The following is a 144,179-nucleotide window of genomic DNA, read 5'->3' as shown; positions in this document are numbered from 1 at the left end:
TCTACTTTGTCACTGTGTATACTAGCAGTGCATCACTTAAGTAGGAGAGAATTGTTGCTCAGTGCCAAACTGCCAACTCTAATTGATCAGGTTCCAATAACACAGCCTTAATTCTTTCCTTGAAATACCACTCATGGAATGACATTGGGGGTACAAACATTGAGGATGGAGAGAAAGAGTTAAGAAGCAGGGTCTGCTTTCTCTTGGTCCAGATACACAGGTAGAGAGGGCGTAGTTTAGAGATTAAGGGCGATGGCTCTGTACTCAGGCTACTGAATTTTTCTGTGTCTCAGTTTCCATAAATGAAACATTAGGATAATAACAGTATCTACCTTATAGCATTGTTGGAAAGGTGAAGTGAGATTTTCACTGCACATCACTTAGCCTGGTTTCTGTATTACAGTAGTTGCACTGCAACCACATAACTAGCTTTATTACAGTTGTTTCCATTGGCCTTTTACCTGGACAGTTGTTTCCAAATTAAGTACAAAACAGATATCTGAACACTTACTTATACAAATAATATTATCATGTTTCATTTAGTACTGAGAGTGAAGGGTCCCCATAAACTAAATTATCAGACGCATACTTGCCATGTAAATTATATTGACACTTTTTAGGAAATTTTAAAGCAACCCCCTCCCCCGACCCCAATTGTTAATATGATTTCTTTGTGGTCGGAAACTATAGGCAGCTTGTGCTGCATGTCATGACTGATCAGTAGTTCAAATAAATAACAGTCAGTGAGCCTCCAAGGAAAAGGAAATTGACTTAAAAAATACAATATCTAGTTCTGTTAATGTAGCATTTTGTTTCTGCAGAAGACTCTTCTGTTCTTGTCTTCTTCTGATCCTTGTGCTGACACAGCAGTGTAACAGGTTGGAAATCTGTGAACTAACCATAAACTGTATATTGTTTAACTTCCTTTGCGAAGTATTTGCATAATGCTGACAGTTTTACAGTCCTATTAAGTTAGTGACTTGAGCCACCTGGCTGTAAATTCTTAGGAAAACCACTGTAAGCTTTTTGCTTGGTGATCTGACTGGGCATATAACGTTTCAAAAAGTTTTGTTTTCTTTTCTTTTTGTAAGAGCGTTCACAGAGAAATAGTATAACCTTTCCAAGGTCAAGGTTACTTATGAGCTGACGAAAAACCAATGCTGGCTGTGCCAAGATGTCACATTAACAGAAATTCTTAAAATTAGGGGAGATGGAAGAGGCTGTGTTTGTTGGAAAAGCTGGTTGTACGCACATGTAATTGGAGTGTATTTTAAGTAATGACTCACGGGTTGACTGTCAGCTTCTCCAAATACCGAGAGACTCTTCATCCTTGATTCATCTTGACTTTCAGGCTTACTTGGAACTGCTAAGAAATGAGCAAAATTAATACTTTTTCTGGTTTCCTGAAAGCAACTCAAATGTGATACAAGAATCAGTACCACCTGGTAAGGCAGGACCAAAATTTTAAATGTTCCTCACTGATATTAATCATTTATCATTTCTATGTTAATCCAAAGAATCTAATGGAAACTAAACACTAAAAAAAAAAAAAAAGAAAATTCCCTCAGATATGGGGATGTTTCCAAATCGTTAACTGTTTACATTTATGTAGACAAAACATCTGGATATCTGACTTAAAAAGCTTTTCAACTCTATATTTGTATTAGGCGAACAGTATTTTTTTAAGTCCCAGGACTGAAAATGGCTTATCCTTTAGAACTTGTTGAAAGAGTTGTTGCACTCAAGAATGCCCCAGGAACAAACAGGAAATTCAGTAGATTCTAGCATTTTGGCAAATTCCATTTTTATTTAAAAAACACATTTGTAATATAGTTTGAATGAAATAAGCAGACCTTACTAAAGGTAAGACCTTACTAAAGGTGAGACCATTTAGTGATTTAACCCTCCTCCCCTGCTTATTAGCCTTTATGGGTCAGGTTTAACATAACCCTGATTCCCCTGAGTGAAAGATTATATATTATTTGATATAAATTACTTTGATTTGGGCCAATAATATTCAAGAACTATTTTTTTCTCTTAATCATCATATTTTCATCCTCAGAAACTTGGAAGACAAAGAAGAGACACTTATAAGATAAATTTTATGTAACATACAGAATAAAAAAATGTTAAAATGTGTAAACATCAATGGTAATTAGTATACCATTTACTGAGCACTCACTACGTGCCAGCTGGTTTACATACTTTATCTCATTCAGTCCTCCAACTATAATTTATTTGGTGTTGTATTTGTTGATTTGCAGGTAAGGAAACAAATTCAGAGTGTCACTTGCCAAGGTCACTTAGCTCTAAGTGGCAGAGCGGGGCTTCAAGCCCAAGTCTCCCTGATGGCAGGGCCAGCACCCTTTCATTGTGACACCATTTGCTCTAGGATCTTGGTAGAATATGCAAAATACATTAAAATTTGGGGGAAGTTATTTTTTCTAACTCAAACCCATTACTGAGTATTATATTCAAAGGGAATATGTTACTTTTAAAAAAGCCCTTGGTTACTCCTTTCCTTCACTGCAGAGACCAGACAGCGGCGTCAGAGGTTTACGGAGCCCTGCTGTGTGGACTGAATAAATCTCCGGGCTTTGGAGAGAGCACATGCCCTGGGCCAGCAGCCCACTAGCTCTGAGTTCTCAGCTACCGCAACACTACTTTGTTCACTTTTTCATTTTTGATGTTAAAGCAGCTCATTTTCACCAGGGCATACAGAATTATGGCATAAATCAATTTTCTATTTTTCAGACAGCTTTTAAACTTTAACTTTCTAATATAAAATCAAGAAAACTATAACTCCTAATACTCCAAATGTAATACATTGTGCTGACCAGCAAAACTGTCCTTTCATGATGTCTTCAGGGAAAGGAAGTAGGTTAGAATTAAGACCAGCATAAACTTGAGTTGGATTAGAATTATATTTGTTGAATAAGTGAAATGAAGTATTAAACGTATTCTTTACCATGTATTGAATAGAAAGGTAATAACATTTGGTCAGCAAGATTTTTTCTCCACTTTTGAGATACAAAGAGGATAGCCAAAGATCAGAATTAAGAATGTACCAGAACTTTAGCTGCCCTTTCTTCATGTATGAAGAAAAGGTCATGTTTGATTTTGTATATATGTTCTGTCTCTTGTGGTTAGCACAGTGATGGGCACAGAGGCAGTAAAAACACTCATTATTAATTGGTTTAACAAATACTCTGGTAACTGAACTCCTGACACTGTAGCACAAGGTGAAAGTTGCTTTGCTTTTCCCCGTGCATTGTTGTTGTTGTTTTGCATTTACTCATTTTTTTTCCTTTAAGGTTTTTAAAAAATTTTTTTATTGGGGTATAGTTGATTTACAATGTTGTGTTAGTTTCAGGTGTACAGCAAAGTGAATCAGTTATACATATAGGTATATCCACTCTTTTTTCAGATTCTTTTCCATATAGGCCATTACACATTATTGAGTAGAGTCCCCTGTGCTATACAGTAGGTTCTTATTAGTTATCTATTTTATATATAGTAGTGCCCTACGCATTGTTGATTTATTTTTAGTATGGGACCCCTAGAGATAACAGTGGCATTTTCATGAGATTTTTTTGTAACTAAAATCACACAGTTCATTTTAAATGGTGAACCAGGATCCAAACCAAGTCTGTCAGATTCTGGAGCGCTCATTTCACACTGTTCAGATAAAGAGTCTTTGCTCCTGACAAGGAAGGAGCCAGGTGCTAATGCAGATGCTGACGGTTTCCACCAAATACAAGTCCTCTGTGTCACACGCGCATGTGCGTGTGTAACCCAGAAGTCAAGATGCAGGACTCAGAATGCTTCTTTGATGGGCTTGGGGGCTGCAGAGAGCTGCAGACATTTGCAGACTCTGCCCCTGGGGGTCGGGGGGCGGGCAGGGCGGGTCACACTTCTGCAGCTCCTTCTCCCAGGCAGGGAGACGGTCTCCGTCCTGCAGTCTCAGAGAATGTGGGGCAGAGCTCAACAGTGTAAAAATAATCATGCCAGGTTTCATTTTATACCACGGCACTGAAGTGTTAACTACTCTTTGTCACACTCTGCCAACAACCTGTTAACAGATGTTTCGTTTAATAGACGTCAGTAGACGCCTAACATCCCATGGTTTGAAATGTTGGTTCCCAAACAGCTATGTTTAATTTTGTATTTGCCTGGTCTCTTCTGGTCCCTCTGGCTTGGTATTTACCTTCCACCTGCTGGAATGAGCCTGTTTTCTGGCGTAAGGTTTATGTAACGAGTGAGGGCTACGTTTGCTTAAAAGCTAGAACGACGGCTTAATGAACCTGAAACAGTCCTGATGTTTACGCTCAGGCAAGAAAGAGTTCTCCTCCACCGTCCAGTTCAGAGGGAATATTTACTGATTGCGGATGGAGTCTCCTTCCCTCCCTACGAAAGACGGTGCCAGTGGCTGAATTCCCAGACAAGAATGATTCACGACTAGGACTTACACAGATTTGTTTCCCATTTCTACAGCTTATGGAACAGGAAGAACTCCTGGTCTCCTTCTGGTGTAACTTTTGAAGTGTTTTTGACTTTCTGTCATTGCAAAGGCGTTGGCATATTCATGGGAATGTTGGTGGGATTCACTTTCTGCATTCCTTCATTTTGTGGATGTAAGAAAAATTCTGTCTGCACCCATTAACATTTGCCACCCATTCTTTAGGGCCAGCACTAGAGGGGACACCCTATCTTCTGTGCACCACTTATAGCTTCGTAGTACATACCTGTGGAGACTTATCACATGTAGTTCTCATAAGACTTCCTATTCAGTTATTGTGCACAGATATAGGACTTTATAGAAATATGGAATATGTTTAGTAAAAGACTGAAAATGCCAGTGTTCAAAATAGTAGAAAATTATGGTCTCAAGAATGTAACATATGAAAATGATTTGCAGAGAACTCCCCGTCAGGCAGATGCTCATCTTGTCTGTCTCCTATGCTGTTCCCGGTCCCAGGGCTCACCTGACTGTGCTTGTCCATGAGAGACACACCACGAAGGTCAGTCCTCATGGTTTCGGGGGCTTATGCTCTGCCAAACATAAAGCCAGCACAGCTGTTAGGCAAACTGCTGAATGAGCCACTGGTCTGAAAGTGAAAACCCGCCCCTGCTGATGGTTGACGTACGTTTGGGGACTGTCATGCGATGGGCCACATTTGAAAGAACAGAGGGCTTCTAACGTCGATGGGAACTAAGGTATCACCTGGGAAGTTGCTGGTTTATCAGAGTCATTGCAGTTTCCTACCTAACAGATTTCTGTAACGCATCCTGGAGAACGAGATGAAATAGCTGGAGGGCATGAATTTGAGAACCAAACCGCAAAAAGGGATAATAAAGTTGGAACTGCGGAAACTGAAGCCCCGTTACTTCTGCCCAGGGCCTCCTACTGACAGTTGCAGCAGTGTGCAGCCCTCCCAGGACTAGAAAGTTGGAAACTGAGAGGAGCTACAGATGCCACAGGAAAATGAGGGTGCCCGGTGGAGTTATGTCTAACCTGGCTGTTATCTGCTCTGGTGGTTTATTCATGCCAGCAAACTCATTTGAACAAAAGTGTATACTGGAAATCTTGGACTCTTACCACACTTGTAACAGGGTCAATTAATTCAGGAAATGACATAAAGGAGTGCTGTTTGTCAGAAAAATTTTTTATGAAGAACATCTATTCTAAGGCACGGAAGCCCACTGGGGCCATCATGACTTGGGACTTGGTGGAAATGGACTTTCTAGAAATTCTGCCATCATAAGGTAAAAAAGTGTTCTCAATGGCTAAAACAAACGTTGACATGGTGATCAAGGTCTTACTGAATGATATCATCCCAGTTTTTAATGGATTGTATCATCCTAACCATCTAGAATCCAATAGGGGAAGCCATTTTGTTTCTATGGTAACTTAGGGCTCTCTAAAACCCTATAAATACCTTAACCTACCATACTCCTTATCATCCCCGGACTTCTGGACAGTTGGAATGATTAAACCATATGCTAAAGAATTCTTTGGTTAATTTATATCAAGCCAGTGGCTTATAGTGGCCCAGAACATTGCTATTGGTTCTATTAAAATAAGGTCAACTGCTTCTAGCAAGCATGCTACTTTTCCCTCTGAGTCAATATTCGGAGATCTGTGCATTTATTGAATAGAATTTAAGCCCACTCTTAACCTGAATACACGGTGATCAGAAACCAGTGAGTTAGCTTGTTTCCCTAGCTCATGATGCCATCCTGTGGCTGGACGCTGGAAGGTTAACCGAAGAAGACGGTACGGCATCGACTAGGAGAGCAGGGCTGCCTACGGTTCCAATGACGGTGGCCGTGCTAAGCCAGACCTACCAGGTGGCGCTGACAACTCACAGGGCCATCAGAGTGAAGGTGAGACATGGCTTCACAAGCGAGGTCAGCGCCTGTGACTGTAAATACACTTTTACATAATATTATAACAATACAGAGTGACTATAGCTCCCACTAAGGACCTCAAGGTTAAACTCTCCAGACAGTAACCTCCAAGTCAGGTACTTGTAATTAGGAATAATCTATAAACACTGTAACACTGGGCAGTATAGTTTTTTAGAAATATAGAACCTATATATTTATAAAGAATTAATAAAAATGAGAATAAAATATTTACGAATTCTGAATTTTAAAAAATTAGAAAGCAAGATGGTCAGTGCTTTAGTGATGAGCCCTACATACAGTGGTGCTAACTATATGATGAGAAAGGCAGCGATGTACATTCGAACTATTAAAAAGCTTATATTCTTTGCCTTATTAATTCCACTTCACAATATCTATCCAAATTAAATGATCAAATTTCTTTAAACATATTTGTCTGGAGATATACAAGACAAAAAGAAAGTGAAGAAGAAATAAAGTTATTAAAAGCCTCCCAAATAAGGAACTGGTTTAAATAAATTGTATATTTTGGTTAAATGAGATTTGACTTAGCCAATAAATGTCATTAATACTTTTGATATATGAAAAGTGTATATAGCATAACATTTAAACAACAAAGCAGAAGACAAAATAGACTAAAAAGCTTATCCTAGAAGAAATCCTGCCAAATACTGATAGTAATTACTTTTCAGTGCGGGGCTCTCACACCCCTTGCTGCTGCCCTGGTCAAGGGTGCTGCCGACTCTGCCCTGGGTGTTCTTGTTAAAGAGAGGTCCCTGCCCTGCCAAGTACGGGTGGCCAGGAAGCAAAGGGGTGAGCCCTCCTCCCTCTGCTTTTCCTTCTGAGTGATGGAAACATCATCAACAGACTGGATGATGCCCACTGTGGAGGGAAGGCCATTGCTTGACTGACTCCACCGATTCAAGTGCTAATCTCAGCCAGAAACACCCTCACAGACACACCCAGAAATCACGTTTAATCTGGGCACCTCTTGGTCTCAAGTTGACACATAAAATTAACCATCACAGTGTTATTGACCAGAGAAGCATTATCCAGATATTATATGAAAGCAAATGGGGAAAGCAAAACAATGCAAGTTCAATTCATATCAGGAAAAGTTACAGAAATTAACCTAACACCTGCCAAAATATTCAGTGTTTTATTCTGTGGGCTGGAATTATTTCAGGCGGGTAAACCGAAGGAAAAAAAGTCCATTAGCATGACAATTAAATAATTATAAAAAACACAAACTATCAGAGATAGTGGATATAGAAATGGAAGAACTATTTAGTTAATTTTTCTATTGGCTCTAATACTGGAATGAAGTTTTAATCAGGGACAACATTCAGAATGATACATAGAAGCAAGGCTATCGCTCTAATGGGTCAAGGTCATGCGAAGCCAGAGCAAGGACAAGAGACAGGAAGGCCACCCTGAGACAAAATATAATTCAGAACACGGTTTAAGGAGAAAAGTGCCACCAGCATCGGACCGCTGTGAGGTCCTCTGCGGAACACCCCTCCCAGGAGACCAGGGGCAGCTGCCCCCTCCCCCTCCCCCGTCCTGTCCTGAAGGACCAGCACTTGGCAGTTATAGCGAAAGGAGCGAGACAATAGCCTGGAGGGAGAGCAATAAGGTGCTACTGGGTCTCCTCAGGTTGCCCAAGGGTCCAGGGCTCTGGTGCAGAAGACAAAACTCTGTGAACAGGAGTTTTCCACGTCCTGATATATGGGAGCTTCTGCTAGATCTAATTTGACTTTTAAAAAGGAAGAAATATGATCCTCTTGCATTTAAACATTGTGGAACAGTTAATGATTGTAAACTGGACGTTCTTGATGTTGAGATCCTGTTAACTGAACCTTCACCACTCACAAACTGATACTTTTCCCCAGAGATCAGAGACCTCATTGCAGCAACTGTAAGGTGTGACCTGACTTCAGAAATATTAAAACATGAAAAAGCATGCCAAGAAGTGGAGGAAACACAGTGGTTAAACCGGAATTTAAATATAAAATTTGTAGTCTATGAAGCTCCTTGGAGTTCCCTCAACGCATTTTGAAAGCTACTGGCTCTGATGACTTCAAAGGTATTCAGCCTCTCAGATCTCACTAATTGAATCAGATAATTTGCCTCCATGTGGGATCCCATTTCTCTGGAGGTGGAGGATTCTGATAGAACAGGACAGGACGGGGCCCTGGAATCTTCCCTTTCCCGGGACGGGTTGGCGCTGCAGGGTGGACCTCGGCCACCAGGCGGCGCCACGAGACTGTCGAGGATACAGCCCAGGACGCAGAGGACTGAAGCCGCCGTGCAGACCCACGTGACAAACACCGGGAGGCGGCCGTACAGACTCCTGCCAAGTTTACTTGCACACCGCACACCAACAGAAGGTAAGAGACATAAATGCCTGCTCAGCGTGTGAGGGCTGACGCTCATAGCTAGTCAGCCTTGGCAAAGAAACTCAAAAGGATGGAATACCATGTGGTATAAGAGAACGAACACTCAATTATAAAATATAAAATCAGGTGCTAGTTTCAATTCCACCTGAAAAATTTCTGAGCCTCAGTTTACGCCTCTGTGAAAGGGTAACAGTGATAGTTACCACCATGTCCTTGTTTTCCTCTAAAAATTTCCCATTCCTCCGGCACCCACAGCTAGATGTTCAACAGGAATATGGTATCAGGTCATTTTGTCTTATCCAAAAACTTCAAGAAAACCAATAAAGACATCAGAATTCCCAAATAATATATGTTTTTTTCAAAGTACAATATCTTTATATGGAGAAAAATTTACACAGAGAAAGGAATCAATTTTGTCTCAAATAAAGATTTGGTAACACTGTTAGTATGGCATTAAAGAGTAGTTAAGTAATTTCTTCCAAGAAAATGTTGTATCAAAATTTGATCTGTACTTTCTGAGGGTGAATAATACCACAAAAACCTGGCATAATATATTTAAGACAAAGCAGAAGCTAAGTAATTAACTATTCTCTTATCACCAGTTTCAGGAAACACAATAAGTTGGTGCCTCAAGATGTTCACATTGTCCCCAAAGTTGAGTTACTGCTTATTTTCTCAATCTTTGCTATTAGTTAGAGGAGAAAGCCTTCCAGATCAAAGATGGTGGACCAAGTACTCCCTCATAATAGCCTTTCCTTCCAAGAAAGCGTTGTTATCACAGTGTCTCTATCATAGGGAGTGGAGGAGCGATCGGCAGAAGACGAGAACTGACTTGTAGCTCACACAGGGTGAAGGAAACCACAGTCCACACATGTGGGGAGGAGCTCTGGATGCTGAGATTCAAGGCATCCAGAGCAGAACTGAGACAGCTCTCTGAAAAGAGAGGGATTTATTAAAATCTGTACCTGGAATGGTGGACCCTCAGGACCTCACCCCAACCCTCCCTGCACACCCATTCTCCCTGCCACCAGGGAGAAAAACACCAGCAACCGTGCGCCCTCCTTCCGAGAGGAGAGGAGGGGTTTTCCTCTAGAGAAAGGAAAGAGTCTAGACCAAAGACACCCCTTTCTAATATCTGGGAAATTTCAACATAGTAAGCACTCCCTATCAAATTACCCCAAAGAAAGCCGCTTGCTAATGACAAACCTTACTAATGACAATGTAGATTCCGTTCACCTTTTTGAAGTGACACTGTTAAATGTGAACAGAAAATAAAGCATCACCAGACATTTAAGGGAAACAATCTCCAGGTGAAAAAGAGATGAAAGTCAACGAGCAGATATGCTTATTCTTGAGAAACTAACCCCCTAGCAAAATGAGACACAAACAGCATTTTTATGTTGTCATCTATTGGCCCTGTTTAGGTTTTAGACAATGCAAATGTATCACTTTGCTATATTTTTAATTAGTAGGATAAACCACGTGAAAGTGACATTCTTAGAGGTGAAAATAGTCTAATATCAGCAATTTCACACATAATAACGTTTTAAATAGAAAGGATAGAATTAATTCAATATCCAGGCCAGCAATCAAGGAAGAAGCAAGGAGTGGAGCATTTTATAAGTAAATAATGATAGCAAGATCTGAGCTTAAAGTTTACAAAATGACTGACATATACTGTCTTGTTTGTTCTTTAAACAAACCTGTAATTAAATTAATATACCTAAATATTGTTAACTGTTGAGAAATCCAAGACCAAATAAAATGAAGCCTCCTCTGGAACACAGCTTTAATTGGGCAAGTAAGTGGAGATGGGACCAGAAGTCAGGCGGACTGACTCCGTGGCCTCTGCTTCCATTGCCCAAAAGAAGTCAGGCAAGACGAGACCCTGGGAAGAACATGAGACAGAGGCAGAGGGAAAAGAGCGGAGGAAAGAGTGATATGTAAACAGAGGTAAAAGAAGGAAGCCTTAACCGCAGGAACATATGTCCATGGAGTCACAACTCATGTGAACCCATGTGACCAGAGAGCATCATGTTGGCAGCAGACTCTTGAACTGACCCAAGGGGAGAACATTTATGACACTGATCCCAAGAAGGATAAACTTGACATATTCCAGATGTGAAGCAATTAAACCTTCACTGGGAAGGAATGACCCAGATAACTGCACAAATGTCCATGTTAAGGAATTAAAATGAATTTATACCCACATAAAAATATAGGAAAGATTGACTCTTGTCAGATGTCTGGAGGCTAAATTAGCAAATGTGCCACACACACATGCATGTGCCACACATGCACAAACATATGCACACAAACACATAGAAATATGTACAAACACACACGGGCACACATATACACGTGGGCACATGCACAAGCATGCACATCAAACACAAGGCATGCATGAGCTCACACACATATACATGCATGTGCACATGCATGCACACATATACAGACATGAATGTTATGCATACAGGTGCACTCACACAAGTGCACACATGCATATGAATATACAAGTGTGTGCATGGTCATTTGTACACGATTCACACAGGAGTGCATATCACGTGTTCATGCACACACGTGGTGAGCTGTGCAGGCAAAGGACAGTTACCTGGGCGGCTGGCGCAGGGTGACTGCTGTCTCTACTGACAATCTCATCTTGTCCAGAATTGAGTCCCATTCACACACTAATGGCTGTGTGCTTGCTGAATCCAACTCAGATCCCTTTAGAACCAAAAGACGCCTCTGTGTTTCATCAGAACTGACTTCCTTTTCATTTTCTCACACAGTCTCTAGGAAAAGAGAACAGCTGCGAGAGAGAGAGAGAGAGAGAGGGAATGTACACAGTGTTTGGACGGATACAGTGCCTGGAGAGGAACTTTTAGTACCTCCTAGTCCCAATAAAGTATAAACAGTCAAGGGGTATTAGAAACATCACTGCAAACCAGAAAACACAGCTGAGTCATAGCTTCATGTAGTGAGCATTTTGCTGCAGCCTTAGAGGAGCAGTGAGAGGCTGAGATGTCAGACAAGATCAAAGCCCTGATGTTTCATCAAGACATAAAACATCACCTCCTCTGTCTATGCAGCGCCACTGAAGTTCACAGGAATTCCCCATCCCCTACCCACTTGCAAACCTCTGCTCAAAGGATGGATCCCTCCACAGAGAAAGATCAGTGACTCTTGTGTAGCACCTCGAATAAACACCCACCTTGCTTCATTCCCCACGTCCATGGCTGGGGGCATCCACGCTCTTCACATACACTCCCGAGTGCGACCAAAAATGTCAATACTATGTTGTCCTGGCTAACCTTAGCACCTCCTAGAATAAAGGGGCAAGTCACCGCTAAGAGTCAGCTCTGGCTAGCTCAGATTCTCCGAGGTGAAGTGACACTGCTTGTCTTTTTTTTTTTTTTTTTAACATCTTTATTGGAGTATAATTGCTTTACAATGGTGTGTTATTTTCTGCTTTATAACAAAGTGAATCAGTTATACATATACATATGTTCCCATATCTCTTCCCTCTTGCGTCTCCTCCCACCCTCCCTATCCCACCCCTCTAGGTGGTCATAAAGCATCGAGCTGATCTCCCTGTGCTATTCGGCTGCTTCCCACTAGCTATCTATTTTACGTTTGGTAGTGCATATATGTCCACGCCACTCTTGTCTTTTGTGTGATACAATGAAGCCACATCACACCCTCGGGATGGTAACGAAAGCTGTGCTCTTGCCTACCCTCTTCAGATTTTTCATTCCGCGTGAATACAGACCTCTTTGATCTTTCAAATGATCTGTTTTGGAAATGTGTAAAAATAAAACAAGTTGAAACTGTGTGACTCCCAAGAAAAAAAACATTCAATTTTAGCAAAGAGCCTTTGTAACCTAAGGCGTGTTGGGTTATTAACGAAGGACGGTGACTTCAAATGCACTTGACACTCCCATCTTGAATAATAAAAACAATAGGACAAGCTCTTTGCTATTCCTCTTCTAAACTTTGTGAACATCAGCAAGTCACCTAAATCCTCAGGCTGCCTGTTTCTTCTTTTGGAGAAAAAGAGGTGCCATTGCATAGGGTTCTGGACCCTGGCGGAGTGGATCCAAGCAAAGGGCACAGGGCACACTAACTGAATATGCAGTCCTGGGGATTAGTGTCCATTATTTTCAGATACCGTAACCTTGGCTTTATTGACACCTTATATTAAACAAGTCTCACTTGCCAGATGCCACAGGATGCAGGCCGACAAGTGTGCTTTGAAAATTCCTGTGAGCTAAGACTGTCTTGGACACAAAGTGTTGAGACGGTTAAAGAGAGCACGCATGTCCGCACACAGGGCAGCCTCCCTGGAAGCCTCGGCATGTAAATCTATGTGGCACCATCCCTTCTTTTAGGAATGTGTTTAGATTTTATAGATTTCTGCTAGATTTTGTTATGTAAGCTTTATGTACTGAAAGGTCTTAATTACAGATTTTTAAATGTTGAGAAAAATGTTCACCAGTCTAGTTTGTAATATATATAATAAACCTGTCATATAATTTATTTTCTTTAAAAGCAAGCTTCTTATACAAATTGCCTATGGAACTTTTATTTAGAATTTAAGGTCATTTGGGGGTTAGTGTCATGTAAACAAAATTATCTAAAATGCCATGGTCTGTTTTCGGGGTGTTGCATGCCTGCAAGCCATGATCAAGGCAGGCTTAGTCAGCTCCTGCAAACACAAATCCTTCTGGGTCTGGGAGCTCAAATGCTTGGGCTATGCCAGATGAAGCCTCGATGCTTGTATTACAGAGAAAAGACCACCTTTAGCTTTGGCACTGTGACCTGGCAAAGGCCTCAGATACCTCTACTGCAGTAAAATTTGCAAAAAGCCTATCTTGCTAGAGGGCTCTGATTCAGAGAAGAAAGTTGTGGAGACTCTGGGTTTATTGTTTATTGAGTCTGGCAACAGAGCGTGTCCATCAGGAAGTAACTGGGCTTTGAGAGGAAAGTGGAAAGGCTCTGGGTTTCAGAGCTTGGACATACTTTTTTTTTTTAACATCTTTATTGGAGTATAATTGCTTCACAGTGGTGTGCATTGCAGCTCTATTTACGATAGCCAGGACATGGAAGCAACCTAAGTGTCCATCGACAGATGAATGGGTAAAGAAGATGTGGACATATATTTTTAAACTTCAGTTTTCTTCTAGTTAAAGAAAAATAACAATATCTGTGTCTTAGGGCTGACGTGTGGGTGAAATGTGTGGCCTGGTGAAGTGCCTAGAGCAGAGTTTGAACCCGAAAGGGGAGTCGGTGCGCTGGTCTGTTCGGTGCTGGGTGCTGTATAAGGCAGAGGTAGAAGGTGCGAGAACTTCAGAGAGCAGGGCGTAGTCCCAGACGAGGGGCAGGGCTCACCGGAGCAGGCAGTCACTCCTGACTGACCGCTGAACCTCACGGGTCTTCACTCCTGCGCCTGTCGATGAAAGGGGACCTTCTGTGCACATTTTCAACCCGCAGCGCAGTTATTCGTAAGCATGCCTCGTTTCCCCTGCTGGCCTTAGGAGCAAGTTAAATACAGGGACGGCATCTTATTCCTTTCGCCCACTGGGCCTAGCTCAAGGTTTCCCTACACGCTTTTCGACTAAGAGGAAAAAAAGGGAAGGAATAAGTGGGCACAGCCCCAAACCGAGAGCCATCATCTGTCTCAGGAGCGTGAGTGTGTTTATGGGGGTGAGTCCCGGGCAGGCCCTCGGGGTGCCCGAGTTCAGCGGGAGACACCGCTGCCCAGAGCTCCGTGTCCCAGGCCCACTCTTGTTCCCCACACAGCGACATGCTGCTCTTTCAGCCACGCAGCTGGCGTGTTGATCTAGCTGAAGACGGGGTAGAGAGGCAATCAGGCAGCCTGCGTAGCTGAGTTGTATAAAACTTCCTTTGCGTATTTACAGGAAAACAAACAGAACGATATCTCTTTTAAAGAAAATGTGCAAATTATTTAATTATTTCCAAATATTCACTGCTCTTCACTGGGAAACTGTTAAGAGTACAATTTGTATTCCAGTTCCTCCAGGACCGTGAATGTGAACTATTCTAAGGGAAATTAATACTCCAGTTAAATAATTCATCAATAGAAATGTGTTTCTATTATAAATATGTGAAAGTATTATTAGTTTTTGTTGCTTTTTGTAACATAAAGCACACATAATCAAACTGATTTGGGAAGATGTGTTGTGGCATTCAGCCTCAAAAGAGTTATTCAAATTTTGGAAGCTCTCTAGAGATGGGTGGTCAGAACTGATCAAATCTTTCTTGCGGTAGGCAGCCCTGAGGTGCCCCCGTAATGATCCTGTCTCCTGGTACCCATGCTTTTGTGCAAAGTCCTCCCGTGAGAGTGGGCTGAACTGGTGACCCACTTCTAATAAACAGAATGTGGAGGAAGTGACGGGACATGCTTCCAGCAGAGGCATCTGAAAGACTCTGAGTTCCTCCTTGCTGTTGTTCTCTTGTTCTCGCCTCTGCATGCTCTGATGCAGGCCGGCTGTCACATTTTGTGCTGCCCTGTGCAGAGTCCCACAAGGCGAAGAGCTGAGGGTGGCCTCGGGCAAACAGCCACAAGGAGCTGAGGTCCCCAGTCCAAAAGTCCATGGAATCAAACCCTGACAACAGCCATGGAACAAGTGCGAAAGCCATGCCCGCCTCAGCCAAGCCTCTAAATGAGAGCGCAGCCCCAGCTGATGATGCGAGAGCAGGAGATCCAGCTATGTCACCCTGGATCCCTAAGGCACGGAAGTGTTTGTTGTTTCAGTCGAGTAAGTTTTGGTGTAATTTGCTTTATAGCATTAGATAAATCTATCCCTCCACCATGAATTCTCACTTTTAAGAAATATCCACCTGAGTATCTAAGGATAAAGTGGTCCACTGTCTCTAACTTACTCTCAGATGGTTCAGAAAAAATAATATGCACGTATAAAAACAAATAAAGATCTATAAAATAATAAGCAAATGAAGCAAAATGTAAACAACTGGAGAAAAAGGGTGAAGTTTTTTATAGTATTCTTACAATTATTTCAACTTATATACAAATAAAAAATAACCCCTAAGGCCAATATAAAAGATAACTTTAGGGAGAGAATAGTTAAAACTATAAAAGTGGTGATTAACAAAGTTGTGAGAATAAACAGAAATACACAATTGAAGCCTTCATCACAAGAAAAAAAAAAGAAAAAAAAATTGTGACTATGCAAGGTGACAGATGGTACTCAGACTTATTGTGGTGATCATTTCACAATGTGTACAAATATTTAAGGTACTCAGAATTATTGTGGTGATCGTTTCACAATGTGTACAAATATTCAATCATTACCTTGTACACCTGAAACTAATACAATGTTATATGTCAGTTATATCTCAATAATAAACATTTTTTAAATAAAATAAAAAAGAAATTATGTTTAAAAACAAAAACAAGTGAGCCTATATTTTTGATTAGTTATGAGTGTGTTATCTGCATGTGGAATCCTGTGGTCAACATATCATATCATGTCCAGAGTAACAATAGCTATTAAGAAAGAAACCTGGGGCTTCCCTGGTGGTGCAGTGGTTGAGAATCTGCCTGCCAATGCAGGGGACTCGGGTTCGAGCCCTAGTCTGGGAAGATCCCACATGCCGCGGAGCAACTGGGCCCATGAGCCACAATTACTGAGCCTGCATGTCTGGAGCCTGTGCTCCGCAATAACAGAGGCCGTGATAGTGAGAGGCCCGCGCACTGCGATGAAGAGTGGCCCCCGCTTGCCACAACTAGAGAAAGCCCTCGCACAGAAACGAAGACCCAACACAGCCATAAAAAAAAAAAAAAAAAAAGAAAGAAACCTGACTTGCCTAAATAAAGAAAAATTGTATAAGACAAAAGCATTGGACTGTTTAGTTTTTAAATAGTTATTAGTTTTCATTTGGAAAATCTAAAAAAGCCTTTGGGAAACATGTGGATGTTAGCTATTTCAGCTACTTCTTTGCTTAACATCTCTACTTTTATAAACAAAAATGTATTCATCTTTAAATGCATACCTATATAATTCTATAAGCAGCATGCCTCTGTGATTTTTTGGAAACATGTCATATTGGAAATACTTTTTATATTGATGTTGAACAAATGTGTACAACTTGTTAAAGAAACAGTTGTTAATATATATCAAAAGTGTTGAAATACAGCCTTTGACTTAGTATTTTAGAAATTTCTCTGGGCAAATGAGTGCTACAAGAAAACTTTACATACAAAGATGTATACGACAGTGAAAAGTTGGAAATAATCCATATGTATAACAAGAAATTATTTAGCAAGTGGAGAAAAATGGAATATTATGTAATAATTAAAATTATGTTCAGGGATTTTTTTTTAAAATGGAGAAATGCTAAAATCTAAAAAGCAGTTTATAAAAATAGCAATGCAATAATTTTTTAGTTCATTTCAGACTTGGAAGAAACAATCTTCTTTTCTTAATACTATTATATATTGCCAAATTGATCTGTAAAAGTATTATAGTCATGTGCATATATGCTAAAAATATACAGTAATATGTATATGATACTCCATTACCTTGTAGGAAAGAGATGATGACTTACTTGATATTTTCTTTAATAATTAATGCAGTTAAGAAGACATGTCAGTTGTGTTAAACAATTTTTGGTAAACTATAGACTTAATTTGCTGAAGTGGACACCAGGGAAAAATTTAAAGGAGAGTTTTTGTTGTCATTTTTAAAGAATATGTGCGCATGTCAAAATTGAAGAGCAATTACACAGAGAGTTTATTTTTTTTAGGACTATTTATAAGTGGTCTTGAGAGAGATGTTTTATATTTATATTCTTAGAGTACAGTATACATGTCAAATATAATTGGAATAATACTAACCTAGTTGTTTTCTGAACAAATTGTATCTCCATGTTGGCTTCAAACCATTTGCTGATAAGATTTTTTTAGGTAAAAAGAAAGTATAAATTCCTCTAAAATATCAACATTTTCCCTTAGAGTCATTTGTATCCCAAAAGTTTAACCAATGGAGAACCTTCAAAAGGAGAGTTAGTGGATATCTTTCTTTTGACCCTCTCACACGTGCTTACAAGGCATACAAAATCATCCTCACTCCAGTGTGAAATATTGCTTGGGTGAGAAAGGAAAACCTTGACAAAACAGGTCTTTAGTGTCCTGGGTAACACCCAGAATAAGATTCCAATGAGGCTTCGGTATCCCAATGACTCCTGGATCCTCATACAATTAAGCCAGTGATTCTCAACCAGGGGTGTTCAGGTCCTTACCCCCCCAACATGTGCCAATGTCTGATGACATGTTTGTCACAACTGGGGGGGATCAGGGTGATACTAGACACCTATATGCACAGAACATGCATCACAAAGATTATTCAGTTCAAAATGTCAGTAGTGCTGAGGTGGAGAAACCCTCAACTAAATGAAATCTCAAAGTGATACATTTTTCCTTTTTTTTTAATACTTGTATTAACCCTAATATCAGATGACAGATTCTAGGTGCATGTATCACTTGAGGGAAAAAGTCACCACGTTTCTTTATTAACTGAAGGTAATTGTATGATTTAACAGCATGTACGCTTCAGCAGCAGCAACAGCAACAAAACAAATAATCTTGTTAAAAAATGGGCAAAGGACGTGAACAGACATTTCTCCCAGGAAGATGTACAAATGATCAATAAACACAGGAAAAGATTCTCAGCATCACTAATCATTATAGAAATGCAAATTGAAACCACAGTGAAATACCACCTCATACCCACCAAGGATGGTTACAATCAAAAGAGTGGACAATAGCAAGTGTTGACAAGGATGTGGAGAAACTGGAATTGGTGTCGTCACCATGGAAACAGTATGGCGTTCCCTCAGATGATTAGAAATAGAACGACCTACATATTTTCCAGCAATCCCACTTCTGGGGTTATCCCCGCAAGAATTCGAACAGGATCTCACGCCCATGTCCATTCATTACAGGTTTATCCACAGCAGACAAGAGGTGGAAACAGCGTAAGTTTCCATTGGAAGATGAATGAATAAAGAAAATATGGTATACACACTCGATGGAATATTATTCAACCTTAAAAAAGAAGGAAATTCTGACACATGCTGCAACATGGATGAACTTTGAGGGTCTTTTGTGACTGGCTTATCTCACTCAGCATAAAGGCAAATGCTGTGTGATTCCACTGGTATGAGGAATCTAAAGTAAAAACAAAAGAACAGAAGGAATCAAAAAAACAGAAAGTAGAAAAGTGTTTGCTGAGGGCTGGGGGAGGAGAGTGGGGAGTTAGTGTTTAATGGGCACAGAGTTTCAGTGTTGCAAGATGAAGACGTTCTAGGGATGTGTGGCCCAACAACGTAAATGGTCTTAACACCACTGAACTGGACATTCAGAAATGTTTATGATGCCAAATTTAATGTAATGTGATTGTACCCACAATCAGAAATAAAATCTAAACTTTTTAGAAGGCGTGTGTGCTTACCCAATCATAGGACACAATTACTCAGACTGGTAGAGCTTTGTGACCCTGGGTCCGAGAACTGCCAGCTAAACTGAGGAACCTCTGAGGTCTGTCCCATGACCCACGTCTGTGGATTTTCTGTGTTTCTGTTTTCTGTGTTACCACTTGCACTTTTCTATTTGCACCTACTTCTACCAGCCTCCCTGCAAAACCCCCAGCCACAGCCCGCCAGCTCTTCCTCACCTGCCGTAGCTCGCAGAACCACTGTTGTTCACCTGCTGCAGGGCAGGGGCCCGCTCGGCAAGGTGTTCCCAGCAGCAGGTGGATGGGCTGCAAGTGGCCAGATTTATGATTGGTGAAAATATCGGAGAATTAAGTTGGAGAGAAAGTAAGTGTTGCTATAATTATGATAGAAGAAAAATAAAGGAAATATGGCACTATTTTCTCAGTGAGAGAGCTGAGAGGGAGGGAAGAAACACTTACTGAATGCCTAGGACAGCCCAGGAAGAAACCTGGGGCTCAGAGCAGGTGAGGGACTTGCCTGAGGTCACGTCACTGCTTGTGAGGGTGAGTTCAAGCCTTTCTGAACCCTACACCTGTGCTTTCCCATTTCACCACAGCAAGAGTCTCTGGCTGCTTGAGTACCCTTAGCAATTCCTCCATTGTAACCAAACGGTCGGAAATCCATTCAGACAAGGGAGGGTGCCTTCAAGTGACCATTTCCCCACATTCTGTCGTTATTGATGTCTATTTATTCAAAGGGTCTTGGACTTCCCTCCCTGTGTCTTTTCTTTTTTCTTTGCTACATGAATCAATGCTTCATTGCTTTTTATTGCTAAACAGCATTCCGTTGAGTGTATGTATCACAGCTTGTTCGTCAGTGAGTAACTCTGGGCTGCTTCCAGTTTGGGGCGGTTATAGGTACAGCTGACGTTTGCATTCAGACTCTGTGGGGACCTGAGCTTTCGCCTTTCCTGCGCGGACACGTAGGAGCCGGTCGCCGGGCCGCAGCATCGGTGTGTGTCTGACTTTGTACGCGGCTGCCACACTGTTTACCAAAGTGGCCACACTTGGCTCTCTCACCACCAGGGCCTGAGAGTCCCTTTCACACTGGACAACGTCTAGACTTTTCTAGAACACCCAGTGGTCTTTCTTCGTGGAGAAAGAGCTTCCTCAGTCCCTGGGACCCCCACAGGCCTTCACGCTGCTCTACCAGCCCTCACCTGGCCTCTGCTCCCTGCTCCTTGGTAGAGCTTGGGATTGTCTACTTCACTCCTGGAAAATCAGCTGTAAAACCTTACTTGCTTGACCATATCATAAACCAGGACCCTCTGCCTCTCCCGCCCCGCTTGCGGTCAGCTCCCGCTGTCTGAGAAGCACTGCACCGAAGCCCGCCTTCCGCCTGTGTCTGGACCAGCAGGGCTGCGCACAGAAGTGCGACTCAACCTCCCCAGGCCTGGAGGTCAAGGTCTTGCCAGCTGCCTACGGAAGCTCCTTTCAGGACGTTTCCCTTCACCCAAAGCTCAGAGCCGCTATAAACAGGCCACGCGGCAAAGATCTGCTCCTCGGAGTTGCAAAAAGTCCTCCCTGGGACGTTATTTCCCTTCTGAAAACATCTGACTCCTAAAATGTTCTAGCTTTGGGGGAGGTAAAGAAAGAGAGGGTTACTTCAGAGTTGTTTTAACCTTCCAATTTTACAATGTCTTGGCCCTTCTATGGCCTATATAGACATTTTCCCATAAAATGTATTTTTTATTACTAGCTCACAACCTGTATCTAATAGAGAGCAAACTAAATAGAAGTTAATTCTGAACCGAGACAGGCCCTGGGCACACAGGAGGGGCAGCAGACTCTGTGGGTTCCAGAGACCAGAATCAGGCCAAGCTGGTGTTACCCAGCCGGTGACAGCAGGAGCGCTCCTCCTCAGGGACCAGGACCTGGCACGTCCAGGGTGGTCTCACCAGGACCCGTCTGCAGACATAGATACACGCACGCCTGTGGGACTATCGCCATCGAGCCTCTGTCTTCACGACATGCACCTGTGGTGAACCAGAGCGGGCATGGGTGGAGCTTCAAAGATCATCTCATGCAGAAACAAGACTGTAAAAAATGAACAAACTCAGAATCCTTTTCTTTTTCACTGACATTCTCCCTATCCTAACAAGTCACTTGTTAGCATTTTCCCACACACTTTTCCAGTTCTTGTTCATATGTATAATCATGTTTACCTCACTTTAATCATTGCTTAGAAAAAATATTCTGGTATTTATTTCCCTTCTAGTATATTGTGCGTACTATAATGTGCTGCTCCATATTTAAATTTTATTTGGATGCTGTACGATGCCCTATAGAGTGACTATATGTGATTCTCTTACACTCAGTGCTACTGTTGGACATTTAGATTACGTTATGATTCATAATACAGTGAGTAACTTTAATTATAATTTCATTCTCCCTTTGAATTACTTTATTGAGATACATTTCCATATGTCCATATATTTAAATAAGTAATATTAGAGGTAGTCACAGTGTTTTCTGCTGACCAAAGCATATTTGAAGGACTTGTAATAATATGATCTGAACCAACCACGCACCTGAGTGAGTTTCCCTTTGTCTCTCAGGGTGTCTCCCCTCCGTGCATCCTTCCCTCTTCCCGACTTTCTTGGGGAAAATACACACACAGTTTGTCTTCAGTACCAGAGCGAAGCCTGGCATCTCTCCTCTCAAAGAGTGTCCTCCCACCCCTTTTTTGGTCTTTTCTCACTGTCTGCTCTTAAACTGGCCTCTAAGCCCCTTCTAAGAAGGAGCTGGCCCCTGAAGGGGAATCTTGCAAATAATACATAACCAAAGAATCAGCGCCGAATTGAACCAGTTAGGTGACAACTCTGAAAGTAAACCACACCAGCATCTTGTGTCCGTTGTCTAGGACATCCGGGCAGGTGGGCGTCCTTCCCTGGGGTTGCCCTGCGTGTTTGCCTGACCTGCCCTTTGGCCCGGAGCCGTGGCCGCCACTCTGGGTCTGCCCCACAGAGCCCAGGGTGACCCCAGGCCTGGAGACAGGCCCCTTTAGCCTCAGACCATGCTTCTCAGTCAGCCCTGCGGGCCACCCAGAAATGACGCCGAGTCCCCACGGTGGCCACTTTATGCTTTTTCTTTTCTCCTGAACCTCCCACGTCTCATGTAGAGACTGAGCTACATGAGATCAGAGGTGGGAAAGCCCTGGTCTTCTGAGCCCAAGCCTACCAGCCCAACAATTTCTGAGCACAGGGTGCCTTTCACCCTGAGACAGTAACTGGATGAGTCTGAACACATCAAAGGCCACCTTCTCGAAGCCCCACCCTTCAGGTGTCCCTCCGGGCCCTGCAGGCGCCATTCCTGCCCACATACTCCCACTTCCACGCTTTTCTCCGCCACCTTCACAGCGGACGCTTCACCTGCCTCCCCGCTGGGCCTCCCTCCACGCAGTTCCCCTCACTCTGCCCTCACCCCACTCCAGGGGGCTCTGGCTTGTACCCGCCCCTGGAAGGACTGTGGTCTAGACTATTAACTTCCACACCAAACCCCCCAGGGGCTCTCCTCTGCCTCCACCTCACTTGCCATCCCAGTAGCTCTGGTCCTCTTGACCAGTACCTCTCATTTTAACTATTTTTTTCTCTTGGTTTTTTTTTTTTATTTAGTTATTTACTTATTATTTATTTTTGGCTGCATTGTGCCTTCATTGCTGTGTGCAGGCTTTCTCTAGCTGTGGTGGGCTGCAGCTACTCTTTGTTGCTGTGCGCAGGCTTCTCACTGCGGTGGCTTCTCTTGTTGCAGAGCACGGGCTCTAGGCACACAGGCTTCAGTAGTTGTGGCTCGTGGGCTCTAGAGCGCAGGCTCAGTAGTTGTGGTGCACGGGCTTAGCCTCTCCGTGGCATGTGGGATCTTCCCGGACCAGGGCTCGAACCCGTGTCCCCTGCATTGGCAGGCGGATTCTTAACCACTGCACCACCAGGGAAGCCCTCTCTTGGTTTAAAATCTTCTTGCTTTTCCCAACTTCGCTGGCTACTCATAGCCCCAGTCTTTTGCTCTGCCCCTCACAGAGCTCTCCCAGGACCTGGTCTCCCTCCTCCTCTTCTGTATTCTTCTTTAGGTAAATGCATGTTCCACAGGTAGATGTTAGCCTTCTTTGGGCTTTAGGTCTGCAGACACAGGTCTCACTTGAGAGCACCCCCTTGGATGTCTAAGAGGCACATGAGAATTTACGTAGCCAAAGGAGAGCTGCAAGTCCCCCATCGAGCAAATGGACCCTCTTCTTCCCTTGCTCTCACCTTCAACATCCAAGCCATTTGGAAGTTCCACAGTAATTCCTTTGTGGCCCCTTTTTGGCCACCACTCCCTGACATTAGAGCACATCTGATTGTCACTCTTCTACCAAAATATCTTGTAAAGGCCTGAAATTTTGGATCTTGGCCTATATGGCCCTAAAACCCAGGCCATCCTTAAAGCCCTTTGTCCCAAAGAGGATGTGTATTTGCTCTATCTAGTCCTGGCCTTTACATTTTAGAATTAGGGTTTGGGGGTCACAGAGGCATGTGGACTGAAGCCCCAAACTGATGCGTTGTGCTCAGGAAGACTCTGGAGTGACTTTTTTCTCTTTTATCCTGTTTTCCCTCCACCAGGATTCAAAGAGAGCGAAGTATTTCTCCAAGGCTGATTTGCTTTTCAAGCACTCTAGTTGTCCCCTTTCAGAGGACCTGAATTTACAAAGGCCATTTCCACTTCCTGCCACGTGAGCCCTGTGAAATCCCACACTTCTGGCCACCAAGAATTAGCATTGTGCTGAGCCAACCAAGACTTGCCTGTTCTCGCAGATTACACTCCAAGGCTTGCTTTATTTGTCTATGTCGTCAGCTGTAAGTTTTCAAGCGTCTCGTTTGTTTTTGTTTTTCCTGGCTCCCTGGTCCATAGGTCGCCACATCACAGACAGTGAGCCCTCTTTGCTATTCTTCGTTGTGGTTAGGAACTTAGTGTAATTCTCAACCAGCGCTGTGTCAGATCAAACACCTCGAGGAGGGGACTTTATGACAATGGAGGGGAGGTTCTGACCGTGAGATCTTCAAGCATCTCCAGCCTGGGCAGAAGAGTCTTGGTCTTTCTGGGGAGGAGTCGACAAGGATAAGAAGACGGGTGTGGGCAAGCCTGACGGCAGAAGGTCAGAGGTCAGCTGTTCTGCAGAGATGCAGTGAGAGGGGGCGTTCCTCGTTTTAATGCTCAAGGGAGGGTCCAAGTTCAGGGGCCACGGGGAGGAGCGAATCTTAGCCAAAGTTTGGTTAACAAGCCGACAGGTGTGTTTCCTGCAGCAGTGGCGACAAAGCAGTTCAGCTAACCGTTTATGGGACAAAGAACGGGAACGTGGACAAGTGGCCTTGTCGCTGGTGAACAAGGGGGTCTCATCTCAGGTGTGGGGAAGGTGTTCTTGGCAGTCGGTCCTTTCTCAGAACACAAAGGGGGGATGCCTAACCTTTGCTCTTTGCCAGGAGCCCAGGGCAGCGCAAAGTGCAGCATCGTCAGTAGTTAGAAATAATTTTTGTCCAGGATGGATTTCATTCTGTATCCAGTGTTCAGTTTTGTGTGGAGTTCCCTATGCTACAGTGTTGTTGAATTCTTACCTCAGGTCCCTTATTACCACTCACAGCAGTATTCAGCTCACAATACTGAGAACTTCTTCCTGGGAGAAGAATTAAACTGAAAATAGAACTTCCATTCCATAGAATGTGGGAGCCTTAGTGAAATCATTGTAACTGCCTGGGAAACAGAAACTTAAGGACTTTAATCACCTTGTTTCTAGAATTATGTGGTGTGTGCCTGCATGCATATAGTATGAACTCAATCTTTTTCAACTAAATATTTTATAGCATTTTTAAAGTCCTATATTTAAGAAACCCTTCAAATATTGTTGAGAGTTAAAAACCTGGACCAAGTGGAGCCAACATAACTGCTGCAGCCACCCCAGGGCAGACCTGGGCAGTGGGCGGCAGGGAGGCCCAAGCAAGGGCTACCCCTCCGTTGTCACCCAGGCGGGGAGCAGGGCAACAGCTGCTACGTATTCACCGTTACTCCTATTCAGTAAGAGACAATTTACTTCTAGTGACTTAAACAGGAAACGTACTGATGCGGATGGCTGCCCAGGTAACTTTTAGAACCTAAGTGACACATTAACCCATCCACATTGTAATGCACCGACCTGGCTTCTACGGGGTTGACTGTGTAACCTCATGGGAAGTTCTCTCCTCAGGACTGACCCTGTAATTATAATCTCTGTGGAGGTGCTAAGAGAGAAATTCCAGCTTGTCTGGCAAAGGTACACCAGAACAAAGAAGAGCAAACTAATATCCTGGTTATGTTTATTTTTACCCTTTGGAAAAAAGTTAATTTCTGCTTGAAATCTTTTTTAGCTGTTATTAAGAAAATAAAACATGATATAAAATGTTAGACAAAGAAAAATTTTACTGCACGACCTCAGCACCCTGACACATAGCCTGTGTTCACCTGTATTTTCCCTTCCAAACTCCAAACATGTATACATTTCACTTGGTCATAACGCATGTAAAATTGTGTATCTAATTTTCTCTGAACAATATATTGTAAGCACTTTTCTGAGTTGTTATTTAGTTGTCATAATCATAATTGTAATGGCTGCGTCATATTTCAGAGTTTCTTAACACTAATAAATATAATGTTCATATGGCTGTAAATAAAATAATATTGAACCACGAAGGGCCTTTGAAAGTTAAATGTTATTACGTGTACGGCCAACAATAGCTGGCTTTTCCCTGGGCTTCACGTACTTTGAAACTCATGAAATATTTAAAAATAAAATTAATTTATCTCATTTCTTGCATCCTTGGTTCCAGTCTCCATGGTGTGGGTCATCTTGCTGGGGTGAGTATATTACAGCACAGACATTAAGAAACCCTCCCTGTCATTCTTTTTTCTCCAGCTGTGTTGTCTGCATTCCCACAGTTTAAAGTTTATCTTAAACTTTATCCTTTCCCATGTTCTTTGTTTCTTTTAGATAACGTGCATGTAATTATAAAAATAAATTCAGATCAAGGGTGCCTTTTGGAGAGATGGGTGCATCTCAGAAAAACCAAGGTCTGTAAAAGGAGGTATTCCTCCTCTGTTTTGTGCCTATTGTGTGGGAATAAAGCAATGTGACCATTTTAGAATAATTAGGGGGATAAAAGTCCAAAACACTGACTAAAAGTTAGCCTTGCTAGTCTGTTGATTATTTTTGAGTTCCTCAAACTTACATCCATATGTATTTATGGCTTTTTCTGCCTTAATTTTGTTTTCAACCGCTTTGCAAGAGCGCAAGAATGCAAGCTACAGACTTACTTCAGTTGCGTTGGGGCTTTGCCAACCTGACGTTTGCTCTGTGATAGACCTGAGGAGAGAAGATGAGCGAGACACAGAGTGCGCCTCAGGAGCTCGCAGGCAGGAAAAAGACTGTTACCGGCAGGCTTGGGTTTTGGCTGTGGGAAACACCTGGCTTCAAGGTGTCTGGGGCAGGAAGGAGGTGATCTGAGAAGATTTCATGCAACCTGGATGACTTTCAGTTTTATTTCATAGTATGGCATCAGAAAGAGTTGTTTTACCAAACACTGCTTCTAATGCATCCTTGTGCTATTTTTCTAGACCCTGATGAGTGACAAGAGTGCTAGAACCTCCTATTTTGCACCAATACAGTAATAATTCTCACACCACTACAGAGGCACGGGGATATTTGTCTTTTTTATTCTCTGCCTTGAACGGTGTCTGGCACACAGTATTCAATAAACACATGTTGATTGAATGTATAGATGGTCGAATAGGCATTTAACATAATAGACTAGTATAGATTTCATTAGAAAGTTGTCTTATTATATATGTAGGTACAAAATTTTAACATGGGAATTGCAAGACTTACCCAACTTCCATTTATTAACTGGCAGTTAGTGCAGGTCGGTTAGTAGGCTAAGCTCCGAGGGCGCAACAACAAAGCCCCGTGCTATCAGGGACATAGGGAGATGGAAACAGGCATAGAGAATACAGTGTGCATTAGAGGTAGGTTCAGTCCTCAATAAGCATGCCTCAGAAACTACAGTTAGAACCAGAAGGTACCCACAAAATCCTTGGGTGCAGTGATTCCTGAATTAACAGCCCTGTGTGATGCTCAAGGATCTCCTACTTTCATGTTCCTTGATGATCATGTCTACTGATGATCGTGCCAGAAAGTGGCAAGAGCTAAGTAAAACACGCCGGCTCTACGGGTGACTGACATCCGAGCGCCCAGTTGGGTTTATGCATACTGATCAACAATGATCGCCAGTTCAAGTTGCAAACTTTACGTGACAATAGTAAAAACACTTCAGTAATGCTTATTGAGCATTTCCTAAATGCCCAGCACTCAATGAAATCACTTACATGCATTATCTCATTTCATACCTGTTTTACAGATGGGAAGCCTGAGGTTCAAAGATGGAAAGTCCTTTACATAAATCATAGAGCTTGTAGGCAGTTGAGTCCAGGTCTGGTATTCACCACTGTGCTCAGCAGTCTAATTCTAGCATATCACATTGACTTAAAATTTATGTGACTCTATATACATTACTTCAGACTCAGGACCCAGACAGGATATGGTAGAAAGGCCCCTACCTGTAGATGGTTGAGAGCCATCGGTGAGACAGCTGGTTTCCCCACAGTCTCAGGGCTGACTGGAGCCTCCATGTAAGTTTGGAACCAGCACACCCACCTGTTTTGGAGCTCTGGGTCTGCCACTTACTAGCAGTGTGATGTTGGGCAGGACATCCAGTTTCTTCACCACTAATATTTGTACAATGGTACTATCTTCATTCAGCTGTGAGGATTAAATGAGAGAATGGTTTGGAAAGTACCCAGTAAACCATGAGGACTGAAATACACATGTAATATTTTTATTCAACACGCTAAAGAAAAAAAACATTGCTCACCTTTGTGAATATAAAATAATGACATGAGATTTTAAAATTTTGTTTTATTGTTTTTAACTAAATTCTTTAATCACTCTTTTCTTAGTATGACACAAGTCCTATGGATTTACACTGTAACCAGTAAGGATTTGGGGGTACTTGACGGAGGGATCAGTCTATCAGATACTAAACTGGCCCCACAGAGTTTATCTGAGCGTGAACCTTAACCATACGTGGAAACCAGGTGACGTCTGGAAGCCACCGGCAGAACAAGCTGGTCCAGGCGCGGTGCGCTCACAGCACGGCTCTGTCCAGGCTGAGAAAGGAAAGAGAAATCACTCAGGACCGATTTCTTTTTGTTTCAAACTAATGTCAAAGTCTGGGAAACTTTCCCAGAAATCTCACTTCCTACGTGAGCACAGCAGCCCTAGGACCACCAGGTGACCTGCTAAGCTAAGCGAGAAGGACCCCTTGCTTCAGGCAAAGTCTCCTTCCTTGGTTTCCACTTTCCATCCTTTGCTTATGCAGTCCCACAAGAGCTGTGTCTGAAGACAGACAGCGCTGTTTGCTCTGCTATGATAATAAAAGCACAGTTATGAAATAATGTAAATGTGCATATAAAAACATACAGAAAAGCCAAATACAATAACAACCCAGCCAAGCACAGCAATTTAGCCCTAACCCTTAAGAATGCCAAGTAGAGAGACTCGGGCCTTAAAGGCATACTCAAGCAATGCTTAAAAACGTGCAAAACTTTTAAAAAACTCTTCATGCACAGAAGTCAATTGCAATTGTATATTTTTTATTTTAACATAATTTTAGACTTACAGAAAATTTGCGAAAATACTGCATAGATTTTCCGCATACATTTCACCCATCTCCTTCCAATGTTAATATCTTATCAGTTATCAAAACGATTAACTGCAGACTTTATTTGGATTTCATGTTTTTCCATCGATGCCCTTTGTTGTTCCAGGAATCTGTCTCCTTGCTCTCCTTCAACATCTAACATTTCTCAGTCTCCCCGTCTTTCACACTGAGAAAGTGCTTTTGGAGAGTATGCTCAGATACTTTGCAGACTGCTTCTCAATGTTATTATTGATGGTGTTAGCCCTGGTCACTTGGCTGAAGTACTATCTACTGGGCTTCTCCGTTGTAAGGTTACTGTTTATCCCTTTTAATCAAAGATCTTGGGGAGACACTTTGAAGATATGTATGAATTCCTTGCCCCTAATTTTGCATCCGTGAGTGGATCTGGCCTGCAAGAATGATTACTGTAGTGTTCTAATGGTGATTTTATATTTTCTTGATTCTTTTCACATTATTGATTAGAATCTTCCCTGAGGAAGAGCTGCCCTTCTTCCCCATTTACTTACTTATTCAGTTATTTATATCAGTATCGACTCTGGGTGTTTGTTTACTGGGTTATAATAGAAAGTTTTCATTATTTTTTTGCTCAGATTATTCAAGCTCAGGTCACTGGGAGCTCTCCCCAGTGCATACCTGGCCCTCCCCACATCCGCAGACCCTTTCTGAGCGCTTCCTTACTTTCTGGTCCCGAAGACTTCCCAGGCTCATCTTGTATTTTCCCTGCCCCCAACCCAGGAATCAGCCAATTCTTCTATTGATATTTAGATGGTATTTTAATGGTATTTCAAAGCCAGGATCTGGGTGGGGGGGGGGCTGGATGAGCTCACGACAACCAGGGTGCCATGGCTCCTGGGCTGTCTCAGGGGACAGAGCTGGAAATGCACGGTGTGGACATTCTGTGTCCATTTATCTGTACACATATTAAAAACCATGAGCTCGTGGGGATGCCTCTGATCCTAATCCCAAACCAAGGGCTCATTCTCGCCTTATTCCCTGCTGTACTTGTAACTTTTTTTCCTGAGGGTGAGAAACAGGGCTTTCCTGTGTGTTCAGTCCTAGCGCTCACAGAGCTATGATTGCTACCCCACACCACTGAACACATTTACTAACTACAGTGTAGGACTAGTGCATAATTTTAAGTTTGTTTTTTTCAGTCAAAATCCTGTTAAAGTTAGGTTAGCGCTTTTCCTTCCTTCCCCTTCCAGTGACTCACCTGCAACACAGTTAGTTTCATTCTGTGGTTTTTCCTCTCATTTTATGTCACTTTCATGTTCTTTGATGCAGTTTAAAATGATGCTTTATTTACATGGTGATCTCCAAAGACTGCTGTTAAATTTACTGGAAACTGCTCCCTGGAGGTGAATGCCAACATCATGGGACCTTAGATGTTCATTTGTGTTCTTGTACATAGAGAGGCATTTCCAAAAATACTATAACAGAGATTGGATTCCAGACAAGCACAAAACCTGTCCAACTCCAGACGATTCCAAGTCAAACATGCCCATCTTCTCCTGGGTGCCCCCCAGAAATGCCCGACGCTCCCACATGCTTTTACCTGTGTGGTTTCCTTCGTCAGCATCCATGCTGACGTTAGTCACTTAATCACACTCTCGCATTCCGAAGGACACTGCAGGATCAAACCAGGGAGACAGTGTCAGGCTGGCCCACTTTTCTCAGGTCCCAAGAGGAGAAAACCATATTTTGAGAAGACAGATTTCCTTCCTTTCCTTTGCCTAAGATAGATATTGGGTTGGCCAAAAGGTTCATTTGGGTTTTTCAATAACATTTTGGCCAACCCAATATCTTGCTGAAGATAGACTGTGAATTAAGAGTATGGAAATTCTTGAATTGCCATGTTTGCTTTTTAAAACTATTCCTTTGCCACCTTTGTTTATTCAACCGGGGGAATGGGCTGTGGGGAGGGGAAGAAGATGCTGACTCGTGTTTATTGTAGTTGGATCATATTAGATTTGCCCTTTTACTCTAGTTTGTAAACACATTTATATACTGAACTGTCATTTTACATATTTGTAATCCCTGCCAAATTTGCTTAATCTAAGAATGTGATAACCAAGACCTTTATAGTGAAATCCAACACGCTAATGAAAATTTTGAGTAGAAATAGGGTCAGGAAGGGCAATTATTACTCCAATTTTCCATAACATTAACATTAGTCTGTAGTATTGCATCTGTCAGATTGTGTTTATTTTATGTCCCCCCCTCCCAATTTAACTTAAGTGAAATTAAATCAGTAATGTGTTTCATTGACTGTACATTGCATTGTTTGTTTTGTAGACTGGAGATCAAACATGGAACCTGACTTTCACAGTGATCTATGTCATTCGTTTTCACACGTTCTCTCTAAACAATTCTACTGCAGTAACAGCATCTTTCTCGTGAAATTCTAGGTTTAAGAGGAAGCAGATATTTGCCACATTTCTTAAAAGCGGGTGCCTATATCTCCTAAGGTACTGTTTCTCAAACATCAGTGATTATATATAATTTCACAAGATTTTTTACCACAGCAGAAAACCATCTTCCCTGTTACTTAACACTTTTCAAAAGGAAATCTTGTATTGGCATCTTAAATGGAAAATTGGTATCATTTGACATAAATAAAAACAGGAAATATTTATATGTAAGCCTGAGTTCAAAAAAAAGATCACTTTTTATAAATAAAAATAATTAAACATATCTTAATATAGCTATTTGGTTTTACAAAATGAAAACTTAGATATTTCCCAAGTGAGAAAAAATGGTGATTTATGAAGAGTTAGTAACATATATATTTTGAGTAGATGTCATTTACTCTAAGATAAAGGTTTTTATTTAAGAAAATCAATGTTTTATTTAAGAAAATAAATGTTAAACCATTCTCCAAATACCAACTCATGTGTTTGAAAAAAATCACAATTATTTTACCACTACTTCTCATTAATTTCTCATTAGTTTACAACGAAAATTAAGAAAGTAACTATTTTTAAAAATACTTTTGTTTCCAAAAGACTTCTAGAGCAATGGTTTGTTCTTTTGCTGTGTTAAACTATTTCATAATGTCTTGAAAGAGAGCATAAAAGGTCTATTTTTTCACTTACTACTGCCACCTGGCTTGAGAAAATATCCATGAAGCTCAAATTTGAAATGTTTTATATGACTTTCTTTAAAATTGAGATTGCAGTATCCTGCTCTTAACCGTAACTGACAATTTTTACCGTCATGTTAAATCTTCAGCATAACTCACATTTGACCCGTTAATGAGGGAAGCTCCCAAAGAGCAAAGAAAACCCGCCCACGCTTTTAGCCTTGAGAGTCCTCCCGGCCCTGCAGCTGGAATCAGCCCAAGGGTGGAAAACAGGAGGGGGAGGGGCTCCTTCCAGCAGAGCCAGGTGTGAATCTGTTTGTGCCGAAGCCTCATTCCCCTGGGGGCTCACCCAGCAGGTGGCAGGAGGAACCGACAGGAGTGAGACCCGTGGAGGACCCGGGCTTAGCAGAATTTTGTTTTGAGGAGCTATTGTGAATATCAAACCTGGAGGAAACATCCCCGTCTGCGTCTAAGGAGCTGGCCCCATCACCAGTATACATACGACAACGCATTCCGGAGCAGAAGAGAATTGTTTCTTCCCTTTTTGATATAGCTTATCTAAACTGCCAGTACAAGCAATTGCTTGAAAAAGCTGGTTAAGCCAGTGGGTCAGTTAGACATTCTTCTGGTTGCAAAGAAGTGCTAATATTTATTGAGCTTTTCACGTGTTGGGCACTGTTCTAAGTGCTCCATGTGACCGTCAGTGATAAGGCAACTAAGGCACAGAAGGATTAAATAAGTTGTCTGAGGTCCCAGTCATGGAGGCTGGATCCAGAGCCTGCAGTCTTAACTGCTGGGCTCACTCTCCTGTTACCGAAGAATCTCATCCAGGACAGATTTTTTGCCAGTATCACTAGGGGAACATGGGCTCTGCCCACTAGATGAGCCCCATCTTCACAGGGATGACCGAAACCACCACTGTGTTTGCGGGTGCATTTCTCCCCCACCGCAAAGTAGTCATCAATTAGCTCCTAGATGACTTCAGTGGGAACTTTCAGTTGAACATTCTTCGAATACGTGTGAAATTAAAAAATTCATTCATGACCTTTTGCATCTTCCTCATGCTGTGGGAAATAGCCTTTTAAAGTGTTCCAAACATTTTTCCCTACCTCGGATCTGACTTATATTTGTCGTAGAGCTCAAGAGTGTTGGCCCTCAGGGGTAGTGTGTGTGGAGGAGGGCCCCCCACCCCCCGCCCCGCCCCCCCAGGGAGAAGCCAGTGCTTCCAACCCTGCCCTGCTGCTGCTCTCCTTGGAGGTTTCCAGAGTTTTCACATCCATTAGCTCATTTAATCCTCCCAAAAGCTTGTTACGTGGCTATGATAAAAATTTACCAAGACTCAGAAATTCTATTATTGATCCAATTTCACATGGAATTGAACATTCTTTCAAAATCCATGCTTTTGTTCATGCGGCCTTCAGGAGCTCTTGCCTATGAGAAAGAAAAAAGTGGTATGTCTTCTCCCAGAATATCCTCAGCCTGTAACTTCTAATTTTCTTGAAAGGTTTAAATTACATGCTATAATTATAGTGATGTTTGAATCTTGAAAACAAGGGCTAATACTGTCATATAAAAATAGAAATTATATTTTCCTCAGCTGTTAAAATTTACTTATGAGTGGATTAAGTTATAAGATCAAATGGATTGGTTTCATGTTATTTTTAAATTAAGACTTTACTTTTTGAGCAGGTTTTGGGTTTACAGAAGAAAAGGAGCCCCTAGTATGGAGAATTCCCAAGTCCCCCTCACCTCCACCCCCAGTTTTCCCTGTTTTTAACATCTTGCATTAATGTGGTACATTTGTTACAATTTCATTTTATTTTAATGAATGGGCTGGATTTTCTTTGTAGTTCTGTAAAATTTATTTAATTTTAAAGCCACGAAATAAATTGTTATATCCATAGTAGAAGGCATTGCCCTGTTCATTTTTATCATTACTTTTAGGGCAAATCTGATTGCAGGGGAGGTTCTAGAATGATGAATTACTTTTGTTAAAGAACTACTTTCTGTTGGTAAGTGCAAGGCTTTTTATTATGCAACATAAGGATCACTTACTCAATTTTCAATTTAGCTAAAAAAGAAAAAAATCTGTGCATGACTTTTGCATGGAAAACAGGGTGCACCATAACACAGGTGTTCTGTGAAAACAGCCAGTACTGTCCCGGGAAGGATGAGCTAATACTGAACTCGTATGAGGTGCCAAGCGCTTGGCTCTTTGCTCATGCAGGCCTCCTCGGGGCCCTGCCAAGCCAGTGTCTTCAGGAGTGAATTTCTAAGCTGTTAGAGCAGGTAACTGGCTGAGCACGATGTCTACCCACAAAACCACGCCAAGCACTGAGGGGTCTGATCTTTACACTTCAAGCTTTCGGGAAGAGGGACCATCTCATAAATTCTCTGTGACAGTCAGGTTTAAAATGCGCCCCATTCTGAGGCAGGGAGATGTGCCTTTCGGTGTCCAGCGCTCTGGGCTCAGCCGTCCTAACTGCCCCACAGCGGGCTGTGCTGTCGACGTCTTCCTGCCTGCTGTCTCTCTCTGGTCTGAGTTGGCTACTGTGTCACACGTGTTTTCAGGAAACCCCGTGGCCTCATTTTACCTTTCCTAGAAGCAGTAAGACCACATTGGGACACAACTTCAAAAAGAAGAGGCCTGGTGATGTTGGAAACACTTGGGGGGGTAGTTGTTCAAATTTACTGCTGTCTTTTGTAAATGCAGCCCTGACTGACAGCACACGATGTTGAGTCTCAAATCCCAGGCCACCCAATGTGACCATAAATTAACGAGGTACTTAAATAGGCAGGAAAATGAGAATACTGAAATTGAAGAGAGAGTGTACAGAAAATACTCTAGATGGCAAAAGACAAAACTCAAAAGGTGTTTAGGCCTCTAGCTTTTTTTTTTTTTAAGTATTTTTAATTCTAATTGAACCTCTTGATAAAATTTCCAAATTGTAGATAATATTGAAGAAATGCTGATGAACATCTTGGATGAGAAAAAAAAATTTATCTTTTTTACAAAAGTTGACTACTAGTGAAGTCTTAAGTGTAAAACAAATATGATATATGAATAATGGTTGGAGGATTTTGTTTAATTCCATTAAATATAGACTGTTTCTGTAGACTCAGAAGAGTGTATTTTAAGTTCCAGTTCTTTTTAACAGTCTGTGACCCTTGGCAAACGGTTTAATTTTCTTGAGTCTTCTCTTCTTTTCCTCAATTGAGAAAGGGAAATTCATTCAGTAACAGAGCATTTTGCTGGGCACTAAATACAAAGTTGAATAAGACTTGGTCTTCTCCTCAAGGACCTTTGGTGAAACGGGAGGCATGTAAACTAATGAGATGATGAGATATTTAAAGTAGGTAGATGCGAAACTAAGATATCCACAAAAATGATGAAGTGCCGAGATGTAACCTTAACAGGAAATATGCAAATATCATGTGAGAACTTTAAAACACTTCTAAAAACAACATTAGACTTGGACAAATAGAAAGACATCCATTATCCTTGCTTTGGACAAATGAACATCATAAGGATGACAATTTTCCTTACGTTATATATATATGTATATATATTATTAATATAATTTAACACAATCCCACTAAAAAAATAGTAAGTCTTTTTTCTGGAGATGGTTAAGTTGATTCTTAAGTTCACACATGAAAATAAACAAAAAAAGAACAGCCAGGGAAGCCTGCAAAAAAAAAAAAAAAAAAGTGAGAAGAATTGCTTAACTTGCTACATTTAAAAAATACCATTAAGTCTTGTAATCCAATCAGTGTGGAAAAATGAGCAGACAAGTCTTTCCTGTATTTTCACTTTTTTCAACTCACTATGCTTTAGACCTACCTTCAGTTCAATGATTCTCTTTTTGCCATGTCTAAATTACTGTTAAATCCACTTATTGTGTTCTTGGTTTATTCTATTTTTCAATTCCAATTTTTTTCATTTTTATCCTGTAGTGTCAATTTTCTACTGAAATTCTCCACCCTGTCTTTTAATTCCTTGAATGTATACATCATAATTTATGATAATCCCATTGCAAATGAGTGCATTCACTGTATAATTTTTATAAGTTTAAAAGTTTAAATTTTGTAAGCTTACAAGTATGCAAGACAATACCACATAGCGCTTAGGGACACATACATATGTAATAAAAGTATAAAGAAATATATGGAATTAATAAACAGCTAATTCAGGATGATGATTACCTTTGAGTTAGAAAGGGAGGGAGATTGGGAAGAGTGTTTTATTTCTTGCTGGGTGATGATAATGCGAGTCTTCATTCTTTTTCCATGCCTTAAGAATTATGTTATAAAAAAGTCAACACATGTATGTATAAAATGTAAGTCTATAAGAACACAAAGCAGGATAAAAATCTGGAGCATAAGTATCGTTTGGCTGCAGTGTGGAAGCAAGGAATCAAAACTGGAAGCTGTGACAATAGTCTAGGGCTAGAGTTAAATTCAGAATACTCTACTGTTGTAATCGTGGTGGTTAAATCACTTATAAATCTAGTGTGAAGGTTAAATAACAAAGCATTAAAATAACTATAGTTACAAGAACTTGTTGATGGACACACAGGTAAAAGAGATAAATTGTAACATTAAAAGCATAAAATGGGCAGGGGGGAGAGTAAAAATGCAGAGCTTTAATATGTGTGCTAAGTTGTTATCAACCTAAAACAAACTGTTACAAATATAAGATGTTTTATGTAATCCCTCATGATAACCACAAAGCAAAAATCTACAGTAGATACACAAAAGATGAAGAGAAAGGAATCTAAGCATACCACTACAGAAAAGTATCAAATCACAAAGAATGAGTGCAAGAGGGGAATATAGGAACAAAGGAATCACAAAACAACCAGAAAACAATGAACAAAGTGGCAATAGTAAGTCCGTACCTATCAATTATTACTTTAAGTGTAAATAGACTAAATTCTCTAATCAAAAGACATAGACTGGCTGAATGGATTTAAAAAAAAAAAGACTCAACTATATGCTGCCTACAAGAGACTCACTTCAGCTTTAAGGACACATGCAGACTGAAAGTGAAGGGATGGAAAAAGATATTCCACATAAATGGAAACCAAAAGAAAGCAGAGGTAGCTATACTTATATCAGAAAAAATAGACTTTAAGCCAAATACTGTCATAAGAACAAAGAATGTCATATACTGATAAAGTGGTCAATTCAACAAGAGGCAATGACATTTGTAATTATTTATGTGCCCAACATAGGAGCACCTAAATATATAAAGCAAATATTAATAGACTAAAAGGAGAAATAGACAGCAATACAATAATAGTGGGGTACTTTGATACCCCACTTTTACCAATAGATAGATCATCCAGACAGAAAAATCAATAAAGAAACATTGTCTTTAAATAACATGCTAGACCAATAGCAGCAGAATACACGTTCTTCTCAAGTGCACATGGAACATTCTCCAGGATAGAGCCTATGTTAGGCACAAAACAGGTCTTTATAAATTTAATATTGAAATCACATCAAGCATCTTTTCTGACCACAGTGATATGAAACTAGAAATCTACTATAAGAAGAAAACTGGAAAACTCACAAATATGTGGATATTAAACAACATGCTCATATATGGCCAGCACACAGATAACATCATACTCAACGGTGAAAATGTGAAAACTTTCCCTCCAAGATCAGGATGCCCACTGTCACCACTTCTATTCAGCATAGTACTGGAAGCCTTAGCCAGAGCAATTAGGCAAGAAAAAGAAATGAAAAGCACACAAATTGGAAAGGAAGAAGTAAGGTTATCTCTGTTTGCAGATGGCATGCATACTTATATCAGAAAAAATAGACTTTAAGCCAAATACTGTCATAAGAACAAAGAATGTCATTATATACTGATAAAGTAGAAAACCCTAAGTGTCCATCAACAGATGGACAAAGAAAATGTGGTGTATATAAATAAAAGCAGAAAATCCTGGAATTTGTGACAATATGGATGGAACATGAAAGTATTATGCTAAGTGAAATGAGTCAGTAAGAGAAAGACAAATACTGTATGATCTCATATGGGAATCTAAAAAAGCCAAACTCCTAGAAACAGAGAGTTGATTGGTGGTTACCAGGGGTCAGGAGGTGGGTGAAATTAAGAGATGTTGGTCAAAGAATACAAACTTCCAGTTTCTACGAGGAATATGTTCTGGGGATCTAGAGTACAGCATGGTGACTATGGTTGATGATATTGCATCGTACAATTGAAGTTTGCTAAGAGAGTAGAACTTAAGTGTTCTCACACCCACAAAAAAGTAAATATGTGAGATGATGGATGTGTTAATTAACTAAGTGGGGATCCTTTTGCAATTCATATGTATTTCAAAGCATCATGTTGTACCCTTTAAATATTTTACAACTTTGTCAATTATATATTAATAAAGCTGAAAAAAAGAGGTTAGTAGCATAGTCATGGAGGTGGGTTTTAACATCCAGACCAACCACAGACCTCTGGTTACTTTACAAAAAGAAAATAAGAAAAACAAACTCAAGACATTAACTTAGCATTTTAAAAACATTTATTTAGGGACAATGGAACCATATCAACATACCTTTACTCTACTGCTACCAATGAACAAGCGTAACCTCATAAAGAAGGAAAGTTAACAGATGTCATCTTTTTTTAATGCATAGTGGTTGAATTTCTTTGTCATAGTGTATTTCTTATAGATAATTTTTAAGGATTAATATTCTAGTTAATACCTACAACTCTAAGTATTACTTAATACACTATTTAAGCTGATTTATTCTTTTCTAGTCACTTTGCAAATATATAAATTGGTATTCATGCCCCTATCCTTAACATTCTCCAGATAAAATAAAGTCATCATATACCTAGCCAAATCAAATGTTTAGTGATGTTTGAAAATGAACACAAAAGAAATATGACCATATAAATTGGAGGATATTAAACTATTAAATAGTATCTGTGATAAAAATCAGTGGAAAGTATTTAAAGATATGTAACTCTCTCTCTCTCTCTCTCTCTCTCTATACATATATATATATAAACAAAATCTTTTACATACTGGATAAAAGTTTATGGAATAAACAGAAGTGTTTTTAAACTTATACTAAACATTGTTTAACTGAATAGTAAATCCTGCCAGTATAGTAATAATATTTTTGTAATTCTCAAAGAAGAAAATAATATAGACTTTAATTCATGGTAACATAGTTGGCTGGAAAAATGCCAGTTTGACCTCGAAGGTTTCCTTCCCACCAATCAAAATGTGAATCTGTTTTTGTTATAACTGTGATTCTGTCTCCAGCTTGAAAATTCAAATCTCCTGGCTGTTGTCCTTCAAAAGAATATAGTGCTGTCACTTCTATAGGTTGGTTCAAATTGCCTAAAACAAGAAAAAAGTATTTATTCACATTTTTATGAGAAAAACTGGAAGTATGTGTAGGTAAGATATAAATTAACAACTCAGGGCTTGGTATTCTGATGTCGGAGGCCAGCAGAACTCACAGCACATGGTCTGTGTGATTTTCATCACTTTATTAAACTTACGCTTTTCTTCTTTGTAAAGAGCAAATATTTGGTAATAACATTTCCTAAATCCACACAAGTCAAACTGCATATTGCTATGTACTTAAATAGGTGTTTGGCAAATATTTGTGTTTATAATTGTTTAAATTTTGACTAAACTATAAGATAATATTATTGTTTTTCCAATTTTAATAGAATAGTCATGGTAGCTTCAATGAATTATAGCTATTAGATAAAAGCTGATATTTATGCTCTTGATTGTATCATAAAAGATCCAATTTAAAAACCGTGCTCTGTGGTCATTGATAATGAGGATTCCAGCTCGGATGCATTTGCTGTTTCATCAGTAGACACTTTGTTTCCCCAGCCTTTTACGGCTGTTTTCATTTCTGTACTTGCTTGATCCTTTCTCTCAAAAGAGAGATGAAATTCAAATTAGCACATCAAGAAGCATGTCTACATATATTTAATCAGAACTTCAACCCATATTGGGAAAAAAATACCTTGAGAATTGAGTGGGTAACATGAGTAAAAGACATTAAATATTACAAACTGTATAGCATCATAAGAAATCTAAAGAAACAGATACTTTCTGGGTACTCAGCTACATGGAATTTGGTATTTCCATGTTTCATATAATTTTGTGCAATTAGATGCTTGTTAAATGCATCTCAGTACAGTTGTACTGAAAATATAAATAACCAAATTCTAAATCCAGTTACTTATTTGAGCCTATAATACTATAATAAGAAAAAATAAAGTGACCTTGGCCTATTAGTAAGAAATGAAAATAGTCAACACTCTAGTTAAACTACATTTACTGAAGCACTGAATGTGTATCTCACACAAGATGGTGCTACAGTTCTTTCAATAAAGCATGAGCCATGTAGTTGAGTTCTCCTAAAGAAATAACTTTAATAATAACTAATATAATTAATTATATTAGCGATATTACTGGTACAGTTTTTTCCTATAAAACAGAAAAGTTCTGTATATTTTTATATTTTATACTGTATTTACTTTTAACCTGTTAACTTTAAGAAATGAGATTAAAAGTATGTCATTAAAAGAATAAAATTTTGATATAGTCTGGATAAAATCAAAACCAGCTAAATGACTACTAACACATATGAATGAACAGTCATTACTATGTACTTTGAAAAGTAGCTATAATACTACATTGAGATGGGACGTGCAGAAATGCCATGCCTCTTTGTGATTAGATCAGAAGAATGTAAGTTAATGTTGAAGAAAAAAATCATTCTTAAAACTATTTTCCTATATTAATTAATGAAAACCCTTGAGTAACTCCTCCTCCACCTCTTGTCTCCCAGACATTTCGGATAATAGAAAGAAGCACGTAAAAAAAGAGTGCTTGTGAAGATCAGGGAATGTTCTGGAAGCCACAGCCATCTTAGCTGCCACACATGTACACATCTGTTGCACTAATTACAAAATCAAAGATGCATAGGAATGGGGATCACCAAGATATCAGGTGTCATTCAGTGTGGCTATGATCAGAGCAGCTCCTGTTCCTTGAGCCGGGCACTGTCATGAGCACCCTCGTTGCTCACTCCCTAGGAGGCAGCTCCCGCATCCCCACTTCACAGAATACGAACCTGAGACTTGCAGATGTTAAGTGGTTTGCCCAAGGGGGTGAGATTTGAATCTCGGAAGTCTGTCTTCAGGCAATCTTAATTACTATTGAGATTATACCCCAGGGTCCTCAGCAACCATATGAGTCTTAAATTGCATTCAATAGACTGAACTTAGATTCATCAGTGCATTTTGCTTTTGTTAGGCAGACTTTCAAGGAGAACTATTATATTTGCCTGTATCACTGAGTTATCCAGACTGTACAAATAATAAGAATATCCAATGCTGATGACCCCTGGTAATCACTGATAACTGAATTTGTTTTTAGCAGTTTTAGAAATATATTTTATGATGAATAAATTAGAGGAAGAACGATATTATGACCTAAAGAAAAGACAGAGGGTATCACAGACTTGGTTCAATCCCTGCCCCCTGACCAGGGGTTGCCATTGCCTCTGAATTGCGGTTTCCAAATAAGATAATGGGAAAGATGGGTAGAAGGGCAAAGCAAATGGTTCTGAGTTGCAGCAGAGGACAAGGCAGTGCTGCTGGGTTTGAGGAGGCCAATACTCAGCATTCCTGTTCCTACCCGAGTTTCGAACAGAGGTGAGGCAGAGAGGGAGGTGTCATGGCTGGTAGAGCTAGTGAAGAATATGGCTAAGACAGGCAGACAGAGGTGTGCCAAGTTCCTCACCCAACTCACCAGTCAGGCAAATCCCTCTACCTCCTGGGAGGAGTGTAAGAGAGTCGGGAGTTGAGGGGTTGTTGGGAAAGTTCATTCACATGAAAACAAAGGAGTGAGCCGGGCCCGAGTAAGGGCAGGTGCTCCCAGGAGGGACCTGTTCACAGGCCGCTCAGTGCCATGCCCTGCTGCTAGCTTGTTCTTCAACAAGCTCAAAATGACTTAAAGTTCCTCTTTACTGTAAATATTTGTGATAATTTCCATAAGGAGAAGTTTAATGCCCACAAAAAAATTCATTAGAAAAGGTGAGCCAAGGAGATATGTTCTTCCAGGAAGGGAGACCAACCTGGAAACCATGGACGCAAAGCCCACTGGGTTACTATAGCAGCCAGTGTTCACAGACGCCTTCCTTCTGAGTAATATATGACTTCAAGTTTTATATTCCTGCACTCAAAAAAATCTGGAGGATCTCTGAAGCAATTGACCATTTTCATCAAAATATTCAAGTTTCATTCAAATAGAGGTTATTTTTCTCTCCCAAATCAGGGCTACGCTTAACAGGAAACAGATTACAATCAGCTTTGGTGATTGGCAGCTGCTCTGAGGCTCATAATTAGCAAGTCTGCATCCACGGGATGCTGCTATTTTACTTCTCCGCGGAGCCTGCGTCGTGTAACCCATATGTAGCGACACATCTGGCCCAAGACATGACTCAGAAGACGAATCTCAGCCTTGGGAAGGTCCCCTTCAAGAAGCAACCAGAAATAAGAGAACACAGCTTTGGTTTTGTTTCACATTTACTGCAGTGATGAGCTGGGTGGCTGACTTGATCCTAGCACCCACGACCCTCCAGGCTACGTGTGGCGTCTATAACTTTGGCGACCACGTCCTCTGTAGGAGTGTGAGGGTCAACGGCGAGTGAGCCGGATGAGGCTCCCAGGCAAGGCCACCAGACCAGCGGTTCTCAAAAGGCAAAGTCTGGGGCATTTGTGGTTGTCACACCTGGGGAGGGGGTACTACTGGCATCGAGTGGGCTTAGTCCATGGGGGCTGCTAAAACCCACACAGCACAGGACAGCCCCACAATAGAGAGCTGTCCACTGTGCCCAAAGTGTCACTGACAGTCATAGGGTGGGTGAGAAGCAGATGATGGAGGCTGGCCGAGGAGGTACAGACCTTCAGTTACAAAAAACCCCAGTAAACAGGGCTGTGGACGCTCCAGGCTTGCTTCACCGAGAGGCCAGATGACAAGGTGGTTTGGAGCTTCCAAAGGGTGCAAAGCAAAAGTATGTACAATCTGGAGAATTATCGTTATGCCCGTGCAAAATTGCAGCTCGTCTGTGGGCACGGGACAGGCTGTGGGGAGCCAGATGTCCCGCTCAAATGGGTTTTCAACTTGAGCCTCAGGACTGTGGGTCATGACTTTTCCCTGCAAGGCTGATAGACCAGGTGTAAGGAAGTCCTTGGTAAGAATTTAACTGTTTCACACAGTAATGTAAAGTAAGATTTATTTTTTAAATAGACTTTACATCTTTCCTTACATTTTCTTCTTCAAAATCTCTTATACTTTCAGAAAAAACTAAAATAAATTAATATTTATATTAACTTATTACATGCTGTTTATACCACTTAACTTGTCCTACTCTCAAATATAAAAGCAAAACCCAACCAACCACCCAACCATGGGAAGTAACATTGTGTTTGGATCACACAGCCAGTGAATGAGAGTATTGGCTGTAAGTCAGAGCCTCTGTCTCCAGAGCCCAGTTAGGGTTTTGTTTCTTATTATTAGACATTTTCCCTCATTGCTTTTTAAGAGATATTTCTAATATTTATTAGGCATCTAGACTACAGGTACAGACTTTAGAGAAATCTGAGAAAAGGAACCCTACTTCCCAGAGTCACTTTGCCAAGGCCTTCTTGGGGGGGGGGAATCCACATTGGTGGGGGGGGGACCACAGCCTCTGCTCAATTGTAGCCAATGTCCCTTATCCCTCAGGTCCCGATGGTCCCCCTTCCCCAAGCAAGTCCAGCCTGTCTGTTGACCTTATCAAGTTTAATCATTCTAACCATGCAGAGCGTGTTTTAAATGAAGTGCTTCTCAGGATAACGTGGATACCCCGTAAATCAAAAAAGCGGTGCTGAACAACTTCCCAGGTATTTTCACAACCTGCCAGATTAATTAGGAAGTTTGTGATTATAAGATGGTTATGAATCATTTTTAAAACAGAGATATTTTTACTTACCAACTCTCTCACGGTAGCTGGAAATTTCAGGATAGAGATTATATTCATTTCTGTTACCTGAAAAAAAGTAAATAGATAAATAAAAGAGGGGGAACATTTAGAAAACTTATTAGTATATAGTATATAAAATACCCAAGAATGTCAAAGCTTGTTCCGTTAAGCAAATATTTTAAATCACTCTAACTGATATAAATACCATTATTTTATCATCTTTAAATCAAGAGGAAAACCTGAATATTCCTCAGGTATTCCTATTTTCTACCTGAAAATAGACCAAACGTAAGGCAGATGGTAAATGTCTGATATCCGTATGACCAGACGCACATAAACTACAACCCATGGCCTTGCGATTACACATTCATGAAAAACACAGGCACCTCTTTTTCCAGAAAATACCTGAATAAGAAAATTTGTAATCCCCAAGCCAGTGATTTTCAGACATTCTTGCTTGCTTAACATCTAAAATAATTTTTAAACAGCAAGTAGTCACTTGTATGTTTTTAAATTGATACCTAAAATTGTTAACTGTAAGCTTAAGGGTGTACTTTTTAGCATATTTCAATATCAATTCACATTCATATCACTCCCTTTTTGGATAAAAGGATCTAAATAGGATAGTGATCTGAACCCATCAGCATTCATTAAAGAAAATCAACAAGATGTTTTTAATTTTTAACCTTCAAATCATATTTTCATTTCATTTGTCCCAAAGATTTTTTAGCAATGTATTAATATTGTACTTTATGTAAGTTTCTACAACAAAAATTTGTACATAAATTTACTTTTAAAATTTTATTTTATGTAACATGATCATCTATTAAATAATTTCTTATAGATTGAGTTATCATGATCATTATTAGCACACACTGGTCAAAACTTTAAATATAGTATGAATTTGTTAATTTACTAAACAGGAAAGTAAAACGTTATTTGAAATGAATCTCAATAAATGGACAAGACTTTTAAAAATTAGTTCATATACACAGGATGACTAGTATTTCTGGAATGACACAGTTTCAACATAAAATTGTATTTCAGTGTTCTTTTTTAAAGATATAGGTGTTAAGAAAGCTGGTTGTTATAAAAACTAGAGAGGGAAAGAAAGAGATATTTTATAGGAATGTAACAGAATTTTTTATGTGCCTTCTAAGATAGAGGTAAAAAAAACCAAAAAAATCGCATAGTGATCTATCATCAAAACAATAGCAATAATAAAATATTACTTATGAAATAATAAACTATTACTATTATAATTTTTTATTTTGGTGATAAGTAGCTATGTGATTTAAAAAATAATATATAATGATAATATTAATTACTATTCTTATTATAAATTCAGATAACAGTGCCATTAGGTCTCTCTTCAGCTTTGTTGAAAGCCAAAAAGAAAAAAAAAAAAATGTAAATCACCTAATCTACAATGTATTTACTGCTCATCAGACTTAACTAACTATACCAACATTAACATCCATATTTCAAACTGGATCATTGTTCTTACATTTTGGGGACAATGTACTGTAGTATGATTAAGATGGTTTGGGGTTTGCTTTTCTTATTCAAGTATGAAAACAAACTACTGTGAAAGGATAGAACACAGAGAGGGTAGCCTGCACGTCATGTTCTCACTTGGACTGGCTTTAAGAAAGAACACATGTGGAAACTGGTCATCTGTAAACTGTATCTCTTAAATTACCTATGCCCAGGTGCACTTCCGCAGTCTCTGTGTTCCCCCTAAGGATAGAGGTACACCACTTTGAAGGCCAGTGGCCTCAGAAGTTTATGAACAGAAAAATGTAGAAATAAACATTGGCAAGGTGGGGAAGAGGGTACAAATATCAGAGAATCTATTTTTAACAACTGACTATAAACAAGAGATTTGGGGTTAGTGACCATATATAAGACAAAATATATGCAAATTAAGACTTTCTCAACTATTAAAATAAGCACTCTGAAATATAAATGGGAAAGTACATTCCATTCAACACAGCAAACCAAAATCACAAAGTATTTAGGAATAAATTTAACAAGAAAGGCACAGAGACTATGAAATCTTAGGAAAGACATAAAATAATATCTCAACAAATGGAAAGCATAAAACAGGAAGATTGTCATACAAATGCCAAATTTATTAGCTTATATATGTAATGTTACTGGAATTAATATCAAAAAATCACAGAATTCATGTAAGTACATAATATTACTTCAACTAGAATTGCATATTGGGGGTCGAGGGGAGTATTGGTAAAATGATCTTAAAGTATATGAAGAGTAAGTATCCAGTAATTGCAAGAATAAAACACTGCAAGAAAATTTAGGATACCATGAATGCAATCTTGTATAGGAGGGAAGATCTTAACCATGACTAAAAAATACAAAACCTATGAAAATAGGTGACAGATATATTTTTACATAAAAATTAAAACTTTCATATAGTAAAATACATGAGAAATAAGATCAACAGACAAATGATACATGTAGAAAAAAAAAACTGTCATCCAAATGACAAAGCCCTTAATATACAAAGCACTCCTACAAGTTGAAAATGCAACAAATATTCCAATAACAAAAAATTGACCAATGAAATAAAGAGACCTTTCAGACAAGAGTAAATTCCAAATACCAGCAATAGTATGAAAAAATATTTAAATCACTAATAGGGACAAAAACAATCCAATTAACAAGGAGATATAACCAACTCTCAGACTCGTAAACACTTCAAGACACTCCAACACTAGCAGCGATGAGGAATGAATATGGTGAGGAATGTTACGGTGGGGCGTGTGCATAGTAGGGAGTATAGGTATATAATGGGGGTGCACATGGTGGGGAGTGTATATGGTGGGGAGTGTATATGGTGGGGAGTGTATATGGTGGGAATTGTATATGGTGGGGTGTGTACATAGTAGGGAGTGTAGGTATATGATGGGGGTGCACATGGTGGGGAGTGTATATGGTGGGGAGTGTATATGGTGGGGAGTGTATATGGTGGGGTGTGTACATAGTAGGGAGTGTAGGTATATGATGGGGGTGCACATGGTGGGGAGTGTATATGGTGGGGAGTGTATATGGTGGGGCGTGTATATGGTGGGGAGTGTATATGGTGGGGAGTGTATATGGTGGGGAGTGTATATGGTGGGGTGTGTACATAGTAGGGAGTGTAGGTATATGATGGGAGTGTATATGGTGGGGAGTGTATACGGTGGGGAATGGCTAAGGAGACTCTGCAGTAGTAAAAACTTTTAAAAAGCAAATCTGTTAAAAATTTAAAAATGTATCCTTTGACCTGTCATGTCCTTTCCTGGTAATTATCTTTTAAAAAGTGCCAATGTTGTAGACAACTTAACTTTAAAAGATATTAATTGTGGCATTGCTCGGCATGGGAAAAAAACTGAAAGTGAATATCTATCAGTAGGAGAGTGGCTGAATAAAATATGTACATCTACACGATGGAATATTAAATAGCCTTTAAAAGGAATTAATTAGAGTTGTATCAGTTGATTCAGGGATTTCCATGAGGTGCTGTTGAGCAAAAGGAACAAAGAAAACCCACAAACAAACAAGCTACAGTAAAGCATAAATAATACGACAGCATTTTTGTGAGACAACAGCAAAATATTCTGCCCATGCGTATCTACGTGTTTGCACACGTGCCCACGTGTAGGAGTATAGAAACACGGAGAAAAATATCACTCCTGTTGTTCACATGGGTGTGCTGGGATGAGTATGAAAGAGGGTGCCGTGCAAGTTAAGACAGAGGAGAAATGGGAAAAAGGGAATGACTCCTAAAAGAAAAAGAAAAAAAAATGCTTTCAAAAACCATATTTATGAACCACGTATGTACTTATATAAAATTATATATGTGAGGATATATAAAAAATTAAAAATTAAGATTTTTTTTTTAATAAAGAACTTAGGAATAGGTCAGGTTTAAAATAAAAGGTTGAAAATAGATACCAGTTTATAATTTTCCTTTTACTGAATAAAAAATGGGTGTTCACAACTGGGGATGATCCGCTGCGTGAGAAAAGGTGATGCGCATGTGAACAAAATAGGAATCGAGTAACAAATAATGAAGCTGAAAACGTCAAGGGAGAAGGAGAGTGTTCACAAGGACATATGGTCAATAGAGTTGAATTTGCAGAAACATGCACAGGCAAGAAGGTGGGCTGGCAAGGACACTGCAAAAAGTAGGGAGAGCAGCCCCTGCCGACACAGATGGACAGATCAGAAGACACGAGATCACTGTGGGAAACAGACAAGCCAAGGCTGGCTAGGATAGGGGATCCAGTGACCAAAGATGATGGTGAGATTTTAAAATACATGCTCAGGAAGAATATGCAAGAGAAACAAATCTTCCAAGATTTTTCCATTGTTAGGTGAGAGGAGTTTCTTGAGATAAGGTAAGTAGCTTCTTAATCTACACTGACAAGGAATTGATATTGAGGACTAACAGGATTTTTATGTAAGCATGATACAGATACCTATTCTCTTAGCAAGGAAATTTTAGAAACACTATGTATTTTAAAGTATACACATGGGTCAAATTTTATGTAATCACTCAGCTCTAAAATATCAATAAAAATAGATTCAGTGCTCACATCTTGCTACTGAAAATAAGAGCGTAAACAAATTAATCACCACAACATGAAAGAAAAATAGACTATCCCATTTGGAAGAAGAAAGCAGCATCCCAAGAGAATGGGATACAGAGTAAGTTGTTAGGGCGGGGGGGTGGGTAATAAAGAAGAATAGGTCTAGTTCCTGAGGATCTTCCTGGAAGGGGTGAATTTAAGCTAAAGGCACAGCCAGGAATCAATATAAGGGCCATGAGTCATGTTTCAGGCCCAGTTCTCACCTGGGCATGAAAACTGGGCAAATGGATACAGAACACGGAGGGGGAGGGGCAGAATAGGCTTCGTGCCCTCGGCAGCACTTTGACACTTCCGGTCCTCCTCCCAGAACTTATCATGTACTCTTGACCCTTGAATAACATGCGCTTGGACCGCGTGGGTCCTCTTATGCGTGGGTTTTTTCTGATAAATACACTGGAAAATTTGTCTGAGATTTGCCACAATTTGAAAAAACTCACAGATGAAATGCACAAACCAGAAATATCAAAAGAATTAAGAAAATGTTAGGTGTGTCATGAATGCATGGAATTTATGTAGATACTAGTCTATTTTATCATGTGCTACCATAAAATATACCCAAATCTTTTACTAAAAGTTAAAATTTATCAAAACGTATGCACACACACACTTATAGACCCTACATGGCACTATTTGCAGTGGAGAGACATGTAAACAAATGTAAAGCTGCAGTATTAAATCGTAAGTGCACAAATGTACGTACTGCACTACTGCAATAGTTTTGTAGCCACCTCCTGTTGCTGTAGCGCCAAGGTGAGCCGAGGGTCACACATAATCATCCCCACACGAGGAGCAATCTCTCCAGTAAACTGTGTGTCACTGTAATAGGTCCGCTTTCATGGTTCTGGTGTATTTTTCATTGTATTTAGTATGATACCGTAAACCTTGAATAACACCATGGGACCCATACAAAGTGCCACTAGTGGTCCTGGAAGTGCTTCCAAGAAGCAGAGAAAAGTCATTACAAGCAAAAGCTGAACTGCTTGATGTACACTGTAAATCGAGGTCTGCAGCTGCAGCTCCCCACTATTCCAACATAAATAAATTCAGTGTAAGAACCGTTGTAAAATTTGAAAAGGAGGGACTTCCCTGGCAATCCAGTGGTTAAGACTTCACCTTCCAATGCAGGGGTTGCAGGTTGGATCCCTGGTTGGGGAGTTAAGATCCCACATGCCTCGTGGCCAAAAAACCAAAACCTAAAGCAGAAGCAATATTGTAACAAGTTCAATAAAGACTTTAAAAATGGTCCACATCAAAAAAAAAAATTAGAAAGAAAGAAAAGGAAATTCCTGAAGCTGTTGCTGCAGCTACACGGACAGGCGCATACATCTTGCATCTTTGTGAAATACCTATTTACCTTGTACTAAAAATACAGTTTTTAATGTGGGTGCAGGATTGCTATCGACTCTAATATGATTCGAGAAAAAGCAAAGTCATTATATGACAGCTTAAAGCAAAAAGAAGGTGAAGGATCTAAAGCTGGAGAATTAAATACCAGCAAAGGCTGGCTTGATAATTTTAGTAAATTATCTGCTTAAATACTGTCAAGACAACAGGAGAAGCATCTTCTGCTGACCAAGAGGCAGCAGGCAAGTTCCCAGATGCCATTAAGAAAATCATTGAGGAGATAGGACATCTGCCTGAACAGGTTTTTAATGCAGATGAAACTACCCTATTCTGAGAAAGAAAAATGCAACCAAGGACATTTATTAGTAAGGAAGAGAAGTGAGCATCACGATTTAAGGCAGGAAGGGATACAGCAACTCTGCTCTTTTGTGCAGAGGCAGTGGAGTTTATGATCAGCACTGCCCTCATCTTTAGAACTGCTAAACTCCAAGCCTAGAAGGGAAAAGATAAATGCAAGCTGCCCATCTTTTGGTTGTACAAAAAGAAGGCCTGGATCATGAGAACTCTTTTTCTGGATTGGTCCCTGAAATCAGGAAGTACCTTGCCAGTAAGGGACTGCCTTTTAAAGTTCTTTTGATATTGGACAATGCCCCTGGCCCCCCAGAACCCCGTGAGTTCAACTCCATGAGTAGACCACCAAGTTGTGTACTTGGCCTCAAACACAACGTCTCTATTTCCAGCCTCTAGATCAGGGGATCATCAAGACCTTTCAAGGCTCTCATCACACATGGTACTCTACGGAAAGAACTGTTGATGCTACGGAAGAAAACGCCTATAGAGAGAACATTATGAAAGTCTGGAAGGGTTACGCCACTGAAGATGCTATCTCTTATAGGAAAAGTCATGACAGCCATCAAGCCTGAAACAACAAACTCCTGCTGGAGAAAACTGTTCCAGATGTCGTGCATGACTTCAGAGGATTTACAACAGAGCCAATCGAGGAAATCATGAAATAGACTGTAGATATGGCAAAGTAGATGGGGGCAGGGGGTTGCTGTGAAGGGTTTCAAGATACGGGTCTTGGAGAATTTCAAAAGCTAATAGACACCACACCGGAGGAATTAACAAAAGATACTAGATGGAGATGAGAGCTTCTGAACCAGTGCCAGACGATGGGGAAGAAGACGTAGAAGCAGTGCCACAAACAAACTGACATCAGACAATCCGGAAGAGGGTTCTGATTATTCAAGACTGCTTTTAACTTGTACGATACGGGCACTGAAACTAAAGCAAACAGTGGAAGGAGGACTGGGATCCTATAGACACATTTTTAGAGAAATGAAAAAGCAAAAATGTCAGACAGAAATTACGATGCATTTCCATCGAGTTACACTGAGTGTGCCTGCCTCCCCTGCTTCCCCCTCCCCCGCCCCTCCTCCACCTCTGCCACCCCTGAGGCCAACCTCCTCCTCCTCCTCCTCAGCCTGCTCAACGTGAGGACGAGGAGGATGAAGACCTTTACGATGATCCACCTCCACTTCATGAATAGTAAATAATCATCATGCTGTTCAGTTAATAAACTTTTCTGTGGTGTATGTGTGAATGTCCTCATGTGAAAATCTAATCATTGTATGGGACGTCTTTGTGTTATCACCATCATCGCCTAAGTGTTCATCGTGTGGAACATCATGGGCAAGACTTGTATAGAAGTGGATAGCCTATCCTCACATAGGCATAAGGTGAGTCATATTTAATACAAAATTAATAATGTGTTAGTTTTCTTACTGTTTTATAACTTGGCTTTCAAAGAATTACATTGCTGTACCGTATGCCCCTCTCTCCCTCTCTCATAATTGGAGAAACTATCAGTCTTCATCGCATGTAAGTGGTTTTTAAAACATGTAACAATGTTTCTAATACTGTATTATCACTATGGCTGTAATTCTGTGTGCCATAAAAATTTCATAACTTTTCATTCATTAGTGTATAGGCTAGGCTACCGTGAAGCAGTCATATTGCTGCTTCTTTTTTATCAATGCATGAATTATTATACCTGTAAATACGAATTTCTTTTTCCATTATCTTTTCATTTTTATGTCTAGTGTTAGTAATACATAAAACATTTACAGTTTTTTGTATCATATAAGACAATATTGATGTACGTACTGACAGACAATTCATCTTGGAAACAATGTAAACTTATGGTATAAATAAATACAGTACAGTATGATCAATGTATTTTCTTTTCCTTATGATTTTCTTAATAATATTTTGTCTAGCTTACTTTATATAAGAATATAGTACGTAACACATATAACATACAAAATACGTGTTAATAAACTGTTTATGTTATCAGTAAGGCTTCCAGTCAGCAATGGGCTATTTGGGGGAGTCAAAAGTTATATATGGGGCTTCCCTGGTGGTGCAGTGGTTGAGAATCTGCCTGCTAATGCAGGGGACACGGGTTCGAGCCCTGGTCTGGGAGGATCCCACATGCCGCGGAGCAACTGGGCCCGTGAGCCACAACTACTGAGCCTGCGCATCTGGAGCCTGTGCTCCGCAACAAGAGAGGCCACGACAGTGAGAGGCCCGCGCACTGCGATGACGAGTGGCCCCCACTTGCCGCAACTAGAGAAAGCCCTCGCACAGAAACGAAGACCCAACATAGCAATCAATCAATCAATCAATCAATCAATCTTTAAAAAAAAAAAGTTATATATGGATTTTTGACTGCATGAGGGGTTGGTGTCCCTAACCTCTGCATTATTCAAGGGTCAACTGTACTTCCTTCCAGTAATTGCAGTTACTTTTCCACCTGTAATATCTCTGCTCCTAGAAGGAAAGTTCTTTAAAGGCAGGAGATAAGTTAGATTCATCACTGTGCTCTCAAAAGCCACAGCCCAAAGCCACTTGCAGAACAGTTAATTATTACATGAAACATTGCCTACTTTAATATATTGCTATTTACTGGTAACCTCTATACATGAAAAGCAGAATTCCAAGAGTGACTGTCATAAAAATGAGTGATGGAAAGAGGTGTAAAGGCCAAAAACCTGGTGCTTTACGAATTTATCCTATTTTAAAACCACCTTATGAAACCCTGAGCTCCCAAGAATGTATGGTCAGATTAATATTCAGAAATATAAATCTATGTGTACATGAGAAAAATAGGCTTATTCTGTTTCCATTTCAAATTAGCAGGATAATAGTCTTTGGAAGAAATGACAAAAAAAGAAAAACTTTAAAGATAAATCACTTTGTCAATTGGAAAAAGCATTTTCTGAATGAGAATAGACGTTTTCACAAATTACAGGAATGAGAATTTGCCTTGTATGTTTAGAAGAGGCCGAGCATTTGTTTTTCTCTCTTTAATACTCATTAGTTCTTCTATTTGACGCTAAAGTAATGACTTTAGATCTATCATTAAATGTAGCTTGATTTAATAATATTTCACGATTACTTAATTATAAATATATTTGAATTGCAACACAAATATTTACTTTGAGAGCCAGAATTCAGCTGTACTTGTGCAGATGATTGCTGTGGTCTTGACAATGGTTTTGAAGGCAATTCTTTAGCCTGGGAGGAACAACAACAACAAAAAATGCACGCGATTTTAAAACTCTGTTTTTACTTAGGACCATATAAGGCTTTCCCCCCTTCCCCCCAATGGGTGTACACGCAAACGTTATCCTGTGCACTCGTTAACAGAGCACATGTACTGCTCTGGGCCACATCTGGTTGAACTGGACAACATGCGGGTGACGGCAGGGGGCGCGCTTCTATAACCGGAAGCTTCCCTCATCCCGGCACCTCTGACACCGCGCAGGTGGAGCAAAGCGAGGCGCTGAGCGATGGACCCGGACGGAAAGGGCCACGCGGCTCCGAAAGGTGCGGAACTCGATGAACGAGGCGCACAAAACCCTCTGCACGTCAAGGCCCCGGGCTAGCGGCAGTTATTAGTATTATTAATTAATATTATAAAGTTCTATCCTTGCAGAAATGCAATCATGGAAAACCATGTTTCTTCCTGAAATTTGCATAGATGACTGTCAAGGTTTTATGACATTTTCACAAGAACTTTATGTTAATGAAATGACAAGGGAAGCGTAGTAGGTTATTAGAAACCTGGTATCAAGGATAGAATGTTCTATATAAAGACATTTTCTGTGGCTACTAAGAAAAATATAAAAACCAAGCATTACAGAAATCTTCTTCTGCTCCCGTGCTGCTTTTCTTGCATTGATTCGTTGTCCGTCATTTTCATACTTTTCAGTAAAAGAATCAAGAATTTCATAAAGATCTTCTGCTTCAGCAGGCCGTGGTATATCTCCAAATAAAATGTCATAAGCTCGAATGTCTTGACAATAGAATCTAATAAGAAATATATTAAGAACATTTCTTTTGCAGACAGAGATCTTTTCTAGAGTTAAATGTAGGACACACACCTGTGTGTGTGTGTATGATTTACTCACATATAGCACTTCATATATACTACTTTTCAAACACTAAGTACAAGTCATACCCCATGTTAAAGCCTCTAAATTCACCTCTCCAAGCTCACCTCTAGAGGCAATCACCATAAATGGCCTGATATTCATATCCTTTTCCCAATAATATAAAAGCACATCATATATACATACACTTATACATAAAAACATATATAGAACATTTATATACAAATGCATATAATAAACATATAAATCTTCATATAAGCACTTATACACATATAATTACAATCACATACTTATACATCTTTATAGGTTTTTACTTTTTAAGTTTCTTATAAAAATGGTGCTAACATACAGTTTCCTTAAAATGTTTATTTGTATCAAAATTATGTAAGGATTTGCCTTACATGTTTAGAAGCCCTGCAACTGATTAAGAAGTATACTTGTTTTAGTTTATCCAGGATTTAGGTGAACTTTAGTTGGAAAATCTTCCAAAGGCCTAGAATCACAAATTTCTAAAAGCATTCTTAACTTAAATTTCTCAAATTAATAAAAACAGAAGTAAAAACATTTCTCTTGACTTTACAAGATGGAGAGTTCTGCGAACCTTACTTTCCCCCCATTCCTCCTATCTTCTGGTTGTTGAGGTCTGCACTGAACGTTTCTGCATGTGCTGTGGGATTCTGGATAAACGGGCACCACAGACTTGGTACTCAACTTCTCTCAAGTCTGCTGTAAGCGGCAGACGTGTGTCCACCACCAGCAGGGGCAGCCCTGTCAGGGTCACTATTAGTGGGATTCCTGCCAGGTTCTAGAATTAGTCCTCTCAGTCTTAGCTTTTTATCTTTTTCTGGGCAATTAGACATATTTTCGTGGAAATACAGAAGAGCAGTTTTGGGAAAAATCAGCCAGATGCCAGTTTAAAGTGGAAGCTCCACGTCGCCTGTTAGGGTACTTCCAAATCTTGTATTTTTTAAATCAAAATTGGTCTCTATCTTATGGAAGAAAGACAAAGGCTGAGCCTAACAGTAGGAAACCTCTCATGAGGAACCCTGCACTTCGACGTTATGCAGACGGCTGCTTCCCTTCAGCCTCACGAACCAACCTCGGCTGGCTTCACGCTTTTCTTCTGCAGCTTCCTCAGCTCTCTCAGCCTGAACAGAATTAAAAAGAATTAGGGCCTTGCTCTGGATGAGGCTTTGGCTGAAGGCAATGTTGTGGCTGGTTTGATCTTCAGTCCAAACCACTAAAACGTTCTCCGTATCAGTAGTAAGGCTGTTTCGCCTTCTTATCATTTGTGTGTTCACTGGAGGAGCACTTGTAATGTCCTTCAAGAGCTTTTCCTTTGCAATCACAGCTTGGCTAACTGTTTGGCACAAGAGACCTAGCTTTCGGCCCATCTTGGCTTTGACATGCCTTCCTCACTAAGCTCAGTCATTTCTAGCTCTTGATTTAAAGTAAGAGACGTGCAACTCTTCTTTTCACTTGAACACTTGGAGGTCTTTGTAGGGTTATTAATTTCAATATTGTTGTGTCTAAGGGAATAGGGAGGCCTGAGGAGAGGGACAGAAACTTGGGGGCAGGGGGTGGTGGTGAGTGGAAACAGCCAGTCTGAGGAGCCATCAGAATACACACACAGTTACTGATTAAGTTCTCCATCCTATAGGGGTGCAGTTCCTGGTGCCCCAAACAATAACCATAGTAACATCAAAGGTCACTGATCACAGATCACCATAGCCAATGTAGTAATAATGAAAACGTTTGCAATATTGCAGGAATTACCGAAATGTGATGCAGAGACACAAAGTGAGCAAATGTTGTTGGAAAAATGGTGCCGACACAACACTTGCCTGTACAGAGGTACTCTGTACACTCTTAAGAACGACATGAATCTACAAAGTATTATTTTCTCATCGCACGTTTTTCAAATCAATTAAAATTATTTGCCTTGCACTTACTTTCGGTTAGTTTCTTTCCTCTCAATCAAACAGCTACCTTCTAAAGATATGCCAGCGAAGAGGCCTCTTGACTTGCAGTAAGTAAAGACAGCAGCTGAGCTTCTTAGGGAGACGTCTCCTTCTAAATTCCTGCGAAACGGAAGGCTTTGCATCACAGAACTGTAAGCACCTTCACTTAAGGATGACTGTTTGGCACTGTACTTCTAACCCGAAAGAAGGATCTTGCTCTGCACTTACTTCAATCATTTTTTTTTTGGGGGGGTAAGAAATATTGTTTATTGAATATTTAATGAGGTCACGTCCATAGGGCTTTCTTTTTTTTTAAATTTTATTTTATTTATTTATTTTTTATACAGCAGGTTCTTATTAGTTATCTATTTTATACATATTAGTATATATATGTCAATCCCAATCTCCCAATTCATCCCACCACCAACTCCAGCCCCAACTTCAATCATTTTTACATATTTTACTTCCTGCTGGCCTAAGCTAGGTGTGTTTACAGTGGTCTAGAGGACGGACAGTTCATGGCAAGTACATAGAAGGTAAGACGGCTGTAGAACAGTGTGATGCACGTGGAGAACACACGTACAGCTGATATTTTCCCATACTGTCTTCCTTCCCTAAAACAGGGAAACACACCTCAAGAGTAAAAGACTGTGGTTCTTTCTACAGTGAGTATGTTCATGGAACTTAGAAACCTTTTTAAATGATTTTACTGAGTAACTTCTATAAATAGTCTGGGTTTAAAATATTTAATTGCTCAATTAACTCAAGAATAGTTATTGATTAATAGAGAAGGAAAATACACTTTAAGTATTGTAAACATCACTCAAGTAGAACACTTCCATTTCAATTTTTCACAATTTAGTTTGAAAAAAAACCCCTTTTTTTCCCTGATCAATGCTGCCCTTTCTCAGTTAATGAAAATTGACTCGACCTGGCTCCTTCAAAGCTTAAAGGTACATTTTATGTTGATTCCAGTAGATACAACAGCCTGCATTTCTGAAATATTTAATTTCTTTTTGTGTGTTTTAGTTTCAGATTTTCTCGTTTTATCACAATGGCTGTGTTTTGTTTATTTCTTATTTGTAAGCAGACTCAAACCCTCTGGGACACGTGTAAATCATAAATTTCTGTCATTTTAATTCGTTTCTCTTAATGAAAAACAATATAGTTTTAAAGCCTTTACTATCCAAGAGCTGTTCAAAAGGGATTTCAGAGTACTCACCTTCCCAAGGGCCCGACTGCCACAGTCAAATTCCCTCCAAGTGTTAGGTTACCACCTTTTGCAAAAGCTTCTACTGCTCTGTCATAATTCAAAATTATTACCAAATCCGATACCTGAAATGTAGACAGCCATTTATTTTAAAATAATGCCTAAATATCATTTAAAATATATGTTTACTAAAACTCAACATACGATATGTAATGTAGCAAGAATTTCACTGTAGCCAAAGAGCGTATGAAAGCAGAGTGGTGCTGTATTTTGAGCTGAGGGTGCAAGCAGCTAACCTTCCCGCAGGCAATCGGCGCGCAGGCCTCCGGGCAGCCACTGTGCATCGAGCACGTGGTGGGAGGTCTCCGGGCATCCACTTCTCAGCAGCCTCGCGGGTTAGTGAGGCTGAGTGACGTGTCCTAGTGACACCTGAACAGGCCACACACAGGTAGGTGGGAAAGGTCAAAAGGCTTCCTCAAACTAAGCGCTTCACGAAGGCCAAGCCGGAGAAGGAGAACGAGGAGCAGGTCGGAAGGTCCGGGGGCCCGAGTCTGGTCCCCACCGGCGCCCCTGCAGGTCACGCGACCCGCAAGCAGGAGCCGCCCCAAAGTGCAGCACACCAGGAGGAAGATTAGTTAACCAGCAGTTATGCCTATTACCAGGGTTAATCCTCCAAGTAAAAGCAAAGCTGGAGCGAGTCTCCATGCTCTGGGCGGGTCGCTGGGGACAAGGCGTGTTCTTCAGACTCGCCTCCGCTGGGGCGGGACCCCCGGTGAGGCCGGGCAGGGTGCCCAGGCCACGGCCCCTCACCCCACGAGCCCAGGGGAGAGGCGCCGGCTGGGGAGACCAGACTTTCAAGCCCAGCTCCTTTTCGCAGCACCGGGCCATCTGGGGCATTTTGGCTCCATTTGGCCTTTTCATGGTTAAAGGCCAGGGCAGGACCTGCTCCCTGAACCACGGGGAGGTCAAGCACGTGTGTCAAGTGCTGGAGAACGGAAGGCCTGAGGGCCTGGCGCTGGGAATCTGGGCTCAGAATGGAAACCATTTGGGTGTTAATTCCACTTCTGTCCCTGGCATATTGCATGACCTTGGGCAAATGATTGAGCGGCTCAAAGCCGCAATCTCCTCTGTAAAATGGGTATAATAGTAATCAGATTTATAAGTATATATAATCGTATAGGTATATATATATATACATGTATGTATGCATATACACAAATCTAGGGTTGTTTGAAAGATGAGTTGAAATCATTTGTAAACCCTGGCATATTTACATCTCAATAAAATATGCAAAGGCCAAGCAGATTAATGTTTAAAAGATGACTTCATTTATATCGTTCTTTAAATGTTTTGAATCTTTGTTTTCATCTGACAGAAGAATCCGATTATTACCAAACGTCATTGCACTTGGAAGGGCCTAGTGGAATTCCTGATACAGTTTAATTTGAATTCCTTCATGAAAAAATACACTAAAGTTCCGTAGGACAGACCAAACACGCCAGCTAATTGATGCATGCCAGACATATCACTGTGACTCATGTCAACTGTTAATTCCATTTTATACATGGACAATTTCTGAGGATCATGGTGTTGAATGATACAGAATTATTTAGCATTTCTCATGCAAAGCTAAGCAATTTTGCCAGATTATATAACCAAATCTTATATACTTTTTAAGAGAACATATATGAAATTACTTTGCGTAATGCTTAGTGTATACACACTCAGCTAGTATAAGTCTCCAGCTGTGACCTTGTGGATACTCTAGTTGTTATGTCTCCTTCTACTTGGTACGTCTTAGGATAGTTAAGTAAGGCACAACTATATGAGTCAATAAAGAAAATAAATTAATCCTTTAACTTTATGTCTAGTCTCAATTCAGTTCTCCTGAAATAAGAGTAAGATAATCCTGTGTTCTTTGGTGACATGACTAATCAGAGAACCAGGTCCAAAGCACCACAGTTTGAAGAGCAGCAGTACGGCCAACGGCCCTTGATTTATTTCCACAGCTTAGAATAAAAAGTAAAACAGATTTCCTGAAAGAAAACTGGAGCAGGGCTTCCCTGGTGGCGCAGTGGTTGAGAATCTGCCTGCCAATGCAGGGGACACGGGTTCGAGCCCTGGTCTGGGAAGATCCCACATGCCACGGAGCAGCTGGGCCCGTGAGCCACAACTACTGAGCCTGCACGTCTGGAGCCTGTGCCCTGCAACGGGAGGGGCCGCGATAGTGAAAGGCCCGCGCACCGCGATGAAGAGCGGTCCCCGCACCGTGATGAAGAGTGGCCCCCGCTTGCCGCAACTAGAGAAAGCTCTCGCACGAACCGAAGACCCAATACAGCCAAAAATAAATAAATAAATAAATAAATAAAGTAGCTATAAAAAAAAAAAAAAAAAAAAAAACTGGAGCAATGGAGCCATAAACAGTTAAGACAGATATTTAAGAATTTGATAGAGGCTTCTTAATAAGTTTGCATTAAGATACAATTAACTGTAAATAAAATGCGAGTTTTACAATTAAACTCAATTCTTTAAAAAGAATTTTAAAAAATACAACTATCATGCAGGAAAAGCTGGGGGAGAAATGTTCTCAGGAACCGGAGGGCTTCTCATCCCCTGACACACTGTCCCCAACACGGCACTGCCCCATCTCCCTCTCAAGTGTTTACCCACCTAGAACCCAAGCCACCGAGTCCCCGATGCTGTCGTCCTGTAATGAAGCGATAGCTTTCAAGCCCCAAATCCAGACAACCTGGCGAGAAAGCCCAGGGCTCCCTCCTGTGGTTCTAGTGAGACGGTCCCCCAGCCCCACCCCTACCCTCCATAGAAGGGTCTTCTTTCCCATCTCTCAAGCCATTCTGCTCGGGAGTCTGTCTCACTCCCCAGAAAGCCTCATCGTGTGGGCAGAAAGCTTTCACACTCTCAGTACGTGGCGTCATCAGCCTCAACGTCCAACCCACATCTGAGGGGTTCCCATCCCCTTCCACTCTTCACACCAACAGATCCTCCCCTTGCACAGCAATCTTAGGGGACTTGGAAACTGAACTCTGATCTCTAACAGTAGTCTCTCAACTTAAGCCTAGATGCCTTCCTCATCATTAAAGTAAAAGAGTTCATCCAAATTCTCCTGGAAAAAGCAGAGTCATTTTTCTCACATTACAATCTTGGGTGAAAGCGAGGTTGATCTGACTTGATGGCCCAGTGTGGATTCTGAATTTTGGTAAACAACGAACAATTGGATAATCCAAGGTATCAGGGTTTTCAGACCTTTGGGCTCTGCTATAACTTTCCTGGAAAGAAAATATTAATGGTGTTTAAACCAAGTCTTAGCATTATCTTTCCTTACTCCACTGACTTTTAAATCTTTCATTTGTTGTTGTTGTGTTTGGTGGGTGTGTGTGAGTTACACAACCTTGGGAATTCTCAGCAGTTCTCATGAGTGGACCAGTGCCATAATCTATATTTAACTAATGCCCAAGCTCCTGAAGGCCAACAGATTCTGTCAAAAAACGACACGTCCCTAACTTCACATACCTTCAGAACCTTAACCTGGTCGAGATTCCAAAGCGGAGCTAAATCTAGACTTCCTGATAGTCAAGTCCGCTTTCCACGTGTAATGAAGGGGTCACCACGTGGGGGAGGCAGCATGGGGGTGGAAGCTCGTAGGGGGTCCTGGGCTCAGGAGAGGGGTCTGGTCCCACCATGGGGGGCACTGCAGTCTCCTCCAGCCCTGCCACCACACGCCACACCCACGTGCTGCCAGGTGGCGAGAGCAGCCGACCCCAAACGCCAACCCCCTTGCCTCTGTCTTAAGACCTGCCTTCTCTTCCTGTCATCAGACCAGGGCGACTTTACCTGGAACCATGGCCTTGCTTGGATCCTTCCCCTTCTCTGTCCTGCTTCCCTCAGCCCCTTAGAGTTTCCCCCCCACCCAGAACATTTGCTCAGTAGGTCACGTGCACCACGAGCCCCGTCTCAGGCTCTGTGTCCAGTGAAACCAGTTAGAGACAACCACACACCACCTCTGCAAGCTGCTTAGCACCTCTGTGCGTTGAAAATAATCACATGCGCCCTGCCTACCTCATCCGTGCCCTGAAATCCACGGCGTGTTATACGGGTGGAAGTTACAGTTAGGACCAGACGGGGCACGAGAAGCGAGGAGACTCACCCAAGCACCCATGGAAGCCAGAGGCCTCCCTCTGAATGGCCAGCCTGCCATTCTCCGGCTGGAGGCGTCACGTAACTCAGTTATCTGCCCAATGACGGCAGCGACGGCCACTCAGCGTGGCTACGGTATGGAAATGATTCTATGAGAGTACATGTGAGAGTTTTATGCGAATGTTAGCCATTATTGCTAATTATTCCATTCCAAAACAGAATGGCAGATAATTAAATTACTCAACAAACATTTAATAGTTTGAACCGATGATACAGTGCTTTAAAGAAACAGATTTATTTTGGGTGTCTACTTGTGCTTGATACTTGGCCAGTCTGAGGACACAGGTATGAAGGACTGACAATCTAGGTAAGGGCCAGGCAAGAAAATCTCCAGACTGGCGCATGTGCCGAGCGCTCCATCCCGCTAGGAGCAAGCGTGCGGCGGAAGAAGAACGCCAGAGAGGAGCCCAGGCAGCCTTGGGGGCTGCAGACTCGAGGGCGTGGGCCCCCCTGCCTGCGTCGGTCACGGCCTGCTGCACTTCATTGGAACTGGAGCTGGGGTGACAAGAGCATCCAGCCGCAGGAGCTCCGCGGGCGCATGGCCGCTGACCCCCAAGCTCCCTCGCTCATCCTGGGCCAGAGCTGCACCCAGAAGGTAACTGCGTGTTTCTGGCCAGGTCTGAGATGCTTCCTGGGGAACCAGCACGGCCCCTCATTAGCACTGAAAAGTGACTGACAGCTCTAACCTTACGGCTACACTCAGGGAAGCAAAGCCAGGTCATGTTCAAGAGGCACAAACTCCTAGGACAGTCTTCTAATCTCTACTTGAAGTGGATATTTTTCAAAGTTAACACTTACCTTCCATGTACAGTATTTAAATGGAATTCCAGAGTTAATTTCTAATACAGCCACGAGGGTAAGTTGCATGCAAAGTTTCCACAAATGGCAAATATAAGTAAATGCTCTTTGAGATGGAGCCCCAAAGCCTGGGGTCAGAGGGCAGTGATGAGGGACACCTGGGTACAGTGCCAGGAGGTGTGAGCAGGGGTGCACAACAGATGCTGAAATACGCTTTCCACACGAGTGCGATGTTTCTGAAGGCTATGATTTGGTTGAATATACAACCAAAAGGCAGTCATGATAGCAAAACTAAAACATGTTCCTCTTTTTATATCACAGATTTATGCAGCAGCAAGTAAAGGTCAAATAAAAATGAAAATCAATAGTGGAAATACTTCCTCCTAATAAGGCCAAGGGCATTTAAAACTATGGCAACAGAGCAAATTCATAAAAGGATAGTTCAGGAAGAAACTGACTGAAATTTGAGAAGAAAGTGATTCGGGAATATTAGGAGATTTGATTTACCAATCACTTAGCAATAAAGCAGCAGCTGAAAGACTGATATCATGCAGATGCTCCCTGTGGGAGTGACCTCTGTGTGCTGGTATGATTTCGAGTCCATTTGATTAGAAATGGGCTAGAAACCATAATCATTAGCAGCAAAGTTGTAAAATGAAACAATACAAAGTCAATCTTTACTTAAAAAATTGGGAGTAGTTTGAACATTAGGGGTACCAGACTGGATTTTGCCACAAACGTTGATACATGGCATTGCGCTGTCTGCACCCATGACCCCGCAATCAGAAGGCATAAACTGCCAAGTGCAGTTTGTCAGATCTGAGAACATGTGTCCTACTGACGTGCTGAAGGTGGAAGCGGATGCGATGGTGAATGAAAGAAACTCTACCCTCAATGAAGGAAAAGGAGGAAAACGATAGACATTACATAGCTTCAGGTAGAGAGTCACGAAAATAAAAGGGAACCATTTCCATAGGTGGTCAAACAAGAACAGTAGGAGACCACTCAACTTTCACGTATCAGTTGCTTTTAGAGAACAGGGCAATTGTACGTACACACATCAGCCACTCACCTCTATTCCTAGTTCAAATCCTCCACCAAGCCCAGCTATCCCGATGGCCGAAGGTGCAGACCATTCTAATAAAAACAAACAAACATTACTCTAATATTAAAACTCCTTGGCACATAAATATGGGGAGGAAAAATGCTAAAATGTGAATTAATAGTGTTTCTTCTTAAAATAATGAGATTTTGGCATTTTTGCCTAAGTTTTTAAATGTTCTTTAATAAATATATATAATTTTTTAAGTTAAAAAGGTTTGAAAGGTGTTAGGTATTCATTATGAGCTGCACAGACTCACAAGTCTATGTTTTCTAATCTTTCCCTACAAACATGCATAATACCAAACTATTGAATTCTCACCAATTAAATATACATAGCATTTGATAATTTCAACCATCAGTATTCATAATGTTTTGCAAAATAATTGAGCTGGAATTCTAGTCTTTTGTTAGTATTTTATCATAGATATAAGAGAGCAAATGGATTCAAAAGAGTTCATTATAATCACTTCTAAGGGTAACATAATACTAAACTGTTTCTATTGTAAATCCTGGAGGGCAAAAACTGTTTTGACACCCTTTGTGCCTAGTAGAAGCACAAGAAATAGGTTATAAATTCAAGATTATTAAAATTCTATCAAGATACATATCCTTACATTTGGAAACTAAGTACAATAATTCCATTCGCCATGATATGGTACATTTCTGGATTATTGTGTGCCTATTTTTCCTGATCTAGACACAATTGTGTTAAACAAGTCTAGAAAAAAATAATTGGGGGGGTGGGTGGGATAGTCTAGATGAAGTACTTTCTGAAAATGCTCAGTAGCTCCCTAAACCTAATTTTTCTTGCTATCATGTATTCTAGATGACAGGCTAGTGCTTGAATATACCCAGAACTAATCTATCTGGGCTTAGAGGGGTTTTGATTACAGAAATTAATGTCTCATAATCTCAAAGTTATTTTCCACTTCCTATGTTAGGGACTGTCCCTGTTTAAAAACTGCCCACTTGGCCAGGGTCTGGGGATTTGCTGTGCCCCACTGGGTGGCTTTTATATTACCCTCTGCAGAGCGACCAGCAGCTACTTGGGAAGATGGGAGAGAGAAACTTAGGTATCTAACCCAGTAGGAAGGTCCACCTGAGGTTCTGATAGGAGCCCCAGGTGTCGACGGCTCCTCCCCCTTTTCTGACAGTCACCCGTCCATGACCATTCGGGGCCTGCAGGGCTGGGGGCTCCTTGCAGACCTGCAGGGCTGGGGGCTCCTTGCAGACTCGGAGCCCATCTCACGGTGGACTCGATTTGAGTGTGCCTGCTTGTCTGGTTGTACTGCTGGGAATCTGCCCATGAAAATTTGGGTAATGCTTCTTTTCTTGAGAAGAAGAGAATGATGTCATTTTTTGTTCCGTAGCCAAGCCCAGAGCTATGAAATCTGAACCACAACCTCAGGGGCGAACTCTCATTTGCTGTGGGGACGCCTCACAGGGGACAACAAATCCCGCTGACTCAAGTTCTGGGGCCGTGCGCCCCCCAAATGCCAGGTGTCTCTCCTGTCAGTGGATGGCCCACATTCTCCCTCAAAATAAAATAAAATTATCTACACAAAAAGAGCTATTAACAGAAAAATGTGCTCAATTATATAACTGACAGCAAATGTTAAATTCATATAAAAGCCTTTTAGCTGGTTATGACACACCTACACACACTTTAAATATTATGTATGTTGGTTCTTGGGATTCAAGCAAACATATTTTGATGTCATGTCTGAAAAATCAAGTATTAGATTTCGCCCCAGAAAGTAAAACCAAATTATACTGATCTTGATATGATTCTGCCCTGGGGATGTTCTTTAAAATGTTTCGATTTTTAAGATACCGCACAGGAACAATGGGGTAAAAAAGCTTCCATGAAACAAAAGCAAGCAAGTGTAAGGTGAAGCCGAGGAATAAGAATGCATATTTAACAACAGAAATACAATGTCAATGTTTACTATACGCTCCATGGAAGGACAACAAAGTGTGTAAAGACGGGGGCCCCATCTTCTGATATTCTGAGTCTCACGGGTGGGTCGGTTGACCACAGAGAAAACCGAGGGAGCGGCCCGAGGAAGGTGGTCCAGGCAGCACCGGAAAACCTGTCTCTCTCCCTACAAAACCTGTTCACAGTGGAAACAGAACAAAAAAGGGGCGAGGATTCTCTGCCCCTCCCAGTGAAGGGACGCTAGCTTACTTCCATCTGGAAGGCGCGCCAGCACGATCCCACTGCCCCCTCTCGCGGTGACCAGAAACCCAGCTTTTATCGCAGACAGGACCGCCAGGCCCTTGGCTTTGGCAATGACGTGTGCTGCAAAAGATGAAGACAGGTGAGCACCGGGCAGGCGACAGCTCAGCAGGCCCGTGCGTGCAGGTTTGCTTCCCGGGACCAGGGCCTCCGTAGCCTCAGCAGCGCAGGGAACTGCGAGGAAACCGCCCCAGGACAGAGGAGCCTGAAGCCTTTGGTGGCCCTAAGCCGACAGGGCGGGTGCTCAGAATCCTGCAGTGGACACAAGAAATGAGACACTGGGAAGAGACTGTACTGATATCTAGTAGCAGGACAAATAATTTGGAGATTTCAATTAATTTACAACATAATTTATAATTTTACAAGTTATAAAAGTATTTTCAAAGAAATTAAGATCTACACAGTATTAAGGAGAAACTTCAAAAGGGACTGACATGCAGTGTGCAGCAGAACATTTGAACTTAGAGCCACATTGTTGAGTTCAGCTTCTATTAATATGAAAATCTGGGTTCAAAACCAGGAAAATTAAATGATTTTGCCACTTTAAAAAGTTTTTTGACTTTATAAAGTGATCTGATCAGTATTCGAATAACACATAACTACCAGGGCACTGAAAATATAATTCAATTTACAAAATATTGGTTTATTCACATTTCAGGGAAGTTTGTTACATAAAAGGAAGGTTATTAACATAGGTACCCACTAAACTCAGTGCCTTACTAGTCTGTGGATTTATTTACATAATAGTACATCTTTCAAATAACAAAGGAAGCCTAAACATTGGAAATTATTCTTGGATCCCAATGTTACTTTTAAGGTAGTTTAATTTATCATCATTTTAGTCAAATATTCTGTCAAGGAAGTCAAACCAGACAGTGTACTCACATACACAAAAAAGGCTTTGTAGGTGTCCCTAGGAAACACTAAATTTCTAATACACTTATGCACACCATTTCAAAATTTAAATTAATAACAGACTCTCAGAGACGATTCAACCGAGAGCACAAGTAGGGTAACACACACACCATTCCTGGAGCTCTTGGTACTTAAGGCTTAGAAGTAAGGCTCTCTTCTCTCCGATGGTCATCAACTAAGTGTGTCTTAGTTCGTGTTCTAAAGGGTTTGACACATGGTAATGATGTTGACAGCTTCATTATACATCAGGTAGGTTTGTTTATACAACACTTGTTGGCAGAATATCCTCACATGCCATTCTCAGTGCTTTTACAGTGAGTAGTGCCTCTATTCAGGAATATTAGGTATAACAGAAGTATATTTTTAAAGTGAACATAGTTCAAATGTCAGGTGTGTTTTTATATCTTATCCACCCAGATTCAGGGACATTAAAATACCAATAATTCCTAAATAATTGTCCAATTAGCTCTTCATTTGTAATGTAGATGCACTGATTGCAGATTTACTCTCTAAATTGAGTTTCACTTATGTCTCAGAGCCCCTCACACCAGAGGACTGTGAACTCACAGCCTAAGAAAGGCTAAGGGTCTGGGCATTTTGTTTTAAAATATTTTTTAGATTTTATCTCCTATCACATAGTACACCTCCTTAGCTTTAATGTACGCATAATGGGCCCTCCCTCCTCATCCCAAGGAAAGATGAGGCTTGGTCATCTGGCAGCTGCGGCCTCTCTGGCTTCCATCAGACACACAGCCCGCAGCCCTGCGGGACTTCGCTCTTCTTCAGGCTGCTGTGTAAACGGGTTTTCATTTTCTGAGCTACACCCAGTGAAAGGGAGTCGGGTGGCCTTTGACTGGAAGCAGAATAAAGGCAAGGCAGAATTTTGCTGGACAAAATCCACGAGAAATAATCCGTACCCAAATGTTTTTATGGTAGGAAACACAGCTTATCTAGCCTGACATGTATGTAGATGCTGCTGTATATTGAGAAATGTCTTCTGCCTCCTGCTTCAGAATAGAGCTACAGAAAATCGAGTTCTTCTGGTTGAATTTTCTTCAAGTGTTACACAGTGCTTCTCTAACTTGTACGTGCATGTAACTCACTGGAGATCTTGTGATAAATGCAGATTCTGATTCATCAGGCCGAAGAGGAGCCTGAGGTCCTGCATTTCTAACAAGCTCCCAGGTGATGCCCAGATGTGGTCATCTGCCTTCGAGTAGCAAGGCTCTATGAAGTGCTGTTTTCTTAAGATGGGAGGAGTGGCTGGGCCAAAATAACAGCACTTAATATTATTACTATAACAACAACAAATTAGAAATTCTTACAACCCTTAAAGGTCTGTTAAATAACTTCAGAAAATCTGGCTTAAGAAATTAAACTGGTTTCTCTAATGCAGGATGAGAGTTATGCACTAAGAGGGAAATTAGCCCGCAGCTGCCTACGCTAGTCTGCGTATGAGTGTCTTTGCATCAGACAGGTATTCTCTGAAACACCTTTTAGAAATAACTGGTAGTAGTAATGAACAGACAGTGGTTCCCAAAGGCTTGCCTCTGGACCAGGTCTTGCGTGGTCAGCCGACTACAGGAGAATCACATTAGGAGACGTGATAAAGTCTGCACTCCTGGCCACGCTGCTTCCAGGGTCTGATTCAGCAGGTCGGGGGGGAGCTTAGGAACTGCACTTTAATGACCCAGGGAATACAGATGTGTAGCTGTGTTGGGAATCATTGATTAGTCTTCTTAAACCACTATAAAGTATAACTATCTTACCTAGAAAGAAAAAAACACAAAATTAAAATTTATTTATGAGATTAGCTAGTGAGTTTGCAAGATGAGTTTGCGAAAGTCCTCAGAAATTGAGGACAAGGACCTGTGAGTTTGAGGAAAGTGGAAGTGGAAAAGGACACAGGGTACTTAGGGCCATGGGCCCTGCAAAGGCGAGGAGGAGAGGGAGTCTTACAAGGCGGGTGGGAGAGGGAGGCCGCCCAGGGCCCCAGCCGGGAAGACGGGCTCAGAGGAGAAAGGTGCTCTGAGGACCTGTGTGAAGTCAAGGGTTGAGAAGGTAATTTAAGAAACAGAGCAGATGTAGAAGTGACAAGTATGTATTTTATTTACCTACCAGGAATGATCTTATCAGGTCCATTTCTGGAAGTTATTTCTGTGAATTCTCTTAGAATTTTAGCAGCCTTTTTTGCTTCAGATTTCAAATTGGAAGGTATAGGGTTATTCACTGAAAGATTAAAAAAATGATTTTAATGAAGAGATCTACTAAATAGAAGTTAGAAATTTGTTGTAATTTCATTTTTCTCATACAAAATTAAGCATTATCAAATTGTATCCTACCAAAGGAAATAAATTGAAAATCCTTATTTATTGATCATTTCATCTCTATTTTCCTAGTAAATTAAATTCACTGGGATTGGGAAACCCTAAACTCTCAAAATCTCAGAAATTATAAAATCATGGAATTCTAAAGGATCTTAAAATCTGGTCCAGTCTCCTAATTATATATCTTTTCCCTGTAATTCTTAACTCACCACAATATTAACAAAAAATATTAAAATGTTAAGAATGAACAAAAGATGTATTTTACTACTGTCTATAACAGATAATATAAAATTTAATATATTTGACTATTGTGTTGAAAATGTTTGACCTGTCTACACAGATTTTCCTTATCAGTGAAATTCTAGTAGACTCAGGAATTGAGTGATTACTTCCATTAATGGACATTTGCATTTGTACAGCATTCTCTGTTTTCAGCATTGGTTGGGTATTCATAAACTCAGAGGAAGGTTTATTCATCCTAGCAGTGCTCACATAATCTTTCCAGCTCTGAAGTACGTGGGATGGATCATTCCTTTATCACAGGACAAGGAACCAGAAGAGTCAAAGAAATCAAGAGGCTTCAATATAAATCCTGCTGTTCCGACCATCAGATGAATTTTTCATTTCAAAGATTGTATTTTCAGCCCTGAAAGTCCCATTGGTTGTTTTTCATTCTTTCCATTTCTATCCTCATTGTGTTTTTGTTGTTCTTTCAATCCTTGAGCATATTTTAAAAAGTGTTTTTATATGCTTGTCTGATGATTGCGTCATCTCTGCCCTTTCTGGGTCTGTTTTTTGACTGACTTTTCTCCGAGTTATGGGTTATGTTTCACTGTTTCTGCCCATTCCTAGTGAAATTTGGTGGCTGCTAGAACTGTGAACGCTGCCATGTTGAGGATCCAGATCTTGTTGTCTTCTTTAAACAGTGCTGCTGCGTTTGTGCTGGCGCCAGGGAGTCACTTGCAGATCAGCTCAGTCTTTCCAAGGCTTGCTTTTAAGTTTTGCTTGGAGCGTGTAGTCTCCGGTGCCAGGCCTGCAGTTACCCTGTGACTCTGGGCTCTCTCCTGAACGTCCTCGGGTGTGACACTCTCTCCACTCGGTTGGTGGGAACTACTGCTCCCAACGCTGCATAAGCTCTGAGGACTGTTCGCCTCACAGCTTCCTGAGACTCGTTCTTGGCCCTGCCTTGAAAGCGTCCCCTTCACACAATGCTTCCTGCTCAGCCAAGGACTCAAGGGTCCCTCTGCAGATTTCTTCAGCTCCTTCCATCTCTGATTCACTCTCCTCTGGGAATCTGCTCTGTAAACTCCAGTTGCTCAGCCTCTCCAAACTCAATGTGTCTCTCCCACGCAGAAGGAACCCATGCCACGGTGGGCTTCCCTCCCTGTGCTGCAGCTTGGAAAGTGCTCCAGGCAGAAACACGGGCAATTGTGGACTCTACCTCAATTTCCCCTCTCCTCTGGGATCCCAGACCCACTCGCCTGTCGTCCCACATGAAAACAGATACTCCATATATTGTCCCCAGTTTCTGGTTGTTTACGGCAAGTGGTGATTCCAGTACCAGTTTCTTTGTCATGAAGCTCTCAGTGTACTTTTGTTTTTTATGATGAGTAATATTGAATATCTTTCCATTTCTGTCAAATCTTTATTTCTTGTCCATTTATGGAGGGTATTTCTCTGTTCCTAACTGATTTGTATATTAAGGAAATTAACCTTTTTTTTCTAGAATATGAGTTACAAACATTGATTTCCTCTTTGCCATTTGTCTTTTCAATTTTCTTATGATGGTTTTTCTACTTTTAAAAAAATGAAATCAGGGGCTTCGCTGGTGGCACAGTGGTTGAGAGTCTGCCTGCCGGTGCAGGGGACGCGGGTTCGAGCCCTGGTCTGGGAGGATCCCGCGTGCCACGGAGCAACTAGGCCCGTGGGCCACAATTGCTGGGCCTGTGCGTCTGGAGCCTGTGCACCGCAACAAGAGAGGCCGCAATGGTGGGAGGCCCCCGCCTGCCGCAACTGGAGAGGGCCCTCGCGCAGAAACGAAGACCCAACACAGTCAAAAATAAATAAATAAATAAATTAAAAAAAAGAAAAATGAAATCAAATTCCTATTCTCTTTTAAGTCTAACAAGTGTCTAACTACTAAACAAAGTAGTTCCCAAATTCATATGGAAAAATAAGCAAGAAAAGCTGGAAGAAAATGTGTGAAAGAAGAAGAATGAAGGGGATAAGCTCTGGTTTAACATATTATAAAGCCTCAATAATTTACCTCTTAGTGATGTAAATACAGACAGAAAAATCAATTTCACAAAATAGAAAATTCAGAAATTGGCCCAAATATATAAATTAATTTAATGTATGATAGATATTGCACCTCAAATCATTGTGGAAAAGCTGTTGTACACAATAAATAGTGGTCCTTTGGGGGGAAAAAGTCATCCACAGTTTCGCATTACATAACAATAAACTCCAAATGCATTGATGATTTAAAATACCAAAAGTCAAACCATAAAAGAACCAGAAATTATGGGAGAATTACTTTTCAAATTCATAGTGCAAAAGGTCCAACTATGAGGAAGAATTCTTTTTTCTTTTTTTGGCCGCACCGCGTGGCATATGGGATCCTAGTTCCCCGACCAGGGATTGAACCTGCGCCCCCAGAACTGGAAGCATGGAGTCTTAGCCACTGGACCGCCAGGGAAGTCCCTGAAAATTTTTCTATATTTTTTAAACAACCAGAGATTATGGCATAAGTGCATTGTAAAAATAAAGGAAAAATATAGATACACAAATATTGAAGAAGAAAGGCAACCCTACTACTAATACTCACCAATACTACTGTCTGCATTTTAGTGTGTGCTTCAGTTGGTTCCTACTGCTAAACAAGTAGATTATTTCCATTTTTAGTTTTTAGTGATACCACTGTTCGATGGTAATTATCTTGAGAGAATCTTAGGAGTTGGAATTAATGACTGAAAAAAAATCAAGAATGTCTAGCTTTTTATTCCATTATCAAATCACCTTCTAAAATTACTATCCAACCTTAGAACCACTGGGTATTACCATAAAAAATTCGTACTGTTACTGGGGAAGCTGGTCGAGGCAAAGTGTGCACATCAGAAAGGATGACAAGTTTTTATTTGAACTTAATCTGAATACTAGAGAATTTTTTTGTTTGTTTACATTTTGTTTTGCATATTTTCTGTTCATGTTCTTTGCCTATTTTTCTGGTGCCATACTCCTTTTGTCTATAATTTTAATCATGTCGCAAGTTTGTATCTCAGCTTCTTGTTTTTATACTTTTATGTATAGTTTTTCAGTATTTGATTTTATTTATATGGCAATATCTCTCTGGGCTTTCTACAATTATCATCTTTCTATTATTGTGACTAAAGGCCTTTAAGAAAAAAATTATACAAGTATTATTCTAAATTTTCTTCCAGAGCTTTTATTTTACATTAAAGACCCTCCTCAAACTTGCATTGGTATAGGATATGAAGTAAGAACCTAATATTTTAAAAATATACAACACAATTTATTGAATAATCCACAGCACTTAATTAAAAATGCTACCTTCATGACAAAAGCAAGAAAGGAATATTCATATATATATACTCATATATTTAAAAATATATGACAGGACGGAGGGAGACGCAAGAGTGAAGAGATATGGGAACATATGTATATGTATAACTGATTCACTTTGTTATAAAGCAGAAACTAACACACCATTGTAAAGCAATTATACTCCAATAAAGATGTTAAAAAAATATATATATACATATGACAGAGATGACATGGTAGATTAATAAATTATTCTGGGACTTTAGGTCATTCAAAGGAAAACAAAATAAAATTAATTACAATATCACATCATACACACACAAAAAAATTCAATGTAATTGAACGCCTAAATATTAAAAGCAAAACTTAGTACTTCTAGAATAAAAAGAATAGGGAATATCTTTATGATTTGAGGATGGAGGAATGCTACAAACAAGGCACAACAATAACGGGAAACTACAGACACATTCAACTACATTAAAGTTTAAAAAGTTGTATCAACATACATTTAAAAAATAAAAATATAAGCCACAGATTGGAAGATATTTGTCATAAACATAAGTGACAGAGATTTAGAATCCAGAATATATAAAGATCTTTTATTTTTTAATATAGAAATTTATAATTTATTTACATTTATTATGATTGCTATGATTTATGGTTGATTTATTATAATTACGAATCAATTTGAATTTTTCAATTTGTATTTCTATCATATCTTTAGTATCTTCTACTGTTTCTTTTGTTATTTAAAATTTAGAATTCTTCAAGTTGAATTCTTAAATCCTTCTTTAGTTCTGGACATTTTGCTTCTTCCATTTCTTTTTTTTTTTTAATTTTTATTGGAGTATAGTTGGTTTACAATGTTGTGTTAGTTTCCAGTGTACAGCAAAGTGAATCAGTTATACATATACATATATCTACTCTTTTTTAGAGTCTTTTCCCATATAGGCCATTATAGATTATTGAGTAGAGTTCCCTGTACTACACAGTAGGTGCTTATTAGTTATCTATCTTATATATAGTAGTGTGTATATGTCAATCCCAATCTCCCAGTTTATCCCTCCCCCCCCAACCCCTGGTAACCATAAGTTTGTTTTCTACATCTGTAACTTTTTCTGTTTTATAGATAAGTTCATTTGTACCCTTTTCTTAGATTCCACATATAAGTGATATCATATATTTGTCTTTCTTTGTCTGACTTACTTCACTCAGTATGACAATCTCTAAGTCCATCCATGTTGCTGCAAATGGCATGATTTCATTCTATTTTATGACTGAGTAATATTCCATTGTATATATGTACCACACCCAGCATATATAAAGATCTTTTAATATCAATAAAAATATGAAGTCACTATAGAAAATGGAGCAAAGTGTTCAACTAGTTAATCCACAGAAGAGGAAACCTCCATGGCCAATAAATACATGAAAAGTTGATCAAACTCCCTAGAAGCCAGGGACACGCAAAGCCAGACCATAATGCATGACCGTTTCTTGTCCTTTAGGTTGACGGAAATTAAAAAAGCCTGCCAATGAGCATGTGTAGGTTGTGCAGGGGCACATAGGGAAGCCTATGTCCCATTGGTGGGGACGTGAGTAAGTGCAGCTGCTGTGGGAGCTGTTCTGAGGACAGCTGGAGATGACCCACCAATACTACTCCTGGACGTGCTCAGAGGCACTGGCTGCCCGGCTGAATGGTGGCCCCCAAATTCACGTCTACCTGGACCCTGTGAAACGGACCTTATTTGGAAACAGGGTCTTTGCAGACGTAATTAAGTTAATCATTCTCGACCACCCAGGTGGCCCCTAAGTCCTTAAGTAGACAGAAAGGGGAAGATGCAGAGAGGAGGGGAAGGCAACGTGGCCACAGAGGCAGAGGCTGGACCGTGTGGCCACAAGCCCGGGAGCACTGGGGCCCCAGGAGTTGGGAGAGAGAAGGCAGGACTCTTGGAGGGGTGCGTCCCTCCAAGCGCGTGACAGCCCACGGGCCGCCTCCACGCGGGACAGGGCGTGTCTGTTGTAAGCCGACCGTCTGCGGTAACTTGTTGCGGCAGCCCAGCCACCGAGGCAGGGCCTTTAACAGCACAAAGAAATAAATACATTCAAAGAGGAGACAAACGACCCTCAAAAGGAGGACGGATATATCTAGTTTGGTGTAGTATTAAAATTGTATTCTATACAGAACTTCAGATAAACTAGATCTACTGTATCAACATGGCAAAATGTGAATAATATTGACAGCAAAAACAAGTTGCATAAAGATATATAGGGTATCACACATTTATGTAAACATTTACATAAATGTTATACAAATATTTATATATAAAAATAAAGTAAAATGATATTTGATCTGGGGGGTGGGGTGGCCCTGGGGAAGGCTTATTTAGGAAGCTTACTGGAAACTACTTTTTTCCCTTAGGCTGTGTATAGTAAGTCATGGATGTAAAAATTGTTATTCTCAATAGTCTTTGGTATTTCTGAAATATTACAGAACAAAGATTGTTCAGCATAAATTGAATCCTGTACTATTAAATATTTAATATATTAGTGGCAACGTATGACTCCAGCTGTAAAAAAATATGTATATTATGAATAATTACTCCATAAGTTGTCTTTTGTTTAAAATCTGACCTCTCACAGCCAACAACATGTCTTGCGTGAAGAGGTGTAGAAAAGTGAAAAATGTACCCTTATGTTTTACACAAACAAGAGAGCACACACAGCCTCCCCTCCCCCACGCATGTGCGAGCGTGTGCGCGCACACACACACACACGCACACACATAATTCAAAGGACAGGGATTTGGTGAGTGGCCACACGGTAAATATTCAGTTGTTATTATATGCATTTGTATATCATTGACAATTCTGAAATTTGAATTTTTAGGAACTAACATAAAGTTGCTCTTCATCTTCTCGATCATGTATTTGTTTAAAATCACACTGTCCCATTTTGATGATGGTACTGAGATACTGAAAGGCTGATACTCTTGGTTCTCTACTTTCACTTGCAATGGTGAATATGAAACACAAAGATGAACACAGAAAAATTCTCAGAAGCACATAATTTTTGAATAGGGAAGGAATCTTAAAACATCTATTTAAAATTATGTCAATTTACTAGTGGTCTTTAAACTTTTCCTATTATCAATGCTTTGGTTATACAGCCTGGATTTAGAAGGTCTTAGAAAAAATACAACCTAGAAAAATTCCAAGTGAACATATTTATGTAGATATTTGGGCCTTTAAAGTACATTTTATGGAAGTAGCTGTTAGTCATGACTTGACTAATGTCAGTAGCAGGCTAATGACATACAATTGTTTTTGGTATTCCACAGTGATCAAGAAAAAGTGTACATGGTAGGAGGCATTTCCAAGTTTCTGATATGGTACTGACACAATTGACAGCTTCTGAAAACCACAACCGGTGTGAACAGACTCGATGGGAGCCCGTCTCTTCTCCGCTGGGTCGCTACAAAGGAGGCACCGAGCTGGCGATCAGCAAGGCAACCGGAGCGCAACTAGAAAACCGGCTAACGTGCACCGTCCATTTGTAACGCACGTGCTTTGATACCTGGCGTAGGACTAGATGAGGCCTTTGTTTTCTTAATTTTTGTTGGGATCTAAGATGATGTAACCTTACTCTTTATGGAATGAACAAGTCGCATGCAGGGGGTCTGCTGTGTTAGCTAGTCGCATGCAGGGGGTCTGCTGTGTTAGCTAGTTTCCCACACACTCGTGTGCTTCCCGCGTCAGCACAGCGCTGGCCCCGGGAGCAGCTGCCCAGAGACAGTAATGGGTGTCGCTTCTATGCCAAGATAGTGGGAGGTAGCCTTTTCTGCACCCTCCCTCTCCTGTCACTGGCTGCCTGAAGGGGTCTCCACGGTACAGCCGCAGTGGGGGGGATGGAGACCCCTGGATCAGAACACGGGGGAAGGTGCCCACCACAGCTCTTCCTGTGCTAAGAAATCGAGATGTGGGGGCTCGTTGCTGCAGCTGACATAACCCTACTTACTATGTTTAAAAATTACTTCTCATCTCTCCATGGTATTTGCTGCAGAAGAAAGATGGAGACGTATCTGTAATTTTTATTTTCTAACTTAGGACTAGACTTGTTTTATATACATCCTAATCACTTAATTAGTTTGGGGGGGTAGATAAATGGGTAAAAACACATAAAATATAACATACCATATGTTACTATCTTTCTCTTTGATTACATAGCATTCCTAATAGACTACTTGCAGGTCCTTCTAAAAAAGCAAAGCAGTAGTTTTGCCTTTTTATTAAATGTTAAAATGGATAAAAAGATAGATCTTTGCTGTACCAAGTGCTCCTATTAGCACGTGCCTGAAAACAGCTTCATGTTACAGGGCCCTTCCTGTGCCTTCCTCACTGCGCCCGAGTTACGCCGCTGGCCGTAACCCCCCTGGTCACCTGGAGAAGGTGTAGCAGGCAGAGCCCAACGGCAGGTGGGACGCACACGGCGGGTCAAAGAGGGGATATTAACTGTGGGAGTTATTCACTCTGTGTGGCGCCCTCGGCTGAGGGACAGTCCTGGGGGGAAATGTGAGGAGGTGCAGCCCTCCCTGGAGAAGCTGTCGCTCAGCCCGAGGACGGCGGGCAGCTGCGCTCCGCCAGGCTGGGCTCCCCCTGGGTGCGGCAGGGGCCCGAGTCCTCGGAGCAGTGGGGCCTCTGGCTTCCGAGCGCAGGGGGCTGTGGAGAGGACCCTGAGAGGCCTTCCCGGGCCTCTGGCCAAACGGGCTCGCCAGATGGCCTCTCGCCGCTCGCTGAGCCCTGCCTGCCCCATCCCGAGGCAGCTCGGCGTCAGCCCCTTACAGCAGCCCCACCGCTCCGCCCAGCGCGCGTACCGAAGGGGCGTCGGAGCTCGGAGGCCCCGAGAACTCGGCACAGCCAGCCACTACCTGTTCTCCCATGGCAACGGCTGGTTGAAAAAAAGGAATCAAAGGAAGAATAGTTTGTGTGAGAACACACTTTCAAAGATGAAACAGGTAACATCCCATCATAGATCAGCATTGATAGCTGAACATTGGTGATCTATCGTGATAAGGGGCGCTAAAATAGTGAACTCAAGTTAAAAACGTTCTCCCATAAAGAGAATCACATTCTACCCATCAGTAGACTTGGATTACAAAAGAAGTTCTCAATTATTATTATAATTCAGTTTTCATCAATAAAAATTCGTGGAAGATTGTTTTCTCTCTTGTGTAAGTGTCAATACACAGCCTCAGTTTTCCTCGTGGCCCCCAAAGCCTGATATACGGGCTGTCTGGCCCTAGAGGAAAAAAAAATGCCGACCTCTGACCTCTTAAAATTCCACTCATTCTTCAAAATCAACTTTAAACACCGCTTCTACTTGAAACCATGAGTAACTTATATCTTAGACCAGACCTGAGATTTGGCAAGAGCCCCCCACCCCGGGGCCAGCCCTTCCTGGAGCAGCTGAGCAGAGCTTTACCACCTGGGCCGCACAAAACAACGGATGACCCGAGGAGCAAGGAAGACACCTGCCCCCATGTCTTGTGGGAGAGGTCCCAGAGGACCCAGCAGTGCCAAGGTTGCTAACACTGCCTTCGTCTGTCTTGCCAACTGAAAATTGTCACTTGCCATCTGACTCTACAAAGATTAGGTCACTGCAGTCGCTGACCTTTAACACACCCTGAAAGGAGCTCAGGGCAGAGTTCAGGAATGAGGCCCTCTGTGCTCTGGAAAGAACTGGCAGAACAGGCCTTCAGATACTTAGATATTTTCAGGAGAAGATTTTAAGAGCACAGTTTCTCGCATTTTCTCATATCTAGAAAAGCACTAAAATCATCGATAGAGACATCTGCTCCTCGTGACGGGCAGCAAACTTCTGCCAAAATGTGTGCTTGATTACATGTACCCCCTTCACCGAAAGCACGTGTATACGGGCCTCCCCACCCCATCTCTTCAGAGCAGTTCCTCAGCACTATCTGAGAGGCTATCTCCGTGGCTACAGTCCTCATTTTGCCCCAAATAAAACTTAACTCACAACTCTCACATTGTGCATTTTTTTTCCCATCGACAGCCTCCAAGAAGGAGCCAAGAAGTGGAGGCCAGCCCTTTCAGGGTCCTCTCAGCTTCCCCAAGGCTCCACCTTTCCTATTCACACTCACACCTCAGGTCCTGTGACTTGAAGCACCATTTATATCTGATAATCCTCCAAGCTTGATCTATTCTTTAACCTTTCCCTAAATGCCAGACTCACCATATCAATTACTGATTGGACCTTGAAATCAAGTATCCAAGTAAGCATCTCAAATTAATCACAGTTAGACTTAACTGTGATGCCCTAACCTCCTCTCCAACCTGCTCCCCGAGTTTCCTCTCCAGGTAGGTTTCATCCATCAGGGAGCTCACACTCAACACCTGGGCCAACTGGGACTTCCGTATCTCTCTCATTCCCAGTGCCAATCCACCAGCACACCCTACTGGACCTTCACACGCTACAGACCTTCAACATGCTCCGAATCTGATTACATCTCCCCCCTCCCCTGCCACCAGTCCCGCCCAGGGAATATCCGTTCTGGTGGTGTCTGTTCAGGAGCTTCCTCTGTGGTTTCTCTGTTTCCAGTCCTGAACACCTACGGTCATTTCTCCAAAGAAATGCGCTAAGTAATATCTCATTGATAACACGCCTCAAAGTTTTTCCACCATATTTAGTCTACACCATGGCTTTTATCTACCCTGTCTGTCTAGCTGTCTATCTATCTATCTAATCTAATCGTTCTAACTTGATCTCCCTCTCTAGAATGTAAGTGCCACGAGGTTAAGCACATTGACTATTTTATTAACTGTAATATCTCCAACACACACCAAAATAACATATAGTAAGTGCCCAATAAATATTTGTTAAATGAATAAAGCATTTGTTGCTTTTAGGAATTAAAGATCAAAACCCTGTGAGGACTAGGAAAGGCTCATTTACATAGAAAATCCAGTGGGTTTAGAAGAATGTGTGCTGAGTAAGAGTAAAGGTTCCCTGACTCTCAGACTCTGCAACATTTCCTAGATCTTGAGAGAGAGGAGGGTGAGAGGGAAGCGTGGTACAAGTTGATGGCATAGTATCTTAAAATAGTCCTTTCTAGGTTGTCACAGGAAAGGGAGGACAAAACCAAACCAAACCAAACCACAAGCTAAGGAGATCTGAGTGTAAGGAGACCAACAAGCACAGTGGTCTAAAAAGCCTCACGCAGCCCCACTGCCGAGTGGCGCTCATCCCACTAGGACCCCTTCAGCCCAGAAGGCATGGGAGAGCCAGCTCTCTGCTTGCAGGAAACTCTGCTGTTGTTCCATCAGAGCCGGGATGTCAGGGCCTTGTGAGTGCAGCAGGGGCCAGCTTCAGAACTAATGATAACTGAAGACCCAGAAGCAAATCTGAGTGGGCAGAGACGGCACACACCTGACGCTTCTTCTTAACACCCGATCTGAGACGTGACTGAAAACGAGGACTCAACGGAATGCTTACGTTTCCGGCACTCGAGTTTGCGATTTGATACTCATACCCACACAGCTGTCCAGCACTCAGCTGCAATCCTTACAGGCCAGAAGCAGTGCTTTTTACAAAGCTTTGTGCCCCTGCAGAGCCCTCTTCGTATATCCAGATGCTCAGTACATCTCACTGATTTGAATTAATAAACTTCAGTGGAAACTGGTTCCTTTTCCTACTGAACACCTATGCCTCTGGTTTCGGAACCAGCACAGTGTGTCTGTTTCCACTGAGGCCGCACCTGAAGGGGACCCATTTGCAGAATCAGACCAAGTGTCCTCCTTGTGCTACAGCAGAGCTTTGTAACCAAGGCTGATCCACATCAGCATCTGACCAAGGGCTTGTGTGGGAGCTGCTGGAACTGCCTCTTTCACAGGCACTTCTGTTTGGACTTGCTGAAAGGTTTTGTCACCACTGGGGAGAGCCTGAGAGCAAAGCCATGCAGAGGAGCGCTTGACTACAGTTGGAGAAAGAACCTGGGCTCTGCCGACACTTCTCGAGCCCAGGGCTGGGCCACAGCTGGTGCCACAAGCAGCTCTGGACTCTTCAGTCACATGGACCAGTAAAATACTTTTCTGCTAAAGCCAATTTGGGTCAGATTTTCTGGCACATGCAACTAAAGCTTAGTAAATGATACATAAACCTTACCCCCAAAAGACTTTCTACTTTGAACTCCATCAACCAAGCAGAATTAAACCAGTTAAGTAAGCAAATTCCACAGTTGAGAGTTGCTATTGCAAACATCCTGTGTAGGGAAGGTCAGAGCCTCTTTTATAAACATGGGAAGGAAAGCTACTGGACTGGGGAATTCACATGCAGCCCGGGATGCCTGCAGACCACAAAGCTCAATCACTAAGCCTGAGTGCTAGACACAGCCCTGTGTCACTGCGAGCTGGGTGTCACAAGGCTGGTCATGGTGAGGACACCTTCACGTTCAGCTGAATTCCAGAAGAACCTGGCTAATTTGTTTGAATAGTACAGATCCTATTACACTTCTAATAAGAGCATATTGCCAGGTAATAGTTGTATAATGGTGAATTTTTCTGTCAGAGCCAACAAATAATAACAACGATTTAGAGACAAGCCTCAGTTCCTGTCCTCAGCCTCAAGTCATCCACTTTCCCTCCGCTGTACCATTAGGCAGAGGGGCACGGTCTGGTCAGAATGCTGATATCATTATATTGCTGAAGTTGTGAAGATAAGGTCACTATTAAGTCACGGTTTGCATCTCAACATTCATAAAATTCTTAAGTCTCTTGAATTCCAAGGCAAAGCAAATCATCTATAAATATTTGAGTTTCCTCTTAAGAGAAGGATGGATGCCAAACCTCAAGCCAAGAAAACAGATGTAAAGTTTTCTTTAAAAAGTAACTGAAATATTTGAAAATTTCCATACTAAGACTTTGTTTTTTAATTAAGATGATTTTTTTTTTTTAATACTGAGGAGAAAATTTTTACTTTGGAAACCTCAAAAGCTTGAAATGAGCTTAAGATGTAGAAATAATTCCCATATTGGTCATAGGGCAATAAACTCAGGGCTGGGGTGACTGAGGGCCACAGTGACATTAGAATACTATTTGGAGTAAACTGCCACCTGGGGTGAGAAAACTGACTAGCTTCTAGTCTAGCCCTCCAGTCTAGAATGAAAGCAGAGAGAGGAAAGGCCCCCTCCCAATACCTCATCATTTTAAGACTTCAAGGGCTTCCCAAACTTTCCCTCTGTCAACAAGCATCTAATATACTATTTTCCTTAATGGAGTCTCAATTATGAGAGGGCTACCTATAGGAAATTTTTAAATTAATTTTTATTTTGGCTATAAACCTTAGCTAAAATAAAAGAAACTTTATGTATCTATGTAATCTTTTGAAAGCCTTTGAAATATTGAGTTTAGCTTTATTAGGACGTTATCATCTCAGACACTACCACCTGATAACTATGGCCATTGTTTCTTTTTTTTTTTAACATCTTTATTGGAGTATAATTGCTTTACAATGGTGTGTTAGTTTCTGCTGTATAACAAAGTGAATCAGCTATACATATAGATACATCCCCATATCCCCTCCCTCTGTCTCCCTCCCACCCTCCCTATCCCACCCCTCTAGGTAGACACCACTGTTTCTTAAATTAATTCTTATCTCTCTGTGGCCTGGGTTTAACTGCTTCCTTTGTCTTAAGGAGACAAAGTCTGTCAGTTCTAGAAATCAAAACTGGTCTCTCCGGTCAGGTCATTAACCTTCTAATCCAAACTTCAAACTAAACTGATGATTTGAGCCCCAAACATTACCGTGGCCTGTGCCTCTTTTCTTGTTCCCCTGACCACAGGATTCAGACAGGGGACAGAGAGTATGGAGTGACAAGAACCGTAACTTCCAGCATAAGGAGACCCTTGACTTACACCACTTCACCTTTTCTCAAACTGAAGAGTGAGCCTGGCTCAGAGCAGAACCGCACACGCCACTTTAGTCTGATCAGTGACGGCGAAAAATGGACCCCCCCGAAGAAAATAAAAATTCAGTGTGTTTAGGTCTTAAACTGCACAGGATGATATCTTGTCATGACACACTTGCACATAAGGCAACTTGTAGAAAGACGTCTGTGACCACCGGTCACTCAGCGACACGGCAGCAACATCCCCTTGACTTGTCAGCGTTCTCTTTCCAAACACCATATCCTTCTTTCTAAACAGTGAGAAAGCCCCTGAGAAAATTTCCTAAATGGAATAAAAGCATCAAATCACTCTTGATGAGCACAGATTTCTTTTAAATATTTTTTTTAATCTTACAAAAGATGAGGGATAGTATTAACTCATTTTAAAGAAACTTTGTTTAAATAGAACACTTGTAAACCAGATAACCAGTTCTCCTTAGTTTATGCATGATAAACAGGATGGAAGTAACAACTGATTTTAACCTCCAGCTGGTCACTGCGCAGGTATTCCAATAGCAGGCCACACAAAGAACTAAACAGCACCATGGAGACTTGTTATTTCTCTGAAGTGCGTGTGTGCAGAGTTTCTGACTAACGCATTATTAATTCAGGCATCTCCCACACCTCAATAAAGACTCTCCTGAGGACAAAAATGCAGGACACGCCTGTTCCGTATACAAAAGAAAACATGAAAACCTCCACCCCTTTGGTAGAACATTCTGGGGCCATCAAATTCCTACTCTCTGTGGGCAGGGGTCCCTTGTCTGTGTCATTCTCTGCAACTCAGCCTCAGCAGCAGCAGTGGTGACACAGAACTATTTGTTGAGATGAAGTGAAAATGACACACTTCCAGCTAGCAGGGTAAATCTCATTACCTTATGGTCATCTACCTGTTCAGAGCAGTTTCCTATTTCATTACACAAGGAAAAACCACCACAGTAAAGTAAAGAGGTCCAAGGTTCAGCGCTCACAGCACCAGGGAGGCGGCCACTCTGCCCCAAGAGGTTCCCCGGAACTGCGGCTGATCACAGGCAGGGCCAGGTGAGGTGTGGAGGGCCTGGCACTTACACCTGGGGAGCCCGGAAACAACGGCAGCCTTCAGACTCCTGCTGCGCGAGCCAGGCGCAGACTGAGCCCAAACCGTCCAACAAAGGTCCAGAATGTCCCCCACTAAAACAGTCGGGAACGAAAACAGATAGTGACTAATAACTTGGCTTTTCAAATATTAGATATTTACAAACGAAGTGAATGATAATCGCTAAAATGAAAAACGAGAAGAGCCATTCTGTGAACTGAATCAACTGGGGCTAAACCTGAATCACAACCGCATTTGTGTAGAGTCCAGGGAGCCGGTTCCTCTTAACTTCTGACAGTTGTGGGATAACTGAGTGTTAATAGATGCGCAACAGCAAAAAAAATCCCAAAGACATCGTTTCTACCTCTTTCACCGAACATTTACCCTCCCCAGCAAAACTTTTGTAAAGCGTAAGGGGTGGTCCCGATTCCAGGTGAGGTTCAGCGGCGTCACCGACACCCGTACTCACTTGCGACCCCGAGCCTGGTCCGTTCCGGCGCCCCTGGAGCTGCGGACACCTACCCAGGAAGAGGAGGGGCCCTCCCCGCTCGGCTCCGCCTCCCAGGGCAGGGACCGGTCTAGCGAGGTGCACACCTGAGACAGGTGAGGGAGCAGGTAAACACCCGCGTTTCCAGGGCAAAGCACCTAGTTTACACATATTCGCAGGACAAAAACAGCAGCTAAGGGAGGTGTGCGCTCGCCCTCACCGGTCCCAGGGCGGCTGCTGAAGCAGCCCATCTTCGACGACTGGGCAGCCCAGCGGCCGCCCTGCCGCAGAGCGGACCTTGCGCAGCGGTTCCGACCCGGGCACCGGGGGCGGGGGTCTCGGGGTACCAGGAGGTGCCCGTGCGGACCCCGCCCAGCCCCTGATCGCGGGCCTCACCTTCGGCCGCGCGGCCCAGGTGACGGGCGCTCACCTGAACCCCAGGACTGACTCCCTACTCTCCGAGGACACTCGGGGACCCATCAGGCCCCGTCTCTCTGGCTTCAGTCTGTGGCCCCCAAAACCCCGGGGCTCGGGGCTACGCCCTCTCCTGCCCTCGCGTGGTCACTCCGCAGAGCCGCGTGACCCCAGCTCTCCCCCATTGGGCCCCTCCCCTTCCAGGTGGCTCTTGGTCCCGCCCCATCCCTCCCCTCCCCGCGCCCCACCCCCCGCCCTCGGGTTGCCTCTCGGCTCCGCCTCCCGCGGGCGGCTCTGGGCCCAGACTGCGCAAGCGCGAGACTGCACTCTCGCTCCGGGTGGGGCCAGGGCAGGAATACGCGGGCGCGCGGAGCCGGCCCCTCGCGGGGCGCATGCGCCGCGCCGGAAAAGTTCCGACGTGATTAGTGGGCGCCTCTATGAGCGCGGGAAGATGGCCGAACAGGTGACCAAGTCAGTGCTGTTCGTGTGTCTGGGTGAGACAGCGCCGATCTAGCCCCACTTTGACTTTCCTGGAGGGCTGGGGAGGGCTTCGTGCGCTCTGGGCCGCGCCGCTGGACCAGGAACGGTGATGCGGAGGAGGCCGGAGAGGGGAGACCCGAGGGTGGCATGGGGCGCCGCGCTCTCCGTCAGCGTGGCGCAGTTGCCCGGGCAGCTCTGCAGGCGGGGTGTCCTTGACGTGCCCGGTTCTCTCTCCAAGCGGGGTCCCCTGTTCAGTCCTGTCTCCGAGTCGGATCCCCTGTCACCTGCCGAAGTCCTCTATGCATGCCTGGACCTCTAGCTTCTGTACAGTCCTTTCTCCAAGCCCGGTTCCCTTCTCACCTGCAGCACCTGTACTCCAAGCCAGGGTTCCTGGCATTGCACTTGCCTAGAATCCCTTTTTCCCCTTCATCAGGTAGACTCGAGGCCACTGGACTGATCTGTCCTTTAAGGGCCTCCTGATGCGCCGAATCCCATGACAACACCGGTTTGCTGGCTTGTTTCTTTGGCCCGTGCTCACAAATGGATCTGACCTAAAGGCAGGGGAAGTGCAAAGGTTTAGGATTTCTTGATTGTAAAAGCCAAACCAGGGAGACCTGATTCCCTAGTTCGCTATGTAACAGCCCCATGTGCCAATATTCCTCTACATGAAAATGAAGGTATTTTTAATTTTTAATTATTCAGGTACCTTCCAGCTCAGAATTATTTTCATTTTTAGGATTTCAACAGTTAGCCTCCCTTACTTAAAATAGAGCTCACTTTCCCTTTAGCTTTCAGGATTTTTCCTTTGATAGGGCACCTCAGTGCTTCCACCCCATCTCCTTAATTCCCCAGAGAGGAAGGCTTACATGGTCAATAGCCCAGTGACTTAAAACCTTCCGATGAGTCTGCATTTCCTGCATTTCCTTCCTCTCCTCTTTAGGTGCACCCTTAAAGAAGACCACAGAAGTGTGCTCAGCGTTTCCCACTTTATCCCCTTTACCGTTTCCTACCCACACACCCTCTGGACTGCCTGTTCCCCAGTACTTCAGATGCTCAGTGTGCCTTCCATTGTGTGCTTCTTTCTGGGAACCCATTTTGCATTTTGCCTGGAAAGCCTTTCTAAAATGTCAGACCCAAGTATTCCCTTCGTTACTTTTTCCAGACCCTCTAGGTAGAGGTAGTTGTTCCCATGACCCTTTATAGACACCTTTCCTCACACAAATTTTATTATAATTACTTGATAGCCTCCTGAGATTATAGCTAGACTTAGCCCTCTTGAAGGCAATAACTGTGGCTTATTTCTCTTTGTATTTCCAGCTTTAGGACAAAATATGATGCACACTAGGTATTTGCAGAATTGAATTTCTATGAGGGGAAAAGTAAAAGGCCTCCTTGTTTCACTTTGACAGTAGGCATCATTTGATTTTTAAGCTCTCCACTGAAGGCTGACTGATGGCTTCAGCACATATTTTAAAGGGCAGCTCAGCCCAGCTTGGGCATCTAACAGGATTCCATTGCCGTGTTTATTTCACTTAGTATTGTTGATTAGGCTGACATAATGCAGTATGGTGGTTCTTAATGGGAGATGTCTGCTTGTAAGTATTTATCTTCAGTACTTTTTTTTTTTTTTTTTTTAAAGCAACTGCCATGGTACCAGGCACTGTTCTGAGTGCTAGGGATATAGTGGTGAGGAAAACAGACAAAAATCCCTGCCTCTCTAGAGCTCACATTCCGTCATCAACAATCAAGTATTTGGTTAAGACAGTAAGGCAGGAAGAAAGGGGGAGCGGAAGGGGAGTGCAGCTGTAAGTAGGCTGTTCCGGGGAGGCCTTACCGAGAAGGTGACATTTGAGCAAAGACTTGAAGGAGGTGAGGAAGCAAGCGTAGGGTATTTTGGAAAAGCACCCTGGACCCAGAGGAAGGCAGGTGAAAGGTTTTGAAGTGAGGGTGCTGGCCATGTTCAAGAAACGGCCGGGAAGCTGAAATTCTGGGCCTGGTGACCTAGTACCTTCTCAGTCAGACACTCGTCTGTACCTGAGGACTCAGAGATAATGTGAGTGTTTTCTCAGTTCCCAGTGGATACATAAGTAGTACTGTTCTTGGTGCACAGGGGAGAAGTTACTTCCTCACATACAGTGAGTGTTCTGGGGCAGGAGTCTGCAAACTCTTTATGTAAAGAGCCAGAGAAATATTTTGTGCTTTGTAGGTCATACCAGAGCTGTAGTGCAAAAGCAGCCCTAGCCAATACATAAATGATCATGCTTGGCTGTAATTGTGTATGGACACTGGGATTTGAATTCTATGTAATATTCTCAAGATATTCTACTTCTGAGTTTATATCAACTGTTGAAAAATGTAAAAAATTATTTTTAGCATTGAGAACTATATACAAAGCTGGTGGGTTCTGAGCCCTAGTTTTCAGACCCACATTTAGGTTCTGTGGTGGACAGATCTGGTGAGGCCGTGTGAGGACTTGGGCTCACTGAGCGAGTTAAGCCATTGGAGGATTTTGAGCAGAGGTGGGAGGTTTAAAAAGAAGCCTTCAGCTGTTGTGTTGAGATTGGACTGAGAAGGGGTGAGGGCCACAGGAGGGAGACCCACAGTTCAGAGAGAGTTTGTGTGTTGGACCAGAGCTTTGCCGGTGGAGGGGGTGAGACGTGGAGTTCTGGGGGGATTTGAGGTTGCTGTTTGCCATTTCATTTGGCAGCCTGTATGCAGGACACTAACAACAGTGCACTTCTGAAAGATACAAGTTTTATTCCTTCAAAGCGTTTATTTGGACCTTTTTCAGACTGAAGTGCAAGGAAGTGTCAGATGTATACCATTGGTAAGGGTAATAGCAGAAAAGAATGGAACTCCTTATTTTGGCAAGATTATTAAGTGTTTAATGTTTTAAAGGTCTAAAGAATGTGTGCTGTTAATTGTGTCCCAGCCAGCACAGTGGGAGATGAGAGAGAACATAGTGGTGTCAGATTACCTTTTTCCTACAATTAACCAGTATTTAAATACTCTTCATCCTTTAAAGACCAGCCCTAATTGTTCTTTCTTTTTTTCTCATAAGAAACTTTCTTATTCTTTATGCTTTTTAGAATCTTTTCCTGTGCTCCTGTAGTATATTGCTTGCCTATCAGCATTTGTTTTCTTGTTTTTATTATAGCTAATTCCGTGTCTCCCATAAATACATTGCTTGGCACGTGGTAGAAATATTTTGAGGGAAGATTTTCTGTCTTTTATCTTTCTTCCCCTGTGTAGAAAGAAATTTGACCCCATTTCATGAGAGGTCTTGCCTCTATCCTGGCTGCTGGGAGGTAACCTTCAAACCCCTTGGAAGTCCCTTGGAGTGATAGGAGAGTTTTGTGATTCAGGGATGGCCCTACACAGCTTTTGCTGAGGAGGTAACTCGGGGCGGAGGCTGCGAGCCACACGTGGGAGGGGAAGGGGCTGGACACTGAGTTCAGCCACAGGCCAGTAATTCAATCAGTTAGGCTTATTTATGAAACGCCAATAAATCCTTGGCACCGGAGCTCTGCGAGGCGTCCTGGATTGGCAGTACTCTGAGTACTGTCACACACGGGTGACGGGAATGTGACACGTCCCCGAGGACCAGAAAGTTTCCTATTTGGAACTCTTCCAGAATCTTTGCTGTGCTCTCTGACTTTGGCTGGTTCTGCTCTGTATCTTTTTGTGATAATAAAACTATAATCATAAGTATAGCATTTTCCTAAATTCTGCAATCCTTCTGGAGAAATATTGAACCTGTAAGGTTCAGCTGTTTTGAAATGAGGGTGGCTCTGGGGATCTGTGAACTTGCAGCTGATGTAAGTTCTGGGCAGACTGGACAGCCTGGAGGCCATCCCTACCCCAGCTGGCTGGCTTCTGGGTCCACAGCACTCCAGCAAGGGCTCCGCACGCGTCCTGCGGTAGAAGTCTGTGTGGAACTACTCTTAGGCCTAAACACATTTGCTTGTGTATTTTATGAAACAATATTCGTCTGTATTATGTGCAGTATGCTTGAAAATACGTATTTTAAACTCTATTCTGTTGTATTTCATTCTAAAATAGACTGGTTGCCACCCACTTCGTTGATTTCCCGACTCGCTTCTGGGTCAGTGATAGCAACCTGAAAAACGATGGTTTTGGTCATAACTGTTCTGATTTCTGAGGTCTTTGTCATTTGTACTTTGAGTGCTTGGACAGTTGGTGTGAAATCATTGAGCGGGGTTGGCTCAGCTGTTCCCCCAGGTTCTGCCAGGTGCTGGCAGAACGGTCACCTCACAGAAGAGGTGCTTCCCTCAAACCAGACGCTCACTCTGCCCCCTCCTTTTTTTTAAGGTAACATCTGTCGCTCACCCATCGCAGAAGCAGTTTTCAGGAAACTTGTAACTGATCAAAACATTTCAGATACTGTAAGTACTGTTCACTACCTTAAAGAGGCCAACCTGAATGGCTTTGGGGCAGAAAATTGTGAAAAAAATTCTTTTTTTCTCCTGCAGTGGAGGATAGACAGTGCAGCAACGTCCACGTATGAACTAGGAAACCCTCCTGATTATCGGGGGCAGGCTTGCATGAAGAAGCATGGTATCCCCATGAGTCACGTTGCCCGGCAGGTACCGTACTTGACCTTGAAGGTGCACTTGTGTGTTTTGTGTTGCAGTGGGTCATTGACAGTGGCGCTGTTTCTGACTGGAACGTGGGCCGGTCGCCAGATCCAAGAGCTGTGAGCTGCCTAAGAGATCATGGCATTAACACAGCCCATAAAGCAAGACAGGTAGAAGAGACCTTGTTTAATTTCTAATACGTTGATCCCGTAACCTGAGAGGTTGTGAGAGGCTTAACCAGACTTATGTACAATGAGTGTGTTTATTTAGGGTCGGCCTAACCAGCCACAATACACCCATTCTGGTTCCACAGTTCTGAAAGGTTTGCATGGTCTTGGAATTGACTTATTAAAATGCATGGTTGAGAGAGCCCTGGCTAAGAGCTGGAAGACCTGAGCTGTCATCTCCTTTTTTTTCTATCTGTGAGGTCTTTAAACATTTAAGCCATAGTGACTTAGTCTGCTTCCATTACTAGGTTGTTGCTAGAATAAATTTCTGTTATAAATGCAGAAACATATTGCCAGCTGTGAAGTGCCTTAGAAGTACAGGGTAATGCTGATATTATTATGGAGGCATGTCCTGTGCACCAGCAGTAGTACTTCTGGGTTTTGGTTCTGGAATGCGGCCCAGCAGAACGTCCTGCGAGGAGGATGGTGTGCCTTATCTGCTCTCCAGGGTGGAAGCCACCAGCTGCATGTGGCTCTTGCACTTTTGAGATATGGCCAGTGTGATGGAGGCTGAATTTTAAATTGTAACTCATTTAAATAGCCACTTGGTCTGGTGGGCACGTTATTGGGCTACAGGGTTCTAGACTCCCGTGGAACCGCGGGAGGTGGGGTGCTGAGGTTTTCATGGCAGCATTCGTGGCGAGACGTCGGGGTCCGTAGGTGGCCTGTCCAGTCCCTCCCAGTCTAGGAGCCGCTGTGGGTGCTGGTGCTGCACCTTCTATAACCCCAGGGACCAGCTGCCACAGAAACACGCTTCATTTCTGACTAGCGTGTTGTCCTAAAGGGACTGCTATTTTTATCAATATGATTATTTTGTGGCGATTCAGTTGGATTTTTTAAAAACCTCACCAAAATCTGCTAACTTCCTTTGGTATCCATCCTAACAAAACGTAGGCTCTATAGGCCAAGACAGGTCATGGCTTGGTGTCAGATGAGCTTTTGAGGCCTTTAAAGTGAGAAGCCAAATATTTTGAAAATCAGTTGTCAAATATATTGCATGTTTGTAAGTATGGATGGCAGTGTGAGAACTATAATTTAGTATTAGTGCTTGGATCAGAACTTTTTGTAAGACTGGGTAAAGATTCCTTAGTCATTGGCATACTAAATTTTGTCTCTATTTAAAACTTTGCAGATTGCTTTGCCATATAACATCGTATTTTAAATTTTGGCCGTTCTCAATTTTTATCAATTACAGAGAGGAGTGGTTGGTAAACACATTTTGCAGATCAAGAAACAGTTCTGGAGAGAAAATAAATGACTTATTGAAGGTTACGCAGCTGCAAAGTGGTAGAACTTGGATTTAATTACAGGTTTATTTGTTGAGGTGTGAGCCAGAAAATTCACAAAACAAAATTTCTATAGAAAAACACTTTTAATATGTTAATAATATCTCAGAAATTAGTAATACACACATTATTTTTGACTTAGATAACTGAGACCTGTGAACTAGTTTCCGGCTACATCAGTTGACTGCATGTTAACAATTTACTATTTAAATTAACTATTTTAAGGACCCTTTCTTAAGTGGAATTTTCATTGGAGATTAAACATTTTTTATATCATTTGTCCATTCTAATCTCTTCAGGGTTTTACATACCTTGCCAATTTCTACTTTCTGTTTTTTAAATAATGTAGATTTATTTTGAGTAGACCTTCAGAATTATGAGCAATCATACTTCCATGTTTTCTATTTTTAAGATCAGATTATTTTTCATATGCTAAGTTTATAATAAAAGTGGGTACAAATGAAATATTTTAAATACACATGCCTTAAAAAAACAAAGCTAGAAAGTTACTGCTTATGAAATTATTACCAGTTTTAGAAGTAGTATTTCCACATGATCTATTTTCTTTTTCTTTTTCCTGTTGCTTTTAAGAAAATTTTCTCAACAATGATTTTTTTAAAAATTTGAAAGTCCTAGTAGGATATGTCAGTATCACGTCAGATCTTTGTTATTTTTTAGCATTTTCTAATGTTTACAGATTTCATCTTTAGTGAGTATCACAATTTGTATGAGAACTATTCTAACATTTCTATTAAACCTGGGTTTTATAGACAAAATACATTTAGGTTACTTTTTTCTTTTTAGCGCATGTAATCATTTCCCTGGGGTATGTGAACTCTCACATCCGGTTAGTTCTGTGGGGATGTTTACTTTATCATACATTCTTTCCCTTTTCAGTAAACTTTATTTGACACATACACAGATGTCAGGGAGCTCAGTGCATCTTACAGCACGACCAGCTCTACTCCCTCTACTCCAGAGGTCACCACTCAAAATGCCGTCTACCTTTTTAACTTTATGGCAGTGGAATCCTATAGTGTGTATACTTCTGTCAGCATTTTCCTTTGTGAGATTCTCCATATTGTTGCTCATAGCAAAGCTTCAGTCATCTTCATTTGTGGACTCAATATCATTTTACAGTTCGGCTACAGTTTATGTATCAGTTCCACTCTTGATGAACACTCGGGTTGTTTCTAGTTTGGGGCTGAGTTCCACTGAATATTTTTGTATGTGTGCAGTTCTGTTGGATACACACCCTGCATCACACACTGTGTCAGGGGTGGATACACACCTGGCATCACACACTGTGTCAGGGTCGAGCAGCCTCATAAAACAAGTTAGCTAATGTTTTTTTTCTCTTCTGTTAAAAAACTTTTGTCAAACAACGATGGTGTTTCTACTCTAACTGTTCGGAAGGATTCATCTAAGCCATGGTCCTTTTGTTGTTTCCTGCAGTTGCTGTCGTTTTCTTCTGCTGTCTTTAGTTTTTCTTCGGCGTGTAGTTACCAGCAGTTTTATGTGGTCAAGTTCACTTCCTGAATTTGTGTCTTGATGGTTTTCATCAGTGCTGGAAGATTCTGGGCTGTTATCTTTGTATATTTTTCTTGCCCTCATTCTTCTGAGAGTCAACCTAAATGTATTTTGAACATAAATTTCTTGTGCTTTTTCTACTTTCTCCATCATTTTCACTCTGTTTTTCAGTCTGAGATTTTCCTACTGACCTGTTTTGTGATGTACAAATCTTTCTATGTTTTTGAACAGTCCATAAGCCTCTATTTATTGAATATTTAGTGTCTGTTACTTTCTTTAATTCTTTAAGTGTTATTTGATTTTTTAAATTGATTCCAGCTCTCTGGTGAAATTCTGCATCTTGCCCTATATTTTCTTGAACAATTCCGATCACAGTTATTTTAAATAAAGTCTAGTAACTAATACCTGGCTCATCTGTGAGTCTGCTTTTCTTTTCTTTTCCTCTTTGTTGTATTGCTTGGTATGCTTGCTAGTTTGGATTAAATGCTGAGCATGATGTATAAACACTGTAGAAGCTTTGGGTGAAGGTCCTTTGCCCCCAGATGGCTCCGCTTGGGTAGGGCAGGGATTGGTTTGGAGCTGACTGGTTGCTGGACCTGCCTCGCGGGGCTTGGGCTGTGCTGGACGGGCCCCTCTTGGGTGAACTTCCGGGAGCCCCGCCTGCTGGGGAGGTGTTCGGCACACAGGGCTGCACCTGTTTGGCAGCTTCTGAGGTAGTTCTTCTTCCTTCCTCGCTGAGTCTGCTGCGTGCGGCCTTCCACTTGTTCTCTTGGCTTCTTTCTCTGAATGGTTTAGGAACTTGGCAGATGCTCTGAGGAGAACACGTGTGGGCGCCAGCTTCACCTCCAGCATCTCCAGCCGGTGAGGTTGCCCGCTGGCCCTTTGGTGCTTCTGCCTTCCATCAGCGGCCTTCTGCCCAGGCTTCTCGTGACCTGGGAGGCCGGATGGTTCGACCCACGCGATGCTGAGCACCCCTTTCGTCCCCCATCGTGACAATCACGATGTCCTCAGACATTGCTAACAGCCCCTCCTGCGAGAGTCTAAAGCACAGTCCCCAAAGTGGGTTCCAGGGACCCCTAGGCCCGTGAGGTCAAGATGTGTGAGTCAGGGATCCATTCAAAGGGTCAGACTAACCATAACCAGTGAGCTTGGACAGAGTAGGAAGAGTTTGCTCGTATGTTTTCATGTTCTGCATTGCAAATAACCTGTAAGAAACCACTGCTAATGAGCTTTGGTGTTGCATCAGAGAATATCCACAGTTACACAATGGCTGGTAAAATACTGCTTTTAAGCTACGTACTTGTGTGCGGCTGGGTTTGCATATTTCAGCAGATCAAACGGAGAAGCGCACAGGAGAAGCGTCTGCCTTGAGTAAGCAGACATTAAAGAGATTTGCAAAAATGTAAAGCAGCGCCACTCTCCTCCCCAAGTTTCCGTGTGGAGAGTAGAGCTGCTTTTCATTTATAAAAATGTTATAGTAACAGGTAATGAATTTTTATTATTTTTAAGTGAATAATAAGTGTTATAAAAATTTCACTTTTAATAGCTTTGGTGAATATTGGTACAATAGATATAACCCTAAGTAACAAGTTGTTTAGAGGGAAGGCCTAAATAATTTTTAAGAGTTAAAAATTTCTGCATCCAGGAAGTTTGAGATCTCTCTTCCGAGCTCTAGCCAGGGCCCAGGGTCAGCAAGTCCTCTTGAGGGCGGGAGCAAGATGCCAGCTGCCCTTTGTGGCCGGTCAGCCCTCTCAGGCAGCCAGGCTTACCTGTAGCAGCAGAGGGCCCGCCAATTTGCATACCTGGTCCTGTGCACGCGGTTGAGATTTTGGCCTTTCTGAGCCTGGCTGTCATGGGAGCACGTTAATGATTGTGCAGAAGTGTTTAGTTTTGATGGGCGTTTTCTACTTTTTTTCTGGCAATAAGGTTGTTTTGCCACAAGCTATTTCATTTATAGCTGCAAGCGGAAATCCTTTACCATGCATTCTTTATAAGATGTTAATTATAGCTGTTCCTCTTCTTCCACAGTCATTTTAACATCTAAACATCATGTAGCTACATGTAGCTGTCAGTTACTAAGTCTTTCTTAGGATCTGCAATTGCAGTCATTCCAAAATTAAAAACAATGTTTAATATTTAATCCCAGGACATTTCTCAGACAACTAATTTGGGGAAATAACTTGTAATGTTTGCTCTAATAGATTTAAAAATAAGCTAGTACCTTGGGAATGTTAGCAAAATTTGGTCCCAGTACTTTATTAATGTGCTACACTAAAAATTAATGCAAGTGCATACTAAGAGCCAAAATTTATTATTTTTAACAGAATAGTGAGTATATTTATGGTTCTTTCGCAACACTGATTATAGTAGAGTGTCACTACTCTGTTTAACCAGGAATTCAAAATCTTTGTAGTTTCATTGTACCACTATATTTTAGAGGATTTTTTTAGTGATGAAGATGAGTATTGAAAGCATTCTTAGAAATTATTTCCATCCTTGATTACGGCATGTTTCCCTTCCTTCCTCCCTTCCTACCTGCCTACCATTTTTTTAATTGAAGTATAGTTAATTTACAATGCTGTGTTAGTTTCAGGTGTACAGCAGAGTGATTCAGTTATATATATATATATATATATATATATATATATATATATATTCTTTTTCCGATTCTTTTCCCTTATAGGTTATTAAAATTGAATATAGTTGTTCCTTTCTTATTCTGTCATTATTTATACTAGTAAAAAATCATAAGAGTTTTTTGTTTATATTTTAGTGAGCTTATGTTTATGAATTATGTCAGAAAACAGTGCAAAGTTTAGGTTAGAATTAGTAAAAATACTGAGTGGCACTCTCTTCTGTGTCACGTCCAAGTTATGGATGTTTAGTCAGAATAGAGAAGATCCAGAGATTCAGTTACTCATGTGTTTCTTTCTAGTGAGCCTGACCACCCTACTTAAAATGTTGTCTTCCTCTCTGTCCTCTTCTCTGCTTTATTTTTCTGTGAGGCATTGTCACTCCTGAGAGCTGCCCACCCTGCGTAGGAGGGAAGCCCCACGAGGACAGCCGTCAGTGCTGCAGTTGATACATGTCACTGGGGCTGAGGATGAGTACTTGTAGAATGAAAACTAGGGCTCAGATACGGAACATTTTAATAAGTTAACTGAATTATACTTTGTTTCTAAGAAGTCGAAGATGAAGTATAAACTTTGCATCCACATATTATACTACTTAATGATTATTCTAGGGAACTGTATAAAATAAAATTTATTTGCAATACAATTTTAGGAAATCAGGTTAACTGTTTTAACTTTAAAGTACCTTAATTGATTTATAACTTAATTAGTGAGTAGCAGATTCAAGTATAGCCTTTTATTTAAATTTTTTTTTAAGGTTCTGTTTTGGATCCTCTAGGCTTGATTGGTCTAAACGTAAACATTATGTTTTCACTTCTCATTTACTTTTAGGTTACCAAAGAAGACTTTGCCACTTTTGATTATATGCTATGTATGGATGAAAACAACCTGAGGTAATCGTATTTTTAAAGGGTATTTCTCTTCAACTCAGTTTAGTAATAGGCTAAGCAGTTTGTTGTCCAAAATGACTTTTCTAGTACCTTAAACTTTTAATATATAGTGATGGTCACAACATGTAGAAGTACTTATTTAGAATAGTAAGAAATCCAGAGAATAATTTAGAATTGAAGTCTCATACATCTGTTTATACTGAGACACACCCTTTGATAAGGAAAAGTCTGATATATAAGGTGATGCTTTGTTTTGCAGGAGAATGAGTTTGTTATTGCTATAATGATTCAGGGCCAGCATGGTGTTTTATTGTGTTTCTCATCTTATTCCCCCTTACAGCTGCCCCACACCAACCCCCAAAATAAGACTAACAAAAAAGAAGACTTTTTAGTTCATTTAAATTGTTGATTGCCTTAATCAATTTAAAAAACAAAGACTGTCAGATTAAGGTATTAGATAAAAATGGCTACGCATGGTGCGTATCATGTGCTGTGCACGCCAAAGCGCGTCCTCTGAAGGTTTGCACTGTTGCTCCGTCTTATCAAAGAGGAATTCGAGGCACAGAGAGGTTACGTTACTTGCCCAAGTTCACAGATTCAGCGGTGGGTGTGTTGGAATTTTAGCCTAGGCTCTGTGAGGCATGAGTCACACTCACCACCGTGCCCTATCGCCTCACATGTGCGTTTGACCTCAGGGGACATGGATCTGGGCACCAAGGAACTTGGTGTGGCATTTCTTCAGCCAGGCGTTGGTAACCACTGATGAGAGCATTTTCCTGGGCCTCTCCTCGTGAAGTCTGAGGTGGGCTTACATGTATTACGGGCGTCATGTATTAAAATTAAACCTAACAAACAGTATGATACAATGTGACCATGCAAAGATAAATGAATACGATATATTTTACAAATACAGAGGCAGACTCGGGCTAAATGACCAAAGGGAACATATGAGCAGACCGTGCGCCAGTTGCAAGACGGGCACCGTGCTGCCTGGCACACCGTAGGTCTTGCCGAGTGAGATGCCTCAGCAGTCCGCCTGCAGGGCCCTTGGTGTCTGCCCTCACCGGGAGCACCGAGCTGAGCCCTCGGTGTGAGCACAGAACCACACTGCCTTGCTTCACTGCTAACCCGTAAAGGTTGCATGTGTTTGATTCACAGAAACTCTTTCCTTTAGTCACTGTTGTAGGTGGACAGGTACGGATGCAACAGGCTTACCTAGGTTTTCATTAATCACGAACTGCGTTAAAATGCATAGACTTTCTATTTTTGTTTTTCACTGGTGAGTTTTGTTTTGTCCTCATTTTTCTCACAGAAAAGCTCATGAGTAGCCTCAACAGTGTCCTGTTAGAGAACTCCGTGTGGCACCCTGTCTGTTAATGCAATGTCCAGACGTGGTTGGCACTTGGTGGTGCAGGCCGAGCCACCCCTGCGCCCACCTGCCCTTCACGTTTCAGCCGCAGTGGCTTCCTGGGGAGGGTCTGTGCTCCGAGGCGTCGCGGGTTTCCCGTTAGACTCTGTTGTCCCCCATAGAGATTTGGTAACCTAATGCGGGAACAGTGCACACGAAGCTCAGTGAGAAAGCGGAGGTGGGAGGTGGGAGCGGAGCCCCCCTAGGCAGTGGAGTGGGTGCAAGGACCACCGTCAGGACACCTTAGCGTGGAACCTCCCGCCCTCTGGGACTTGGTTCTCAAGGCTTTTTGCGTTCCATTCTGTCACCTTCTCAGGAGAATGCTGATTACTGTCTGACTCGAAGCTGTACGTTTAGTGTAAATCCCCTGCAGTTGCGAGCTCCCTTGCCTGAGAGACAGAGCCCCATGACCGCAGCCCCACGGAGGGCCGTACAGAGCTGCCGAGTGTTTGATTTCCCCTTTAAATCAGGTCACTTTTGCTGGATTTTGACACGGATGCTTCATAAAACCCTAGCAGATGTCCCAGTTTACCTTGAAACCACAGATCTGAAAACGAAGTTCATGTTTCAACTTTACAGAGATTTGAATAGGAAAAGTAATCAAGTTAGAAACTGCAGAGCGAAAATCGAACTGCTTGGGAGCTACGACCCACAGAAACAGTTCATCATTGAAGACCCTTATTATGTAAGTAAGGCTTACAGGCTTCCATCCTGCGGTTCAGGGCAGGGGTAACGCAAGGATCAGCCTGTCTGTGGGCCCTAACGTCCGGAGTCGGAGGCAGCCTACCGAAGGGCCTCTTCCTTACGCAGGCTTTGTTCCTCTTCCTTTTCCCTGTCTTTTCAGGGTAATGACGCTGACTTTGAGGCCGTCTACCAGCAGTGTGTGCGGTGCTGCAGAGCCTTCCTGGAGAAGGTTCGCTGACCCGGGCCCAGTCCTGCTGCGGCCCAGGCTCGTTCCCGCGGGCCCGCGTTCTCAGGTGTCACAGTGTCGCCATTCCCTAGCCAGGGCCGCAGCCCTTTCTTCAGTTGACTCACTGTTTCTTACCTTAAAAAATAATTGTAGATGGAAATCAGTTGTTGCGTTTGGTGGAAGAACAAATAAAAAATTTTGATTCAGACAGTTTATGGGGTAAATGTTCTTAGTCTAGTTGAACCTCCCACTTTGCCCCAGTTACAAAAATAGTGGAACAAACAAAATAGTAGAGCAGCAAAATAGAACATAATGAAGTAAAACATTACTGTAAGGCCCGTCAGCATCTGAGCCCATCGGCGCTTCCAAGATCTGCACTACCTCTTCCCTCTGTGAGGACGGGGCCCCTGCCCTGCGCTACCTCTTGATGCCAGGGCCCGGTGTCCCGTGATGCTGGCGAGAAGTGTTCACACTTGTGCATTTACAGGACAGGAAGGCGGCAGATTTGTGCGACTCATCTTCAGCACCTTCACTCCTTAGTTTGTGTCTGTCTAGTTGATTTCATAAGGAAGTCAGCTTACGTGTTCCTGTTTGAACCACTTTGCCTCTGGACACGTAATTATGTCTGGGAAGAAGGACACTTGTGTGCTGGTTTACCTTAGGATCAGTTTGGGGACCACGTCTGCCTTTACATGCATGTGATTAACCTGAATGTCAAATAGAGATCAGCTTAGGTGGGAAAAAAATAGTAAGTGGGAAAAAGTCCTTTTATGTTGGAATGCTTAAGTATTGATAAGTATTCTTTTATCAGTGCTTAGTTTATAGGCAAATATAGGTAATTTCTGTGCACTTGGAGATAACTGATCTAAAATTCATATGAATATATGTCAGAAAAGATTGTTTTCAAATAAACTGGGGAAATTACAAAACTACAGCTAAGTACAAGTGTGGTGTCTGCCTGCTTTTTTACTGACAGGTGGAGAAGAATCAGAAAGCATTGCCTCCACTGCCCCTTTTGGATGGTGTGTGATGTGTGCCTGTCTGCTCAGTGCCGGGCAGTACCCCGAGGAGCCTAAGTGCCTAAGTAAGCACTTTGCTTCCACTTGGGTGATCGGTTCATGGAAGAAGCTGGCAGCCCTGCAGCCACAGTGGCCTTGCCTCTGCCCCCGTCTTCAGTGGAGTGTGGGTTCTCCTCCTTGGGGCCAGCACCCCAAAGCGGACCCCTGTGGACGGCTAGATGAGGGACAGCTTTTCTCCACTCCCGGTCTTCACCCCAGGTCATCGTCGATGACCCGAAATCCTGGGAGGACTCTGAGGCCCAGATCAGTGCGAGTGACGGTCGCTCAGAAGCAGGGAGAGTTCAGAGGAACGGCCTCTAGTATCACAGGCGTCCCAGACGGGGGACCTTCAGTCCTGAACTCACTCGGGCCTGAGGGATGAGCAAGGCAGCTTTCCCACCAGGCCACCGCGGGCGGCAGACTCAGGGACACTGGGGAGGCCACGGCAAGAAGACTGGCCAGGCGTGTGTGTGGCGGCCTGCGGGATTGCTCCAGGAGGGCTTATCCTGAAACGTGGGAGGTTGGGTGGATTGAGAATTTGATAATGGTAGCTCTAAAAAGTAAAGAATTGAGGGAAAAAGTCTACCTGCAACTAGCAAACAGGAAAGTAAAGCACTTCAAAAATTACACCCTAGTGCCCTAATCGTTCCGTAATTGCTTAATACTCTCAAAGTAAGGAAATTTCTTACTCTTTTCTGTTCCTTTATGTTGATCAATAAATCTCTATAGTTTGTTTTCTTTAATATTTACATATATGTCTTAAATACAGATCCTCAGACAAATCCTAGGATTCCTAAGTTGACTTTGTCTTTAGGCTGTATCCACACTAGGGGTCATATGAACAGAAAACCTCACTGCTGAATTCACTTGTCTTAAAAAATTAGATCCAGTCAGATTTGTTCAAAATATATCTACCTGTAAAAATCTGGAGCTTCTTGGAAGTCTTAAGGTCCCTCTTAGTTTAGCGTTTCCATTACAAAGTCATACAGGAAATACAGAGTTTAGTGTTTCCATACAAAGTCATACAGGAAATACGGATGCAACCTTATTTGAAATATTCGCTACCAAATCACGTACGTTAAGAAATATGTCGCCAATATATAGTGCCACTCTCTTTAAAAAATGCTGATGTCCTTTACAAGAATTCATAGCTTTCTCGTTTTATTTATTTATGCCTTTTATATTCTGTGATATCCTGCCAGTATTTCAGTCTTTTCAAAAGATCTGTAAATCATGAATTCCCAACGATGAACTTGTTCAGAAGTAAAGAGTCGCTTTGAAGACTTCATTATAACAAACACTTCATTTATTACTTGCATTTTATTTACAGTATTTACATATTGCACAGTATCTGGATACTATTTTACATTTATTATACAAAGGACAAATGAATTTAGCCTGAGCATGTACACAGATTTACACTCCAATGTCTCCACAACTGAAGTTCTTTTCTCTCTCTCTCTCTTTTTTTTTTTTTTTTAATTTTTCATGCAATTCCAAATGATACTCCGGGAATTTAATTGTAAAAGTAATAAAATATTAAATAATACCATATGCTATATGAAAATATAGTTTTAGATTCTGCTGATTCTGCTTATGCTTCTAAAGAAATATTTGTGATGTCACCTAATCAGGAAAATGAGATATCTCTCTGCCATTTCACAGCATGACACATCAAATGTGGAGCATTCTCCGGTTTTCTAAAATGACCAGTGGCAAGCGTTACTGTCGGGCACACCCATTTACTGACTCTGTGTCCACAGACGGTGTCAGCACACAAAACTCAAGGTAAAGGAATTATGGAAGAGTCTGTCTGCAAAAATAAAGCTCTGTTCACGGGGTGTGTCCAGAAGGCAGTGGGTTCTGTCCTTTGGTCTCCAAGGCACTTCTCGTGGTTCCTGGGCCGTTGCTCCTGCACGGTGCTCTCTGCTCACTGCGAAACAAACACGTTTGGTTTCAAAGAATGATTCACAGTTGCTTAGTGATTCTGGAAGACCTATACATTAAATTACGTGCAACGTAATGTGTGCCTAGATATGAGGAATTACAGTGTGCATGTTGCCCTGTGTTCCAAAATGTGTGTCTGTTTTATTCTGGAAAGTAACTCAGTCCTCAGTCATCACGGGCCTGCGGTGCTAAAGGGATGAAAATCATCACAGACGAAGAGAATGCTCGTTAGGATCTGAAGGACAGCGCTCAGTGTCGACGCGTCTGCCGTCAAGTCCTCAGTAGTTCCGTCCACGCTGATTTGGGGCAATCCTGGGCTGCTCAGGTGAGGCTGCATTTTGTAGAATGAGCTGGATACTTGTTACTCAAAACTCCGTTTCTCTGAAAGTATTCCAGGGCTCAGACTTCTAACTTACTCGAGCGGCAAGTCCAGGTAATGAAGGGGTGTGTTTGGGAGGCTGTCTTGCTGTGTGGGAGGATGGCTGGGAAGCTACAGCTTCTCTTTGGCTCAGAGGAGATCAGGTCATGAGTTTCAGCAAGAAGGAGCGAAGAGCTCGGGCTCTGGCTCTGCTCTGAGACCACAAGCGTGGAGGGTCCCTGTGCTCGGACCCCTCTAAAGACTTACTTCTTTCACACTTAGCCTTTAAGAAGTTGAGGTTATGGTCTGGAGTAGGAAGAGGAATCTTACTCTGCAGCTTTGTCCTGACATCTTCACGTGTTAGGGCAGCAGAAGAAAGGTATGTGGACACAGCTTATGCCACTTAAGGAAAACCTACTGCTAACGCACGATGTGTGCTCTGCCCTCTGGGATGTCAGGGTACACAGAAACCCTTGACTGCATCGTCACCAACCAGTGAAGAGTTTGCTACTGCGGTTTAGAACTTCTGGACTTGGAAGAAGTTAATCTTTTAAAATGTTATAAAATTATTTTAGCAGAAGTATCTGTATTTTAAACTACCCATTTCTTGGCCAAAGTGAACACGGTTACTGACAGTGGTGACCAGTGTGATGTGGGTCTCCGTGTTGTGTTGGGAAAGCCCTGGTGTGCCCGTCCTGAGACGGTGCAGAGGTAGGCCCATGCTCGGGAGCAGTTCCACGCAAGCGTAGGCTCCTGGGTACCATTACTCTCGACTTTTCGCTCCGGGGAGCTGTCTCGGCAGGAGAGCAGTCTTTGGGGACCCGCTGTGGGGAAGCACGGGGTTAGCGCGCAGGCACAGAGACCAGAAGCCTGTGGCCTGAGTGGTTCTTCCAGTGGATGTGGACGCTGGGCATCTGGTCTCCCCACTTGTAAGTAGATGGCAGTTGTTTTCCAAGGATGTGCCTGGTTCATCTTTGGAAATAGTGATGCTTTAACTATAAAGAAATGCTTAATAAAGACGAGATTCTCATCTCCCCGGGCAGGTACTTTGGGAGACTTGCAAGAATCCATTCCTTGCTTTAAAAATAAGAAGTTTTCTGTTGGCCACGTGGGCAGTGGAAGAGAAACTGGACAGCATTCAGATGAGAAGTGAAGGTGGAGGAATTTCTCAGCTTTGGCATTAAAAACTGTGCTTTCACTTCCCCCACATAGAAAGTGTTATACAAGTTTCAGTGAGCTTGTGGAAAATGTGGGATGATACCCTCCACTAACCACTTGTTTCACTGAACCCCCATTTGCTAGTGGGACTTCCGATGGGAAGAAGCCGCGCTAAGGACGCAGCTCAGGGCAGCACCCACTGCCCGGCTGACCCCGAGCATCTGTGCAGACGCTGTTCAGCGCAGCCTTCACCAGGGAGAGCACCCCTCCTCCACTTACAGGAGGCGAAGGGACAGCCGTCCGACTGCGAGGCGGACCCAGCATCTGGCCGTGCCTAGCGCACAAGACACACAGCTGTGTCCAGTTGTGAAGTTACAGCTTGTGGCTGAAATCGATGGCATTTGTCTCAGGAGAGTAAAACCTTTCAGCCCATCCCTTGACTCTTGCTGACAGTTAGTGTTTATGTGTTACATGTCAGCCCTCAAGAGGCCAAGGTAAAAAGTTTAGCTCATAAACTCAATGTGTATTTATATTTTTACCATCAGAGGCTTTGAAAAAATAACTTTTTGATAGAAACATTTAAAGAGGATACCTATTCTTAGCTATTCTTTATAAGTGTATTGGTATAATGGTAGAATTCAATGCAAACATTTGCCAGATACGTCGCTAAAATTTGCATGGATACGGTTGGTCATATACTTACTTATGAATGTTTGAGTGAAAGCCTAGAAGTGGGTGGGCAGATACACACCATGTCACGCACTGAAGTCAGTAGCCAGTGGGCTGTGTGCAGGTTAATGTGAGCTCGGCCAGCGTGTCCTCCTGCGACAGGTCTCAGTGGCTTCCTGGGGTGCTGTGTGTTTACCGCTGGACAGTATCTAGAGCTATTTTGAGTGTTCTGTCAGCCTTACTCAGAGTAAGGCTACTTTACTTAAGGAATGACTGTCTCTGAACTCCCATGAAGTTTTCATGTCCCACATGCATCCAGTCTTTGGTGTGTGGGCCACAGCGACAGGGCTGTCAGCTTACCTTATCCCTCCATGCACGTCGGACTGACAGCCAGCCGGGTAAGAAGCCGGGCGCATCTCTTATAGTCTACAAGGGAAGTAAATCACAGACCCTCGTCAGCTACCTCAACAACTTAAATGAATAGCATTCATTTTAAACAAGCATAGCAACTGCTAAAGCCATTCATTCCTTTAAATATTCTGAATTCCTTGAAAACAATACATAGACTGTCATCTGCAATCGTGGCTCGAAGTTGTTGACTTAATAATCCATGGTGCCTCGGGGCCTTTAGCATCACGTGACAGAAGTTAAATGGTGTAACTGGGAGGCTGTGGGAAGTGGGGATGCAGAGTCTCCCACGCGGCTGCTCTCTGCCTGTTTTCTTCTCGCAGTAGCTGCTGGGCTCATTAAAACAGCTTTCGTTTTGCTTCCTAGAGTACGGTCTTCCCGTGCCCTGTGTTACTTAACTTTTAGGTCACGTGCAGGCCGAGTCCCCTCTTGAGTTAATCATAACACAAAGCCTTCCGCACAGAAATTCTAAAGACAGTGGGTCAACAGCCAAGTACCAGAGCAAAAGAACCTGGCTGGACGATGGAGGGAAGCGAGAGCTGACTTCTGAGCGCAGACTGGTTTTCCTAGGCGTCTCATATGGTTTCCTGTTTCATTAGTCTCGCAGGTGCTGCCTCACAGGAGACAGCAATCACGCCCATAAAGGGATTCCTCAATATGAAGTTCACTTCTCAAGAGTCACAAAATCCTCCTTAAAGATGGAAGAATTCATACTCTTAGCTGAAATTCTGAGTGAATGAGTAGATTGACAGCAATAAATATGCACAGCATGTTAGGCAAGCACCTAAAAGTCTTCTAAAAGCACACCCGCTAAATATCTAGAGGACATCATAATTTGGGCTCAAAGGAAAACATTATCCGACAGCTGGAAGCAGGGCCATCAGGATTCCTGGCTCTTCTGCTCTTCTTCAGATGCGCCATGTTTTTTAGGATGTGGTTTTCCTAAAGAGACCACATGTGGAAGCAGCGGACTGTAGGAGCTCAAAGGAGATACTGGCGTTTGCCACACACCCTGAGATCCTGAGGGCGACCGCGACCCCGCTGGGCCACATGTTCTCCACCCTGATGTCCACCTGGGGTCCCCTTGAGGCGCAGACTTTGCTCAGCAGGTGCGGTGGACTCAGAAGTCCTGCTCTTCCCAGGAGCTCACCCCAGGACCACACCTTGAGTGAGAAGGTCTGTGGCTCCTTCTGTCTAACCGGCCAGGATTCCGGGAACTGGCGTATGCAGCCTTGAGCAGCACAGAAGGGGCCAGGTTGTCTCTGCAGCTCTTTATGGGCCGAGAGAGGTGGGACCCAACGAGCAGCCACTTGTTCAGGGCACAGGTCTGCTTCCAGGCCCAGGGGCATTTCCGACCGCTCCTGGTCCCACCGCCTCACCTTATGGGTGACTAGGAGCTTGGTGGCGGCCCACTCAGCAAAGGAGGCGGCAGTGTGGGTAGCACCTGTGGCGTCTGCGATGGGGCACACGCAGCCTAAGTGCCTTGTCTGTCTCCTTGCCCGTGAACGAAAGGAGTCAAGCAATGACCCTAAGGGTCACTTTCAAATTTAGAATCTATGATCCTATTATTGTAAAACAAGATTTAATATAAAAATATATACACATTGAAACAAAATGAGAAGGTTCTCTGACCCCTAGAAGCAGGTTAGTAATTCTCAAACAGAAGGTGATTCCATTTCAGAGGAAGGAAAGAGGGAGGTGAGGTGTCCCAGGTCCACGTGGCCTCGATGAGAGGGTGAGACTGGAGCATGGAGCTGCTGGGACACGGGTGCCGCCCGTTGACTTGTGCCACTGTCCCTGTGACAGCTTCGACCGGGACCACCTCAGCTCCCTCCTGAAGGCGCTGCCCGTCTTCCTGCCATGTCTGGGGACGTGCGAGACGAGGAGCCCCATGACGTGATGCTGCGGCCTGCACAGAGCGGCTTCCCCTTCATGGAAAGGAGCTTGTTGTTTTGAGCAGGACGGGCAGGTCTGGTCCGCTGCCCCTTGGGACAGTCCTGAAAGCAGCTCCTAAGATACCGGGCTCATTTGTACAACTGCCCTCCTGTGAGCCTTCAATGGAAGGAAAGTTGTGGTCCCTACACACAAAAAAATTGGTGTAGGGCTCTAGCAGATGTCACTCTAGCGAATAAGTTACTTGTCATCATTGTATGTTTTGTGAGGAGCACAGGGAACCACTTTTGGGGGAATGAAGTACACTTGGTTGTGGACAAACCGGGAAGTTACAGCAGAGAGCCAGACAGAAGAGGGCACCTGCATTGCTGAATTAGTCATGAAGCCAAGCAGAAGAGCAGGATTTTGAAATAGCAGCAAAATTCCTGGGTGATGGGGTTATAACTACTGGTGGAAACACAAAGTCTCTGGCCAGGGCGGTGGGGACGGCCCAGGGCCAACCATAGTTACCTTACACCCTGCAGTAGTCATTTCAGCAACTCATTTGAAACATTTGTTCCACTGTCAGAGTTGAGTGGATACAAGGACAGGCATCAGACCAGAATTCGAGAACGTGCACGGAAGAGTCCAGCCCCTTCCAAGAGCCGATTCATTCCAGTGACTGTAAACCATGTTCCGTTCGGCACTAGCTGCTGCTGCCTGTACTTATCTTCTTAAGTGGTCTACTCACCCCAGCCCCTGACTGCATAGTCAACAGGGAGTAAATATTAGCAAACCCGGCTTACAGAAGGCAGGGGCCTGTTCACCTAGGTGGAGGGGCCTGAAGTCGCGTCTACCCTGTACTGGCATTTCTAAAGCGAGTTGGATGCGATCACTTACAGGCGGGGATGGTGCAGTCTCGGGTGTTGTGGTAAAGTCTGTGGAAGTGTTTGCTGCACTTTGGGCTGAAATAAAGAGGACCTGGAACGTGGAAGAAGAAACAGATTGTGAGGGCTGCGGGATGCCAGGAGCTGGGGAGCAGCGAAGTAATGCGTGGAAAGCTTACCTGTAAGATGTTTCAGAAACTTGTCTTTCATCCTTAGATCTCGAGGAACAATTTCTGTTTGAGGGAAAGTAAATTAATTATTAAATTGCCTGAAAGAAGCATGTTTTCATGTGATCCGAAGTGAATGTTTAAAGTTACTGGAAATTCTGCCCTGAACACAGCAGCCCCGTGATTGCAGTACGTGACAATGTGAAGACGCGTGATAGGGCACATTTTCCTCAAATCGTGTTAACTGCTCTCCAAGCTCCGGTATTAATGCCCAGTCTCCACCACTAGGATAGAGGCAGGGACTGTAAAGTTATAGGAAGGGAAAGGGGTGTGTGTGTGTGTGTGTGTGACAGTTGTCTTCCAGTGAATAAACCACTCGTAGACACTTTCATCTTGAAGAGCTTGGGAATCATATTCCACAACCTCTCAAAGTTTAGGAAGAAAACCTGATCTCATACTTCAAACAAAAAATTTGCTATAGGTATATATTCTTGTAGGTATATATTTAGAAAAAGGGTTAGTTGCTGTCAAAACCACTTGTTATGAAGGCTGGTGTGAATGCATGGAAACAGACATTAACCTGGTTGGATGAGATAAAGGTACAGTTCCCAGGGAAAGACAGTACCGGCACAGCGCCTAGTTAGTGTTGGTAACTAACCTGACTGACATTCTTTCTGATTTCAGCCTTGTTTTTGCTTTTTTTTTTTTTTTTACAGTCATCTGGATTCATTTTCACTCACCTGTTCTGCACTAGTAATGCCATGGCACGTGGTCACACTACCACCAATTCTCCTCATCTGAAGAGGGAACATTTCCATAAGAATCTTACTTGCAAGGTTCAGACATCTCCTAAATGTCAGTCTTCATTTACAACTAACTTTAGTCAGTCTATATAAAATTGACCTTATCATATTTGACCTAATTGTGTCATGAAAGCATTAAAAGCTTGCATACTTTCCTTGGTAATTTCCCAAGGGGCAGCCGCTCTGGGAAGGCTCTGCCATGGGGAGGGGGGGCGGGGAATGGGAATTTGTGTCTCAGTTGAAACTGCTTTGCTGAAAATATTTCCATTTCCAAAATAACAGATGACAGTTCTATGCTGAAATTACTGACCTAGGTGACAACTCACACGTCTTAGAAGTGGATGAGGGATAGTTATGCTATCTGCCAGGCATCATTCATGGAATTCCTATTTCCTTCTCTAAAAACAATATTTCCCAGTTTTTTTAACAGTCAAAATGTATTTATATTTTAAAAATACGTATGTGTTCTCAAAGACAATTCTATTTGCAAGCAAGTACTAGCTCTTCCAGCGTCTCCCGAGACAGGACAGGCGGACACGCCGCCAACACCCCACACACCCGAGAGGCCCTGGGAAGCGGCCCGCTCCGTCTGCACAGCCACGCGGGCCGGGACACTCACCCACTCTCTGCTCCTCCGGGTAAGCCCCGTAGTCCGAGACCGCCCTGCGGCCCAGGCTGTAGTCCTGCCGGCCCGAGAGCTGCAGCCTCTTGGACTCTCCCGAGTGGTACTTCCTGAGCTCCTGGACGATCTCCACGATGAGCTGCAGCAGCGTCTGCCTGTCTGCCGCCTCCCGCGTCTCCGCGAGCCCCCGGCCGGGCCCCGCCGCCCCCAGCACGAGCAGCAGCCCCAGGAGGAGGGGGCGCCCCGGTCCGCGCATCCTGCGCTCGGCCAGGCGGGACGGATCCGACGCGCGCCCGGAGCTCGGCTCGCTGCAGGGACAGGGGTGCGGGGAGACCCGGACAGCCAGTCGGCGGGGCGAGCGGGGAGGGCGGCAGAGGCCACTCCCCTCGGTCCGCGCGCTCCGGCCCTGCGGACCCAGAGGCCGCCCGCCCACCCAGTGGAGGGACGCCCCGCGCCGCCCCGGGCCTGGAGGGCGGGCAGGGGCCCGGCGGCGGGAGGCCGGGCCGCGGTCTCCACGAGGACGCGCCCTCCCCGAGGTGCCACGCGCTGATGCTGAGAGCAGCCTTGGGTGCGCCCGCCCTCCGCGCGCGGGCGACAGGGGCCCTGGCCGCCCTGCGCCCGCGTCCCGCCCCCGCCGCCGGCCTCCGAACTTTCCGGGAAATGGCGCATCGGCCGGCGCCCCGCGGCTCAGCGCGGCGCCACAACTTTCCGTCCCCTTTAGACGCCGAGCGGGACGGCGGCGGCCGCTCGGAGGGTCGGGCCCACACCCATCTCCCTCGGGGAGCGGCCGCGCTCAAGTTTCCAGCAGCGCCTTTGTGTGGCGGTCGCCCCCTCCTCCCGCTGTCCCCGATCCCCCCCGAGGAGCTCCCGCGCCGGGACCCTCGCCCCGGCCGCCCGCTGGGCCAGGCTCTGGAAAACCCTTGGCCGCCGGGGACGGGGCCCGGCCCACACCTGCCCGGCGCCGCCCGCGGGGCCACCTGCGCGCAGGAGCCCGGCCGGGTTACCTGTCCCCGCGCCCCGCAGCCGCGGGCGTCCTCTGGCGTCTGTCCCGGCGTCCGTCCGCGCGCCCCGCTCGCTACTCCATGCCCGGCGGCGCCCGGGCCGGCGGAGCGCACTGGACGCGCGGGGAAGCGGACGCCGTGCCTCGGCAGCTCCGAGCTGGGAGCCCGCGGTTGCCTGGAGTGCGCGCCGGCAGAGTCCGGCCTCGGACCTCGGGGCGCCTCTTATCCCCGCGGCCGCCGACGTCAGGCGGGTCCCCGAGGGCCCGGCGCGGGGCTTTAATTAGAAGCCGCTGAAGTGTTCGTATCCCCGCGCGGATCTTCGTCAGACACCCCCCCGCCCCCCCGCCAACAACTCCTCCCATGTCGCCCTATCCCGTCTGTCTCCCCCTCTCCCCACCCCCTCCATCGCCCCCTCCGCGTCTCCCCCGTCTCCTCCTCCATCTCCCCCATTTCCCCCCTCTCCCCCTCTCCCCATCCCCCTCCAGCTCCCCTCCTCCCGCCTCCTCGCCTCTCCCATCCCCCCTCCTGCATCCCCGCATCTCCCCCATTTCCTCTCTCCTCCATCTCTACCCGCCCTGTCGGTCTCCGTTACCCTCTTCGCCCTCCCCTTCCCACCTCCCCCATTTCCCCCTCTCCTGCCTCTTACCCCTTCATCCCACCTCCCTCCTCCTCCCCTTTGTCCCTCCCCTTCACCCCCCCTTCTCTCCTTCAGTCTATTTCCCTCCGTTCCTGTCACTTGTGACAGGATGAGAAGAAACGCCTTTACCAGGAACTCGGATCTGTTTTTGTCTAAATGTAGATCTTGGGCTATTAAAAAAGGAGCTGCCTGATTGCCTCGACATTTAATAAGTCAACTGGAGTCTGCGTTTTGGGGGGATCTGCCGGCGAGGCTGGGGACCACTCTGGGGCCGAGGTCCCAGGCGGGCAGCCCGGAGGGCAGGGGCTGGGTTAGGGCTGGGCACCTCGGGGCACAGCTGCCGGGCAGGACACCGGCAGCACCCCTCCCCCGCCACCCCCCCCCCCAGCCCGCGGACCCACGCACGAGGACAGCGCTCTGGACCGTCAGCGCCCACCCGCTCCCTGGGTTCTCTCGCTCCCTTTCCCCGGAAACGCCCGCGGGAGCGCTCCCGGGTCACCTCCCTCCAGGCCCGACTCTTTCAGAAAGTTTTGGTTCTTTGGATGTAGGCAGGCACATTTGTGAGAGTTCAACAATTTATCTCCTTTAATTTTTTTTTCTTGTAAAATGTATTATCAATCAATTGCGCACTTTCCCATTTTATTGGCGCTTTCTGGGCAGGAGCTGGACATCCTCCAAGTCGGCGATCTGGCTGAGAAAGGTGTTCTCAGTTCAATACCCGAAAGGGAGCGTGGGGACCAGAATTAAAAGCCTCAGCCATTAGCCGGGCAGCGCACAGCGGGTGGACGGGATGGCCGGCGAGGATGCTGCGGGCGCGGCCCGGGCGGCCTCGACGCCCCCGGCAGGGCCCGCGCCGCGCCTCTGCCTCTCCCTCTCCCTCCCTTCCCTCGGTCTGTTTCCTCAGGAAGACGAGAGAGTTTGGCAGAGTCAGGTGGGGTAAACAGAACAGAGAGGAAAGATACTGAGCTGTGAGCATCTAAGTCCAGCCCCTTCCGCACACGCACCTTTTAAGGGTATGTGTTTAACGGAGATGGTTTGATTTCTCAGTGAGGTCCCCCCCCCCCAGGCAATATGAGTAAAATGTGAATGTTTCTGTCAAGATATACTCTAGAAACAGTAAAAATTCATATCAAACTGCTCTGAAGCAGATAAAATGAGGTATTTTTCCTTTTTCCCTTTCCCCTTTCTGTGTGTAGATGGAAGTTTAAGCTCCTCTTGGGAGAGCACCGCCTAGCGACAAGTCTTTCTCCGCCAGCACTCACCAGCATCCCGCAGGCAGCCCGGGTACTGTCTGCGCCGGACTCCTTTCCGGCATAATGGAAGCATGTGACGCTGCTATTGTCAAATATTTTGGTGTGAATCTGTTTTTGGAAAAACATCTTGCTGCAGTGAAAAAAGAAAAGAAATTAGCCCAATCACATATTATTTTAAATTTACAAATAATCTTTCTTTCTAAATAGTATCTTACCATATCAAAAGCTAGATATTTTTTCTAAAAAATACCAGTAAGAACTATCTTCCACTCCCCCACCAATCAAAGAAGTCTTGTTAGTAATCACTATTATCCTTTTTCTTATTTTGCAGTTTTTAACGGGACAGACAAATGGATTCCTTGAATGACTCCTTCTACCACCCAATTATAGATATGCCAACACTTCAGCCCAGCTTATTAGATATTTAGATGTATAAACAACAGCGACAAAACTGGTACTTGGTCAGTCTTTAGATTCATGAGATCTGGCATTTGAGGATCAGACAGTTCATGTGTTAGTTCATCCGTTTTTGCAAAGCTCTGTGCTGAAATGACTGTAGGTGCCCTCAGTTTGAGACTTTTTTACAGACTTTTTCAACTTAATAAAAGAGTGCACTGATTTAGAATCTCTACTGAGCTTTTCCATTTGTGGTATTGTCAGAATGAACTTTTTGGAGCTCTCCAATCACCAGAAATATGTGCATTGTGCAGATGGCTAGCACACCTGATTGTCTAAGTTAAGTTGTGCTGGTGAAGGCAGAGCGGACTGTAAACCGGTTCACATGGAAATGTGAAGTTGTAGCTGCAAATCGCTTAGACTCTCCGCTATCTTTTGTGCAAAATGGTGGTTGGACTGGATGATTTCTGAAGTCTAAAGCTATATAATTCTATGATTGTTACCAACAAAGTTTAAAAACAGCATAACGCAAGTTTCCTACAAAAAGCTGAAGGTAATTCACTGAAATAATCACTCTGAGTTTCACATCTGTTTTCAGGCAAGAGGAGGTGATATATTCATATTAAGTAATTTAATTCCCTCCTTTAGAAAGTGAACAACTTTCTACTATGAAGTGCCCAAAAAAGATAAATGAGAAAATTACACAACAAACTATATTCTAGCATTATTGGTAAAAAATAACTAATGTTTTATTTTTCTAGATTTGATTTAGTATTTTGAGAAAACTATATTGGATCATAGAAAGAAAACTAACCAAAGAGGGAAGAGCTGTGTTTAACTTACTCTTACTGTAGATCTATGTTGTCAGATGAAAAAGTTTTTGTTTTTTTTTAATTTATAAACACTGTAAAATTCCAATGTTTCAACTACAATCAATTTTCTCTTTCCCCCCCAAAAGGAATATATTTTACTTGAGATGACTATTAACTGACTTCAAAGACTTCTAAAGTAGATATATATTAATGAACTATAAGTTTTAAAATGGTAAAGCAATTATACTCCAATAAAGATGTTTAAAAAAATTTAAAAAATAAAACAAATTGTTACATTTGTTCAACCATTATGTTGATCATTTAATAATCTAACTAAACTCTTACTAGAGAGAAAACAATTACCTTTCATAAAGGATAACGTTACGAGCTATAAAGAAATATTGCTTAATGTTTAACTTTTATCAGCTCTGTTATTTTCACTATTAATATGAGGTTAGTATGCTAGGAATGTCCCAGAAACTGTATAAAGCATTTAGGAAGACAAGCTTTCTAACAGGACTGACCTTCTCAGTATAAATGTATCAATAATACATGTAACCCTTTATAAGTAACAACGCTACCTAGTAGTGTATTCTGGATTAGTGAAATACAGCTTTTACCTAGTTCTTTCCCTCAGATATGAGAGGGAGTATGCTATTCTAAGGATATGTAGCTCATCCACCCCCTTTTCACTCCTCGATACATGCTTTTGAATTTGCAGAACCACGTTGCACGCTGGTCCAGAAACGATAGAGGCCGAAGGCTGTGCACAGGCTGGGGACACGCTGAGCATGACCTGACTCTCGCTCAGATTTTTGCCCCAGGGCCAAGCTGAAGAGGACTCCGCAGAGGCGAAAGGCTTAAAGGGAGCGTGGACCTTACCTTGTTCCTTGGAACTGGTTCAGTTATAAAATCCAACTGGGGAAGATGTCTTGAGGCTTGGTGACACTTATCTGTCCTTTGAGGCTCCAGTCTGGCACCTTTGATGGCAACAATGAGAGTAAATTGAAATGTACACACCCCGCATCAACACATAAAAAAAAGACCCTCCTATTTGGTAAAAAGCCCATCTCAAATTTATAAACAGTCAGATTTGCCCATGGGAATATCATACAAAGTATAGTCATGCTGAGGAGCAATATGACATACCCACATCAATATATTTTCTGGATTTTTTTTTTTCTGCAGGAGATCAAATATCCTGATCAAAGGAGACACATGTACTGATTGGGGTCATGTAGACACTTCCAATGTGCCAAAAAGGTGCCATATTCCAAAGATATTCCCAAACCAAGTAGTGCTTTTTAGGGTAAGATAACCCTCTAACAAAGAGTCCGTACATTTCAGAGGCTTAATGCAGTAAAACTTTATTGCTCTCAAGTCCTGCTCTAATATGTGGAGGGGAGTGGTCTCTTCCCACTGTCACTCAGGCTCTGTCTTTCTTGGGATCCGAGGTCCCCACTGGGTTCTCTGCATCTGGCCCGGGAGAAGTGGTGGAGCACGCCGGGAGCCGGAACACGGCACCCCTGCCCAGTTCCCGTGGTCAGCACCTCGCCAAACACCCAGCTTGTCCTCTCGCAAGGGGTCGGTTCAGATCAGTGTCAGGAGGAAGGGCAGGCTCTCTTCAGAAAACTAATACACGTTATGTTTTCTTTCCCTTAAGCAATTCAGGAAGAAACAACTCCTAACCCCTGGCCAAGGGTCTGGGGCCCTGGCCCCTCTTGTGGACAGCGGGACGGGGGGAGTGTGTGCCAGCAACCAGCCCTGTGCAGCCAAGTGCCAGGCTCGGGGCAGACAGGCAGGACTGCGAGGCCCGCTGGCCTCCCTGAAGGGAGCCCCAGTCTCAAGATCTGTGCTTCGGCCATGCGGAGCTGTTCACAAATTCTTGCCCCCTGGACCATCACCCAAACTGCTCTTTTTGTCCAGAACCACATCCTTCTACTCCTTGTTTTCACTGAATAACTCATCCTTACTCCCAACTCAGACACCAGATCCTCTGGGAACACCCTGCCCCCACCTCCCTGAGGCTTGCATCCTTGCTTCTTCCTATCATGGCACCAACCTCACTCGCTCCATTTAGTTTCCGAGATATCCTGCATTACTTTTCTGTATCTTCCATTAGACGATCATATTTTTGCAGCCAGGAGCTATTTTATATCGCCAGTGCTTAGTATCATGCAGGGAACATTGTGCACGCAAAGTAAAATTTTTGAAAAGACAAATAAAGATATTATTTTATGTATTTTTTCTGACAGATGCTCATAAAACATCACTTAAATACTTAGGCACCTATTCTATGAAAACCAGTGTTGTAGAATTACAAAGACGACTTGAACATGGACCATCTCTTTAGAAAGTATCTGATCATACGGTAAAGTCATGACCAACATACTGTTAATAAGAAAAGATGATATCCCATTGAAGCTGTCTCATAAGACTTTGTAGGCAAAGTGATATTTGAAATGCTCTTGAATGATGGGGGGTGGTCTTGTTGGGATGAGAAATGTGCATATGCAAGTCCAAGGTGGGAGCACAGAGCCATGGGAGTCTGGACCGTAAGAAAGTAGGTGAGAGCAGCTCTGCTGACCAAAGAGCCAAGGAGGGTGGAGGAGAACATGGGCTCAGGTCTGATTTCCACTCCCCAGTGTGTGAACCTGGGTGAGATTCCCCTTTGAACCCCATTTCTTCATGTCTAAAAGGGACATGACAAGAATCTGTTACTGCAGGAGTTTTGTGAGTATTAAAACAAGATAATGTATGTTAACCTTTTAGTACAGTGTCTAAAATTTTTTTTAAAAACTGATAAAAAATGTCTAAGTCTTTCCTAGCGTGTACTGTCCTAAAAGTCTTTTTTTCTATATTTCATCATTTCTTACAATATGCCGTGAAAAAGAGCATCATCGAAATCCTACAGAGTGTCTGGGGCAGCAGCATTTTGTGACTTGTTCACAGCTGCATGGAAAATCTATAGTTAGAAAGTGGACTGAAATATCCTGAAGTATTAACTGTCCACGTGACCAGCCAGCACTCAGACCAGTGGGTGAGGGCTACTGCGGAATCCGAGGCAGCACACAGTCCGCTCCTAAGTGAAGGTGATAGACATGTATGGTTGGCTAAGGATATGAATTGTTAAGAATGATCTATTTTTTGCTCACCTGACCCTTACTTATAATCATGGGGACATTTGAACATGGCAGTACTGCTTTCTCTAATATTTTTGCCACTTTTATAATGCAATCCATTAGACAAAGAGGATTTGGTATACTCAGTACCCATCACATACAGGCTGATTCCTGGTCCTGATAGAACTCAGTTTCAGTGACATCAAACAGAAACAGTTCTATACTTCTGCCAAGGAAGGGTGAGTTCATGCAGAGAAACTTGAACTCACACATTCAGCTGCGGCTGTTGTGAGTCGGTAGATGCGCAGGATGCACAGGTGAGGATTTCTGCCTCTAAGACTCGGTGTTTGTTGGGGTGACGAGCATGTCAGTTAGTGAGACCAGGGCGGATGGAGTGCATGTGTCGGGCTGGAGCCAGGTCGTCTATGGAGGGAGGGGGATAAGGAGGGAGAGGGTATCTCAGTGTAAAAGATCATCACGTATGTGGAACATCTGAGGAGTTCCTCTCTGGAGCAGAGCGTAAGGGAGAACCGAGAAGAGAAGAGGCCATTCTGAGTTCTGTGGACTCTCTCCTGTGATCTGTAATAAGTGGCCATGGGTGCTCAGATTTGTATTTTACGTAGATAGCTCTGGAGGTGGATGTGGAGAATGGGCCCAGAGGGTTTGCCAGCGGCAGATGGACCAGTGAGGGGGCCTAAAATTCACTCCCTCCCTCCCCCCTCCCTCCAGGCAGCTGCCGTCCTTCCACGGAGCCGTGGACCTTCTGTGTGCATCAAGCGCTGCACCAGGTCCCTGCCCAGTGATGTTCTCACGCCAGCTAATAGAGGACTGAATAAAAACTAGCAAGTTACAAAGAATGCAGAAGAAGGGAAGAAAGAATTGCTGAGAGAGAGATGGGATGACAAGGGGTAGAGGGGAACCTACATTTCACTAGGTGGCTGGAGAAGTCTTCTCCGAAGAGGTGTCATTTGAACTGAAATCTAAAGAACGGAAGCAGCCATTTTGCAGTAATAGTTAGAAAAGGAAGAAGCCCAGAGAGAGGACATGGAGATGAGGTTGGAGAGGAGAGAAAGTTGCCACTGCCTGAGAGAACTGTCTCTTTTTCTTGAATGTTTCACCCTGAGATCAGTATTCCCAGTGAGGCAAGGTTCCATGTGCGCATTTTAAAATACAGTGAAAAAAGAAAAAGAAAAAAGAAAAAAAAAATACAGTGAAAAGAGCAAACGTAAACTTTAACTTCCATAAGGTAATTCATCCGTCCATTCAGCAAATACTGGTCTTGCGCCCACCACGTGCCGACATGGTTCTCGGCAGATTTAGGAATACCGACCGCAGTGTGCAAAGTAAGTTCTCATTACTTGGCTTAAGAGGTAATGTTAGGTGGGAGGGAGGGAGACGCAGAGGGAAGAGATATGGGAACATATGTATATGTATAACTGATTCACTTTGTTATACAGCAAAAACTAACACACCATTGTAAAGCAATTATACTCCAATAAAGATGTTAAAAAAAAAAAGAGGTAATGTTAGATTACTTAGAAAAAATAGGCAAAATAAAACAAATGCAAAACAAAAGTTTAAATCAAAGCCTTCTCCTGCCTTTACCCTCCTCTGTGTGGGGCAGAGGACACGGCCGCACACCTGACCGCTTTGTGCTGCTGGGCCTGTGGACGCAGCTCACCTCCGAGGCGCGCCTGTGGCTGAGGACCTGTGCGCAGGTGGACGGCACTGGGTGTGGCCCGGTCCACCTGTGCGCCAGGTGCAGAGCTTTGCACCGAGAGCACAAAACTGGAACCCCCGAGAAGGACTCCAGATCCTTCCAGCTCTGCGTTCTGGGGAACCATTGGGAAGGCTCGGAGATGCCAAACTCAGGTTGTCCTCTGACATCCTGATTTTGCTGTGTCATGCCTGAGGTTGTTTATAAATGTTGGAGTGATTCCTCACAGATGCCTTTGGACACGTTTATGTCTATAGTTTATGCTGCATTTTGTGGCAGTGAGTTCCATAAGTTTGCTTTTCATTAAAATACTTTCTTTAGTTCGACATAAGCGTGATTCCGAGACGCCCAAACGTGCCTATCTTTGTCCTCTTCTGCTGGAATCTAGCGCGAGGCACCGCGGGGTGGCTTTGGAGTCACAGGACATCAGGCAGGCAGCGGAGCTGCTCTCACTCTGGCACAGTCGCTGAGGCCAAGGCTAGTCCCTTAAATTCTTGGCTCTTAATCCGTCATCTACAAATCTTTTTAGACAAAGGATACGGACGTGTCTGTAACTAAGCAGGAGGCCGTATTGGGTTTTCACACGATTCGTGATTCGGTTGCCTTTGACCAAATACTCGCCTGGCCTCTGTCCTTTCTGAATCCTACTTTTGTCCTTATATGACAAAGTTTTTTGTTGTCTGTCTGAGAACCTGTCATAGTGGAGTGGCCACGACAACTTTGTCAAAGCATCATCACTGCACCTGCCACCCTCCTGCTGACTATGGTGTCGGACCGAGTTTAGTTGTCACCTCTGCCCCCTAAGTGCGCGGGTCCCCCTCTCTCAGGACCCAGGCTCTGCTGCTGAGTGGCTAAAATTGATGATTTGCATCAGGCACACTTCGGCTTACTTTCCCTCTGTATCTGTTCAAATTGAAGTTCACTATTTTTTCTTCACAGTTTTGAGTGGTATTGGTGGATATTTCTTGAACGGCTTAGTATTTTACAATCCGTCGTACTCATGTCACTGGCGGACTTCACGTTTACTCTTCCATTGCTGGCAGCACGTGGATTCAGAATTTTTGTAACCCGTGTGCTGGTCCCACTTAGCCTACACTCGCATATCCAGAAAAGATCCATTTTATTCCTATCTTTTTTCCTCTATCTATGAACGAATGACCACAGTCATGTAATTATTATGCCCTATTATGGCTCCTTTTCAGAGGCTTTACAGACCTGCAGAGGCTGAGGTCTCCTGGTTTCGTTCTCACCTCCTCGATGCCGAGTCCTCGCCTGGCGTGATGCCCCTCCCCCGTTGTCCTGCCTCTCCTTTACTCCTGGGCGTTACTGAAAAGCGATGCCCCTTCCCCGTTTTCCTGCCTCTCCTTTACTCCTGGGCGTTACTGAAAAGCGATGCCCCTTCCCCGTTGTCCTGCCTCTCCTTTACTCCTGGGCATTACTGAAAAGCTGCATGTTTCAGGTATGACTCCTGCTAATGCATCATATGGTTTTATTTCATAGGTAACCATTCTGCATATTTACAAAAACACACATTAAAAATGAGCAAAGTAAGAACAATGAGCCTATTCTAACAGTGTTACGGCAGAAATGTGAACAATATCTTGTACAACGGGGTTTAAGTCAATGGCAATGGGGGATTGTTTTCTCCCCACACAGTGGGAGCATTTGACTCTGAGAAAAGACAGCACCTTTAAACGTGGCACTTCGTTTTAATATCGTATTGCATTTATTTTATAAAGTAGTAGCTGGACATAAATAGCAGAAAGTAAATCCAGTTTGCATTATTCAGAATCTTGGTTACCAGACTTTCTTCAGGCAGGCCCTGACTAAATGTCATCAATAACCGTGGCATTAATGAGCATGTAACCAGTCTCATGGAGATCTGTGTCGGAACAACATGGAAATGATCGGTGTAATTTTAAAAGCAATCCTAGTTTGAAGTGATAGCAATAAACAGTTTTCAAGGGACTTTTTTTGCTAAAATTAATTGAGGTCGTATTTAAAGTGGTTGACGGTGCTTCTTACTTCCTGACTGTACTCTTACTCAAATCTTGATGAAATTTCTAATGATGAAGTTCACATACATACCACAGTAGGAAGAAATTCCATTTTTGTTGTCAGCACGTTGAAATTAGAGTGATAGAAAATGGTAGAAACAAATTTATATCAATTCCAAAGTTGTAGCTTTCATTGGGCCCAGCTTTGTTTCTGATATAATTTGTATGTACAAGAAGTAAAAGAGCTCTTTACATTTTTGACTTTTATTTGAACCCTTATGATTAGCAGGTTTGTGAAAGAATAGTCCCATATGCTGGGGTTTGGTAATTATAATTCCCTCCATCTTTTAAAATGCACTCAGTTTTGAGAAACTGACATATAGTATGGCAATATCCACTCTACAAAAAGCAAGAACATTCAGATGAAAAATGAAAAATGGAATCAATCATTCAGATGCTTTCAAATGTTTGGCATCTGTAGAAATTCCATCTGAGTAACTTGCTAATTTTTTTAGAAAGTATTTTTGCAGAGCTGACCCTGAGAATATGCTTGTAATTGCTTATGTATATCCCTGAGAACATGGGTGAAATTTAAGTTGAATTGAATCCTAAACGTGCTAAGGGTGTTTGTTATTTAAAGAATCTGGTTAATTTATTTTTAAAGAAATATGTACTTCATAAGGAAAATTGCTATTCATTATTATTTTTTGTAAATTTAAATTTATGTCACTATGTAGAAATAGATTTTTAAAACAATCTTGGATGCTTTAGGATTATTTTGATTATTTCTTTATATTTTTACAATAGTTATTTTAATCCTAATATTTAAATAATGATAAGCTATGGAAGAACATTGTGATATTTGCAGATATACAAAGACGTCGTGTTTACTGCTGTGGAATTCTGCATTTCTAAGCCTCATTACCTCCAAGTGGACTCTGGCTAAACTTGAGTTTGGGGAGTGAGGGCGAGGGGCTTTGGAAGAATACGTAGAAGTGCAATGCGGCTCCTTTTTGTTTCTCAAGAAAGATTCATCTTTATTATTGTCATTCTTGTTATATTCATCATCACGTCCTAGAAAATCTTCTTCGAAGGTCAAGGAGAGACCACTTGCACATTATGCCACATTCTCTACGTATACACTGTCCTTTCCAAAAATTGTTGACTTATAATGGTCAGATCAAGTAAACAACCTCAAACAGAATAAAACAACCCACGCCTTGAGGCCCTGAGTCCTTTCCTCTCCACAGGAGATGTTCAGTTCCTGAAGCCGTTCCTGCAGCTGGTGGTGGCCCCCAGGTGCAGGTGGTACCAGTCCCCGGCCAGCCCGGCATCCTCTCGATGCAGACGCCACACCCCCACTGGAGAATCTGAGTCTGCATTTCAGTGAGAGCCCAGGGAATTCCACACACCTTAAAAGTTAGAAGCATTAATTTACATTATTTTAAACACGTTAGACGATTTAAAATTATGTCCTTTGACGTCTGGGTGTGGTCTGCATCCTCCCAGCTCTCTCCCTGGTGTCCAAGACAAACGGAATTATTTCTCTATGTTTTGCTTTTCCACTTGTTCCACTGGAAATTTCCAAATACATACGCTTTAACCTTACACTTATTATCAATAATACACCTGACCTTCTACTCTACAAGCATTTTCTTTCTTTCAATCACCTCAGCATCTGGGCCTCTGATTTTTACTTTCAAGGTTGATAAGTCACACGTTCTGTTCAAACCACCATTAAGTCTGTCATGCTCTGGCTACAGTTGACCTAAAAGTTGAGAATGAATGATTTAGCAATGATTTTTGTAACAATAACGGGAAACTCAAAGGTGGCTTAAAATATACATGTACAATGCATATACACATATACATGCATATGTATGTACATTACACACGTACACGAAGTCAGGGTGGGAGCTTCGGGGGTTGGTCTGTGGCTCTAGGACGTCAGGTCCAGCGCCTCTGTCATTTGTTTGGACATTTCGTTGTGGTCTCACGTTAGCTGCCTCGGACTGAGGGTTTCGCCTCCCCGTCCTCGGGTGGAGAGCCTTCCCGAGCCAGTGTCCGCAGCGTGTTGATGACCGAGGGTTTATCGTGTGATTCAGTTTTGTTCCTGTTTCCTCAGCACCAGAGCGCGTGGGGTATGTCGGCAGGGCAGCTACTTTTATCTTTTAGGTTAATGGGTTGTTGGACTGGAGGAGCCACATCGTGTCCTCACATCATCTGCGATCCTGGATTTTGAACTGAAGGCAGCATGCAGGTGAGAAATGTGTAGGTTCCGGCAGAAGACTGTGTCCAGGGGCTGGTTGGCCAAAGGGGGTACTCTGCTAGGGCATGGTTCACAGATGCGCTCATCTGTCACTAGAATTAGTAGGGGAAATTTAATGATATGATGATTTACAAGGTTAGGGACAGGCCATGGGGAAACCACAAAGGCTACTGCAGTACTTCAGGGCTTCCCGCCTCCCAGACCCAGAAGGATGAGGGTCAGAACAATGCGGAGGATCTGGTTTCAGGAGAGAGACAAATGACCTTGGGGCGACTTTGCAGGGTGGGAGCAAGGGGATGACAGCCCAAGCACATTCTCTCCCTCCCTCAGATGGGCTTCCTGCTGGCCGAGCCTTGCTGGGAGCTGGAAGGAAGGGACCACAAGGGTGGTTTAAGTCAGCCACGTTGGAGCAGACACGGAGGGAAATGCAGAGAGCCCACGGGAAGGTCAGAGGAAGACACAGCTGCCCGACGCGTGTTCTCCTTGGTCCCCTTGCTAATTGAAGCCCCGTGTGAGGGTGTGGCAGCTCCTTGGTTTGCTACACATGTTGTTTCTTATCCCCCAAAAAGCCAGGGCCAAGCAGAAGCCATTAAGACAAGAGCCAAGCCCAGGACGCACGAGGCAGAAAGCCGGTGGGACGCTGGTGATATTGCAGGTTTGCTGTTTGCGAGCTAGATCATCTACCCACGTCTGCTTGTTTTCTGCAAAAAATAATTCTTTGTGTGGTCAAGCCACTGCAGATTGGGTGTGCTGGTCCATGTAACCAGACTCGACCTAATGCATGCTACTTTGTCAGTGAAACAACCTATCCCCCAATCAATTGCTGTGATTCAAGGCTGCTACTGTAAATGTTAACCTGGGTCATTCCCTTTACAAATTACAACTTCCCCATATCTCCTCTTTCATCAAGAACTGAGACGTCCCCATTTTAGAGACAGTACCATTTTGTGCTTACCATGTCTTTGTGTGAAAATCTCCATTTGTTTTTCTTGTTGTTGAGTTACTTCATATTCTCATGTCATATTGCATTGGAACTAGCACCAGTATTTCAAGAGCTCCAGGGAGCCCCACGAGAGGCCAGGAAGTCTGAGCTTCTGGTAGTAGGACCCTTAATCTAGAACAACTCTCCTTCATTCTTAAATTGAGCTTCTGCTTAATATTACACTTTTGAAAAACATAAAGAATTTCACTGCTTAATAAAAATTGAAAATTACTAATCTATTCCCATGCTCTCACCTTTGTAGGAGAGTATTCAGAAAAGTTAAGTGTCTTAAGATCACACAGCTTATTAAGTGGCAGATTCAAGGCCAGAATCAAGGCTTTGGATGTTTGCTCCAGTTTGCTCCCACTAGGCCTCCTAGTTTCTTACGCTAACCTTTTTAAGGTAACTATGTAAACAAGATGAAAATACGGGCTTATTTTGTAAAAAGAACAAGAGTCGGGTATATGAGTGGATATCCGTGTCCGTGGGGACCAACTGGGTAAAAGGTGGATGGGGGCGGGGCTGTGCCTCTCACAGAAGCAGGAGGAGGAGATGAAGCTGCTGTCTGTAAAGGTGGATGGGGGCGGGGCTGTGCCTCTCACAGAAGCAGGAGGAGGAGACGAAGCTGCTGTCTGTGAACTGAGGCTTCGGTGTCTGAGCATCTCTGAGGTTAGGAGGCCGACGTGGAACAAATCCCCCATGGTCCCCAGGGCCTGCTTGGACCCCTGGACACTGACATTAGGTGAAGTGAAAGAGTTTTCAAGCCGAGGTTGTCTGGGAAATCTCAGTGGCAATTGATGGTCAACAAAATTCATCTGTCTTACATTTATTTAGTATTTTCTGTTAGTTTATTTCTTAATGTAATTTATGTAAATACATTGGTCCTGTATGGCCCAGTTTTTCTGAGACAGGGTGATATGCATCAGTGAGAGTGAGTGCAGTGAATTATCAAGATCAATTTATTCCATAAGTGTATCAACTATGATGTTACCTGTTTTAATGCAGGTACCCCAATACCCTTAGACTCCCTTTGTTGCTATGGTAACCACTGTGTTAATTTATCCTTCATGCTAAATGGAGCTTTAATTAGCATTCCATTTCAATTTTTCTGCTGACCAAGGGACTTCAACCTGGGGGTTTTATAGCCAGCTATTCCTTTGCTTACTAACATTTTTTCTCACCTGAATCTTTTTTTAACAGTATAAACAGTTATGTATTGTGCTGTGTCAATTGTTAACCTTCACTAATATATATCTAAAAGTACAGTATGATACTGTATTTCTTTTTGAATTTTGTTAAATAACACCAGTAACATGAAAATAAATTTTCATTGTAAAAGAAATAATTTATATTAATGTAGAATAAATCAGGACTCTCCCCCTCACTCCACTCATCTCCTAAGTAGTTTGGAGAGTCACTGAGAGTCTGTTTCTACACATCTCATATAAATGGAGAGATAAATCAGCACCTACTCTCTTTCTCTCTCTCTCCTGCCCTCTCTCTGTCTCTGAATCTTTTATACATTTAAAAATAAAACACAAATCATTTATTTTGCCCAAGGGTTTCTTGTGAACATTTCTTGCTTATCCAGCGATCAGTATTTTTCCTTGGCAGGTAGTGACTGGAATCTGATTGGAAATCCCTGTTGAAGGACATTGACCATTTAATTGAAGAGCACGTCTTCAATGCACAAGATTTCCTCCACCAGAGGCTAAAACATCTCCTTAAATGACTCCATAAAAATTTCAGAATAATAAAGTGGAAACACATCAATTGCTTTCACTAATAATTGATGATATAATTTTGTGGGTTCAACACAGTAAATTGATTGCCTTGGAATCAACATTGCATTGAAACATGACAATGTTGAATGATCCAAGAATGAGGCATTGTTTTATTCCCCAATTTTATTTCAGATAGCCAATTGTTACAGAAAGCACTTTATTTTTGGCAGAAATGTTGCCTTCCTCCCCCAAATAATGAGAGAATGGAAAGATTTCTTTAAAGTGGATTAGCGGCAGCCCTAGTCCAGCGTGAAAATCTTGAGCCTATAATTTAAATTCTCAACCTAGACAATGAGTTGAATGACTATGTAAGGGCTACATATTTTAAATGATGACTCCCACGTTCTGAAGTGACTTGCCTTCCAGCATTCAAAGCACTTTGTTTAGTCTCTGTGCTATGCAACTTTGCATACTTTAACACCATTCTCATAGTTATTAATGACCTAATGTTATTACAACTATGAAAGAAAATATGCCTCCTAAAACTTATTTTTAAAATTTCTTTACATTTTTATCTATGTTCTAGCCACTCCAATGTGTTCAGCTCTGTTTCCTTCAGTACCATGAAGAGAATAACCTGTGATGTTGGTTAACAGACACCTTTTGCCATAATTTAGCAACAAGTAGTTACTGTGATTTATTGGGCTGATTGTTTTCTTAGATTGGCCCAATGCACACGTAAGACCGTGGCTGGTGGCTGTATTTGGGCTGATGCATGTCAGACCATGAATTTGCATGACCACACCTCTTTTAAGAAAGCAGTGATTGCCGTGGCCGCTTTGAATGCATTTCAGTTGTAGGCAGTGCTTCATGGCCTCTGGGAAGTGAGGAGAATTTCAGCGGGTGTTTCAGCTCTTGGGGACCTTTGCTACTTGAGGTTGTGAGGCATCTTGAATACCTTATTAAGTGGCAGATTCAAGGCCAGAATCAAGGCTTTTGATGTTTGCTCCAGTTTGCTCCACGTGTTTGCTCTGTCTCAGGTGTCCCAGGTGCAGCCTGCAGGTGTGTGACCTCAGCTCTCAGTGAGACCCAGTGACCCACCTGGGAGGGGCGGGGGAGACGTCCCTGGCACCTGGCCGGCCCCCCCACGTGGCCAGTGGCAGAAGCACCTTTCAGAGGAGCCCCTGCGATGGCTCCATGTGAAGCTGGAAGCCTGGCTCTGGCTCTTGGAGATATTTCTACCATCTTACACCATTTTAAAATTTACTTTGCTGCTTAAACTATCTATATCCGCCTCTCTTGCTTGTAAGTAGGAACAAAGAATTTTTTTTTTTTTTTAGGTTAAACAGTTAACAAGCATTTATAGAGTAGCTTCTGCACAGAACACTGGAGCATATTTTGCAGAATGTGGTCTGTAGCCACCAGCATCAGATGAAATAGGAGAGCTTTAAAGGCCAGGTTTTTGGGGGTGCCCAGAACTGCTGACCTAGCGTCTGGGTGAAGCCCAGAGCCCTGTATTCCTTGAACAAGATGCCAGGTGATTCCTATGTAAACTAAGAATGCCACGAAAGAGAGTAAGATATTGTTCCCATCAACAGTGAATTCAGATTCAGTAAGGAGGACCCATCCATATCCGCCTCCACATGCATACCACATTATATCTATTTATATGCGTCTCTCCCCGCCCCCTATATATACACATATAGACATAGTCTGTTTTAAAGATCCCCCAACTTATCTGATGTTGGTGGTTTACAGAGTACATTTTGCAAAATATGCTCTAATGTTCTGTGTAGAAGCTACTCTATAAATACATGTTGACTGTTTCATGCAAATAAAGTACTTTTCTTTGTTCTGGGTTGTTAAACAAGAGAGCAGACCCTCTGCAGGTGACCTTCCAGGGCCAGCACCATAGCTGCTGACACCTGATGGGTGCGTCCTACGTGCCAGTAGCTGCATGAGCTGGAAACACACATTCATTCATTCAGCAAACATCTGCGCCCTTTACGTGTCAAGCACTGTTGTGGATGCTGGAAATGCAGCAGTGAGTAAATGGAGAAAATTCTGTTCTCGTGGGACTTCATTCTGGTGAGGGGGTTGACGATCAGCAGACAAATAGAATAAAGCATACGATGTGTCAGATGATGGAACAAAGCCGGCAGAGAAGAAGGGGAAGTGCGGGGTGTGTGCATTTTGAAGCACGGTCGGGGGTTCCCTTCTGGCTTCATGAGGTCAGCATTACGATCGATCGATCGTCCCTGCTTACAGACCCAGAAACCCAGTCCTAGAGCCTTAATGATGCCCCCCGTGTCTCATTAAGGGGTAAGTGGCAGAACTGGAATTTAATACTGTAAGTCTAACAAGAAAGTGAGAATTTAAAAATATTGAATAAAAAAGATATAAGATGAATTTGTCAAGGAAGAGAATGAAGGTGACATCATAAATGTTGATGCTTGTATTCACAACTGCATCTTAAAATGAGCCCAGTTTTTATACAAAGCAGATTCCCCTGGGAGCCCATGTTCTGCTGTGGGGGGTAAATGCTTCACAGGTGCTATTGGGACTCAAGGGAGGGGCTGCATCACTCTTGTGCCCAGAGGACAATACAGATCTTTTGTACTTGTGAAACATCTGGAATTCGGTTCAGATGGAGAAAAGGGACCGTGGGGCTGGGTGGGCTGCAGCAAACATTTAGGCTGTGTTCAGTCTAAGCCCTTGGCCACTAGTTGGCTTTTTAGCATTTGTTCATCTTAGGAGAGTTTGAAAGTAGCATTCAGTGCAGTTCAAAAATGCATGACAATCCTCCACTCAAGCTAGTCCAAAGAAAACAGAAAGATTGCAAAGTATAGCCAGAGGCCCGGATCAGGAAGACAACAGACATGTTTTGTTCTTTTGCTCTCCCCTCACCTCCTCTGTCACCCGGTTCAGGACACCAAGCCTCTGGCGGTTTTTTCACCGGGTCGAACCTGTTTCTCTCTGGAATTCTCTTGAAACAACCGCCGTCTTCCGGGAAGGGTGTCCAGAGACATGGTTGCCATATGGGAAGGGCAAGCTGTATATATTTACAGCTTTTATGGTATGTTTCTGTTCCCCAAACTGGAAACACACTGGGGGCTCACCTGCAGCCCACGGCCCAGCCCTGCCCGGAGCAGACCACCCACTGCTGAGGGCCTGGCCCTGGGCCACCCTGGTCCTCCCACTGGCCTGGCTGCGCCTCCCAGCCCCGGACACCTGAGGCTGCTACCCACCAGAACTGCTTACCTGAGTCGTGCCCGAGATGTTGCTTTGGTTTTGGGTTTTAGCTTTTATTCCTAAGTGCATTTGTTTAACATTTACTTGATTTTTCCCCTTGGGCTTTATGAAAAGAATGTCTTTGAATTGAAAACAGAAGAAAGAAGGAAAATAATTATTTTTTGCATATAAAACTGAGGTCACCCAATGCCTTCAAAAGTGAACCTTATAAGTTTCTGCACTAAGTAGCTACTGAAAGTATGGTCCATACGTGGCAGAATGCGGTGGCCGGTGCCACTGCAGTTCTACATCCTAAGAAGGTAAAGACCTGGCTTCCTTAGGTCGGTATCATCCCTCTGGGATGTGGCCTGTGGGTTAGAACCCTCAGAGCATCTTTTGTTTATCCGTCCTTTAGTTCAGCAGTGCACGTGGATCTCTAAGTGCCCATGGGCTGGGGCTGCAGGTGAAAGCATGCATCAGAAAAGCCTCCAGTTCTCCTTGATCGTAACTGTGTTAAGAGGAACAATGTGTCTGTTTTGCTTCCTTTAGACTCTACTCCACATTTAGCTGAATATTTGAAACCTAGTAGACACTCCATACATGTTTCTGAATGATTATGGATCAATGGAACAGAATAGAGAGCCCAGAATTAAACCCACACGCCTACAGTCACCTAATCTTCAACAAAGGAGGCAAGAATATACAATGGGAAAAAAGACAGTCTCTTCAGCAAGTGGTGCTGGGAAAGTTGGCCAGCCACATGTAAATCAATGAAGTTAGAACACACCCTCACACCATACACAAAAATAAACTCAAAATGGCTTAAAGAATTAAACATAAGTCATGACACCATAAAACTCCTAGAAGAGAACATAGGCAAAACATTCTCTGACATAAATCGTACCAAAGTTTCCTTAGATCACTCTCCAAGGCAATAGAAATAAAAGCAAAAATAAACAAGTGGGACCTAATCAAACTTACAAGCTTTTTTTTTAACATCTTTATTGGAGTATAATTGCTTTACAATGTTGTGTTAGTTTCTGCTGTATAACAATGTGAATCAGCTATACATATACATATATCCCCATATCTCCTCCCTCTTGCATCTGCCTCCCACCCTCCCTATCCCACCCCTCTAGGTGGTCACAAAGCACCAAGTTGATCTCCCCATGCGATATAGCTGCTATCCACTAGCTAACTATTTTACATTCGGTAGTGCATATATGTCCATGCCACTCTCACTTTGTCCCAGCTTACCCTCCCCCCCTACCATGTCCTCAAGTCCATTCTCTATGTCTGAATCTTTATTCCTGTCCTGCCCCTAGGTTTATCAGAACCTTTTTTTTTTTTTTAGATTCCATGTATGTATGTTAGCATGTCGTATTTGTTTTTCTCTTTCTGACTTACTTCACTCTGTATAACAGACTCTATATGTCCATTCACCTCACTACAGATAACTCAATTTTGTCTCTTTTCATGGCTGAGTAATATTCCATTGTATATATGTGCCACATCTTCTTTATCCATCCATCTGTCAATGGACATTTAGGTTGCTTCCATGTCCTGGCTATTTTAAATAGTGCTGCAGTGAACATTGTGATACATGACTCTTTCTGAATTATGGTTTTCTCAGGGTATATGCCCAGTATTGGGATTGCTGGGTCGTATGGTAGTTCTATTTTCAGTTTTTTAAGGACCCTCCATACTGTTCTCCATAGTGGCTATATCAATTTACATTCCCACCAACAGTGCAAGAGGGTTCCCTTTTCTCCACACCCTCTCCAGGATTTATTGTTTATAGATTTTTTGATCATGGCCATTCTGACCGGTGTGAGGTGATACCTCACTGTAGTTTTGATTTGCATTTCTCTAATGATTAGTGATGTTGAGCATCCTTTCATGTGTTTGTTGGCAACCTGTATATCTTCTTTGGAGAAATGTCTATTTAGATCTGATGCCCATTTTTGGATTGGGTTGTTTGTTTTTTTTGATATTGAGCTGCATGAGCTGCTTGTATATTTTGGAGGTTAATCCTTCGTCAGTTGCTTCATTTGCAAATATTTTCTCCCATTCTGAGGGTTGTCTTTTCATCTTGTTTATGGTTTCCTTTGCTGTGCAAAAACTTTTAAGTTTCATTAGGTCCCACTTGTTTATTTTTGTTTTTATTTCCATTTCTCTAGGAGGTGGGTCAAAAAAGATCTTGCTGTGATTTATGTCAAAGAGTATTCTTCCTATGTTTTCCTCTAAGAGTTTTAGTGTCTGGCCTTACATTTAGGTCTTTAACCCATTTTGAGTTTATTTTTGTGTATGGTGTTAGGAAGTGCTCTAATTTCATTCTTTTACATGTAGCTGTCCAGTTTTCCCAGCACCACTTATTGAAGAGGCTGCCTTTTCTCCATTGTATATTCTTGCCTCCTTTACCAAAGATAAGGTGACCATATGTGCATGGGTTTAATCTCTGGGCTTTCTATCCTGTTTCATTGATCTACGTTTCTGTTTTTGTGCCAGTACCATACTGTCTTGATTACTGTAGCTGTGTAGTATGTTCTGAAGTCAGGGAGCCTGATTCCTCCAGCTCGGTTTTTCTTTCTCAAGATTGCTTTGGCTATTCGGGGTCTTTTGTGTTTCCATACAAATTGTGAATTTTTTTGTTCTAGTTCTGTGAAAAATGCCATTGGTAGTTTGGAAGGGATTGCATTGAATCTGTAGATTGCTTTGGGTAGTATAGTCATTTTCACAATGTTGATTATTCCAATCCAAGAACATGGTATATCTCTCCATCTGTTGGTATCATCTTTAATTTCTTTCATCAGTGTCTTATAGTTTTCTGCATACAGGTCTTTTGTCTCCTTAAATAGGTTTATTCCTAGGTATTTTATTCTTTTTGTTGCAATGGTAAATGGTAGTGTTTCCTTAATTTCTCTTTCAGATTTTTCATCATTAGTGTATAGGAATGCAAGAGATTTCTGTGAATTACTTTTGTATCCTGCTACTTTACCAAATTCATTGATTAGCTCTAGTAGTTTTCTGGTAGCATCTTTAGGATTCTCTATGTATAGTATCATGTCATCTGCAAACAGTGATGGCTTTACTTCTTCTTTTCCGATTTGGATTCCTTTTATTTCTTTTTCTTCTCTGATTGTTGTGGCTAAAACTACAAAAACGATGTTTAATAATAGTGGTGAGAGTGGACAACATTGTCTTGCTCCTGATCTTAGAGGAAATGGTTTCAGTTTGTCACCATTGAGAATGATGTTGGCTGTGGGTTTGTCATATATGGCCTTTATTATGTTGAGGTAGGTTCCCTCTATGCCTACTATCTGGAGAGTTTTTATCATAAATGGGTGTTGAATTTTGTCAAAAGCTTTTTCTGCATCTATTGAGATGATCATATGGTTTTTATTCTTCAATTTGTTAATATGGTGTATCACATTGATTGATTTGCATATATTGCAGACTCCTTGCATTCCTGGGATAAACCCCACTTGATCATAGTGTATGATCCTTTTAATGTGCTGTTGGATTCTGTTTGCTAGTATTTTGTTGAGTATTTTTGCATCTATGTTCATCAGTGATATTGGCCTGTAGTTTTCTTTTTTTGGGACATCTTTGTCTGGTTTTGGTATCAGGGTGATGGTGGCCTTGTAGAATGAGTTTGGGAGTGTTCCTCCCTCTGCTATATTTTGGAAGAGTTTGAGAAGCATAGGTGTTATCTCTTCTCTAAATGTTTGATAGAATTCACCTGTGAGGCCATCTGGTCCTGGGTTTTTGTCTGTTGGAAGATTTTTAATCACAGTTTAAATTTCAGTGCTTGTGATTGGTCTGTTTATATTGTGTATTTCTTCCTGGTTCAGTCTCAGAAGGTTGTTCTTTTCTAAGAATTTGTCCATTTCTTCCAGGTTGTCCATTTTATTGGCATGTAGTTCTTGTAGTAATCCCTCATGATCCTTTGTATTTCTGCAGTGTCAGTTGTTACTTCTCCTTTTTCATTTCTAATTCTGTTGATTTGTGTCTACTCCCTTTTTTTCTTGATGAGTCTGGCTAGTGGTTTATCAATTTTGTTTATCTTCTCAAAGAACCAACTTTTAGTTTTATTGATCTTTGTTTTTGTTTCCTTCATTTCTTTTTCATTTATTTCTGATCTGATCTTTATGATTTCTTTCCTTCTGCTAACTTTGGGGTTTTTTTGTTCTTCTTTCTCTAATTGCTTTAGGTGTAAGGTTAGGTTGTTTATTTGAGATTTTTCTTGTTTCTTCAGGTAGGATTGTATTGCTATAAACTCTCCTCTTAGAACTGCTTTTGCTGCATCCCATAGGTTTTGGGTCGTTGTGTTTTCATTGTCATTTGTTTCTAGGTACTTTTTTATTTCCTCTTTGATTTCTTCAGTGATCTCTTGGTTATTTAGTAGAATATTGTTTAGCCTCCATGTGTTTGCATTTTTTACAGTTTTTTTCCTCTAAGTGATATCTAGTCTCATAGTGTTGTGGTCGGAAAAGATACTTGATATGATTTCAATTTTCTTAAATTTACCAAGGCTTGATTTGTGACCCAAGATATGATGTATCCTGAAGAATGTTCAATGAGCACTTGAGAAGAAAGTGTATTCTGTTGTTTTTGGATGGAATGTCCTATAAATATCAATTAAGTCCATATTGTTTAATGTGTCATATAAAGCTTGTGTTTCCTTATTTATTTTCATTTTGGATGATTTTTCCATTGGTGAAAGTGAGGTGTTAAAGTACCCTACTATGATTGTGTTACTGTCGATTTCCCCTTTTATGGCTGTTAACATTTGCCTTATGTATTGAGGTGCTCCTATGTTGGGTGCATAAATATTTACAATTGTTATATCTTCTTCTTGGATTGATCCCTTGATCATTATGTAGTGTCCTTCTTTGTCTCTTGTAATAGTCTTTATTTTAAAGTCTAATTTGTCTGATATAATTGCTACTCCAGCTTTCTTTTGATTTCCATTTGCATGGAGTATCTTTTTCCATCCCATCACTTTCAGTCTGTATGTGTCCCTAGGTCTGAAGTGGGTCTCTTGTAGACAGCATATATACGGGTCTTGTTTTTGTATCCATTCAGCCAGTCTATGTCTTTTGGTTGGAGCATTTAATCCATTTACACTTAAGGTAATTATCAATATGTATATTCCTATTGCCATTTTCTTAATTGTTTTGGGTTTTTTTTTGTAGTTCTTTTCCTTCTCTTGTGTTTCCTGCCTGGAGAAGTTCCTTTAGCATTTGTTGTAAAGCTGGTTTAGTGGTGCTGAATTCTCTTAACTTTTGCTTGTTTGTAAAGGTTTTAATTTCTCCATCAAATCTGAATGAGATCCTTGCTGGTTAGAGTAATCTTCATTGTAGGTTTTCCCCTTTCATCACTTTAAATATGTCCTGCCACTCCCTTCTGGCTTGCAGAGTTTCTGCTGAAAGATCAGCTGTTAACCTCATGGGGATTCCCTTGTATGTTATTTGTTGCTTTCCTCTTGCTGCTTTTAATATTTTTTCTTTGTATTTAATTTCTGATAGCTTGATTAATATGTGTCTTGGCATGTTTCTCCTTGGATTTAACCTGTATGGGACTCTCTGCACTTCTTGGACTTGATTGACTATTTCCTTTCCCATGTCAGGGAAATTTTTGGCTATAATCTCTTCAAATATTTTCTCAGAACCTTTCTTTTTCTCCTCTTCTTCTGGTACCCCTATAATTCGAATGTTGGTGCATTTAATGTTGTCCCAGATGTCTCTGAGACTGTCCTCAATTCTTTTCATTCTTTTTTCTTTATTCTGCTCTGTGGTAGTTATTTCCACTATTTTATCTTCCAGGTCACTTATCCATTCTTCTGCCTCAGTTATTCTGCTATTGATTCCTTCTAGAGAATTTTTAATTTCATTTATTGTGTTGTTCATCATTGTTTGTTTGCTCTTTAGTTCTTCTTGGTCCTTGTTAAACATTTCTTGTATTTTCTCCATTCTATTTCCAAGATTTTGGATCATCTTTCCTATCATTACTCTGAATTCTTTTTCAGGTAGACTGCCTATTTCCTCTTCATTTGTTTGTTCTGGTGGGTTTTTACCTTGCTCCTTCATCTGCTGTGTGTTTCTCTGTCTTCCCATTTTGCTTAACTTACTGTGTTTGGGGTCTCCTTTTTGCAGGCTGCAGGTTCATAGTTCCCATTGTTTTTGGTGTCTGCCCCCAGTAGGTAAGGTTGGTTCAGTGGCTTGTGTAGGCTTCCTGGTGGAAAGGACTGGAGCCTGTGTTCTGGTGGATGAGGCTGGATCTTGTCTTTCTGGTGGGCAGGGCTGTGTCCAGTGGTGTGTTTTGGGGTTTCTGTGAACTTAGTATGATTTTAGGCAGCCTCTCCCCTAGTGGGTGGGGTTGTGTTCCTGTCTTGCTATTTGTTTGGCTTGGGGCATCCAGCACTGGATGTTGCTGGCCGTTGGGTGGAGCTGGGTCTTAGCGTTGAGATGGAGATCTCTGGGACAGCTCTCGCTGATTGACATTACTGGGGTCTGGAGGTCTCTGGTGGTCCAATGTCCTGAACTCAGCTCTCCCATCTGAGAGGCTCAGGCCTCACACCAGGCCGGAGCACCAAGACCCTGTCAGCCACATGGCTCAGAAAAAAAGGGAGAAAAAAAGAAAGAGAAAAAATAAAATAAAATAAATAAAAATAAAATAAAATAATTAAAATAAAACAATAAAAATTATTAAAATAAAAAAATAAGAAAGTAATTAAAAAAAGAAAAGAAGAGAGCAACCAAACCAATAAACAAATCCACCAATGATAACAAATGCTAAAAACTATACTAAGATAAACATAAAAATCAGAAACAAATCAGTTGTAGACAGCAGACCCCAAGTCTACAGTTGCTCCCAACATCCACCGCCTCAATTTTGGGTTGATCCGTTGTCTATTCAGGTATTCCACAGATGCAGGGTACATCAAGTTGATTGTGGAGATTTAATCCGCTGCTCCCGAGGCTGCTGGGAGAGATTTCCCTTTCTCTTCTTTGTTCGCACAGCTCCTGGGGTCCAGCTTTGGATTTGGCCCCATCTCTGCGTGTAGGTCGCCTGAGGGCATCTGTTCTTCGCTCAGACAGGACGGGGTTAAAGCAGAGGCTGATTAAGGGGCTCTGGCTCACTCAGGCTGGGGGGAGGGAAGGGTATGGAATGCAGGGCAAGCCAGCAGTGGCAGAGGCTGACATCACGTTGCAACAGCCTGAGGTGTGCAATGTGTTCTCCCCAGGAAGTTACCCCTGGATCATGGGACCCTGGCAGTGGCGGGCTGCACAGGTTCCTGGAGGGGAGGTGTGGATAGTGACCTGTGCTTGCACACAGGATTCTTGGTGGCTGCAGCATCAGCCTTAGCATTTCATGCCCATCTCTGGGGTCTGCGATGACAGCTGTGGCTCACGCCTGTCTCGTTTAGGCAATGCTCTGCCTTCTGTGGGCAGACAAGGAAGGAATCCCCTCTCCTTGCGCACCCCAAAACAATGGTCTCTTGCCTCTCCAGCAGGTCCAGACTTTTTCCTTAACTCCCTCCCTGCTAGCTGTGGTGCACTAGCCCCCTTCAGGCTGTGTTCATGCAGCCAACCCCAGTCCTCTCCCTGGGATCTGACCTCTGAAGCCTGAGTCTCAGCTCCCAGCTCCCACCTGCCCCAGCTGGTGAGAAGACAAGCTTCTCAGGCTGGTGGGCACTGGTTAGCAGCGATCCTCTATGCAGGAATCTCTCCGCTTTGCCCTCTGCACCCCTGTTGCTGTGCTCTCCTCCATGGCTCCAAAGCTTACCCCTGCCCACCCACCATCTCTGCCAGTGAAGGGGCTTCCTAGTGTGTGGAAACATTTCCTCCTTCACAGCTCCCTCCCAGAGGTGCAGGTCCCATCCCTATTCTTTTGTCTCTGTTTTTTCTTTTTTCTTTTGCCCTACCCAGGTACTTGGGGAGTTTCTTGCCTTTTGGGAAGTCTGAGGTCTTCTGCCAGCATTTAGTAGGTGTTCTGTAAGAGTTGTTCCACATGTAGATGTATTTTTGATGTATTTGTGGGGAGAAAGGTGATCTCCACATCTTACTACTCTGCCATGTTGAAGGTCCCTCCAAACTTACAAGCTTTTGAACATCAAGAGAAACCATAAAACGAAAAGACAACCTACAGGCTGGGAGAAATTATCTGCAAATGATGTGACTGACAAGGGCTTAATTTCCAAAATATACAGATAGCTCATACAAGTCAATAACAAAAAAGCAAACAATCCAATCGAAAAATGGGTAGAAGACCTAAATAGACATTTCTCCAAAGAAGACATACAGATGGTCAACAGGCACATGAAAAGATGCTCAGTATCACTAAATATTAGAGAAATGCAAATGAAAACTATAGTGAGATATCACCACATACCGGTCAGAATGGCCATAATTAAAAAACCTACAAATAACAAATGCTGGAAGGGTGTGGAGGAAAGGGAGTCCTCCTACATTGTTGGTGGGAATCTAAGTTGGTGCAGCCACTATGGAAAACAGTATGGTGTTTCCTCAAAAAACTAAAAATAGAGTTGCCATATGATCCAGTAATCCCACTCCTGGGCATATATCTGGACAAAGCTATAATTCAAAAAGATACATGCCCCCATTGTACATAGCAGCACTATTTACAATAACCAAGACATGGAAACAACCTAAATGTCCATCGACAGATGAATGGATAAAGAAGATGTGGTACATATACACAATGGAATATTACTCAGCCATAAAAAAGAATGAAATAATGCCATTTGCAGCAACATGGATGGACCTAGACATGCTCATACTAAGTGAAGTCAGAAAGACAATTTTTGTATGATATCACTTACATGGGGAATCTAAAGTATGACACAAATGAACTTATCTATAAAACAGAAGCAGACTCACAGAGAACAGGCTTATGGTTGCCAAGGGGGAGGGAAGGTGGGGGAGGGACGGACTGGGAGTTTGGGATTAGCAGATGCAAACTATTATATATAGAATAGATAAACAGCAAGGTCCTACCATATAGCACAGGGAACTATATTCAATATCCTGTGATTAACCATAATGGAAAAGAATATGAAAAGAATGTGTACATATATGTATAACTGAATCACTTTGCTGTACAGCAGAAATTAACACAACGTTGTAAATCAACTATACTTCAAAAAGATAAATTTAAAAAAAAGAAAAAAATGTTTCTGAATGATTGACTCAATGCCTTTACTCAGTTTAATGACGAAGAATGGAAATTTTTAGACTTTTAATTCTTTCCAAATCAAAGCCACTTGCGTAGGTGATATTGAAAACACTCTCCTAAAATACATAGCTATTTAAATTGGTTTATAATGGTTGTCACAGGAAAAATATTCAAAAAGGCCTAATTAATCAAAATAGCAGTTAATAATCCAAGAGGAAGCATTTCTTTGATTGGGACTACCAGCAAGTGTTCACCAAAATGGTCCTACATGTCCCCAATTTTTATATTATATATTTTTATATCATATATTATATATATCATATATACCACACAATGTTTCCTGCATCAATACTGAATAAATGCCTAATATCTAAATCATAGCACAAGCTGTAATGTCATCATGTGGAGTTCACATGGATTTTTGACTCATTGCTGAGCAGATATTTATAGAGTGGGAAAGGCAGGTGCTCTGGGGTGATTCCTTCTACCATCCACCCTGGTCCGAAGCATCATAGGAAACTTAAATCTACATTGGCTGGGGGGGCCCGGGTATTCCCAAATCACCCGTCACCATCAGCCTGGTGGAAATGATTGAGAAAATATTCTTTCAGTCCCTGAACAGTGACCAATGAGCTTGTTGGTCTGCGCTGAGTTGGATAGGAGTGTCGTTGGGGGTGGAGCTCCAGGCAGTGGAGGGAGGGACCAAGAGCAGTGTCCTGGGGGCTGGCTGCCAGGTCCATGCTTGGACAGGGCTCTGGGCCCAGCTGCAACTAATTAGCTTAAGACCCTGGACTTCGGCTTCTGTGCCCTCAAATGAGAAAAAAGAAGACAAACTTAGGAGATCTCTCAGAAGCATTCACACTCTGTGCAGATTCAGTGGTCTAGTTTCCTGATTCACCATTCATCCAAGTAAATGGTATTTTTCACTTTTCAACTAAATTACTTTCTGTTGTATAGTCAGAGCTGTCAACCCACACGAGAGTTAAGTTGGAGGCTTTAGTTTAATTAACACGTTTACTGTGATGGAATAAAAATCAGAACCTGTCACTCCCAGCCCCGTGAGTGGCAGGGATTTTGTACCGTGATCTGTGATCGGGGGGAGCCCAAAGGCTCTGCTGGGAGGTCCTTGAGTCTCTTTCCTGCCTGGTTTGGGGCCCTGGGGCCGGCGTAGGGGGTGGACGGGGGGAGCGGTCAGGCAGGCAGCAGCTGGTGGCCCCGGGGCCTCCAGTGTGTCAACTGCTGAGCAAAGTCTTGACTCAGGAGGTCACCCCCGTCAGGCTCCCCCGCCCCAGCTTCTCAGCACCTCCTCTGCGAGTCCCCAACACGCTCGCTTTTAATGAGAGGCTTGATCATTTCATGAGTCAGAGATGATGGCAAATTGCACCAGATTGGCACCTAAGCCTATGTTCGTTTCAGGAGAACGTGTCTCTGTCACTTTGGCAAAAAGTTAACCCTATGTTTGCAAAAAAAATGTTTTTTTGGCTTCTGATCCTCTAAGATTCAGATTTCCTACTGCCTTGCAACTTATCAGCTTTGTTTTATAAGAGATAAAACTTCGAGTTTAGTAACACATAAAATTGAAAGCTAAGTCATGGCCATAGTAGTGATAATATGAGGAAAAGTAGATTAAGAAACCTAATTTTGTATTGTTTTCACAATAGAACAACAACCAGATGCCCGTAGAACACGGTGTCAGCCAAAAAAAGGAGCCCATCTCAAGGAGCAGAAATAATAAGATACTGACCTCCACCTCACCCACCTTCTAAAAAATAACCCCTAACAGTATAACACCAGGACAGGATTACTCACTTTACATGCCCTAGTGTAAACCATCCTGAGTGCACGTGGCCTGGCGGGAAGGGCGGTCGTGTCTGGCACCTTATATGTCCTTGTTTAATACCGGGCAAGCATTCTGTTCCTGATATGAGACATCTGCTGGATGTGTCAGGCACGTGGAGCAGGGCACCGAGGGCTCATGGGAGGTTTCTTTCACTGGCACCAAAATGTAATGATAAAGCCCTTGGCCACCCAAATTCAAAATTCAAAAATAAATTTGAGTTTTTCATCAAGAAGATATTCTTGGCTTCCATTCCTCTCACTTGCTCATTTTCTTTCTTCCTCTGGTACCAAATAAAGGCAGAATTCCACCACCAGCTTTGCGTGGCAGGCCACTGGCCACTCTTGGCACCTGGCCAAATTATTTATGCACCACCGGTACTCAAATTTTTCATCTCCCCCATGGTGGCTTAGCAAGTGACAGAAAAAGCAGGGAGATATAAACAGCCTGCACTGTGTTTGCAGGGAGGTTGGAGAGGGGCCAGCCCCCGCCCCCTGCCTGACACAGCTTTGCTTGACTTGACCTCCCATAACTCAGGCTCCTCAGACTCACTCTGCCTTTTGGACACATGCAATCGATACAGCACGTGCTAATTATGAAAGGGCGATTAAATTTGGGATTTCGTTTTAGACTGGACTCGGGTTGTTCACCAAGGGCACCGAGCATCAGGGCTGACTTCTAATCAAAGGCAGGCGCGGGCTCCATCTTCAGAAGTTCTCACCACAGAGAACTTTGAACTTTGGGAAGTAGGATCCAGGTGGCGAATCCTGACTCGTGCGGTTGGGAGGGGGGCAGGATTGGAGGGTGCACAGACTTGGGTGGCTCTTTCTCCTTTCCCACTTGCAATTACGTAGAATCAAAGCAGAAAATGATCTTTCCATGTCCTGTTTCTCTGCGCACATCTGCTTATTTGGTGGCCTAGAGGGTCTGCACATATGTTCAGGATAAGCATGTCCTCCCACTTCATTGAGTGAAATGACCCCCGTCCTGCTCACCCTGGACACTTTTCGAGGTGAGGTTTCACGGGGGGTTGTGCCTCGGCCTCGGGACCCAAGCTTGCCTGCCTGACCCACCTGCAGGGTAACGTGTGGATCCCATCTGCCTGTTTATAGGCTCCAACTAGTGGATGCTGATCGCTTGGGACTATTTTTGGACACACCTTTCTCAGAAGTGACCCTGGTGTGAAAATTGCCATGTTTGCAATGTCAGAATCTGCCAGCTTTCCCTCTTTCCTTCCCATGTGGTTCGACCAGCATTCGACAGTGAATATAGTTAAACTTTTAGGAAGAAGCAGCTGAGCTGAGATCCAGTCACCACAGACATCACACCTGGGACTGTCTTGAGCGATGATGTCCTTCTGCTAAATTGGTCAATTAGGAAACGCCACATGCCACTGAGAAGGGTCAGAGCAGGACTGAAGCCAGAGGCAGAGGGGAGTTTGGAGAGCAATCGCTTCAAAGGCGTTTTCTTCACTCTGTTGAGGAAACGTGTGGGCGTGAGCTCTGAGCCTCTGCGACACAGCCTGACCTGCTCGCCTTTGCTCTGGGCAGGTGCACCCCAGGGGACAGCTTCTAGAGCCCAAATCCCTGGGCACACCTGAGATGACCGTGGCTGAAGCTCTAGGTGGGAAATATCATGGGTTGTAGAACGCACACATTTGGTAGAACATTTTCTTATATTTACATACAATATTTAAACAGATAAGGTAAAAGAAGTTTTGTAAAGGTTTCATTCAAGTAATCCATGCAAATCCTCATACCTTTCACGAGGGAGAGTGCCTCCTTTTCAGTGTGGACCCCGACGCTCTTCAGTGGGTGATCACAGAGGGGCAGGTGGAAGAGGCCTAGCTCAGCCATCACCAAACGTCCCAGCCAGGTAGGTCTCTGTCCTCCACACGCCTGAACTGGAAATGTGCATGTGTGTCCTGACCCGAGGAAAGGGCAGCTGCGACGTGCTGGGTCATTTCTCACTCATCCCTGAGGTGTCTGGCCAGACATCGAGGGGCTCCTGGTCCAGGTCACAGGTGCGGAGTGGATGTCCCCAGCGGGCGGGAGGGGTGCAGAAGTCAGGCTGTGTGACCTGGGGCGGGTTTTACATTCCCAGCTTCCTCGTCTACGAGGCAGGGGTGATGCCGCATCACGTGGGCTGCCGTGTGGACACAGGTCTGGTGTGTGGAGGACAATTAGTGGTGATTTTTCCTGTTTTCCAACATATCTTGCAGGGTGATCCTCTCAGTCAGGCCAAGAACTATCATAAAAGAAGTTTCAAGGTATATTGAGCATCTAAAATACCATTTGTTTTTAGTTACTTAAATAGATTTATTTTGGATCTGAAATGATAAGACTAGCAGGAAAGCTGCCCCTTTTGGAGGCTGTTGGAAGCTTGGCCGCTGTGGACACCATCTCGGAGGCTGACCAAGTCCACGCGGTCTGGGTCCTGACACGGCCTGTGAGGGGAGAGGAGCTTCGAATATGAGGTGTGATTTCCAGGCCCCACGAAGCAAAGAGAAAGAAAACATGCTGCAGTTTTGGGGAGGCCGGCGGGGGTGGACGCTGCAGGTGGAGGCCTGCCTCCAAGCCCCGTGGAGGGTCATCAGTCCCAGGAAGGCTGTGGGACCAGGGGCGCCAGCTTGACGCATTTTCTGGAGAGAACTCTTCTTTCCCCTGATCTGAGCGGGGGCAGGGGGCACCTGTCACCCACCTGCCATGACTCCACCTGCCATCACCCCTGCGTTCCGCTCCCTCCCTGGGGTCTGCCTGTGCTTCTCTCAGCTCTGAAGCTGTGCTGAGTTGTCTGGGTTGAAGGGCAGCCAGACCTTGTCTGGAGCGTGCCGAGCTGTGGTCCCTCAGGCTGCCCTGGGCCGTAAGCAGCAACCTCCGTGAATAGAAGCCCTTAGAGCTACAGGGAAACCTGAAAATCTTCCAATCTCTTCCTTTTGAACCAGGGTTTTTTGAGTCATAGGGGTAAGTGGAATTTTTGGTGGGGGGGGTTTGGGGGTGCAGACTGTGGCCTGAATCCAGAGCCCTTGCCCCGTGGGGTGGCTCTTCCCTGGGGCAGTAGGCTGGCTGTTTGTGCAGCCTCGGATCAGAAAGGTAGTGCCGGTTTGAAAAGCTAGTTTATTTCAGAAATATGTAGAACTTTATGTGAAGGATAAAGTGTTTCTGTTTCTATCCTCTGCATTTCCATGGCACCCATTTGTCTATTATATCAACTGCTTTCCCCTAAACCTTAAAAGGAACTGGAGAAAAAGTAGGGTGTTCAGAGAAGTGAGCACAAGAGACCAGAAAACAGCGGTAAAGTGACGGCTTAGCCTAGAGAGGTGCACGCCCTGCGGAAGCTGTTTTGCTTTCTTTGTCCCTGGGGTTTGCTGGCTGACCATGGGGTCTCCTGTTCTCCAGGAGTTTGGCAGCTTGGCCCCTTGTTCCTGGTACAAGACTGGAAATGGTGTAAACTGACTCTGCATCTAAGGGATGTGGTGACCACCTGTGGTCCTTTTACGCTGTCTCCCGACCTCCCAGGGCTACATTAATAATTAGAATCCATGAAGGTAAATATGGAAACCAACCTCTGGTTGCCAGCTCTGGCTTAAGACCTAGAGTTCCTTCCTTATGCCTGACGGCCATCATGAGTAGATGGACGGAGGGAGGGCTCCTGTAGAGCCAGGCCTGCTGGGAAAGATTCCTCCCAGGCCTCTATCAGCTCCTCCTCTTCATTCTTGCAACACACAACTCAAGTCTCCAGATGTTCCAAGTTTCATGGTTTGTAGGTCCAGGACCTAGAAGCCAGAAATCTTATTTCCCACACATGTGGGCTGCCGCCTGCTGAACCTGGAACTCTCTCTAACTATGACAGGTCCAAGACAACAATTCTGTGACTCAAAGGAGGCATGAAGGTGGCTTGAGTTACCCATCTTTGCCACATCTACCCTGATGTTGTTTTAGGCGGTCCTGTGAACACATTGTTGAACTGGTAAGTTTTGAACTCTCATGACTAAAAAGGCAAACCATATCTGTTTGTTTTTGTTCAATTTTCCAAGTTTTATATAACGTTCCCATAAATAAAACATTGTGCTTTGAGAATGTGAGGGCATGAAAACAAATGTAGTTTAGCCAATAGCAGTACCTAATATTTTAGTCTCCTGCGTTGTTTCTTAGGAATCCTGAATTTTATATTAGAAAATGATTCTCAGGGTCCAAAATGTTACTAAACTGAAATTTTCATTTCTTTTTTATTTATACATGAAGTGTTAAAAGTATTTGTGTACAAAATCTTGTTCCATACCATCATCAATAAGAGCACGGGCGCTCCTACAAGTATTGATAACATATGAGCACGGCTTAGTGCCCTCTCACAGGTCCTGGCAGTTTGGGTTCTTGTTTTGTTTGATTCAACTGTTTGATGAAAGTGAGCTTGAAAGTTAATGTGTTTTTCATCAATGACACATATTGAAGACAGTGTGCCTGTGAGATGCATATACAAGCTTGCTATATTTAGAATATTTGTGAGTTAATGACCAATGATGTTTTTAATGGGTCCCATCCTTTCCCTGAGACATTTCATTCTCTGCTAGAGCAACCTCAGGATAATCATATATAAATACACAGCTGACCCTTGAACTGCGTGGGTCCACTTATGCTTGGATATTTCTTAGCAGTAACACTACAGGACTACACAGTCCATGGTTGGCTGAACCCTCGGATGTGGAGGAACCATGGATACAGTGGCCAAATATAAATTATACTCAAGTTAACCCCCTCGTTGTTCAAGGGTCAACTGTATAGATTTTCCATGTATTTTGATTTTTAGCACCATTAAGTTTTCACAGAGACGTTATAGTCCCCACCTATATACTGACTCGATAACAGCATTCAAAAATAGACATGGGTGAGATTTTCTGGCTGCCCAAAGAAAGTACTCTAACTGATGGAATATTGAAGATCTATTTTTGAAAGAAGCGGAAAAAGTCAAGAATAGGCAAATATATTAAAGAAAAAAGTCAGCCTCCTAAAGATTAAAATAGAAGTTTAGGTGGATAATTTGGGATCATCTAAGAAAACATTACTTGAAGATGAGCAGAGATCTTAGAAGTTGAACATACTCAAATGAAATCATCTACAGAAT

The 144,179-nt window shown here is 42.8% G+C and overlaps 3 protein-coding genes across 13 annotated transcripts; 1 reads left to right on the top strand and 2 right to left on the bottom strand.

The window, feature by feature from the left end:
- Nucleotides 1–38,733: 38,733 nt before the first annotated feature.
- On the bottom strand, nt 38,734–85,096 carry SH3YL1 (SH3 and SYLF domain containing 1). 6 transcript variants are annotated; one of them, XM_082426341.1, is made up of 10 exons: nt 84,985–85,096; nt 69,258–69,372; nt 66,178–66,291; nt 63,958–64,022; nt 57,885–57,997; nt 56,654–56,782; nt 54,450–54,618; nt 53,745–53,823; nt 44,249–44,305; nt 38,734–39,582 (listed from the first exon to the last, which is right to left on the bottom strand). In XM_082426341.1, exons 2-10 carry the CDS (start codon nt 69,283–69,285, stop codon nt 39,392–39,394), a joined length of 945 nt encoding a protein of 314 aa, XP_082282467.1. In that variant the 5' UTR covers nt 69,286–69,372; nt 84,985–85,096; the 3' UTR covers nt 38,734–39,391. The 6 variants fall into 6 exon arrangements, with proteins under 6 accessions (XP_082282467.1, XP_082282468.1, XP_082282466.1 ...); XM_082426342.1 differs by having other exon boundaries at nt 84,951–85,090; XM_082426340.1 differs by lacking the exon at nt 84,985–85,096 and adding an exon at nt 84,537–84,944.
- Nucleotides 85,097–85,307: 211 nt separating this feature from the next.
- Nucleotides 85,308–99,138, top strand: ACP1 (acid phosphatase 1). 4 transcript variants are annotated; one of them, XM_082426346.1, is made up of 6 exons: nt 85,308–85,462; nt 89,781–89,854; nt 89,942–90,055; nt 96,554–96,615; nt 98,600–98,705; nt 98,865–99,138. In XM_082426346.1, the coding sequence occupies exons 1-6, from the start codon at nt 85,420–85,422 to the stop codon at nt 98,940–98,942; spliced, it is 477 nt and encodes a 158-aa protein (XP_082282472.1). In that variant the 5' UTR covers nt 85,308–85,419; the 3' UTR covers nt 98,943–99,138. The 4 variants fall into 4 exon arrangements, 3 of the variants coding, with proteins under 3 accessions (XP_082282472.1, XP_082282470.1, XP_082282471.1); XM_082426344.1 differs by lacking the exon at nt 89,942–90,055 and adding an exon at nt 90,103–90,216 and having other exon boundaries at nt 85,314–85,462; XM_082426345.1 differs by having other exon boundaries at nt 85,314–85,462; nt 98,831–99,138.
- Nucleotides 99,139–100,021: 883 nt separating this feature from the next.
- On the bottom strand, nt 100,022–110,209 carry ALKAL2 (ALK and LTK ligand 2). 3 transcript variants are annotated; one of them, XM_082426347.1, is made up of 6 exons: nt 109,884–110,208; nt 108,877–109,187; nt 107,467–107,520; nt 107,301–107,381; nt 104,481–104,546; nt 100,022–101,921 (listed from the first exon to the last, which is right to left on the bottom strand). In XM_082426347.1, the coding sequence occupies exons 2-5, from the start codon at nt 109,133–109,135 to the stop codon at nt 104,482–104,484; spliced, it is 459 nt and encodes a 152-aa protein (XP_082282473.1). In that variant the 5' UTR covers nt 109,136–109,187; nt 109,884–110,208; the 3' UTR covers nt 100,022–101,921; nt 104,481. The 3 variants fall into 3 exon arrangements, with proteins under 3 accessions (XP_082282473.1, XP_082282474.1, XP_082282475.1); XM_082426349.1 differs by lacking the exon at nt 100,022–101,921 and adding an exon at nt 101,928–103,288 and having other exon boundaries at nt 109,884–110,209; XM_082426348.1 differs by lacking the exon at nt 109,884–110,208 and having other exon boundaries at nt 108,877–109,237.
- Nucleotides 110,210–144,179: the final 33,970 nt, after the last annotated feature.

The sequence above is a fragment of the Balaenoptera physalus genome (assembly GCF_965194825.1).
Source record: "Balaenoptera physalus genome assembly, chromosome: 15".
NCBI classification, from domain to species: Eukaryota; Metazoa; Chordata; class Mammalia; order Artiodactyla; family Balaenopteridae; genus Balaenoptera; species Balaenoptera physalus.
The sequence above is the reverse complement of the archived record's forward strand: the minus strand, read 5'-3'. Positions and strand labels throughout refer to the sequence as shown.

What these genes read in the sequence shown, in the direction of transcription:
- SH3YL1 (XM_082426338.1), bottom strand. An exon ending in ACCTGATAAGATCATTCCTG is followed by an intron (nt 66,292 to 69,261) that starts GTAGGTAAATAA and finishes CATCTTTTGCAG; the next exon opens with CACACGTCATTGCCAAAGCC. An exon ending in GATTTGAACTAGGAATAGAG is followed by an intron (nt 57,998 to 63,957) that starts GTGAGTGGCTGA and finishes TCTACATTTCAG; the next exon opens with GTATCGGATTTGGTAATAAT.
- ACP1 (XM_082426346.1), top strand. Translation starts at nt 85,420, where the DNA reads ATGGCCGAACAGGTGACCAAGTCAGTGCTGTTCGTGTGTCTGG. An exon ending in TGAGTCACGTTGCCCGGCAG is followed by an intron (nt 90,056 to 96,553) that starts GTACCGTACTTG and finishes ATTTACTTTTAG; the next exon opens with GTTACCAAAGAAGACTTTGC. An exon ending in TCATTGAAGACCCTTATTAT is followed by an intron (nt 98,706 to 98,864) that starts GTAAGTAAGGCT and finishes CTGTCTTTTCAG; the next exon opens with GGTAATGACGCTGACTTTGA.
- ALKAL2 (XM_082426349.1), bottom strand. Translation starts at nt 109,135, where the DNA reads ATGCGCGGACCGGGGCGCCCCCTCCTCCTGGGGCTGCTGCTCGTGCTG. An exon ending in CCCGGAGGAGCAGAGAGTGG is followed by an intron (nt 107,521 to 108,876) that starts GTGAGTGTCCCG and finishes TCCCTCAAACAG; the next exon opens with AAATTGTTCCTCGAGATCTA. An exon ending in AGACTGCACCATCCCCGCCT is followed by an intron (nt 104,547 to 107,300) that starts GTAAGTGATCGC and finishes CTTCCCTTGTAG; the next exon opens with ACTATAAGAGATGCGCCCGG.